This window comes from Diadema setosum, chromosome 16 (genome assembly GCF_964275005.1).
Source record: "Diadema setosum chromosome 16, eeDiaSeto1, whole genome shotgun sequence".
NCBI classification, from domain to species: domain Eukaryota; kingdom Metazoa; phylum Echinodermata; class Echinoidea; order Diadematoida; family Diadematidae; genus Diadema; species Diadema setosum.
This window is the reverse complement of record NC_092700.1, coordinates 23602714-23724609: the sequence shown is the minus strand read 5'-3', so window position 1 is coordinate 23724609 and position 121896 is coordinate 23602714. Positions and strand designations below refer to the sequence as shown.

The 121896-nt window shown below is 39.4% G+C and overlaps 4 protein-coding genes across 4 annotated transcripts; 2 read left to right on the top strand and 2 right to left on the bottom strand.

Annotated features, from left to right (window-relative positions):
* Positions 1-2265: 2265 nt before the first annotated feature.
* Positions 2266-34013, top strand: LOC140239977 (uncharacterized). Its single transcript, XM_072319788.1, has 6 exons — positions 2266-2288; positions 26237-26475; positions 27333-27456; positions 28235-28432; positions 28684-28851; positions 31705-34013. The coding sequence occupies exons 2-6, from the start codon at positions 26323-26325 to the stop codon at positions 33339-33341; spliced, it is 2280 nt and encodes a 759-aa protein (XP_072175889.1). The 5' UTR covers positions 2266-2288; positions 26237-26322; the 3' UTR covers positions 33342-34013.
* Positions 34014-45435: 11422 nt separating this feature from the next.
* On the bottom strand, positions 45436-66229 carry LOC140239726 (replication factor C subunit 1-like). Its single transcript, XM_072319549.1, has 20 exons — positions 66215-66229; positions 65545-65722; positions 64358-64545; positions 63731-63857; positions 62648-62814; positions 61640-61954; positions 60967-61146; positions 59682-59795; positions 58775-59093; positions 58116-58213; positions 56971-57192; positions 54145-54282; positions 53034-53129; positions 52274-52372; positions 51509-51660; positions 49721-49838; positions 48864-49009; positions 47559-47772; positions 46688-46921; positions 45436-45566 (listed from the first exon to the last, which is right to left on the bottom strand). The coding sequence occupies exons 1-20, from the start codon at positions 66227-66229 to the stop codon at positions 45444-45446; spliced, it is 3243 nt and encodes a 1080-aa protein (XP_072175650.1). The 3' UTR covers positions 45436-45443.
* A 4382-nt stretch (positions 66230-70611) lies between these two features.
* LOC140239725 (uncharacterized) lies at positions 70612-97868 on the top strand. The gene is made up of 18 exons (XM_072319548.1): positions 70612-70616; positions 71423-71619; positions 76364-76390; positions 77983-78117; positions 78546-78755; positions 80393-80512; positions 87456-87560; positions 88972-89067; positions 89717-89824; positions 90333-90446; positions 90941-91048; positions 92204-92410; positions 93210-93338; positions 94150-94236; positions 95245-95410; positions 96288-96559; positions 96884-97020; positions 97707-97868. Exons 1-18 carry the CDS (start codon positions 70612-70614, stop codon positions 97866-97868), a joined length of 2385 nt encoding a protein of 794 aa, XP_072175649.1.
* Positions 97869-100991: 3123 nt separating this feature from the next.
* LOC140239724 (uncharacterized) lies at positions 100992-104477 on the bottom strand. Its single transcript, XM_072319547.1, has 2 exons — positions 104293-104477; positions 100992-102063 (listed from the first exon to the last, which is right to left on the bottom strand). Exons 1-2 carry the CDS (start codon positions 104475-104477, stop codon positions 100992-100994), a joined length of 1257 nt encoding a protein of 418 aa, XP_072175648.1.
* Between the last annotated feature and the right edge of the window lie 17419 nt (positions 104478-121896).

Genomic DNA, 121896 nt, shown 5'->3' with positions numbered 1-121896 from the left:
AATGGCATAATCCGCTCTTTTTCCACCAGAAAAAATTGGGAGAACTTCTAATACATTTGTATGCACGAAACTGGGTAGATCTCTATTGGCGACGCACCCGAGTTTATAACCTTCATCAGGGGCGAGCGCGATGCTTCGTCTACTGCAATCAATAGTTTCCCACGCTTTTTCTGTCTCTTTCTCTCTCTCTCTCTCTCTCTCTCTCTCTCTCTCTCTCAATCTATCTTTCTTCGTGAGCGCTCAAGCTGAAATAACATTGATGACTTTGGTTTGGATTTCGAAAGGCAAAGTGCATTGGCGATGGCAAAATACATTCAAAGTCTCTTGACCAAAGTCAGTAAGCCATAGATAGTTATTTAATACTCGTATATGATTTCTTCTTTCTTTCCTATACTCCTACACTTCTGCATCCCGTCATCTACATCCTCTCCTTTTCATTATCCTCTTCTATCTGCATAATTTTAGCCATCATTTATATGCATTGCTAATGCAGTTCCCAGCCAACGAGACGTCAATACAACATTAACATAATTATTCAAATGAACGTGTCGTGGCATAATTATACGTCTAATACAAAGTTGTGCGATTTGCTTCGATATATCCATGATATCACGAACGAGTGTCACATAAATCATCATTCCAAAACTGTACAAGACCTGCTATATCCAACGCATCACTACGTTTTTTTTTAAGAATCGGTTGTGCATTTACAACTTCTATAGACACGCATTCAACTTCTGCGTGTCTATTTTCTTGTCCATATTTATGCATAAAGCTCTTGCCTGTCGCTTACGCCAACATTTATAATTCAGTAATCAGGACTCATTTGATTTCATTTCCTTTCTTTCTGACTTTGTTTATTGACAGACAAACAGGCAAACAAACAAACAAATTAACAAAACAAAGACAAATCACTAATATCATTCTCCATTTTAGCATGTGGTGATGATTGCAAAATATTCGAGCTGATGAAAATTTCAATAATTGCAATTGTAAGAAAAGTTCTAATTTATAAGTGGAAAATTGAGCAAAGAAAATGGGATTCTACTTGTTGAAGTATAGTGATTTCATCACACGTATTATTATGCTTAACTAAACTTGATTCAGGTATATACAAAGGCACACTTTTACTGATTTACTGCATTAGAATGAAAACAAAAATATAGTGGAAACATTTTTTTTAATGGATTTGTGAGAGCTCCCTACTTTGGCCAAACTTCGTCGTATCAACGTGCTCTGTGTGATTTTTAACATTCGTTCAAATCAGGTAAACTGATTTTGAGTAAAGCAATCTATCCGTGGTCTACACCCCATTCTTCTGGAGCCAGTTGTAGCGAATGAACCAATGTAGCGTCAGTATTTTCTACTCTATGGTATCTATAAGAGCCGGGGGAGCACCCATACAGCATAAGTCAAGGTCGCCGCTGTTTTGACAACTAGAAACGAGAGCACGTTCATGGCGGTTTGTACAGGAGAAAACTTAATGGAGTTCTCGTACATAACACGGCGCCACACAGATTCACGCCATAGCTAGTTGGGACTTCTGGCATACACCTGTACACTATAGGTGCGCCCGTTGACGTCTGCCGAACTTGCTGGCATGCTCGTTCATACGCATCTTGTGCCTCAAGCAAGGAAGAAGAGAGGGACAAGAAAAAAAAAATGGTGCGCACCCTTCTGTGCCTTTTCATTCAATCGCTGATTAACATGACAATCAGTTTGACGATAGCTGCTGAAAAGAATCTTCCACCTCCATACTGTTTTTTCCTGCCGGGGTTGCGGGCTAGATAATGGGGAGAGACGGAATGTGGAGTGAAAGAAAAAAAGAGGAAAAGAAAAGAACGAGATTCGATCCAGTTGAGCGGACACGTTGGTCTAAACGGGTCTCGAAAAAAAAGAAGAAAGAATAGAAAGCAGTGCGTATCAGACAAATAAAAAGGCGAGGACACGTACATAGCACGTCCGTGCACTAGTCCAATGGGTAGGTTAACTTTGTAGCTGTTGTGTCTCACGGGTTAAGATTTGGGGCCGCATTTTTGGGGTCCTAAAAAGCGTAGAACGGTACAGCGATGATACTCGACGAACTGGTAGCAACTGTCATGACCGCGTAGCTTCCTCCAGCCAGGATTTGTGTACAGAGATTTTGTCAACTCACCAGCAAGCTTCTGTAACGTGTTGTAAGGTACAAGGGCAAGTGTGGGGCGTCTCACGAAGAATGGAGATACTTTGGATATCGTGTCTTCGGTAGCACCCCCCCCCCCCCCACTTGTCATTTCATACTAAGGAAGGTAAGTACGTTACACAATCACAGTAATGTAAAATGAAGTACGTCCACTTTTCTGTATTTGACTGGCATTGGCCTGCAATACGTTTCTTTCTACATGACGTGTAAAGGGGTGATTAAGGAAACGTTGCAGTAAACTTTATAGCCCTTGAACCTGTACAATGTGCGTGATAAATGCTGGTTGCTGTTACATTGCGTGTGATTGATCAAATAATATAGTGTATTCGGATAATGATCCTTATATCCATTTCTACGTACAATTTGTACATGGTGCGTATTATATAATTATATATACATATATGTATATATATATATATATATATACACATTTACATGTATATTCAGATATGTACTTATGTACATTTGTGTGTGTATACATACTGTACACTGTACAATGTACTTGTATATTGTATGTGTGCATAGTGTGTTTGTGTGTATCATGCACAAAGTTGAGAACTGTGATGTAAGATATCTACCTGTACTTGTACATGTAAAATTGGTGTATATCATTATCATTCAAGTGCAAACTTTGTGGTTGTGCGTTATGTGTATAGATACATGTACTCTGTGTAGTAAAGATTTGAATTGGATTGAATTTATTTGTTCAGCATTAAAAAAAAAATAAGATAATAATAAAAAAGCACGACAAAGCACAGAGTGAAGATAGATATACAGTATGAAATACATATCATCATGCATACATGTATGATACGCTGAAGGGAAGCAGATAATGAAAACTGAAAGTTTCCTTAAAATCAGGCCGACCCAGCCAGGCAGTCAAAAATGCATTAGCGGTAATCATTTTCATATTTTTTTTAAACAAAGGATGAACAAAATGCAGATGGAAGAACAGAACAAAAAAAAAAGAACATACACTTTGTACATGTACAGCAATGATACACAAGCACTACATTTACATTACATGGGACAGTACACAAACATTAATTATAGTCATTAGATGAAATAATGCCAGTCATGTACATGTACAAGCATGTCGAGAAGTTATGAATGATAATTTTGCACAAAATTCTCCTTAAGTTTACATTTGAATACATTGGAAAAAACAGCTTTACGAATATCATCTGGTATTGAATTCCATATGAGCGGGCATGTAAAAATTCTCAGCATTTCTGGTACGGTAGGGATGAATATGGCAATTCAAAGTGAAGCAATGCAGCACAGAATTGGGGGAAAGCTTTCTGTGCCACAAAAACATGAGATTACATGTACAAGTGTACCTACAATGTAATATATACTTATATCTGTAATATAGCGTTAAAATCTTTTGGGTATAAAAAAGAATGGTGAAGTGTGACCTAAATAAGTTGAATGATTACTTGCTCTCATTGAACATTTTTGTAGTTTTAAAAGTCTGTCTAGATACAAATGTATATAAAGCGCATCCCCAAACGGAAAGACCATGTTCTTAAAAACGCGAAATAATTGCACTGTACATAATGTACATGTACATCATTTTAAGAACAACTGTGGGTAAAGATTTAAGTCGAAAAGTATCCCAATATTTTTTGAAATCTTATTGCATACACTGTATGACATTTAACGCGTTGTTACCTACCTACATTTTGTACCTTCCTACCACTGTACCTACTTATTGATGCTAATTGATGACTCTGAACGCAGGCTTCAAGCCTCTATTATCAGATCAGATGTTCGTTTTACATCGGGATTAGAGTATAATATTGTAATATGAATGATTATACCTTATTTCACAGTAATGTGAAGGCAAAATTGTGGTGATAATGACAATGACAGTGATAGCGAAATATGACTAAAACAACACCTGTACATGTTGCATAACTGTACATGTACAATATAATAATCCCCTTCATTGTCAAGGCAAGTGATGAAAAAGTACAATTTGTACATTATACATTGTATAGGTGAACAAAATTTGTCTCTTTACTTTATCAGTTAGGCAAAGAAAATGATCTCAGACCTTGAAATCTTAACTTTATGATTTTCTTTTTTTTTCAGAAGCTGGTCTGAAAGCATGTACTTTATCCGATCTTAAAAAAACCATACAATATCTTAGAGCAAGGGGATTTGTCATTTGCCAGCACACCAAAGTATTTAATATTAGTCTAATAATAATAATAATAAGGTCTTATTTACCCAGGGTAGCCTTTTCAGTGTTGCCACTGTTCTACCAGAGGGCCCTGCTATTATTATTATTACCGTAGCATTGCCAGGTACCCATTTATACACCTGGGTCGAGAGTCTTGAAGTGCACGTAACGAATGTACAGTCACTCCACATTTGTATTTTATCTAAACTCACAAACAGTGTATATCTGGACGTATCGGGATATACTCTGTGTAATGTTAATAAGCGTCGCATTGTCTGCATTACCACTGAAGTTCATAAACGTCAAATCCGCCATTGTGAGAAAACGTACAATGTATATATACCAAAATTTGTTACTGTAGCGTGTCGGCGGCCATCACATCAAATCTGCAATACAATGAGGCATTCAGAACTCAATAAAAAGGTAACACCCGAAAGTAATTAAGGTTATAGTTTTCGTTTTGATTGACAATCTGTTTGAACTTCCTACTCTATCTAAGGATTATGTGCATTAGCAAAAGCTGTAAGAACATACATATGTACATATGAACTGGTGTGGCTGATAAATAGACAGTAGATTTGTTTATCTTAGGAAAGACGAAGTCACATGTGTCTAATAAAGGAACGAATTAAGTGGAATAAAGACGAGAAATTAACTCACATTGACAAGTACGCAAATATCGCTCTCGTATGAGCTATTACAGAGACCGTTGGGATTACATCTTAATAGCTGGTGCTCTTACCAGGAGCCATTTTCGAGATACACATAGTAGATGGGTTTCTGGAGTAGCTAATGAGTTGCCTTTGGAATCAATCAACAAAGACCAATCATTGCTGTTCTCTACTGTACACTCAGATATCAATGAGTTGCCACTCCACAATCAAGTTGGCAGTGAAAAAAAGAAGAAAAAAAAAAGGTAAATTAAAACAAGAAAAATGGTAGATGTTTCATCAAAATGTGGAATGAAACGTATATTCTGCAAAATATGAAAATTTGAAAACGTACAAGTACAAATGTGTGTACATGTACATTTGCATATGAAGAGTTTGTTTGCAAAAACCGATAAGTCCATTTTTGAAGATTTTGAAGTACGGTCTCTGTCATAAAGTAAAATATAATACACTGTACCTTTTAAATGATATATTGGTCACTACTAAATAATACAGGTACATTTTTGAAGTTATGGTCAAAAGAAGCAAAAAAATTCTTATTATTCTCTTTATTTTTCTTGACCTTTAATCGCAAATATCTCCATTTGGCAAATATGGACTTACAATGTATCGGTTTTTGCAAACAAACTCTTCATATACCTACAAATTGTACGAGGCAGCAATTCGAGGATGACATTATGCAAATTAATTGAAATAATCATGTACTATCATCCAACAAGACTTTCACTATCTTGCACAAAATCATCACGAAATATATTTTTCCTTGAACGATACTCAAGCAGAATATTGATGTTATATTACATCAAGACGATGTTGTTAGGATAACGTATGTAGAGGCAGTTTCAGCCGTATCAAAACACGTACAATTGTATACGCACTCGCGCGCACACATACTCACACACACACACAACACACACACACAGATTTATATGATGATTTGTGTACAAACCAATGGGAAAGTGTAAGCAAGTAAGTATAAATTATGCATAACATGAACACCACCTCTATCACGTTGTTGATTATTACAATATACCACGTATAATCATATCCACGTCTGATTCTGATAAAGATTAACATCCTCCCTATCTGTAATTGTCATTTTATCTATTAAATACGTACAAGTACATGTAACATGGCGTGACATTACACCATACGGTGTACATGAACACCGAGACAAGATAAATGGTATTGTTACGTGTAAACCTACATGTATACCCTGTATATGTGACTAACATTGTTCCATCACAAACAGACAGACCAAGAATCTGTTTGTCTCTACATTGAACATCTATACCCCAAACTACACATTTTGTAACTGTACTACGATACAGGAAAGGAGGTTCATATACACTGTACCAAGGAGCTAAGGGACTTTTAGACCCCTCCCCGCCACACATCCCAGGGACCCCGTTTACAGTGCGGGGTTGGGCCGAGCCCAACCTCAATTGCGAGGCCGAGGCCCGCAATTTTGTCAGTTTACACTGCCGGACTCGGCCGCGCTTTTGATTCAAACCTTTCAATATTTAGTGGCGCTCTGCTTGTAAAGGCCCGGTCCCACTGCACTTACGGATGCAAAGAGGATGTAAAGCGTACAAAAAATCTTGCCATCCGTTGGAAAACGCTACGAATCCGCTGTGTACCCATCGCATACGTGTTTCATCCGCTCTATCCATCGAGCATCCGTCCACTGTGATTTCATCCGCGCAAAAAGTTTTAAGCTGCTTAAAACTTTTAGAACGGATGAACTCTCCGGTGTGTACGATGTAAATCCGCGACATACGAGCAGCAAACGTTGTATGTCCGTGCGGCATCCCTTAAACGTCCGCTGCATCCTCTCTGCATCCTCTGGGCATCCTCGCAACTCACATCCGCTGCAGCTAAAAACGGAAAGAGGGAGGAAAGATATGGTACATGGAACGTCTTTACCTCGTTAATAGCACGTTAATAGAAAGGATGTAAGCGTATGCATCTCGTATATAAAGCATTTCGAAAGCATCCCCTCTGCATCCGCTTTTTCTGCTATGCGTCCGTTTCGCAATTATCTCCGGTAACCCCTTCGGAGCTGTCATCCCCTTCCATCCGCTTTCATCCGCTAGGCTTCCGATCAACATCCGTTTAACATCCCCGCTACATACTACCCACGTCCGTTCTATTTCCGTTCTGTTACCGCCAATTTTCGCCAAGTTTGTCAATTTCTGGAGCGGATGAAAGCGGATGAAGCCATCCTCGAAATTTTGCTCGTCCGCTGTGTCCTTTCTGCATACGCTTTGTGTCCGTCGGCCAGTGGGACCGGGCCTTAAACAAACGCAATTTGGTATTGTCTGGTTTTCAGACCCTTTGCCATATGAATTCCGTGGCGACGAAGTCGCCGTTCGGGCAAAGGCCTTTGCCGAAGGAAAAATCCTTTGCAGGACAAAACCACCTTAAATTATACTAGTTTCCGACGTTGAGGGGGTTAATATCCTGAATAGCGAAATAGTACGGGCAGAGGGTTTGGAAGCCAGACTAAAATTGGCCGCGCATTTGGCCCAGTTTGCGTTTACACTGAGAAAAGGCCGGGCTCGGCCGCGGCTCGGCCGCGGCCGAGACCACCTCCAGAGCGAGGCCAAATGCGAGGCCAATTTTGGCCCCGCATTTGGCCTTTTGCGCGTTTACACTGAAGCGGGGCTGGGCCGAGCCGCGGCCGAGCCTCGCACTGTAAACGGGGTCTTATTAGAATGTCTGTTCCGTTGTATTCACAATTAGAGCACCGGTACATTGCCTGCATACTATGTCCTGAATACAAAACCATGCACATATGATACATCATATCATTTAAAATCTTGACATCATCAAGCAATATACATTGTCACACTACTAGGATAACATCCCCCACGTCTCCCCCTTTCAACTTCGTTTTGCAGCATAATCTATTATATCTGATGTTTATATAGGAGTTATATACAAAAGATATTCCTGGCCTTGCAACAATAGGTGAATGCAATCCATGTGGCAATGTTTGACACAAAAGAGGTACATGCATGTGTACCACGCCTGCACAGCAGGTGTACTGTAGGCCTACAACTTTGTACTTGCTTACGAATGACGTAATGGTCGTCCACTGGATTAAAGCAGAAATCACTCGTGACTCGCTTTAAACTGCATGGTGGATTTATTGATTCGCCTGTGGCTCTGTTCAGCTATCCACTTACCCTCATGAATGGCGCGCTGAAATGAGATTTCTTAGATGATGGGCATCTTACGACACGTTCTGAAACGTCAGGGTTGGTATCAGAGGATAAATGTTACCAAATTGTTATCCCGACAATGGGCCTCTCTTCTGCTCGACTTCTGTCAACTACAGTTGTGTATATTATTATGTGATATTTTTCTTTGCACACATTAACAAAGTGGGGGGTCAAAGATTGAACCTCCAATGATCGCGAGGCGATCTAAAACTTTTGTAAAAGATTGCAAGACAGGAACGACTTCCATAAAAATTGAAATGTACATTTTACATTATATACAATAATCCATCGTTTGTTGACTGTACAATGTAGTTAACACCTGCAGTATGTTCAAGTCCTTAGGACTAGCAGAAGTTCTTCACCCTAGTCAGCTCTTGAAGCGTAGTTATTGGAAACATTAGTTTCTTTGTTCAATAGTTCCTTTGGTTATTCTGTCGAATATGACTTGCTCAAGCTATACCTGCCAGTTTACCAACGTATTTAGATTTAGAATAAAATTTGCATTCATTTTCCAAGACAGCCTCTTCATAAGAGGTTCATCCACTTGTAAAATAATACTCGATGCATTTCAATACCTGGATCCAATTTGCAAGCTTTCTCATAAGCAAACCTTTATAACAAACAAAAAATAAGAAGAAACCTGTTTACATTAAGAATAAGGAAAAATTTAGGCCGGTATACCTCAGGCGGAAGAATACCAAAAGAATTAAAACAAATGCTACATATATATTACAAAGTACACTGTAAGTCTGTAGTTGAGGTCTACAATTAACGACTGCTTGAGAATTTTGTTTTTCTGGAAAAAAAAAAGCAAAACAAAATAATGACCTTCATATATACCTGGAATAATTGCAACGGACATACAATTTTACTTATAACTTGTGAAACAGATAATCGGACTGTGAAAATCAGTATAAACCGTTATTGCTGGCTCATGCCTCTCATGGTAGTGGGGGGGGGGGGGTATTCATGACAGTTGAACGCATCTTGAAGCGCATCTAAAGACGTACCACAGTTGATAGTGATAGTGATATACCCCATAAAAATGATTTTATGGACACTTTCCTTGGACCATGGACCTAAAAATGTGTACTACACATACACAGACAGTGATCGCCCGTTAATTAATTCATGCACCTAGCTGTTTCTATCAAAAGCGTCACAAAAAAAAGAAGATTTATTTTAAACGCGCTTTTTCATTTGCAAAATGAACGTATTGTACTTTAAAAAAAGACAGCAACTATTTTAAAAGATTCATAGTGATTTATAATCCATTTTGTCTATTTTCGCATTTTGATTCAGAGTAATCATGGACAGTAACGGTAAACATAGGCCTACAATATTAGCTTACCATTAAGCAACGATATTCCACACGTGTGTCCACAAGTATCTACAAATGTAGCAATGTATTTTTGTGATGCAAAATTGGTCATGTTTTGAGAAAATATGCATGCTCCCCATCATTGGTATTTATTCAAAGGCAGTTGAGTCTGAAAGGTACCTCGGCCAAATTACATGTAATGAGGGAAATGGTTCTTTTGTCAGTGACCATGCACGATTACACAATCATCATTGTCCAAACATCGGAATGTACATGTAGAATGTATTCATGAAGATGCACAAACACATTGTAACAGGTGACGGTGGTAATGATGGGATCAAAGAAAGATCTCCGTTCATGATCCATATGTGTAGTAGGTCCGTGATTACAGGAACATACTGTCGGGGATACTTTGTTCATATACTGAATTTAATTAAACTTCAAATGAAATGAAATATTAAAAAAAAAAAGTTAATTTAAACTGTACCCTCCTGAAACGTTGATCTAATTGTTACCATCCGAATGATTCAGGCAAACGAAATTGGTATGATATAATCGTTAAAAAAAAAGAGTTCTTTATAGATTGATATGTCAGATACACTGTAAGAGTCGAGCATGCTAAGTCCTACCAGTTCCGATTTTTATTTCCTAAATTTTTGAGCAATTTCTATTCGCTCATCTTCATGTCTTTACCGTAATGTATCGCTAATGTTTCATAAGCAGGGATGGCAATAGATACTGTACAGTAGTAACCATCGTGAAGACATTATCTTCCTTAGAGAGTGGTTGGTCATTTACATACAATAATTATATGCAACGAGACATTACTCAATTGTTTTCCTATACCTGTGAGGCAGACCCAGTTTGGCACATTACACTTCAATATATATTTTTTAGTGGCGGCATCAAGGGTGGGCTCCAAGGGAAAATGATTGTTGTAAGTTCGTGTCATGAACCTCCTTGGATTAGTTGTAATACCTGTCCTCCTTGTTGTGCAGTCTCCTTTATACGTTGACCACACCCCTCGATCTCTGCAGGGCAGCTATGGGTAATTGCTCTGAATTCCAAAACCTCTTATTAAAGTAGAAAAATCAGAGAAGCCGTGAATCCGCGTGAAATAATACAAAATGTATGTAAATTGGAAGAGTTGAGAAAGCGAGAGCTACTCATTCTAATATCACACAAGGAGTTGTCAATTTGTTTTACTCTTTATACACTTTAATGATTCATAACTTTCTTATGTGTTAACACACACCAATTACTTTGTAGGCCTAATTTTGGCATCAGCAATGTAAGAAAGTATGAAACAAGCTTGGAAAAGCAATGGATTATATACGTCTACCTATCGTTTTTGTCGAACTATATGCGTTCAGTCGATACCAGTTTAAATGAAATTAAGATAAAGATACAATGTAACAGACAAACAATGTGCATGGAAAACTTGAGAGACAGGAAAACGAATGTATAATATGTATACAATGTATAATGTACATAAAAATGTATCAAATACTTAGGTTTATAACATGATATGTATAATTTATAGAGAGGAGCCAGGCCCTTCAGAAGAAAATAGTCAATTACGGCGTACATTGTTCATACATGTACATCAGGCATTCAATCGGCCTTTCCTACAAGACATGGACGAAGGGAGGAAGAAGGATACGGAAAATGTGCTAGACAAGGCATGCAATCGATAGCCCAAATCCAGGTCCTGTAACCGAAAGATCGATATTGAAGGCCACTTGTATGTCTCGTTGTCTGCTTGTAAACAACAATCTGAGCATTTGTAACGTATCTTACAGGTCATCTTGTATACTAGCCATGTGCATGCAGGTGCTTAAAGGGATCGTATAGTTTTGATTGAGACCTAATTTCAGGTTTCTAACATTTTTTTGGTGAGATAATGAGAAACCTCTTATGAAATATGAAAGAGCATGTACTAATTATAATTCCATGAGAAATTCAACGTTTATTTGATGAAAATTGGTTTTGAAATGGCCGAGCGATTCTAATAAGTGTGGGACCAACACTTTATATGATCGCTTTGTTTTACTTTGTTTTTTGGATGTTTCAGTCATTCCAAATCCGATTTTCATCAAATAAACTTTGAATCCCTCTAAAAATGGTATGCTCTGTACTATATCATAAGTGTTTTCTTGGTATCTCACAAAAAGTTAAAAGCCCAATTTTCATCTCCACCAATACTATACCATCCCTTTAACAGGAATAGATACCAAACACATACAGACTGTACACGCACACATGGCACAGAAGAGAAACAAGTCTTCGTCATTTTCAATCTTCAAAATGTGGAAAAACGATGCAGTGGCATTACCTGAATACTCGTCCATTAAATGCTTATTTTATTAATGCTGAAAAGAAGAAAGTAGACAATGTTCCTCACAGACTGATTCATTACAAAATCAAGACTTGGGAAATAAATGAACTACAAAAAAAAAAAAAAAAAAATCATCGCCCTGTAACAAAAATGTCCTTAGTTGATCTAAGGTGTTAAATAATACATGGCAAGTGTCACGTAGCTTTGCAATTAAGACTTACAGTGCCTGTACCAAGACAAGAGCCACATGCAATATCATACCCGATAGGCTTGTGCCATATTTGTATAATTTCAATCATGCATTGTGCATAGACGTTGTGATTCTTGACTTGATTGTTACGAAAACATTATCAAAGAATATAAGCATATACGCCACAACCAAGTGTCGCATGGTCATTAGTGTTGAAACATGTTCAGTCAGCTGTATACAATGTAGTTGAAATTGTCACTGCGAATCGCTACAAAACTTTTGAACTGATGCCCCCCCCCCCCCCCGTGAAAGGAGCGAGATAAACTTGTTTCTATTTGGTATATTCAGTGCAATGTATTACCATAGCTATGTTGTTGTGTTTGTGTCTGTGTTTTTTTTTTTTTTTTTAGGGGGCGGGGGTGTTATTGCTGTTGTTGTTGGTTTGTTTGTTAGTTGTTCTTGGGGTTTTTTTTTATGTACACTCATGTACTCATTAATGCTTGCGACCGGTCTTATGCCTCCACTATTGAAGATCAGATTGTGGTGCCATGTCAAAATCATTGCATGCGGTTAGAAGACGACTGTACGTATGTCCAGTGACCTTCTCCACTATAATACGGCAAAGACGCTTGGATTCATACAACGCATCGATCGAACGATCACAGAGTCGATTGTATTCAGTGCGATATTGATCAATATTATTGATCAATATCATTTAAAATGGTACTGACTCACCTGCTTGTACTCCTCTCGGGTCTTCAAAAGAACAATACGAGCCGGTATGTTTGCCACTTCCACCTGCAGAATGTAGTCCAACTTCTGTTGATAGGGAATGTTTTCTCACTTTCAAAGTAAGAATTCAACAACATTCAGTACAGAGTAGTGCGACTATAACACACCTTGTAATACAATGTAGCACTGTACTGCTGCATGTTCTTCTTTCGTCTTTTCGTATGCAAGTGACTAAGATATTCAGTTTAACCAATGTAACGTAATTTTATATTTTTGGTATCCGTTATCACTCTTTTGTTGCATCAAAGTCATTGCATGCGTATACTTTCATCATTGCATTTAATTAAAAAGAATGCAACCTGAAGTCGCCGTAAAACGATGTACATGTATAAACCGTAGGCCCTATGATTATGCCATGAATTTAATCAGTTTATAGTCGTATTGGAAGTCTGTCTTGTTCCATCTAACAGCGATCTCGAATGGGAATTCATTTTCTTATTACCAAACATGTTTTATCCTTGGCTGGTCTTTATCAATAGACTGGCGTGTGACAGCACTTTTGTTTCACAATCCACCACTTAAGGTGATTGTAGTGGGATGCTGCTCATGATTTTGGTATTGAAACAACGTTCATCTTTCTGAATCTATGAATATCAGCAATCAACATCGAGTCACTTTGGCCCGAATTCACGAAGGTAGTACAAATGAAACCATGGTTTAAACCATGGACAAAAACCATGGAGCGCCAAGTGTCGCATGGAATATTTCGTTAGGAAATCAGTCATTTCGTCGATGAAATGATTATTTTGTAACTAAATGAACATTTCGTTAACGAAACGGTCATTTTGTCGATGACTTAAAATTTCGTAACGAAATATTCCGTGCTATGTACTTGGCGCTGCATGGTTTTTGTCCATGGTTTAAACTATGGTTTCAATAACACCTTCGTGAATTCGAGCCTATCAGTGTCACATGCAATCCTTGTAATAACCCACATTGCGGCCATGAACTGTAAAAGCCCGATAAACAACTGTTATGAACATGTATATTTCATCTCATGCTCCAATAAGCTCATCATGCTCATGGAGATTCTATAGGCCGGTATGGATAAGGGTTGACACACCTTAAAGGCAGAGCTCTGACGTAGATACACCGTACATGTACCTGTACACCGACAAGCTACAAAATGTGTAGAGTCTGTGGCGAGGAGTGTATACGTGTTAAGAGAGTGTAATATTGTGTAAGAACGAATGTGAGTAATCTATATGGGGCTCTAGAGTATAGGATGCGGTATTAAAAAACATGCAGTTACTGTACATCATGAGACAAGACAAGTTTCTCCTGTGAATAAGGCTTGTGTTTGCAGTTTGTATTATTTCTGTTCTGGATAGTCTCGTGGCTTTGCAACTGAGGGCCACTAAAACGTAACTTTCAAAGTACAATACTCAAGCGTGTGATTTTCACATTTTTTTTTCCATCTACACGTACAACTGTGTTTAAAGATCATCAGATAGGCCCTATGTATGAATAAAGGTACATATGCTACGTTCAGTTGCATTCAACATTACGCTCTTTTGATACTTGTTTTAGTATTACGTCGCAAATGTTATTCTTCTATAAATAAAATTATTGATTCATTGTAACATATCGGGAGGGCAAGAAGGGCGGAGATGCAGTTATCTGTTTCTTCCCACCTACATTGTAGTATAGCGTTGAATGAATGGATCGTTTTTGTGGGCAAATATGTGGTGTGTGTGTGGGGGGGGGGGGGTGGAACACACAAGAGTGGATTCAAAACCTGTACGGTAGCATCGTAACAAGTATAGCTGTACAATTCCGCACAAATAAAGCACACAACAAAAGGACATGCACTTTGTTCCTATACGTACTATGCATTTTGGTTACGTGGCTGGATGCGAATTCCGAAAATATCCCATTTAGAAATATAATCCCAAAGATAAACATCTCCTGTTCATTGTCATGACTAGCTCACAATCAGATAGAATTGTCGCGGGTGGGGATAGCTTAATAGAATTATTGTGCTGATGTGTTTACTGTACATATAGTGTATTGCGTGTAGATGCAGCATATAGAGACGGAAAAAAACAACCGACGCGTAACAAACATGAGTTAAAAATCAGACAATATTAATATGAGGTTGCTTTGTATACTCACGAGTATTGAATTGACGCCTAAAATCATCATCGAGAGAGAGGGGAGGCGGGGGTCACACAACGATGCCACTATCTCGAGAAGTTCGATCACCTTGAGAGATTTGTCCTACTTTACTTGTTTCTCGGTGACTTGTACAGGGGCCGCAATCTTTTTTTTTTTTTTTTTTTTTTTTTTTTTTTTGGTTGGTTGGTTTTTAGATAATGATAATTACAATTATCACTGCCTCCTTCAGAGGCAACGCAATCCTGCGGAAAGGGGTAATTGATTGATGGGCGGAACCCTTTGATATCTTGAGTTTATAGAGATAGATATATTTTTTTATTGTTTTTCCTTCTTTTTTTTCCATACACACTAAACAATAAAGGTTCAAATTTGCACCCTATTTGTCCCTATAGCAGCACCCTGAGGTGTACATTTGCACCTTTTATTATGCAGGTAGAAAATTAAATCTCTTAATTAATATATTCGTACCTACAAAGATGTAGACATATCCATCAGAGTAAAACCTTGGTACTCGTGGTCCAAATTTTCAATTCACAATGTATTAATGTTTATGGTGCATGTTTGCACCCTTGATTAGCACAAACTGAGGGTGCAAATTCGCACCCCTGCAGGTTCAAAATTCAGCGTATTGCACCTCTAAGGGTGCAAATTGCTTATTGGGGTGCAAAGTTGCACCTATAGGGTGGTTGTATAGCGACAATTTTGGGGTTCAAATTTGAACCCGTATTTCTTAGTGTGTAGTAGGCAATCTGTTGATCTTGTAACTTTGGAGCAAACGTGTTTTGGAACATACTTATCTCATGTATGTAGGTCCGCTAAATACTATTTTATGACGGTGATGAGCATTTTCTTTCACATAGGCCTATATCTTGTAGGACCTTTATACATACAACTGATAACAATATTGATCACCTTCATTTGAGAGCTTCGTGCTTATCATACTATATATCATGAACTGAATCATAATTAAGGTGGATTATGTTACACGTGTAGTTATCTGGTTCCGTTTCGATTTGATTAAAAAAAATTGCACTTCTAGTTTCTTTTCCTATTCTTTTGTAAGGGCTGAGATTTCTTGTTTTACTTTTTTTTTCTTGTTTGATTGACGCTGATTGCTAACTCAGTCTTAGTCTTTCGTCTGTATTAGCATCAACCTCCTCAGATTCGGCCGCAGCACAATGCATTCTGTTTGCCTTGCAGGAGCGCCCTGTAAAACGTAAAGAAAAGGGGGACAAACGTATGAAGGACTCTAAGGAGGGGGAGAGGTATGCATACATAAATAAATGACATGAATTACCTAGGAGGGAAGCCACTGCAGCTATACGCACACAACGTAGGGCCTATAGGGCGTGGGAGCAGAGCGACGTAGACAGAAAAAAAAAATCGTGATTGCCAAAATCAGTGAATAGTTTTGATTGCAAGGGGTAGTTAAACACTGTACATACGCATATACGATAAAAATGCTTGTAATCTCGATGGAGTGTAAGAGCAGGTGGGTCTAGGAGCAATTCTGCATCCAAACCGTGCTATAGTAAGCAACATACATTGTAGGATGAACTCGAAAGCTGCACACTAATGCCATATACTGTATAAGCTTGCAAAATTAACGGTTTCCTTGATCAGTTATTTATTACGGTTTTGTTTCCCTATCTAACAGTGGTGCATGTCAGGTATAATTATAATTGGCTTATGAAACACAGAAGCAATAATGATTTTTAACTCGGAAGTTGTATAGTAATCATTGTGTGAAATGTGTACGACAAAATAAAGTAGGCCTAACAATATGGCAAAGCTATTTGACCTTTTGCCCATGGTAGGCAACTTGCTCTCGTGGTAGCATAACACTGTTCCTGTGAGCAAGTTGGGGAATTTTCAGCGATTATAAGATGGAAAAGACCAGCTCTAGACTTGTCTGTTGTTGAAGAAGATGGCGCGCATCCCTGTCCGTAACTAATTCCCGTAGTCACACAATGAGTGTAGTTTTGTCAGCGGATTTGTGCAGTAGGCCTAAAGAGATTTTTGGGAGCGTGAATCGAACAGTAAAGTATGAAGGCGATGGGTTGCAGTAAGCGTGAGCTGTTTTGAAGTGATTGAATAAACTTCATTCTTCATAGGCCTACACTGAGTTAATTGGTTTTCTGCATTATTGATCACGGGTGAGACTTGCTTAAATGCTTATTGCACACACACACACGCACACTTAAATTACAATTTGTATAATATTGTACAGTATATCATATCTACTGCATATATACGTGTTTTATGAGTATATATATATATATATATATATATATATATATACATTTGTATACACACGTACAACTGTATATGAACATTAATGTTCAATTTATGCGTAGGGAACTCGTATTACTTAGTATGTCCTATTGTATTAGGCCTATGAAGAATCATACAGCTACTGTACATAACAAAGCATACATCCCCGTTATCTACCTTTTCAGATTATGAAAGGAGACCTCTGGATGATTTTCAGATTTTTACAATTGAACAACTGTATAGTTATACTGAGGACAGAGTTTCAGAATTTGTGATAATTGGGATGAAGAGTAAGAATATTTTCAAAATTTAGAACAAATAGCCATGAACAAGGATGATGACATGGCAGAGTCACCATAAGAATGCACGAGTTGGGGCTCAAGGAAGCAGAACAAACGAAGAAGGCATGCACAAATTATACACAGGTGAACTCGCAAGCAAGTGGTATTTTAATGGAATTACACTGCTACATTTCTGAAATATGTGAACCTCCTATGTCATCATCCTTGTTCAGTGTAATTTGTTTAAGGTTTTTCAAGTATTGTTTCTCTGCTCAACAACCACAATAAATTCCACAAATCTATACATGGAGTTGCTGATTTATGTACTACATGATGTGAAATTATGAAAATCGTCTGGAATGTCCCTTTAACGACGTCAAGTCAACCGTGTGGTTATATTATGAATGCACAATAGTGATGTATTACTTTTCCACGAGATATCGAACGTTTGTATGATGAAAGAAGCGGATGCGATGTAAAGGGGCCTACAATTCCACCAGCAATTCGTCCCGCGCCTTGTTTTTCATCGCACATGAGAACAGAGTACAGATCTCGATGGAAAATCTTCAGCACCTGCTTATATTTTGGGCAGAAGCACAATAATACGTGAATTTTGCATTCCTTGTGTGAAAATTTGAATTGGAAGCACAGCGCTTAAACACCGTCACTTTAGTAAACGGCCTATGATTTGTCTTGTACATCTTCTCTTCATTCCTATGATAATAATTTACCCAAGAGACAGTCATGTTGGTAACACATCGCAAGTTTTTAGCATCAAGTGTGTTCTCCTAGAATGTGTGTTCTTTGGACACCTCAAAATGCAAGGCGCGATAGCCCTACAACGGGTTCGATCTGGTGTCCGAAAAGCGACAGTACTCAAGGTAAAATCAATGCCTCTCCGTAGACATTAGTAGAGTCAGCATGGCGTTGACTATATAGGGGAACAGAAAAAAAAAGAAGAGAAAATGGTCCATCTAGAATAAACACGGAAGTGCGCGCTCGCTGGAAAAAAAAAAATATCTCGCTGTACAAAACAAGTTACAGTTGTACTCTTGCATACAAGTCAAGAAGTCACATGTGTCATCTGCAGTAATGTAATGATTATAAAATTCATTGCAGCTTGGCAACACTCATTTCATCTACGGGAGAAATGGCGTTGAAATGGCGTTCAATGTGTCAATGTGCGTGTGTGTGTGTTTTTTTTTTTTTTTTGTCATTATTATTCCGATATGGATAGGCCTACCTGCATTTGCCATGGAGCTCTTACGAAGATCATGTGTTGTAAAGAAACAACAACAATACACACACACATACACACATACACACACACACACACACATTCATCCCCCCTCACACACACACACACACACACACGGCGTAAATCCATACTGAGGAGTGGAGGGGATGGTCACCATCACCACGATTACAAGCCCATAACCGGACCGGCGCAGCCTTTTTTTTTTGGGGGGGGGGGGGCGGGGGGGGGGGAGAAGCTTTGTGCCCCCTCCCCCCCCCCCACACACACTTTACAGGGATCGGATGCCCCACTCTTTTGCATGAAATATAAAGTGGGAGAAAAGTGGCAGCAACAACATAAAGACTTTTTGTTCTTGTTGCTTTGTTGTTGTTTTTTTTTTTGCTTGTCAGACGACTTTCGGCGGAAAATCAGACCTTAAAAGTATGAAAACATTTTTTTTTTTTTTGGGGAAATATCTGTGAGAGGGAGCGGAACGACCGAACGGGGGAAGGGTGTGTATGGGGGGGGGGGGGTATCCCTCTCCCACACGAGGAAGATTTTGCATTTTCAGACCTGAAATTCAGCGATCTGGTGCTCACTTGTGGTGAAAATTTTGTTTTCTTTTCTTTAAAAAAACAATAAGAAAATGAAATATTCACAATATATTATTGAATGACAAAATCGTGGTATTTCAGCTCTTGCTGTGCGACATCACTGTGAAGGCCTACTAAATAATGGGGCCTATCATTGGCGTAGACAGGATTTGATCTTATAGGAGGAGCGGTTATGTGAGGGAACGAATCAAGCGAGGGGGGAGGGTATGGAAGGGGGGTTTCCCCCTCCTACGGTGAAATCTCTTTGCGTTGAAAATTTTGACATTTTTCAGTCCAAAAACTGCCGTTTGTAGCTATATTCTTCGCATTGGAAATTAAGGGGGGCACACCAGGCGCAACTGCTGTCAATCACTGGCAGCAACATCAGGAGAATGGCATAGCGATTAAATGCGAGCGAGCGGAGCGAGCGAGCATGAAAATTTTAACATTTTACAGTCTAAAAACTGCCGTTTGTAGCTATACTTTTTCGCTTTGGAAATTAAGGGGGGCCGCATCAGGCGCAACTGCTGGCAATTACTGGCAGCAACATCAGGAGAATGGCATAGCAGTTAAATGCGAGCGAGCGGGGCGAGCGAGCTTGAAAATTTTGACACTTTACAGTCCAAAGACTGCCGTTTGTGGCTGTATTTTTTCGCTTTGGAAATTATGGGGGCACACCGGGCGCAACTGCCGGCAATCGGGCAGCAACATCAGAATGGCATAACAATTAAATGCGAGCGAGCGAAGCGAGTGAGCTTGAAAATTTTGATATTTTACAGTCTCACATGTCCTTTTTGGCTGTACTAGTATTTTTTCGCTTTGGAAATTAAGGGGGGGGCGCAATTACTGGCAGCAACATCAGGAGAATGGCATAATGATTAAATGCAAGCGAGCGAAGCGAATGAGCTTGAAAATTTTGACATTTTCCAGTCCCAAAAACTGTCGTTTGTGACTGTATATTTTCGCTTTGGAAATTAAGGGGGCGCACCGGGCAAAAACTGTTGGCAATTACTGGCAGCAACATCAGGAGAATGGCATAACGATTAAATGCGAGCGAGCGAAGCGAGCGAGCTCCAAAATTTTGACATTTGACAGTCCAAAAACTGCCGTTTGTAGCTATATTTTTCGCTTTGGAAATTAAGGGGGCGCATCGGGCGAAAACTGCTGGCAATTACTGGCAGCAACATCAGGAGAATGGAATGATAATTAAATGCGAGCGAGCGAAGCGAGCGAGCTTCAAAAATTTGACATTTTACAATCCCCAAACTGCCGTTTGTAGCTATATTTTTCGCTTTGGAAATTAAGGGGGGCGCACCTGCTCACAATCACTGGCAGCAACATCAGGAGAATGGCATAGCGATTAAATGCGAGCGAGCGAAGCGAGCGAGCTTGAAAATTTTGACATTTTACAGTCTAAAAACTGCCGTTTGTAGCTATACTTTTTTGCTTTGGAAATTTAGGGGGCACACCGAGTGCAACTGCCGGCAATTACTGGCAGCAACATCAGGAGAATGGCATAGCGGTTAAATGCGAGCGAGCGGATCGAGCGAGCTTGAAAATTTTGACATTTTACAGTCCAAAGACTGCCGTTTGTGGCTGTATTTTTTCGCTTTGGAAATTAAGGGGGCACACCGGGCGCAACTGCCGGCAATTACTGGCAGCAACATCAGGAGAATGGCATACTGATTAAATGCTAGCTAGCGAAGCGAGTGAGCTTGAAAATGTTGACATTTTCCAGTCCTAAAAACTGTCGTTTGTAGCTTTATTTTCGCTTTGGAAATTAAGGGGGGCGCACCGGGTGCACCTGCTGCCAATCACTGGCAGCAACATCAGGAGAATGGGATAGCGGTTAAATGCGAGCGAGCGGAGCGAGCGAGCTTTAAAATTTTAAAATTTTACACTCCAAAAACTGCCGTTTGTAGCTATATTTTTCGCTTTTGTTTGTCCCACTTTTATTTGAGAACCATCCCCCCCCCCCCCCCATCGACGCCTCTATACATATTAGGTTGCTTTTGTTAAGTGAAAGATCTGCTGCACACTCTTTGATAAATTAGGGAATTACGTCTATGTCAAAAGTGTACAAAGTTTATCCCTTATCCTGTATAGCGGACCTTTTGCATGATCATGATTGCAATACAACGATCTGGTGTATAGTTCTGGCGATATTTGGACAATTTTCCATTAAGAAAGTTCGAGATTTGTCCTCATCTCGGGAATTGCTTGGGGGATAAATGATTTGTCTGTCTAAACACTTCCTTTGGGGCGGGGCAAATGCCCCTTTGCCCCCATAGATTCGACGTCCCTGATCTTCCCTTGGTATGCCCATAGATGTATCCTGACTGAGTCATCAGTCACTGTCGTTTCTCAGGAATGATTCAGGAAATGGAGGGGATTCAATTATGGCGATTAAGTTGTTGTTATTGTTTGTTTGTATGTTTTCGTACATATTTTGCAGATGGTCCCCAGAACTCGCGTCATAGCATGTTTACATGTATAGACCTATACTATTTGACGTTGTCAACGCCTGAGCCATACCTTACAGTGTATGTCGATGTTACTTTCTTCGCGAGCGAGCGAAGCGAGCGAGCGCTTGAGAAAATTATAGATATATTTTCCTACAAGATAGAATACTGTTCAGCTCTGTTACCTGTCTGAAGGCCGGCGTACAAACGTCATGCAATATGCCAAAATTGATACAATCACATTTCTGCTTCCTCCATTTTTTATCCTCAAAATTCAGGGGGGATGATTGTACAGGCCATCTCCCCCTCCTCCATTTCAGGGGGGGGGGGATATATCCCCCCCATCCCCCCCCCCGGGATTTACGCCCATGACACACACACACACACACACACACACACACACACACACACACACATTCATCCCCTCACACACACACACACACACACACACACACATAACGGTATGTTGTGCATGGTCACTGCCACAGTAGTAACTAAAAAGAAGTTCGTGCATGAGAGGAATACAGTACTAGCCTTGGGGAGGGAAAATGTATGGGCAAAAAAAAAAAAACACCAAAAAAAAAACTATGTAATGATGCATATTTTATTGCAAGTAAATGCATTTTGACTGTTTTGGCCAAAACTCACCATCGCAGTTTTCCTTTTTCGCAAGTTGTAGTGCAATATGATTGTTATTTCAGCAATGAAACCCACAAGAGTGTCAGGATCTTTGGACATTGATGGATAACTGCGTTTACATCATGCTTTTTACAATGCGCATTATTCTGTGATTTCATTTACAGCTATTCCTTTTTTAACGGAATATTCTTGTTAAAAATGCTAATGATACTCCGAAGTTTGTTATTTCGAAGGTTCGTTAATTCGAAAATGAAAAACTGTTGGTTTTTCTTTTCCGAAGATCTTTTGATTAAAAAAAGAATGAAATAAAGTTCACAAAAATAGAGCAATTATTCTTGCAAAAAAAAAATAAAAATCTACGTTGCTGAGGTGATAGATAGCTGCGTTTATAATACGCATTATTCTGTTGCTTCATTTACAACTGTTTATTTTTTTTTTTTTTGGGGGGGGGGGAGGGAGGGAGGGAATGTGCACCTTAAAAAATGTTAATGATACTCCGAAGTTTCGTTATTTCGAGGTTTCGTTAATTCTAAAATGAAACACTGCTCAGTTTGTTTGTTTTATTGTGTGTGTGTGTGTGTGTGTGTGTGTGTGTGTGTGTGTGTGTGAAAAGTGATTGTGGTCGGAAACAAATATATTCAAGTTGCTGAGGTGATGATAAACTTTCATTCTTAACTATTATTTTTAAACTAGTCCCATACATATAAAGTTATGTGTGCTACGGCAACACTACAATGCGTTGATGAGGACTACTATTTGTTTTTTCATTAAGGGTGAGACGTTAGCTTAAACTTTGCGCGTCGATTGAGGGTTGACTTCTGTAGCTATGACGTCATCATCGTGTAAAGTAGGTAAAAGATGCGAAATTATGAATTTACTTATACATTGTCTGCTGCTTCCTTGAAAACATAATGATATGAACATGTACCACAAAACCAACAAAAAGTCGCCAGACATGGATTTTTAGTTAAGGGCAGATTCTGAAAGAGCAAACTCTAAGTTTTAAAACGATGTATAACTCGGTTCAAATGGACCCCACTAACCTATCTAAAATGGCCGCCATTTCTTGCAATTCTTATAACTTTTCAACCAGGGAACCCAAATACAAAATTTAAATGTCTATATGTTTTGAAGCATGAAGAACTCAATAAAATACATATCAAGAGATGTTGACGCACACAATTACCGTAATCCAAGATGGCGTCCAAAATGGCCGCCATTTCCTGAATATCTTTATTACCTTTCAACCAGGCAACCCAATACAAAATTTAAGTGTCTAAATATATCATGGTTTTGAAACATGAAGAAGTCAATAAAATACATATTAAGAGATGTTGACTCACACAAGTTCCGTAATCCAAGACGGCGTCCAAAATGGCAGCCATTTCCCGAATATCTTTACTACCTTTCGACCAGGTAACCCAAATGGATGGATTTCCCATCTCACCATTTCCTATACTTAGCGTACCAAGGTCCTCTTATCCGCAACCTCGTTTTTAGCACTTGTAGCATGGCGATAAAGTTAACATTATCAATGCTATGGCCTTCTTACTTTTCCTTTACATATTAATCTACGAGATTATCAAATCACCAACCAGAACGAAATTGGATCAAGTGTGGCTCGAAAGTTACTACCGTCATTAGCATAAAGCCGTTGCGTTAAGACCTCTAAGTCGATACATCCGTATTCAAGGGTACCTCATGTAAAAAAAAGAAGAAGAGGTGAATACATCAAAAGGTAAACAACAACGACAGATCTCTTTACCTAGGGCGAGTGTACTGACAAGACCTTTCCTCAACGCTCGGAGGTTTCGACCGTTTTCTGGAGTTCACTTGCACGGTTTCACTTTTTCCTCTTCTGTTTTTTCATACAAATTATAAACGTTCTTCTCTCCGAAGGGTAACATTCTGCATGCGGTGGTCACTTGACTGGCGCTTTGGGAAGTAGACATTTGATCGCGACGTTATTTCTTCACAGCAGTGAGTGACCGATTTCTCGAGAGTTTCGAGAACGTGCCACTTGAATGTCGAAACGGTGTCCCCGTGTCATCCGAGATGACTTCCTCGTCACGCCGGAGACCAATAAAACGAATTAAAAAGTGAAGGTTTGAACAAAAATCTGTCTTTGCTAACCAGCAAAGTGGCTGTGCACATGGGACTTCAGTCACTTTTTACTGTGGCAAAGAAATTCAAAAACATGATATTGTTTGCCACAGTTTACCTCTCAACTTCAGAAAAAACAAACTGTGTTTTCATTTTCGTTTTTCCAAGATCATATTTTAGTTAAAAGATGTAGGGTGAAGTAGTTTCACTCTCGATACATCAAGTCCCCCCTTAGAAATGTCCGCAATAAAAATGAGGTATGCTGAGGACTTTTGGAGGAATGATTGACAGATTTGATAGTGCTCGAGACCATAATCACTATACCCTGAACACAATGGCAGAAGTAGATGTTAGTCATGTTAGTTTAGGAAAATATGAATAAGTTGGCTTTGCTATTCACTTTTTTTATCACGCAATCACGTATGGCGGGTTTGCATTTGCAACGATTATATCTCGACTTTAGCTTAAAAGAATATCGAAATTGTTTGCAGCTGAATACAAGTAGTATTGCCCTCTAACCATTCAAGTTTAACGGATTGCTATTACAACACCGACCGCGTTCTAGTATTTAGATAAACTTTCTTTGAAATGATTATTACTATGGAGTAGTTATGAAATTATAAACACTCCTGTTTGAACGATTTCAAAATACAAAAGTCAAAACAATACTATTCTAGACAGAATGTTTGTGTTTACAGTTTATACACGTGTCACCTTAAGTTAGCAGTAATCAAATCGGTTCATCACAGTGATTGTTACAGGCAAGCAGATAATGTTTGTTAGTCAAGAATATAAACAAGCACGCCTTTTGACTGCATATACAGTAGGTGAATTGTGAGTGTTCTTGCTTGCTTCGCTTGTGGGAAAAGGGACAATATAATGTCAAAACATTTTCTTCCAGCAATATGATGACCAATCATGAGATTGCGCCCACGATAAGTGGGTGTCACTGGAAGATACGATGGGACGGGGTGAGATGGAGGTTGAGGGGTGAAGAAAGCAGAGGAAAGTTTAATGAATGATGACAGGTATTCTAGATATAATATCGTTTATATAGGGACATAAAATTCTCAACCCTTTCTCCCTTGCAAATAATTGCATTCTTTGAATGTCCGTCTTTTCCCTTTAAAATGACTTCAGTGACGGCCTCATATATCTGAAGCATCTACACATTTTAGTGCTCAAATAATCAAACAAGTGACAGCGCTTGCCCTAGAATACAATGCCTTCGCACATGGTAAATTCTCACATGTTGTTTCTTTGCTTGTCAAGCATCGAAAACATGATAACCAGTAAATCTCCAGAGTGTTGGATGCAGCTCCTTATTCGCTGTAGGGCAAAAAGGTACACACACAAACACACACAAACACACACACACACACACACACACACACACACACACACACACATGCAGAATAAGACGGGGTGATTGACTGATAAGAGTGTGGGTGAGTATACTGAATATAACTATTACAACTTCGGTGAGAGAGAAAAAAAAGTAATAGTTCTCTTTCTCTTTCTCGGGAGATTGTGCCCGCACACTGCAATTGCAAATCATTTCCCCTTTGTAAGTACACTTTATTTGACCACGGTGTTAATTTGCTTGTGTTTCATCCCTAGAAACTGCATCAAGGTCGCCACGTTTTGGAACGTCGACAGAAGTGAACCCACTCTGCAAAGGCTAGACGTCAGTCCCAGCCGTCAGGATGAGTGCGAAGGCAAATGTCGAGGACATCCAGTGGTCTCGCCAACCGTACACGCTGAGGCAGGCCATAAAGAGATGCACCTTTCCGCAATTAATCAAGGTTGTGCAGGGATACGAGTCTTCTGATGACAGCGAGACTTTAGCTCTTGGTCAGGTAAGAGATATTGTAAGCACAGAGCAAATCATCGGATGACCAACAGTGATGCTGGTTGGCCTAAACTTTAAGTCTTATCAATTCACTTTTGAACAATCATTATTTTGACTAATTATTTAAGGTCTAATTGAATCTATCGCAGTTATTTTTTTTTTTCATCTGCTGCGTTCAATGGCAGATTGCGTTGTGGAGTCTCTATAAAGGAAGGCGTGATTAGCAAACACTTAGGTGAAATTTTGCTAAATTCGTCTAACTGATATGGAAGTTAAATGATTTGGACATCGTGTCAATGTCGAATGTTCAACTAATCAGGATCTATTGGAGTGATCATGATTCATGACAAAAGACAAGCTTTACGTGACTTGATTTTGCCGTGTTTTGTGCAGTTTCTGTATACATTACATGTTGTTGTGAGAATGTATATATACTACATCACAGGGGTGTAATCCAAAATGAAACCGAATTGGGTATGATTACCAAAAAGATAGAATGCAGGGCGGAGTACAAGAATAGACAAAGATCACAATAATTATGGTGCAGACAGAACATTATACCAAGACAATAATGGTAGTTTTAAAGAACTATCCAAAGTAAAAAGTACTGAATATATTGCGCGGACGTGTTGGCGATGATATATTTCATAATTATGGCACGGTATTATGGGATATAGTGTTGGAGGAGGGAACATAAGTGAGCTAAATCGCTCCTTAAGGTTCAAGTATAAATTCAAAGTCACCTCTATAGATTATTTCAGTTAATCCCCAATGTCATTTCACAATATTGATGTGAAATGGGAATTATAGATCTACCGTTACATTTGAGATATCAACAAGTGCGATATTTTCGTTCCCCACCAGGTCTTACGGATAAACCAGATCCACACGCAGACCCGCGTTCTGGCCACCACGGACAAGAAAGGGCGATGGCTGAGCATCCCGCTCAGATACGCCGAGGCGAGGTTCGAAGTCGTCTCCGGAAAACGTAAGAATATCGAAACACTTCCGTTCCGTCTTCTGCCCTCATGTTAGCCTGTAGACCTAATAGGTTTTTAAAACACTGTAACTAATGTCGTTCATAAATTGGGGAGGGATCCCAACATTAGAAGAAAAGATAATTCAATTGATAATGCAATGAATCAGGTGCATTGCTATAATGCCAGTATATACGTAGATTAACTTTAGAATAATATTGTCAGACGCACTAACTGAACCCCCCCCCCTCAGTTGTTGATGAAGTAGACATTAACATAAAAAGCAGTGTCCAAAACGGATAGATCTATAGACCTATTCGATTTTGAAACATTGTAAATTATGTCGGTCATAACGGGGAGGGGGGGGGGAGGTTGAGAAAAGGGGGCTCTCAAAATAAGAAGAAAATAATGATTCGATGGGTTATCAGAGCATTGCGATGTCAATACATAAAATAACTATGTTAGACATACCGAAGCACCCCCCCCCCCCAGTTATGGCTGAGATAGTCATTATCGTGAAAAAAAAAAATACAAACAGTGCCATAACCGAACAGATCTATAGGGCCTACGTAATAGTGGCTATTTCAGAAGAGAGTGCATGCTATAACTTTGAGGGAACTCGTCTCTGCATAAAGTTAATGTTAAAGAGTATCTCTCTTCTAAATTCGATCAATTTTGGATGTTGACGTGGCGAGCAAAGGCCGAGTTATTTTGTACTGAATGGTGGGAGATTCAGATATATAATTAGATTTGTACAACTATACATGCATTTTGTTCATTGGTTCACAGGTTCGAAGCCCATGTACATGCGTGAAATCATTGACAAGTCCTTACTACCGCAGAAGGTCCAGTTCTACACGGGCGATGATCTTACTTTTAACGTGCAACTCAAGGGAAGCCAGAACAACGCCAAGGAAAAGTTTGGCACGCTGCATCTACAGAAGATGTATGAGACAGCTTACTTGCAGGGCAACGCAATTCACAACAGTGAGTAGCGATTATTCACCCTTTTATTGCTTGAACCTGCATGTACACTGTTTTACAAAGCTCTCTTCCTCATGAGGGATTATGAAAATATTGTATGGGTCGTTAACCGGTTTTAAGCAGCCATAAATCCATGCAATAAACATGAAATAAAAGCATTCGAATTCTTTAGAACTCGTGTGTTTTGTAAAGTAACAGAGGTTTCTCTTTTTAAATCGCTGCATAATAAACATTCTTTTCTATTCTTCATTCAGACTGTCTGGACACGATGGTCGTCAACATTCCCCTTCACTCACCTGTAGAGGTCGTCCTGGCGGAGAGTTTTATCGTCGGATCGAGAGATCGGTGGGAGCGATATCAAACGCTACTCGATAAAATCGTATCGAAAAACGTCAGCTTTGAGCTGCATCCGGGTAACCCGCGTAAGTAACTTTGTTATGTTTTAAACGTGCTGCTTCCGAGACGTCACATCTTTTTTTTTTTTTTTTTTTTTGTATGCTATGTAAAGCATGCCATAGAGTACTGTGATTATCTGGGTCTGTAAAGCTAGAATGTCAAACGAATAATGGATCGGGATGAAAATGTTATTCTAGTGGGAATATTGACTAGTTGAATAACCCTCCCCACAGCAACAACAAAAAGCAACAACAACAACAAAATAGGGCATGTCATTATCGCTTAGTCTACAGATTAATAGAAATATTATTATTCCCTCAAGGAGCCTTATCAAGGTTAAAATCACCGATTATAATCACACAATTATTCATTAAAATATTGGTTAAAACAATACATGCCATGTCACTTCATGAGTCCACAAACTTTGAAGGGGAATTAGGTTGTCTATACACAAAACATATAATACTCTAACTCATTTTGTTGCTGTTTGTATACAAATTGCCTCGACATTACAATCAAATTTCGTAAAACTTTAATGATTTAAGTAATTCATATTCATGGCTACTCCTCAATCATGTCCGTTACGATCTTCACGAATAATCATGTAATCATCTCCGGTATGTCAAGTTCAGGTTATAAAATTGTGTTACAGTATTAAATTTGGATTCACTCTGTTAATAACAATGAATGATGTCAAACATTTTATATTTGAGACTAAGTCTAAATTCTTTAATCTTTGAAGGAATATATCTTATATTAATATGTCCTATTTTAAGTACACGATCGGGAATACGAGAAAAGGATCCTTCGTTGAGCTGATAGTACAGTATCTGCATAGAAAGCTTAGAACCTTCTCGGCAGGGAACAATTTTGATTGTATTTCCTACATAATCTGTTGTATAGTATTCTGATGTGAGTAGTTTGTAAACTGTCTATCCAGTTTCAAGGGAATGCTCATCCTCTTGGTCGCGCCCACTGATAGCTAGAGATGTGAAAAGGTTATTGTGAAGCCTGGTTTCTAACAGCATCGGCGTAGGCGTTGCGTTGTTGCCAATTTGTATGTTGTTCATCCTGGGATTGCTGTTGTTCATGCGAGACGCAACCACGAACATACACTGGGGCGCCTCATTCCCGAAGTGAGCTATGATGTTAGTGGCAAAGAGGCGGGTTCCAGCGGCTGCATAGGACGCCGTCTCTGATGGCATGGGAAGCAACCCGGGGCTTATGTTGTTGTTTGGAGTAATAGACTATCAGACTGATTGGCAAACAGTTTGAGCTCATGGTGCAGCTGTCTTTCTGTAAGGTTCTGCAACACCTCCCGTGATTCGCTCTTGCGGTAAATGATACTGGACATAACGATTTTCATTGATATCGTATTTTCGACAATCTCATCTACGAGGGAAATTTTTTTTTGGCTACTAGTATCTCATCGGCTCTATCGTCCATGGTGCCATCCGTAGCTAGATAGATGAAGGATTACCTCCTTGGGACTGATGAGTGAGAAAACGCGTGAAAGAAGCTCTCTGGATTTTAACGGGATCCTGCGTGTTTTAGGGAGTTTTGATGGATTGACTGCGTTTATCATCGTACCGGCGGTTAAATTAAAATATAGACGCTCTCCTAGTGTTGATTCGACACATTTGGCTTTCATTGAAGTATAACGATCCAGGTGCCTTTTTTTCTGTAAATTGTTCGTGAAGCTGATCCTCAGCGGAGAGCGAGGGGTGCAAGTCACGATGGTCTTTATCCTCTTTGGAATGGGGATTCTCCCGAAGTTGTATTGTGTGCTGAATTGGAATGATTATGAAACGGGTTCGGGGCAGGATTTTTTAATCTAGGGCAGTGCGTTTATTAACTTGTCTGTTCTGGTAGAGCAGAGAACGATTCCAAGATTGTATCGCAGCCTCTCACAAGATATGATCTTTTGATTGTTCGGGATTGCAAATTTGTCAAGGGTATTGATTCATTTACTGGTAGTAGTGCAATCACCTACTGGGTGCCATCTTGTTTGGGGGCCTTGCTTTCGAAATCGAATATACATACATAGTAAATGCATAAATCCTTTTCTATCAGTCTATAGGCTTTTAAAAAATACGCACTTTTAAGTAAAGCTGTCATGAAATTAATGTACTGAATTTTCTTCCAATTTCTGCTATATTTTTCACAGGAGTAGTGCAAATGTCGAACAGCAGTTTGGACACACTTGCAGTTGTCAAAAAGTCATTGCAATTTACATCTAAACTCTTTGTCTCCACGAGTTTCTCTTTCAGAGATAGGTTTTGGTTTTGCCATCTCTGTGTTCATATCAAAACACTGGTTAAAATATCACGGCAAATTGAATCAAGCAGAAAAGTCTTAAGGCGGATACACGGGGCATATCGTCGGAGATAAGTAGGGTACACTCCCTTCATAGAGCTAGGAGTCCAATAAGTTCCATGGATTGATAAAATAGTCCAAAATAGCGCAAGAGATGATGGCAATCATGAAATAGCATCTAAAGATTTCAAATCCGGGTGAAGAAAGTTCACGGTGACGTACTTGTACACAGTAAATATGAGCAAGATTTGGAGGCGCGAATAAAACTATGTCCGTTTCGTTGGCTGCCCTCTAAACATGCTGCCACCAAAGCAGAAAGAAGACCACTAAGATTAATCTTACATTTCGACTCCTATTTTATCATTAAGTAAGGAGGACACAATCGTTCTACAACAGTATTCACACTTTGTTAAAATGTTGAATGAAAATTGCAGGTCCTCACAAAAAAAGTCAGAATTTAACTCTGACACTGTGGCATCGTCTATCAACTGCGACACTAGTTTTAAATTCATCTTGTTTCTTTTTCTCCCTCACTGTTCCCCTCCCCCCCCCCCCCCCCACAGACATAACTTACTTCACCGATAAGAAGCTTGAGTCGGCTGATCTACAGGAGCATTACGAAGAGATCACGCCAGTTGGAACAGTCTTCGTTTCTTCTAAGAATTCCAGTCTGCGGCCAAGTAAGAGTGCGGTCCTCGCGGGTCCTAGCGGGGCGCGCACGATGTCTGCCGCGACATCGGCCAGGAAAAGGTCTCCAGAAGTGGGCATTGACCGCGACAACGCCTCCGTTCAGGCTGGCGACAGGCCCACGAGACCCATCATGCGACATTCGCAATCAGAGCAAGGCAACATAAGCAGTTTCGTGTCGAGTCGTCCCCGGCTTCAGTCACCCAACAGAAGCCCGCAGAAGCAGCCGGTCTCGTCAGTTCACGCCACGATGCCCAGATCAATCTTGAAGAAGAAGTTGAGTTCGCCACCGGAAGAGCGATTTCCGCCACCTCCGGCGGATTTTTTGTCACCATCATCAAACACCGTTCAAAATCCGATGGCGTACATCCACAGCAACCGACCCCAATCCCCTCCACCGCAGCAGGGCGTGCGTCGACGGACATCCCAGTCGCCCGGGAGGACGGCAGTGAGTGCAAAGAGTCCGATCCGGGCGGACTTTCCGAGGCCAGTCAACCAAACCGTGAACAACGTATCTCCAGGGGGATCTGCCTCCAGCCGGAAGAGCTCGGCCGATTCCGGTTACTCTACCAACTCGAGCGTCGACAATCGACCACCTCCCTCATCGAACCCGTTTCTGGGTGCACTACCGGAACCCGACTACCCAGGTGAACAAAATCGCCAACTTAATGGCCAGGGATTCGATGGAATTGACGGGTCTCCAAGGAACGTACCACAACCCCCAGCACCACCTCCTGTGGATACCATACCAACAAAGCAAGGTCTACCCAATGGAGGACCCAAGATTCCTGGGCCTCCTCCCCCGCCGCCGATAGGGTTCGTTCCCCAGCCGCCCAAGTACAACGAGGTTGACGCCATCAAGGCCAATCAATCCCCGAGACAAAGTCTCCCCTCTAAGCCTCCTCTGCAGAGGGAAAATTCCCGGGACGACATGTTGCAGGAACTGAAGATGAGAGCAGAGAGGCGTCTTTCCCGCATCAACGAGGGCGGCGTGGCGCCAAATTTCCCGAAATCGACATTTGGCAGGAAAACGTCCCCGCGACCACTCAACAACAATCCTCCGCAAGACAACAACAATCAATCGAAAAGCGAACTGCAGGAACTTCTCGCGAAGAGGAAGCTGATAAATAAGGAAGAAGGCTCTGCGTCAACAATAAAAGGTCCTCCGACTCCAGCAGCTAAACCTTCACCGCGACAATCCAACTCAAACACTCCTCCTGTGGCACCAAAGACTGGCGGGTTTCGGGCCTCGCCAAGGGGCGGAGATGTCACCTTCGCCACACTCTCCGACGTCCCTAAGGATCTCAGCGTACTCTCAGTGGCGCAGGTCTGTCAGTGTCTGAAACTAATGAGCTTGGATAAGTACGACAGTGCTTTTAAGAGCAATTCTGTGGACGGTCAGTTAATGCTACAGCTCAACAAGGAAGCCCTGAAAGAGAGTTTCAAGATGTCAGATTGGGACGCGCAACGGGTCGAATCCTTCATTAAGGGCTGGAGACCAAAATACGACTAAAGCCCCAGTGTGCTGTTTCTTGCATGCTACTCAAAGAACAATGGATGGTGTCACCACAAGGCCATTATGAATGTTGAATTTCAACTCATGTTCGTCGTATAGCGTAAAAGGACGTGCCAACCAATCTACGCGATGGGACACCATGATATGTAAGGAGTGAAGTAATACATTAGATATGTCTTAAAAATATAATTATACAACTGGTGGTTTATAGCGATTTGGAGCACACGAAAGAATCAAACTATGTATGTATTTAACGGATTCAACCCGGACTCGCTGGTACTGCTGATAACTTGTGGTTTAGGAAATCAGAGAGTGATATATGTTTTATAATTGCGTGGAATACTGCAGAGAGGATTATACGTGCTCAAGACAAGCGTTTGCGTTTTATTAGCAACCCGTACGGAGACTTTCTAGACATCTCTACTCTTTCGAATAAATGTTTTTCGCTTTCTGTTATCCCTCTTTTTCTCTGACTTAATAGATAGAACTGACCTGGAACTTTCCTTCCACTTCAGCTAGGTTTTAAGTTTGAAGATGAAACGTAGTAACAGAACTTTTTTGGAAGGACATTTCTTATCATAATTTGAAATTGACCTCTCCTTCAGTCATTATTCCAATGAGAAATTGAAATATCTAATGCATCTATTATTCCTTTATCTAAATGGGTATTGTGTAGACCTGGGTGCAAATCCATTGCAAGTTTTGATGACAACTAGCAGGCATCCGAGCCATTCAAAACAAAAATGTCAGTCTTCACTTGTTTGACTATTACAAGGTTATGTTGCAGATATTACCATCCCCACAAGACATGACTATACCTTACAAAACTGAACATCTTCCAAAAATAGGATTCCTTCTTTAGTGATTGAAAAGGGAAAAGAAAAAAAGGGTTGCAGTTAGCACAAGAGGGCTTGCTTGCTAAAGCTGTATTTTTAAGATCTTCATGTGAAGTGCACAGAACAATACTCATTGAACTCACGGAACCAACTGCTAGATATCCCCACCCCTCTACTATCTATCTATCTATCTATGTATCTATCTATCTCTCCTTCCTGTTTTATCTCCTTCTTTCTTTGTTATTCTGCATGATGTATATTGTGAAATCAATTATACTGTCAATGGCAACATTGCAATTAACGTTTTACCGCCAACAAGAATCAGTGTGGCACAGGTTGATACTGTATCTGTACTTGTAAATAATATAAAAAAACGAACTATTATCAATAGAATATTCTTAGATGTTAAGTGCAGTACTATAGACTGAATATGCAAAGTTATACGAGTTTGCAGCCATGAAATGTACAGCCTTTCTGCGTATATCACGCAAAGATATACTGCATATTAATGTGAATTCAATCACGATATTATTATACGGTATGTGGTTCACTCATTACAGGCGGCTGGCAGTGTTAATCGCGCTGTTTTTTTATCTTTTTATTATTTATTATTATTTATTATTATTATTATTATTATTATTTTATTATTATTTTTTTTTTTTTGGGGGGGGGTAAGGTAGGGTGGGGGGAGGGGAGGGTAGGGGTTGGGTAGGGTGGGGTGGAGTAGGGTGGGGTCAGTAGGGTGGAGTAAAGTAGGGGTAGGGACCGTCTTCCTGCTTATGGTAGGGTCAAGGGAAAATGCAGCTCCCAGAAAATCACAGGCTTGGAGGAGTTTACACTTTTTTGTGGATATAACACAGACATAAACGCATTTCCTTTTAGATATGCCAGCGGGCCTATGTATTTTCATCGTTTGTTAGCCCCAAAATGGTATGGGGGAGGGGGTGCAGCCCATGCCCCCGTTTCCGCCACCCATTAGTATTGCAAACTGTGCCTCTCAAGACAGAGTGCACTATGTCTTTCAGGCTGACAGAGCGTACATGTTTGCAAAACAATCGACAAGAAATAAGTGGGAATTCGCACCTTAAACTGAACACCGACAGACCGTTAGGTTCATGTTTGTGCTTAGAAGTACATGTATTACCGACGTCACAGACACTCTAAGAGTGCTTAAAGGAGACCTCCAGATGATTTTCAGACTTTTACATATGAACAACTATAAATTGGTTATACCGGGTACAGAGTTTCAGAATTTATAGTGATTGGGATGAGGAAAAAGAATGTTTTCAAAATTTATAACAAATCACTATGAACAAGGATGATGACATGACAGCCTTACTAAAGGAATGCACAAGTTGGGGCTCAAGGAAGCAGAACAAAAGAAGAAGGCATGCATACATTATCCACAGGTGAACTTGCAAACTGGCAGTATTGTAATGGGAATTACACTGCTACATTTCTGAAATATGTGAGGCTCCTATGTCATCATCATTGTTCAGTGTAATTTGTTTCAGGTTTTTCAAAGTATTTTTTCTCTGCTCAAGGACCACAATAAATTCCACAAATCTACACATGGAGCTGTTGATTTATGTACTACATGATGTGAAATTATGAAAATCGTTTGGAATGCCCCTTTAAGCACAAACCCATAGAAAAAGGACTTTGTTTGATGTTTAATTAACAGACGATATTGGAATGCGCCATCCAATAAACTGAGCATGACTTGCGTGAGTTCATAACATTGATTTGATTAACAAAAGACATTGCACGGAGACATGCACATCGTGTTCAATCTAGGATAGGGTGCATTCCAATTTCTTTTGTTGATCACATTAGCAATCAAGATCTGATTAAAAGATAACATATTCGAGAGAAGACTGGTTTGAAAATTGCTCTTTTCTGTTGTTAAAATATCTAAAGATAAACAGCAGAAAATTATGAAACATATCGCATATATATTAGGCCTATGTCTATTCTTTTAGCCACAAGAGTGATGATCGGGGTATCATAATCGACATGCATTTATAAAGTCAACATGTGGTTTATGTGCATAGGTTCTTTAACCGCATTCCGCAACTTGTAATAGACCGTTTCTGTAATGTACAAAACTTCATGTTCGTTTCCAACAGCCTACGAACAAGCCACATTCTTTCTCCTGCTCCCTCCAATCAATTTTCTGAGGCAGGAATTCACGCATCATTCATCAGTTGTTGCTAGGCAGGGCAAGCCTCTGTTAAGCTTTGTGGTTGCTAAGGCAACATTTTGTGAACAAAGCATGCACACATTTTAGTACATTGTAGAAGCGGTCCATTGGAATGTCTTGATTGTGAGAAAATGAAGACATGGTCTTGGTTTATCTGCTCTAGAATGATAAATTCCACAAATCTGTATAGGACACAATCAATTTAAGTACACAAGGTGAAATCATTTAAAGAAGGAAAAAAAAAAATCTAGAATGCCCCCTTCTTGGGATACCAATTTTTACTGCGATCTCTGGACCCTGTTTTATGAAGAGTTACAATTGATTATATAGTTGATTTCTATGATAAGTCTATGGCAACCTGTGTAGTAGGGAAATTTATAATCGACTATATCTTTTGATAAAATGAGGCCCTGGAACATTGCTCGTTAAATTTTGGATCTTGTGGTATATCTGATGCACAATCAGCTATTTACCTGTATTGATGACGACTTAAAAAGAGTTATACAATCACGCCAGTCTTATAATATGAGAGAAACGGCTGCATTTTCTACTTCAATCTACACTTTTGAATAAATATACGTGTGCGGGAATAATTCATATCATTCCTGTACATTCCTGAAAGTAATAGCCACACGCTCATAGTTGCATGGACTTCATTGAACATGCACACTGTATTCCATACAGTTATGTGTATTGTTTACTGAATGAAAAAAGAAAGAAAGAAAAGATGCGTAAGGGTGAAACAGAGTTAAAGAGTGAGAGAGTTATAAAGAGAAATCTTGAAAGTAAAGAAAAAGGAAAAAAAATGTTAATAATGTGGAGTGCTGAACAGAAGTGGGATGCGTTCAAGTATGAATAAATAAAAAAACAACAACTAATGGATATAAATGCATACGACATAATGTACATACATACATACATACATACGTAGATCATACATAATTATACAGACTTAGGCCTTGAAATATGTGCACGTTATGTTTGTGTTGAATAGATTGAGAAGAAATCAGAGGTACAGGGTATACGCGTCTGTGTGTGTAGTCTGCCAGTCAAAGAGGAGAGAGAGAGAGAGAGAGAGGGAGAGAGAAGTAGAATATGATGGACAGAGAGGGAAACCATTCTTTGGTGGGTATATTGAATACTAGAAGACTGCCCTATACATACTGCATAGACTTAAAGGTATTAGCCCACATTTGTAAACCTGCAGCAATTGGTCTCATAGTTAGTATGGAGTTTGGGTATGATTGCAGTAACACCTGTGCAAAATTTCATTCCAATTTATATTCCATTACTTTCATAGAAATAAATGAAAATGCACCGTAATCCGTATGCGTACGTATAACGCTCGCTAGCTCCGGTCCACGTACGTGTTACATGTACAATGTACGTAGCTATAGCCCGCGCTCGTAATTCGATTTGGGTCGGGTTGACCCGGTTTGAAAATTGATTTTAAAACGATGATTTTCTCTCTTTTATCGAATGGTATAGACAAAGAGCGACAGGTGAGGTATGTTACTGTTATAACTTGTACTTGAAGTCATATTGGACCTGTTTTATGCAGTTTTGATTTTCGTGGGTTTGCAAATGTGGGCTAGTACCTTTAAGGCCCTGCCACAACAGAGCACATGCCCAACAAAAGCCCAATGAATTTGAAAATCTGAAGATACGCTTACATTTGTAAGTAATACTAAAATAAAATGTAGTTCTTAATATGTTTGACCTATGTGGTGCATGTACAGTGCACTCCCGTTACAACGAACATTGCTAAAACGAAATTCCAGCTACAACGAAATAAAAATCCAGGTCGTAAAATTATTGGCTCTATATTTTTGTATTGTTTATTTGTTTGATTATAACAAAATTTCGATATAACGAAAGAAATCTGCCGGTCTCGAGGACTTTGTTATAACGGGAGTCCACTAGTTGAAAGAAAACTCATGAGCTCTATGTTGATATACAGTAAATATCTAACGCACAAACAAATCCAAGGGTATTCAAAGGCATCAAACATGTACTATACAGTACACCCTTAAGGCCCGTCACATAGAGCCAATGCCCAACGAATGCCCAATGAATTAGGAAATTTGAAGATACGTTCACATGCATTGCTGATACTACAATAGTTCTTCTAACATGTTTGACATTGTTTGCATTCAATAGCTATTCATAGGGATTTGAAGAGATATACTAGAGTTGTTTGTTGAGAACATGTCAAAAATCAGCGTATCTCTGCAAATTAGAGTACTCCTTTTACTACAAGTATCAAAGCATGATTACATGTTGCACTTACACAGGTGTATATTGTCTAACGTGAGATATTACGTGTATGTATCTTTCTACAAGTTGTTGCCTAAAATATATTCCTGTATCTCAACCAGTCATATTCTCTATCACTTCCACAAGCCAGCAAAACAAAGCAAGAAAGAACAAGGAAAGGGCAAGGACATCCAAAATGTAGAAAGTACAAGTTTATTTTACATTCTTCTTCTTGGAGTTTGATGCACAATTGTACAAATGGGATATACAAAGGTCCCTTACACAACACTTATACAATATTTGTGTAGTGTGACAAATGAACCCTCAATTCTGCTCAGGAAATCAGGTAAAAAACACAAACAAATCCCGTCCAATTTTCATTTCTCACATAGCTGCATTTCCCCTCCTTTAACTCGTTAATGACAGGCTGATTTTGCTACAACACGCATGTCTCACAGACACCTGCTGGAGTATACTCGGGACTAGTCTTCAATGAGTTAACCACACGAACAAAATATTACGTAACAAAACAAATTAAGAAAAAAATCTGGTTATTTCTATGGAGCTCACATCAGGAAAAAACTTGCAGTGTAAGAGATGCACACGTCAGGCTAATCTCATCTTTCAGGGAAGTGAACTATATTTTTCATGCTTGCAAAGATTTTGCAGTCAGGCTAATCTCATCTTTCAGAAAGGGAAGTTAACTATGTTTTTCATGCTTGCAAAGATTTTGCATAGCAGTTTTTGGATGTGCTGCCTTTTCATGATAAAATATGGGCAATAGAAAACTAATGAAGCCAATAGCGACATGAATGTTTACACACATTTGCACGCATTGTTGACTGTCACCACACTCTACTCCATTGATTGAACTTCTTAATTAAATTGTATTATGGAAACATTTTTCTCTCACCAAGGACATTTCTCTGCATAAATTTGTAAAGTTCAATGCAAGATAGAGAATACAAATGTAATGTGACAAAAAGGCATATTCATCTCCCTGCTTGCTGCACATTGGCGTGTGAATCAGTTAAATATCTTAATCCGTTGAGGACAGTTTGATTTTGCTACAACACGCATTTCTAATCGACACCTGGCCAAGCATACTCATGACTCGTCCTCAACAGGTTAAGAACAGGGCAACTTATGATTGAGAGACAAAAAGAACAAAAAAATACATACCCAGATAGAGCAACAATCACATGCATAATGCTTTCTTTACTATCCATGCACACAAGTTCTCACTAACTTGGTTAGCAATGAGATTTATAAGGCACTAGGTCTGTCCAGAAACTACTGTACAGTATGTCCCCCAAAAAAATTACAATCAAATTTTCGCACTGATAAAATCCAATATGATTGAACTGTCTAAATAACATCTTAGCTCTATTTTGCAGAAAACCCTATTCAATTTGGTTAAGCGATCACACAGAAATATGAAAAGTTGTAAAGCATGTCATGAGTCTGATTCTTCCAAGTTTAGCACTTCGATGCTTTGTGTGTGAATACAATGGACAGAACTTGGAGGGAAGAGATTCTTGACATCCTCTACAAAATTCCTCATTTCTGTTTGGCCACTGAAGCAAATCGAATGGGGTTTTCTGTAAGACGTGGGCAATGAGTTATAGTTTCACACCCTGAATTTGTATTTCGATTGATTCACTATTTTTAAAGATATCATTACGGAGGGTCCCATTGTAATTTTTTTTTGGGACATACAGTATGGTAAACTTCTGACACAAATGGAACTGCTTCTTGGATTTTTAACATGATAAAGCTTCCCAATTTCTCACTCAGCAGCAGAAACACAACATATAGCCAGGGAAACTCCAAACTTTGAATGAAAGCAGACAGTTTTCCATGTACCATGCTAGTCATAGCAGTATGGTCACAATTCTAGTAAATATGGACCGTGAAGCTCTGTTTTTTTCAGCATGTGGAAGCTACAAGAAGATAGAGGTAAGTTTGAAGAAGTCTTCATCTGTAATAATACTGCACAGTGTTTAATGCAAATCATTCATGTGACCCCCACAAACAAAGGTTACCAGCAAAGGAAAATTCAAAAGGAACATTTGACCCAGTAGGTCTAGCCCTCACTGGAGTATCACAAGTTCACCTTCCACACATTCTTGCAAGCTTTTACCTAAAGAAGAACATTGCAAACTTAGGGGAGGGGGTGGCTTCCAAGGGCTACAGGGGGGCATGAGTCAATTTTGTAGAATCCACTTCATCACAATGCCAATAATACCTCCAAGTTTGCAGAAAATTTGACTATGCATTAAAGGGAAGGTAAACCCAAAAAGCAATGTGGATTGAGTGAAAGCAGCAACATTAGAAGAACACATCAGTGAAAGTTTGAGGAAAATCGGACAATCGATGCAAAAGTTATGAATTTTTAAAGTTTTGGTGTTGAAACCGCTGGATGAGGAGACTACTACAGGATATGACGTATGAGTGGACAGCAATACAAAGAAAATATAAAGGAAATTCAACAAAAATTCACTTTTCTAGAATTATGAAAGAGCAATGGACCAACTTCTTTCAGAAAGCAGGGGGAATAATTGCTACCCCTAACATATGTCAATATCAAGTTGATGGAATTTGTAATTTTCATGAAAAATGGATTTTTGTAGAATTTTCTTTATATTTTCTTGGTATTGTTGTCCACTCATACGTCATAACCTCTAGTAGTCTCCTCGTCCAGCGGTTCCAACACCAAAACTTTAAAAATTCATAACTTTTGCATCGATTGTCCGATTTTCTTCAAACTTTCACTGATGTGTTCTACTGTACTAATGTTGCTGCTTTCACTCAATCCACATTGCTCTTGGGGTTTATCTTCCCTTTAAATATACAACATCTATATATATGAGAACATGAAAACTGGCCCCGAGCCATTTCAAGGTCTATGAAAAAAACAATATTTAATTAAGACTCCTCAATTTCGGAGCTTTGGCAAAACAAACACATGCCAAATGTCCATGTTCACATGGGCGAGTACCACAGCCACAAGCTGTAGAAACCCATGTACCACAAAAAAGAAGAAGAAACAAAACAAAAGAAAAAGATAACAACACATACAGCACCTTTAATGCAGACATGCATCAGGCAACACACTGAAACACATGGCAGTCCTGACACGTATCAGAACCCTGTTGCATTTAAAAAAACAAAAAATGCAATCAAGCATACGCCAGAAAAAGAAAAAAGTCAGGTAGCAGCCAATCAAAATGCAATATTCAAAGACTTTGAATTTCAAAGAGTTTGATTTTCTGATATCACTTTGATCTGAACTTCAATGCAACACCAAGTGCACATCTCACTTTCCATCCCCTTGGACTTGCTAGTGAAAAGTTTGTTTTTGTTACTGTGGAACACAGCAGTCACTGTACATGAAAAATAACCATTAATTTTTACAGGTATCATGGTGATAAGGATACCAGTCAAATATTGGCTGAGCAATCATGTGACTAGCCCTTTATTTTGCCTCAAGACCATAAGTTACTTTTCACCAGGTATCAGTATGCAAATGAATGATATCGACAACTGTTCGCCTGTGCCTAGCTGCATTGCCTGTGTATTGTAAATGCATTGCAGTGGTTTCTGTGTACAATTCATTCAGCTCGCTGCTACTGCTGACCCTGGGAATCTTGCTAAAGTGGCTGCTGTGGAATTTACAGGGAACCCGAATCCAAAGAGCAATGTGGACTGAGTGAAAGCAGCAATATTAGTAGAACACATCACTGAAAGTTTGAGGAAAATCGGACAATCGAAGCAAAAATTATGAATTTCAAAAGTTTTGGTGTTCGAACTGCTGGATGAGGACACCAAAGGAGGTTATGACATATGCATGGGCAACAACATAAAGAAAATATAAAGGGAATTCCATAAAAATTCATTTTTCATGAAAATTACACATTCCATCAACTTGATACTGACATATGTCAAGGGTAGCAATTGTTCCCCTGCTTTCTGAAAGCAGTTAGTCAAGTGCTCTTTTATTATATCAGAGAAGTGAGTTTTTGTGAAATTCCCTTTATATTTTCTTTGTATTGCTGTCTATACATACGTCATAACCTCTAGTAGTCTCCTCATCCAGTGGTTCCAACACCAAAACTTTAAAAATTCATATCTTTTGCATTGATTGTCCAATTTTCCTCAAACTTTCACTGATGTGTTCTACTAATGTTGCTGCTTTCACTCAATCCACATTGCTCTTTGGGTTTCCTTGAAATCATGTCAACATTTTATAAAAAACAAATAATGCACGTTTCTTGGTCTGTCATTAATAAACTATCAACCCCCAGAACTTTTCAACAATCCACAACAGACTCCACTTTGCCTCATGTGTTTCCGACTGTTCAAAATTCATTTTCAGGTTGATAAGTCTATCAAAGGCCCTTTGTCATGTGTACTATTTTTTGCATAGTAGCATCGACTGAAAAACAAATCTTAAAAAATAAAAGACAGAAATGAAACAATGGAAAAACTGGGGCTGTCATCCATTCATACCTGAAGCAAGAATTTGCAAGCATAAGTTGTAGACATTTGAAGTCTGAGACAGGAAGCTCATAGTTATGATCATTATTTCCAAAGCATGATTTAAAACTAGAAATGTCGCTACGGCGACTGATGCCTCCGCCATAATGCATGATTCTCCCAATAGGTGTATAGTACAATGTCTTGACAATGTGTGATGACAGTTTCACATAACTGGCAAAATATCGAAATAACAGGTTTGTCAGAAATATCTTGAATGTTCACTTTCCACGAACTGGGTTTGCTATAATTGTCTATTAAAGAGTGCAGGTACACATATTTGGGGAATTGAAAATTTTTACTTGACTTCTGACCGACCTTATTATAAGTTTATGCATTGAGTATAATTTTCAAGGTATGAAGAAAGAGTGTAATTACAGTACAAAATATTTTTTTTTCATTTAAACCTGACCTTTGACCCTTAACCTTTGACCTTTGACCTTCTGGCTGGAAATTTCCAAGAGAATCTCCATCAAGTAATACATGTACATATATTAAACACTTTTAAAACTAATAATGCAATCATTGCATATACTAGTATGCATGTATGAGGGAAATACAGTAGTAACATTTTGAGGAGTTGACCTTGACCTTTGAACCCTGACTATTGACCCATGACCCCTAAATTCCCTAGATAATCCCTGCTAGTCAGTACATGCATATGTACCATGCTCCATGAAGATACATTGAACCATTTGCGAGAAAAGTGATATTGCAACATTTTCACCTAACCTTTGACCTTTTGACCTTTGACCTTATGACATGAAACTCTCTCTGGAGAATCCTTACGCAGTAGTACATGTCTACACTAAGTTTCAAGAAAATAACTGTGGGCATTGCATAGATATGGGGGAAATAGCAATTTTTAGCATTTGACCTTGACCTTTTGACCTTTGACCTCTTGTCAATGTCACTAGAATCTACTCAACTAATTGTCCCATCATACATCATCCTTGGACCAAGTTTGGTGAAAGCTGCTTCATCCAGTTTTGAGTTATCACATAAACAGATAAATTTTAGGATTTGACCTTGATCTTTGACCTTTGACCTCTGTCCGATTTCACTGAAAAACTAATCAAGTAATTGTCCCATCATACATCATCCTCCAACAAAGTTTGGTGAAATTTGCTCCATACAGTCTTGAGTTATCGCGTAAACGGATACAATTTCATGATTTGACCTTGACCTTTGACCTTTGACCTTTAGCCGATTTCACCCAAAATCTTATCAAATCGTTGCCCCATCATACTTCATACTTGGACCAAGTTTGGTAAAATTCCAGTAAATATTACTCAAGTTATCGTGTAAACGAAAGCGGACGGACGTACAGACGTACGTACGGACGTACGTACGGACGGACGGACAACCCGAAAACATAATGCCTCCGGCACCACTTCGTGGCGGAGGCATAAAAAGCACATTCTGTTGTAGGTTCAATCAGGACTGTTCCAAGCTGTCGATTGAGTGGAATTCCATTATTCTGTTGTGTGAATTTCTATCAATTAGGGATCTAATTCTGTTGTGTGAATTTCTTTCAATTAGGGATCTTGCATATCCAGACCCTAGAAAACACATATCAATTAATTAATGTACACAAAGCATACAATTGTCATATTTATGGCTAAATAGCACATTGCTTTGCATGAATGCATTTTTCAGCACATTCATGCCTCTTACATCACATGTAAACAAAGGATAATGCCATTGAAAGGAATTCTGAGGCATTGTATGCCAGGACTCAAACAGGTCTCTTGATGTTGTATGCTTGAATGGTGGCCAAATCAATCATATCAAATGCTCATTTACACTGAATTAGGCATATTGAAAATAGTCACTATCTAATCTACAAAATAACTCTATCCATGATATCTTGTAGAGCGATGTTACTGGCTTACAACTTTGCAACACTATAGTGTCATGCCATGGACGCAAATGGTGTAAAATACCAAGAAAAATGTAACATTTCGACCCAGAAATATTCCACTGAGGGACTAGCATTTCAACACAGCAGCAGACAAGATGATGCTGTCAGCCTATTGGTATCATACACGCCATAAGAAACTTATTTTCGACCACTTGAGCTTACACACGTACTTGTTCTTCAGGTACTACCTGAACACAATTTGCATTCCATCATGTCTACGGCTGTCACAACTAGTTTTTTCCCCTTTTTTATTGCTCAATGAATTTCTCCCTCCACAGAAGCAGCTTGATGCTAGGCATAACAGACTGGGGGTGGGGGGGGGGGGGGAATACATACAGAAATCATTTTGACCTGCCCCGCGACTTTGGTTGAGCTTTTCCCTTCATGGGACCTTTGCCCTTTGACCCCTGGCCCTTGCTGGTGGTTGACGATGCCGCTGCTGCTTTTGATGATCCTTTCTTCATCTGCAAACAGGGGAATCAGAAAAGGGCATAGATTAAAAATCATGAAGCATAATCATATGAACTGATTGTGCCCTAGCAAGCAGAATTAAACATTGTTTTTAATACAGAATCATTGAAGTTACGGTTGTATATGCTACAATGTTAAAATGTGTATGAGCATTAAAAGAAAAATAAGTGTCATTAAAAAGGGAAGGAAATTTGCCATATGTCTGTATGACAACTTCTTCTGTTAGTCAAGACCCACAGGTTACAATTTAACTAACTGTGCATTAGACGATACATTATGTACAAAGGATGACTCTTAGACAGAGTCATTCTTTGTACATAAAAGTAGAAGAAGTAGTATTCTGGTACAGCAAGGTCATGGCAGGGTATTCTGCAAAACAATCTGCAAACCCAGTGCAAACTCTACTCATGTCTCCTGTTTGATCAATATTTTGCATTGTTTGATGGCACCTACATTGTATGCAGTTGACTGTGGAAAGGGAATACATGTACTGCCTGGCTGATTTCGCACAGGTGAATCATCAACCCGTCATAACAACCTGTTTATTGCTGATGGGCAAAAGAATCTTGTTATGGGGACATTGAAGATTCTTGGAAAATTGCAGAAGGAACAGGTTGATATCACATCAGTGTAAGTTGTGTTGCTGCTGTTAAATGAAATGATTGCTGACAAAACGGGTTGGAAATTTACACCTCCCTGCAATACAATAAAGGGACGGTAAAGTATTGGTTGAGGCAAGGATTCAGATTCTGATGAAAATTGGTTTTGAAATGGCTGAGATATCCAGAAACAGAGTAAAACAAAGTGCTCCTAATAAAAGGTGGGTCCCACCTTTTATTAGGATTACTTTGTTTTGGATATCTCAGCCATTTCAAAACCAATTGTAATCAAATCAACTTTGAGTTTCTCTTAGAATTATATGCTCTTTATATTTCCTAAGAGGTTTCTCATTATCTCTAAAATTCATCATAAAAAAACGTTGGAAACTTGTCGCACCATCTCAATCTAAACTGTACCATCCCTTTAAGGGTTAAATGTTCTAAAACCGTACCCACAATGTTACCCCCCTTCCCGCTGCCCACAGACATTATGTATTACGCTGTTCTTCCCTCACCTTGACCATGCCTCCGATAACATCCTCCTCCTCCTCGTTATCACTCCCCGCCTCCTCCCCTTGGGTGCCTCCTCCTCCTCCTCCTTCCTCCTCTTCTTCCAGAAGGCCCGCTTCCGTGCCAGCGAGCCCTGCCCCACCTCCTCCTCCTCGCCCCTTCTTCTTCTTCCCGGCCTCGATGGCGTACGGGGTCATGTGACTCCCCTTGTTGTAGGTTCTGGTCAGGGCCGCCTTCACCTGGACAGGACAGCACACACAACACAGTCAAGAGAATTTCTGATGAAATGCTTTTTATCTTTTAGTTTGAGCATGATATTTTATACTCAGCAATGCTGCATTACATCTGCATCACTCTATTCCTTTCAGAACTTATAAAGAATGCAAAATTTGTTTTCAAAATCTGCACCCACTGTTGGACACTGTCAACTGCATAACATAATACAGGACAATCCATGGATAAAAAGAGAAACTTACAATGCAGGGTGGTCCACAACTTGAAATTTGAGTATGTTGCAAGCTCAGAATCGGAGAATATTGCAGAAATGTGCACGGAGTACACATCACCAGCATGTAGTATGTAATATTTTGCAGCTTATCTGTCTTTGTGCTGCTTACTCTTAATGTTCCCTCTCATGTTTTGCACACAAAATCAAAGTACCAGGTAAATTGATGTTTCATGCATGTTTTGCACATGTTTGAATATGTTATAGTTTGAGCTTGTTGCACATTCTTGAGGATGTTGCATAGCATGTTGCTGGCTTTTGATGATGTTGCACAAGAGTTGAGGATGTTGCGCAAGAATTTGAGCATGTTGCAGGAAAATGCTGAAACCCCTTGTGGACCACCCTGTAATGTAAAGAGTTGATCTGTGTACCTTTGAGGGGACCCTTGACATGGGTTCCCTGAAGCCGGAGTACTGGGTGACCTCCAGTAGGCTATCCAGGTCTTCCCTTAGTAGGTCGTAGTCGCACATCAACTGGACAGTGTCCTCCACCCCTTCCGCCTCCCGCTCTATCAGGGGGTCGGTCAGGAACCGCCGGAGGCGTGGCAGATACTCCTGGTTAAGGTCCCGGATGGAGGCTGAAGTCCTGCTCAGTGGAAAGGGGTAGGGGGAGGGTGTAGAAATGGTGGTGGTGGTGGAGGTGGTGGTAGCATTGGTGTTGGTGATGACGGTGGTGGTGGTGGTGATGGTGTTGGTGATGGTGTTGGTGGTGGTGGTGGTAGTGGGGATGGCAGTGGTGTTGGTGGTGGTGGTGATTGTATTGGTATTGGTGTTGGTGATGGTGATGGTGATGGTGGTGGTGATGGTGATGGTGATGGTGATGGTGGTGGTGATGGTGATGGTGATGGTGATGGTGATGGTGGTGGTGGTGGTGATGGTGGTGGTAATGGTGGTGGTGATGGTGTTGGTGATGGTGTTGGTGATGGTGATGGTGGTGGTGATGGTGGTGGTGATGGTGTTGGTTGTGGTGATGGTGATGGTGGTGGTGATGGTGATGGTGATGGTGATGGGGATGGTGGTGATGGTGGTGGTGATGGTGTTGGTTGTGGTGATGGTGGTGGTGGCAGCAATGGTAGCAGTGATGGTGGTGATGAAGGTGGGGGTAGAGGGATGGAGATGGAAATACATTAAGTTGTGAATAGATACATGCATGCAATTACAACCATATACATCTAGATGCATTACAGTTTTAATTAAAGCAAGATACAGGTAGAAAATACCACAATCTGAACAAAAATGCTATTGACAGTCTCTATACCCTAGTAAAATTTTGATTATGAATTGAAGATCCATATATTACTTCCTGTTTAATGATTCACTTTTCCTTCTGTAATGAGTATATGCCTATCAATATTAGTCTACACATATTTCATATCTCATATCTCTCAAAGCTTCCCTTCAGAAACAACAAAGACCGATGAAATACAATGAGAGATCTTTGTGGATACATGTTTGCATGCTCATCTGCAAATAGATCAATTAGTCATGTACGAAGCCAAGTATTTGAATTTCAATGGGGCATGATGTGTATTCATATCAAAACACAAACTCTGAATCATTAAATAGCACAGGAGGCAGCATGTAAACATACATGATTAATAAAAAAAAAAAAACATATGAAAAAAAAAATCATTTATGGTCAAACTTTTCAAGGTACCCTTGTTGACAACAGCCCACCTCATTCTGGTGTGCATCTGCAGCTCTTGTAGGAGACGGAAATTCTTGCCCCTCGTCGAGTTCTTGCCGAGCCAGCTGGGGAAGTTGATCATGTGACCCATGTAACCCTGCAAGGCTGTGCCGGGAATCACACTGGCAAACACAGCCTAGAAAACAGCACAAAGTTCATGTCAGTGTGAGGACAAAAAGAAACACACTAATCCAGCATCAACACTTATGCTGCATGAACAATTACGCAAACTAGCCAACAAACTTGCATAACTAAATCCACATTCAGATGAGGCATTAGCATTCATGTCCATTAAATACCAAGGCATATCATAATGAAACTTTACCGACCAAGGCATATCATAATGAAAACTTTGAAGAGAGAAAAGAAAATAATTTCTCTGAGTTACTTTAACCCTGGTCATAGTCACTATTGATGATAACGACAAACACATGATTTTTTTTAAGCATCAACTACACACGCCCTACTTTCTTGGGAGCCATAAAATTACATGGCAAGTGGAAAGACTGAAACTTTGAATTGTTCTTTGAATGTTACCTCTGCGCAGAGTTATCCACCACCTATATCCACTCGTCTTGCTTCAGTCATTGTTTTCGTATTATCAACTACGAATTTTTGAGAAAACAATGACCAAAGAAAGACGAGTGGCTATATGCGGTGCATGCTTCATGTGCATCCACTGTTTGTAGTCTCGCAGCATCAGACGTATCACTTAGCAAAGACACACCAGACGTTTTGCGTTACAGCAAATATCATGGCTGCATCCTATGACTAGATTATAGGCTGCTGCCTTTCCAAAGAGGTTACCAGATCTTCCTGATTATAAATTGCCCCGGTATCTATGTACCTGTAGTGGTAGCAGTCTCCAGTGCATGCGGGACCTGATCGTCTTCTCCACCAGGTCACTCTGGCACAGACTGTCTGCCGCAATGCTGATGAGGTCAAGGTGCTTCTTGATGTCTCCTCTAGCAGGAAGAAAAAAAAAATCAACATTGCATAAGATTAAAAATAATGTTTGTTGTATCCATTTTCAATCTGACAAGATCATGGCTAGATAGCCCATATCAAACTGAACTAACTGTGCATAGTGGACTTTAGTGATATGCGCTTTATCCATATGGTTTAATAGCTGGTCTTCCATGGAACCGAGTTGGGAGACTTTGGGGTGGACCACTTCATCAGGTTACGCAACCTACTATTTGCAATGAATGAATGAAACATGATCTTTTACATGAGTGGATTGTGAGTCCCTCGCACATGGAACCTCCAGTTTATGTTATTTCTGAGGGATGGTCACATCAACTCAAAGCAAAGATCCCAGGGAAGTCCCGCCATTAATATTAATACAACACAGCAAAGGTATCCATCTTTAAAGGTCCAGTTTACATTTGGGAGCAGTGATTTCAAAAATGTTCAGGATATCACATTTGATGCATGTGTGTGGGTCTGTTGTATCATAAAACATCCTACCGTATGAAATATTTGCAATAAAACCTAAAATATAAGGAGATATCAGGGTTTTTCTCAATAAACCGTAACTGTATACGCTTTAGTCTGGAAACATTTTTGTTATAACTATTGTTCACATTTTGTGTATTTAACAACACTTAACATCGATTATACGGATTCAAATTTTGACAGTGGTTGTTTCTATCCGTAACTCACATTTTAGAACTATTTTAAAGCATTAATGTTGGGTTTTTGTTTCATCTGCAAATGGTAAATTATGCCTTTAACCCTAACTAGGCCGGGCTATTCAGGTAGATGATAGAGCCGGGGGGGGGGGGGGGGGGGCTCCCAGGCCCCCCCTCCGGATCTCGGCCGTCGACCACGCGATCACGACGAAAATTGGCACACGCATTGCCTATGATGTAATCTAAAGTACCATGAAGTTAATTTTTTCAAAAATTATCATTTACACTAAATTATGCTAATTTATGCATAATGATGCATGAAATCAGACAATTTGGTATAAATCACTAAATAAAGCTCAAAACAGGCACATTTTTTGTGTAAATATTCTTTTTAGTGTCCTTAGCAAATGTAAGAGAAAAAAATTGCGCAATCAGAAAAAATTTCCTAAGTATTTTATTGTTTTTTGAATTTCTTATGTATTTCTTTGTTTTTTCGACTTTATGTTTTCCATTGTTTTTTCGATGAAATTTGTCCGTGACATTGTTCCCAACAAGAAAATGCGTTATTTATTGATTTTAATCCATAAAACCCCAAAATAATCAGGCTTTTATGAAATTTGCCTGTAAACACAGTTTGCATTGAAATTGTACACAAATTCACGTTTTTGAGCAATTTTTGGTCTGACATGCACATGCATATTTATGCGCAACTTCGGAACCACACACCTGGGCATCGCAAATTTGGTGTCAAAAGATGCGGGAGACTCGAAAGAAAAAAGTCATGAAACGTCGCGGCAATAGCTTCTCGCGATAGCGATACATCGCGCGAAACGTCAAGGGGGGGGGGCCTCGGAGGCCCCCCCCCCCCCCCCCCCGGCCTAGTTAGGGTTAATCAAACTGAAATTCAAAAAAAGTGATGCAGTTTTACATCTACTAAGTACTCCTGCACTCTAGTAACCAACAGACAGACAATTGAATGGCAGACTCACTACCATACATACTTTGCTTTCTCTGGGACTACACTGAGGTAGTTCTCCTGCACAAAGAGAGGCGCTATGGAGTAGTCGTGGAAGAAGAGGTCAGATTTGTCAATGAAGCTCATGTTCTTCTGATCCTTGGCTGAGAAAACTTGCCTCACAACATCCCAGGGACCCTTGATCGTGGGAGCAAAATAGAGAAATGATAGAAATGCACAATGCAGTCTTCTTAGTTTTCTCTGGCTTATCAAAGATGGTATTTAAAGCCAAAAGCATCATTCATCAAACAAATTTGTACAATAAGTAGGGTTATCATCACTATCATAAAGATCACATCTACAAATTGATAAGGATGATATTCCAATCAGTCCAATTTGCAAACTCATAAGAACACATGAAATCAGGACTCAAATGTTCACAGGAAACAGACAGAAAACATAAGTACCTGAGCTAGATGGACCTCAATTTCATTCATGTATATATGATAAACACAGCTGTTTAATGTTGTGCAGAAGTTCAGTAAATGTACACACATATTTTTGCTTGATATATGTAACACAGATTACGCCGAATTAAAAACGTGCATCAGCTAGGTCATTTGTAATACATAACATGCCCTACACTATCAAACCTCCCAACCATGTCCATGTCGACTGCCAACAAAGCTGTATAAACACAGATAAAATAGCATGGGGGGGGGGGTAGACTTGCTAATCATACACCTTACGATGACGCTCCAACATCACTGCCCATAAAAATCATGGATTAGCTCAAACTCTTCTTCCTCACCAATTTAAGATCCTTCTTGGCATTCTTTGAGTCCGTGTCCATCTGGTCAGCATCCATCTTCTTCTGTCCAGCACTCCACATACTCAAGTTATGTAACACCTGTCAAACAAAATATGGAAGCAAACCAACAGGTACATCAGCATCACATATACAGTACTTCCACTTTTCAGTTCCACACAGACCAGATAGCCTCTACTTGCACTACAATGTGTTGAAGGAGTGTGGGGATGATGATGATGAAGGATGATGAAAAGGTGGTGGTGGTGTTGCTGAAGGAAAGGTGTGGAAAGAAAGGGGGAGGAGGAAAGGAGAAGGGAGTGAAGCAGTAGTTGAAAGGATGGATGAGGTAAGTCACTCTTTAAAACGTTCGTAGACAAATAAAACATGCCATATCCTGCATTGAACATCTTTTCTACACTTCCTGTGAGCAGTACAATGCAGAAACAACACTACTTGTTTCAAAAACTGTAAATCACTGTTTTGGAGCAAGTGTGCAATTTTCATGATCTGACTCATATGCTGTCTTTGTTATTGTCACTTAGCCCTTTCCAATGACTTTGAGGAGTAGCTACATCAGTTAAAAAGTATGCTATGAAGCACTGTTAGGCACTCTAACTTCCAAATGCCACCATAAAGCAGAAGAAACATCATCTGACATCCTCTTTTGGTATTTGTACCAAATTTTGTATTTGTACCAAATGTTGTATTTGTGAAGGGTGTAAAATTCTGCCAGTCAACCGTTAGATCTGACAGATCTCACCTGTCGGACGTCTTGGTTGGCAGCCATGATCATGTTGTCCAGGGAGGCCGGAGGAATCTGGATGCCTTCTTTGTGGGCTATTGACAGCATGGCACCCTGGTCATTGGTATGATGGAAAAAAGACAACTTACACTAACTATGTTTGTTCTTGGTGTCCTGTTTTCATAAATCATACAGTTATGCAGGTGATAACTCTTTTCTATCCTATGACTGTGGCAAATATTCTGGAGATACTCAGATCTTGAATAATCATACGATGATCATTAAAATCTAACACCAAAGGAAATTTAACTGTACAATCAAAATGCTTTAAAATTCTGACAGGAAGACAGGTTCAATTACTGTAAAACGAGGAATGTTCGTGTGCATTTTAATTCCGCGAATTTCGCGAGCGCCAAGATTCGCAAAATTAAAATGCACGCTAAAGTTCTTGTCTAAACTATATGCATTGATTGCCAGAGGCAGTTCGCGAAAATATCATGGCGCAAAAAAGGCCATCAGCTCCAATTCACAAAAAATTCATGTCGCAAATATATCATGTTTTACAGTATGCTATTTTCACGTTCAGTTGATATACATGTATTCAATATATGAATATATGCTTCGCAAACATATTCCTTTCCTGAAATGTATACAAGGCAAATCTATAGCTCACCTGAAGCTTGCTTTGGCAAGAATACTTAATGAATGCCAAATAATTTCTAGCAATAAAAAAAGGGGAACTCAGTTTCACAAAATGTAAGATATGGTACCTGAAGTGACTGAAATTCATTTCAACCAAAAATAGCCATAACACTCGACACAAGCATATTAAACTTGTCAATTGGACTACGCCGTACTCTTGGCAGAAGAAAATCAATGCATACAATGTTAATGCAAATTCCAGGACCAAAAAACACACAGTGTTAATATAATCATTGCACTAGAACTTTGAGATTATAATCTAAGGATCAAGCAATTGCTGGACAGGTATAACATCATTCAAACAATCATATGTTTGACTGCAATATCATTTTAAATCAAACTGTAGCTGATAATCAGATATTCAATCAAAACTGAACAAGTAAGAAAATTGTACAACTTCAAAAGCATCCTGTGGGTGGAGGCTCACCTTAATTTGCTGCACACGTGGTCTCTGAAAGCGAAGGTCAAAACAGTAGTGGACCAAGGAGCGGATCTTGGGGTGGCTGCGGTCATTGCAGATGCAGATGACTGGAATGTGGGTATGTTTGATCATTTGAATCAGTTCCTTAGTGGAAAGAATAAAAAAAGAGAAACTAGAAATGTCGCTACGGCGACTGGTGTATGACTCCGCCATAATGCATGATTCTCCTAATAGGTCTATAGTACAATGTCTTGACAATGTGTGATGACAGTTTCACACAATTGGCAAAATATTAAAATGACAGGTTTGCCACAAATGTGCTGAATGTTCACTTTCCTAGAACTAGGTCCAATTGGATGAATGATTAAAACGTCAGAGTGCAGGTATTTGGGGGAACTGATGATTTTTACTTGACTTTTGACCCTTTTATAAGTTTATGCACTGAGTAATTTTCAAGGTATTGAGAAAAAATATAATTTCAGTATCAAATGGTAAAAATAGTATTATCTAAACCTGGCCTTTGACCTTTGACCTCACAGTTCCAAAGAGAATCACCGTTAGGTAGAACATGCATAAATATGTAAGTTTCATGATAATACCTTGAGTTACTTTTGAGATATGGAGGAAGAAGTGCAATTTAGCACTTTCACTTGACCTTTGACCTTTGACCTTTTGGCAAGAAACTTCCCACAGAATATATATTGGGTTATACATGCATACATCAAGAAAAAAAAAAATCCTTCAGGCAGTGCATAAATATAAGGAAAGTAGGGATATTTTGAGGAGTTGACCTTGTTCTTCGACCCCCCTGACCTTTGACCCACGACCCCCAACTTCCCTAGATAATCACTGCCCATCGGTACAAGCATATATACTAAGTTCCATGAAGATACCTTGAACCATTTGCGAGATATGGAGAAAAACATGAAATTTCAATTTTTTTTTCACAAAATAACCTGTGACCTTTGACCTTTGACCCTGTGACCCTAAAATCCACACAAAGTATTATCCCCCAAGGATATACCCTCATACCAAGTTTGATGTAAAACCACCTCACGGTTCTTGAGATATCGACAAAAACAAAACGGGACGGACGGACGTACGGACGGACGACCCAAAAACATAATGCCTCCGGCCACTTCGTTGGCGGAGGCATAAAAAGAAAAATTAGATATGGTATTATCTGTACAGGTCTTCAAATGCATAAATAATACTACATTGTCATTTTAAGGATGTGTCCCATTCTGTGCAACAATTCTTGTAAATTCTGCAGTCGAACATGTATCCGACAACTTCTGTTCACAATTCTAGGCCAGTTTGCATTCACTTTATATGCACTAAATGCCCGATGCTTTTGATCGCTGCCTAAATAGTCCATGGGCCAGGCCAGATATTGGTACCATCTGAGGTGGCAAAACCTTTTTTGTGTCATTTTGTTTGTCGGGCATAGATATGCTTATCAAGCTATGATAGCATTTCCAAATGAGTAGCTTAGTCATAATAATATCCCTCTATTTCTGAATCGAGACTAACCGCTATACATAAGAAGAGAACTGTCTTCTGTATGTTCACAGGTGTTCTGTTGTAAACGCGGTAGGCTTAGTTTTTATTCAAGGCAGCAAAGGGAATATCCAAAGGCTATGATGTCCACAGCGCTTAGTCTTTATTCAAGACAGCGAAGGGAATATTCAAAGCTTATAATACAGTGTATATCCCTTTATCTAAAAACAACAACAACAAAAAGAGCAATTCCTCGTGAATTTTACCGTATTTTTCAATTATTTATCATTTCCCGGTGAAAAAGCTACGGTGAAAACGCTAATACCACGCCAATGTCGCTTTATTTCCATCCAACAATGAAAGATAATGCAAAAATAATGTACCGGTACACTACAATACATTATAATAAATAATATTGTAAATGAACAGAGATTTTTGTTTAAAACTGATGTATTTGTTGAGAGGGTAGTATAAAAGCAGTATAGATAATCCCTTTTGTTAGGAACTTTAGATATGATGATGGTACATTGTTCTAGATAAAGACTAAGCACACCGCGTGGCAGCTGTGGACATCATAACCCTTTTGATATTCCCTTCGCTGCCTTGAATAAAGACTAAGCGCACCGCGTTTTTCAACAGAACACCTGTGGACATATAGAAGACAGTACTCTTCTTTGTATAGCGGTTAGTTTCAATTCAGAAGTATAGGGATATAAAAACGAGACCAAATTGGTTAAAAATTCATTTATTATGACTAAGCTACTCATTTGGAAATGCTATCATAGCTTAATAAGCATATCTATGTCCAACAAACAAAATGATACCAAAATGGTTTTGCCACCTCAGGTGGTACCAATAACCCATTTTTCGGGTCTTGGCCCATGGACTAAAAGAGGTCTGCAATTTTGAGTAATGTTTCATCAGCACCACATGACGCTTGTTACTTCTTTTTCCCCCTTATATATCAGGTGATCCTGAGTCTGTGGTAACAATATACCAAAACCATGGTCCAAAACACCTTAACAAGTGATTCTCCGTGGCTGCACCCCATAAAAAGTTACTAAGAAAACAACTCTTGCCCCAGTGGTAAATGTCATGGTAACAACTAGAATCCTGCTTCCTGATTGGCTGTTTCTGCAAGATGTAGCTTTTATGAAATGAGACCTGGGGCCTGTCGCATCGAAGTTTTTAACGGAGAAAAGACTTTGGTAACTCAGATTAGTATGATACCGCCATTGACTTCAACAGAGGAAAAACTCTGTGAAAAGTCAACCAATGCTTTCTCAGGAAAAAGTTTTTATGCAACAGGCCCACAAATTTTTCAATCCTCACCTGGATCCCTCCCCTGTCCTCGTTGCCCGCCACACCGTCCACCTCATCCATGATGAGGCAGTGTCTCTGCTTCTGGTCCTTGGCTGACTTCTCCTTACTTGCGGCCGCTCCCCACATCACGCTCAGCGACTGGTTGTCGAGGAACTCGGAGACGGCGCCCTGCAGCGTCTTCTTGCTCCGCGAGTCGCTGGCGTTCATCTCCACGTAGCTGAACCCAGTCTCCTATAGAGTCAGGGCAATGGCGTGAGCAGACACAAAAGCCCTTGCAAATTCATTTCACAAACACGTTTGGGTCTTCCACTGCAACACAAATATTCTCCCGGAAAACCATAACCATCTGTGATACTTCCTTACCACCCCTATGACTCTTCTCCATTGCCAGTTGAGTAGAGAGTCCTTTCTGTACATCAAAACTTGGCGGCTGAAAGTGCACCAACAAATGTCTTTTTGTACTATACAATTTACTGAAATTAATCTAATTACTGGAAAAGTGGAAATTTTCGAGGTGTTGAAAATTCATGTATTTTGCGCAACTAGAGACTTGCCCGCATAGTTTTGCTTGCTATATGTTCCAGTAGTTAATGTTTTGATTTCACGGAATTAAAAATGTGCAAAAACTCTTCTTGACGGGCTGAGCGTGAAAAATTACTGTATATGCCAAATATTTCGCGAGGTTTTTATTTCCGCAAATTTCCTGAGTCAGGTGCTATTTGCGAAATCAAAGACACACGAAAATATTGACTCTGATCCCAATGTGAATGTGATGTACATGTGTACTCTTCTCTGCTCAATACAGGACTCCACAATCCCGAATTAAACCACTCGTGAAATTGTCGGGAATTCCTGATTCACGAAAAATATGGCATGTACAGTAGTCATGCCAAAATATCCACTTTTACAGTGTCATACTACAGTCATTAATACTACTGTCACTTCTAACACTGCTGGCCTCTTCCCATACAAATAATTCACTGCATGATGTCAGAAAGGCAAAAGTAGCGATGCAAAAGGGTTTAAGCTGTCATGTACATCCATTTTCCAGTTAATCTCTATAGCAACACTCTGTTTTCCTTATTGACAGAAAATCTAAGCAATGAGGTGAAAAATACGCCTACAACATATGCAAAACCTTCGGCAACTTATACCTGACACACAAGCTGTGCTGTCGTGGTCTTCCCGACTCCAGGTGGACCCGACAGGAGTGCAGCCCGAAATGAGAATCCGTCATCTCGATTAAACTTGGCTGTAAAAAAATGTAAGGGGAAAGAAGGAGCAAATTCAAGAGAGGAAGATGATAACTTTACCTTGCAACATAAAAACCTTTAAAAGTTCCATCACAATAGCAAGAGTCAAGCACAGTCGTAGGCAAGGACTGAAAAAGTGTGGGAAGATCCGAGCAGCTCAATCTTTGTCTACATTGTACCATTACCAAGCATGCAAATATTAGTCAGATCTCTGTGCACCATACTCACAAGAATGACTAAGTAGATCACTCATATACATGGTGTAACACATATCAATATAATAAATACAAATAGATATATCATTTAATCAATCTATCTATCCATCCATCCATCTCCATTCCTCTCTGTCACCTAGATATATTGATGCAAAATGAAGCGTATTTCCACATACGGTATGATTAAGTTTCACATACCTTACTTCCTAAATCAAACATCTATGTCCCAAGGCATAAAAGACTGGCAATTAATTCTGCAAAATAAACCACAAACACAACAAAAATAACAAAATACAGTGTATACTGTATACATTTCTTCTTTTCTGTGGACAACGATTAAATTACCCTTCTCTTTATTTCTGCCATAGTTGTTATCATGCCACATCGTCAGCCACTTTAAGAGCTTCTTGGCGTTACTCCTGTCACCCTGCTGTCCAATGATACTCTTCGTACTGGCCGGCTTGTACTTGTCCACCCACATTTGTGTGGCCACTCCTGATTGGCCGGCTGGTGGCACGGGCTTGGGACTCTGGGCGGGCTGGCTCTCGACCTTTGACCGTGATGTCGATGGCACTGAATGTTCTTGTTTAAGTACAGGCTTGCTTGAGTCTTTCTTTGGTTCCCTTTCAGGCTTCGATTTCTCAGCCTCTCTTTTCTCCTCCTTCTGTTAGAGGTTAAACATGAACAACGGTTGATCAAAAATAAAGCAATCATATAAATTCTATCAGAAATGAGATCACAGCCAGAGAAAGCGAGTACGGCTAACACATCAGTATGGATTGTACTGATATTTGCATTGCAGTAGAGCATTAATGTGTTCATACCTGTATGCTTTTAAGGGACAGGACGTTAGGTTTACAGAGAGAAAGAAATATGGACTATATGCTTTTAGCATCTGTCTTTAACAAATTGAGCTTTTGATTATGCAAGGAACCACTCCAACTCCACTTTATTGTAAATCCTACATTCAACAGCGCTCCTTCATATTCCTTTCGTCTATGAGATTTTATGACAGTATTCTACGTAGCAAGAATAACAAAGAAAAAATATCGGCAAAATTTACCATCTCATACTTTTCATATACATATATTTCAAGAAACTGAGAGTTCAACTGACTCAGAATTTGGAATTATTTTAGAACTTTGGGAACACACAACTCTTTCCATTATTGAACTATGTTGAAATCAGACAACCTTCTCTGGTGTGCCATACTCAGTACCTTCACTAAATAAATAAAACTCAATGGAATTACCTGACTCTTGGTCTGTGATGTCTGCTTCTTGACCTTTGACCCCTTGCCCGGCCTTGACTCTATGAGCTCATAGAGCTCGTCTTCCTGGATCTGAGGTATCTTGAAGCCCTGCGCCTGATTCCATACGTACAAAAATACTGTATATGGAGTTGGCAACATTACAACTACTTAACAGAATAGAAGAAGTAGAAGAGAGAAGTGAGTGGTAGCAATGATAGCAATGGGAGGTGTTGTAGTAGTGGTAGTGGTAGTAGTAGTAGAAGTAGTAGTAGTAGTAGCAGTTGTAGTAGTAGTAGTAGTTGTTGTTGTTGTAGTAGTAGTAGAAGTAGTACTACTAGTACTACTAGTGGTAGTTGTAGTACTAGTACTAGTTGTAGTAGTAGTAGTAGTAGTAGTAGTAGTAGTAGTAGTAGTAGTAGTAGTAGTAGCAGTTTTAGTAGTGGCAGTAGTAGTAGTAGTGGTAGTACTACTAGTGGTAGTAGTAGTAGTAGTACTAGTGGTGGTGGTGGTAGTAGTAGTAGTAGTAGTAGTACATGTAGTAGTGGTAGTAGTAGTAGTAGTAGTAGTAGTAGTAGTAGTAGTAGTAGTAGTAGTGGTAGTAGTAGTAGTAGTAGCAGTAGTAACAGTACTAGTAGTAGTAGAGGTATGTTGTAGTAGTCAAAGTTGTGGTAATAGTTGTGGTATAGTAGCATAAATGCTACTACAAACATCTCTCGCCATCTTCAAAAAAAAAACATCTAAAAATTCACTTGTTTCATTAAATGTTAGTAATTCAACGGGAAAGCATTTTGAACATGTGCGTTCATGGAAAATGCACTACATAAATGTATTATCATTACCATCATTATTATCATTTGTCATTATTATTGTTATTATTACTACTAATAGATGTGTAATAATAGTAGAAAGGATTACTAAATATAGATTGCAAATCCCAAAGATAGTGGTGCGCCCAAGAAGAAAGGGACAAAGGTAAAAAGGGGCACATGAATATGTAAGACGAGACCTTGCTCATAATTTCATCAATAACTGGTCCCATTTATCTAAATCCGTCTTGACATCCACTTCTAAGCACACAAATTCTCTTGTTATAAGAAAACTGTATCCTGTTCTTATACCACACTGATAATTCAATGAAGCTGAAAAGGCACCTATTAAATCAAAAGTAACTGATGATCTTCACAAGAGTGTAAACAGAGCTTGCACAATTTAAGACAAATATTATACTTGCACACTAGATGGTATAAAAGATTAAGTTAGAAAATGCATGGAACAACAATCTCACCTTAGCAACCTTAGCCTCACCCGGGTCACGCCCGACAACAAGATGAGTCGTCTTCTTGCTGACACTGCCCGTGACACGCCCTCCATACTTCTCCACGAAGGCTTTGACCTCGTCCTTATCAAAGTATTCCAGGACACCGGTGATGACGAAGGTTAGCCCCTCCAAACATCCTTCCTCACCCTGGAGGAGTAAGATATAAAAGTCTCTTTCTATACTCCAATCTCACAACTTTGAAACGATTCTCCTGTCACTACAACATATCATAAAGCAGAGTGAGCCACTCAAACAATTTCTTGTGTCTGGATTATACAATGGTCAGAGCACACTCAACCTGCCAATCAGATAAAACCCATGAGTTAACATAACATGCATAGGTATTGCTTTAAACTTGGATGACTTCTTTAGAACTAGTTACCATGGCAACAAGTGCATATCACTGCAGCAGTGTGTGTCTTGCATTTTTAATTAAGAGGAATTTTGTGAATGTTAAGACTGAATAAAATCTTTCATCAGCACATTGTGCACAAAAAAGGTGGAAAAAAAAAAAGAATGTGTTCTGGGGGAACAAGCATCGAAGACTTGCTGAAAATGTGACCATTTGCTGGCAAGAAATTTGTAAAGCTGGCATGGCAAAGTTGGCAAAAAGTTGACTAACTCTGCATATTGTTTGTACCTGTGGCTCATCTCTGGCTCCTAGAGACCTCGGCCCTTCTCGGGTGAGGTAGCTTCTGTAACCCGGGTTCCCCTTCTTCTTCTCGCCATCTCCACTGGCTGAGCTCTTTGCCGTGGGCGTCGCCTTCTCCGCCTTCTGTTTGGGTGGGGACACAATCTCCTTCTTCTCCCTCAGTGGTGGGGTTTTGGATTCTTGGCGTGATTTGCTTGGTGTCCTCGAGGTCTCGATCTTACTACTTGAGGATTTAGTGGGTGTAGATCTGGATGATTCCCTCTTGGCTGGGCTTGCTTTGGCTTTTCGCTCATTTCCATTGACCTGGATCATGATAATGACAATGGAAGATAATCATTACGGTGGTGGAGATAATGGTGACAATGATGACAATGAGAATGATAATATCTACTGTCATCAGAGTCATCTTTATTATGAAACCTTAACAGCTCTTCCTGAGTGATGTTCTATTCTCATGTTTGCATATTGGGCATACATAAACTGACAAAAAAAGTACTTAGGAAGCCGTTTCGAACGAAATTGGAAAACATGATATTCTGCAATGCTCTTCCTCAAAGAGTGATGGCACTGATTAATACTACGAATATATGTATGTACATGTCTATAAAGGGATGTGCAGAAAGATGAATGCGTGTAAATCTTTATGTAGGAAATTCTGTGTACAAAGCAACAAAAAAAGCAAACACAAAAGCTTCATCACACGGAGTTGCTAATTTGTCTTACTCTCTAAATATCACAATTCATAACTTATTTATGTGTCCATTTTAATCCTGTTCCTTGTGTCATGATCACCTTTTCATGCAAGTTTCATTCAAATCTGTTTACAACTTTTCAAGTCATTTTGCAAACAGGCAAACCAACGCCGATGATCCTCCCTTGGCAGAGGTAAAAAATGGAGACTTGCACACAAACTACACTGTTATTCTCATGCACTTGGATTTATAAACATGACAAAATGCCTCAGAAAAAAAAAACAATAAATAAATAAAGACCCACCTTGCTCAGCTGTCTATCTCCTGAAGGTGTATCTCCAACCGCTGCTGGTTCTGCCTGCCTCTTCTTCTCCTTGGGAGGGCCTCTCTCGGGGGTCTCCGGGACCCTGGTCTTCTCAGCCCTGGCCTTGGCTGCCAGCTTACTGGCCAGGCCGCCACCTCCCTTGCTGGCTGCTGCAGTGAGTGGACGTTGGCCAAGTGTAGGAAATGGACATACAATGTAAGCATGAATGATTTTACTATGATCTCACACATCTCACACACAAGAACTGAGGTAGGGGGAATATATTTGTGTGTCATAGGCCACCTTGCATCTTGTGATTCACTGCTGACTCTGATACTGACGATATTAGCAGGATACAATGTGACAGACAAGGAGACCATGCTTGAAGTAGAAAGCTAAGCTAAGGAAATAGACTATCATGAAATATCACATAGCATGATGTGCCATGGCATTTCCTGCTCACTGTCTTATTTTTGTTAGTTTTGTTCTTGTGATCATAATGACACTTTCTCATCCATTTTTTTTTTTTCCATTTACAGTGCAATTCATATTACCCACAAAATTTTTAATAAGCAAATCCATTGTGATAGTCTTAAATCTGGCATACATTCCCAGACAATGACAACTGCATGCCAATGGGATTAATCAATTACAGAACTTAAATTCTTTCTCATTTGTAGCAAGTAGAGACGCATATTTTTCTCATAGTAGATAAACAGTTTCTGATATGATATTATTATGATTATCTACATGGCTTATCACATAAAAAGTAGAGAATATTTTGAGAACTGCACAAGACAACAATAAATATCAGATTAAAATGTAATATATAAAAACAAATGAGTGATAAATTTCTCCAATCACTATTGAATATCAACAGGAAAGTAGAGAACAGCATTTTCAATGCAGTGCCAACATAAGTACAAATGAAATTAACTGACTTGGTCATAGCAGGTGATCCTTTCACGATTATAAAACGATCGTGACCACTCTGCAAGACTTACATTCCCTGCATCTTGTTACGAACTGACATTTTACCATCAGAAAATGTGAGTGTGAACAAGGATGCTAAAGTAAACATACCAGGTTTCGACTGCCTGGACGGCGCGCTCTCATTATCAAGCATCTTCAGGGTTTTCTCAAAGTCGTCATCCTCATGCTGTTCCAAGTCGAGACGAGGTCTCTTGGCGTTGCTGTTGATGTCCGAAGACTGTGTGCCCAAAAGAAACAGACATTTGTCAGACTACTCTTTATTTGAAATTCACCTCATTGTATCACATTCATGTGCAAAACTTTGAGGCCATGGTATACACTAATTGACAAGTTGAACTAAACAAGGAAAATTTGAAATGTATATTTGGCTATGTGTTTCTGCCTAACAGCTCTAACAAACTGTCTTATAAATGAAGGTGAATGAATCAATGGCTCTGAAAACTTACAACTATGTACAGAGTTAGAGCCAGGTCAAGCCATGACCTCAAATCATTCCTCTTACTATGACAGAATTGGCAGCATCCTTTGAAAACTTCATCTTGACCCTTATAAATATTTTATTCAATATTTCATACATTCTCTTTCAAGTGGCCTCCTCATGCATGAAAAAAAAAAAACCAAAGCAAAACTCTGGGAAAAAAAGAATGATTGATACATTTCTGGTCATCATGTAAACTAAGTTAATCCAATGCCTCAGAGCTCCAGGAACTGTAGTACCTCTTTCGATTTTGGCTGGGCCGTCTTCTTGGTAGACCTCTGGACAGGAGATGTGCCGAAGAAAGCTTCAAGAGTGATGGGCTTGGTCTTGGTGGGTGACGGAGTCGGCAGCTTGGACTTGCCCTTGGAGGACTTGGTAGTACTGGCAGAGCTTTTGGGTTTGCTGGGTTTGACATCCTCATCGGAATCTGGAATGTATGTTGTTGATTGAGACAAATAGAACCATTTGAACATGATGTAATTATGTCACAACACATTATATCATATAATGCCATCATTTCTTGGATTCGGACTTGTGAAACACTCACAAGTGGTTAAAAATGATGGTCAACGTCAGCCGGTCGTGTAGCGATGGATTTGAGAAGTGAGTCTTTAAGCAACTTTTGATTAGCAAAGACAACAATAGCCCAACTCCAAAGACAGTAATTATAGCTTTATTTACTTAAAAAAAAACATACAAAATATGCTGTATACAGTATGCCCACAACAGATCCTCTTAGATTCAATGTTGTCTTGTAAGTAGATGTTGCCATACACTAAGTCCTGAATGTGTACGGTCTGACATGTTTGAGTCACCTCAAAATAATTTGATTCTTACACCAATTTCATAACACAAACTCTTCTGATCGAAAAATCCCCACAACTCCAACACCTTTTGGATATAAATGGAAAAATCAACCACACAAATATGCAATGTGCATTTGCAACGAAAACCCTACACCACAGTCAAAATAGAAATGATCTGTTACAAATATCTTGATTGATATACACAGCAATTGCCTGATACATGATGCACCTGCTTTTTTGCCTGGTCCTTCACACTGATTACACACACACACTATCTGAAATATAGCCATTGGCTGTTGTTGGTAACAATGAATTATAAAAATGTGTGAATGAGCATTTAAAATAAAATGTGAGAGAAATTGTTAGTCTCATAAAAATAAAAATGTTTTTATCAGGGGAATGGTTTTAATGGAGAGCACTCGATTCTGGATGCTTATGTGTGAAAGGAAAAACAAATGGATACCCAAAGAAAAAAAAGAATAACAAACTTTTCAATGGTATTTCTCTCATTATTCTGTTCTGCTCATCGATTGCAAAATTAAAGTGAGTTAGACTCAGGAGTTAATCAGCTGAGGCTGTTTGTTGGTTTATCAGCAGTGAGAACCGTGATGAAGCCATACCAGAGTCGTAGATGATGTTTGACTTCTTCATCTTTGTGGCTTGGCGCTTCTTCTCCGAAACGAAGTCATCCCCGTCGTCGCTACTGTGCTTCCGTTTGCCATGGCCATTGTGCTTGGCCGACCCTGACCCTGCCCCTGGCTTTGATTTACCCTTAGGGCTGAAGAAAGTGCGGATATCCTGCACAAAATGGAAAGAGAGAGAGAGAGAGAGAGTGGCAAAGGGAGGTCATCACTACTCACAATATAAATCAGGCAAAGTCAGTCAGCACTGCTATGATTGACACAGATCTGGTGAAAATCTGTCACGAATGCTGTACAAACTTTGCACTCAAAACTTTCAGAAAGCAAACATCAATCTGCTTGGGGGGAATATCAATTGCCCCTCTCTCATCTCTCTCTGTTATCGATCACATTTGTTGCTCAACCTCATCCCATGAAGCAAATTTCAGAATTTGGACATTCATTTAGCCTGAACTTTGAAATTGTGACTGCTCTACAGAATACCGGTACTTAAATGATGTGCAGTTGTCATCACTCAAAAGTCAACCAGCTTAACTACTAACTTACGGTATCTGCATGTACGGTCAACTGTCACAATTAGAGTTAGACCATGTCTCTTGATGCACCCTCCGACTGTCAGATAGATAGATACACCGACTATTCATCTCACCTCATCATCATTCATCATTCCACAGTGGCACAGAGTTGTCTGTGCTGTGCCTGTGCAAGTGGTCTTCACCGTAATACATTCATGTGATATGTCAGCCTGACCAGACACTTGTGTACAGCAACAGCCTGTGTATAGTTAATGATGTATAGACCTCTACTTCGCTATGTAGCTGTATAGTGTAACGTTAGCTTGTTTGTAGACTACTTCATCAACAACACAAATTACAACTTTGAATTGAAGCATTTGCCTTGCCAAAATTGCAGAACCACAACCAAACAAGGCATGCATTTTTACACCTGATACGGTCTTGGCCATAAATGGACTCTATGAAACTTTAATTCTTTGTTTTTGAAAATCAAATTAGAACCCAAGTATTAGGTACCTAACTGTAGTGTTACTCCTCTAGCTAAACACTGCTAAAATACTAAATAGACAAAAAGCATAGACAATATTTTATGCTAACGTTATTCAATGCAACTGATTGACAAATTGCCCTACATCGACATAGAATTCTAAATAAGTATTATTCATTAAAGTCTACGAAATCAATAATAGTAGAACTTCTAGTATTAGTACAATGTACTTGTCCAAAAGCTACATGACAAGGTCAAGGGGAACAAGACAGGGTACTGGGTAGATTAGACAAATTAAGCTTGTTGACATTACCATCGACTCGTCCGCGTTTTTCACTTCGATCGAGATGGAACCTTCAGTCTTCACGAGAAAAGCATCTTTCAGAAGCAAACACAGATGGACCTGATCTTGTCACTGTCGAGTAATTAGTTGTGAAACACAGCGCAGTTGTAACCTTGTTTACTGACTTTCTGTCCTAACACTTTAAATGGACAATTCGTCGAAAAAAAAAGTTATGGTGATAGTGAAAGAATGTCGATGTTGGCAGCGGGTACAATGTACTGTGCTCTGCAGTGAAGGAAGGACCTGTCCGAACGGATCATGAGCGCGAGCGTAACGTAAACATGCATGCTCACATCTCAGCTCTCTTCGTATCGAGGTCCTGGCAGCTGCGCTTACACCATGTACACGGCAGGCGCTAGCACGTTCGCGCTGGCGCGTTCTGTTCATTTTTCGCTGTGGGCACATCCAACGTCACACATCATTGGCTAATTCGTTCCGAGCGAAAATGGGTCACCTGATTGTTACAGACGGTCACATGGTCCTGTGCGGTGACATAAGTTTGACACTCGAGTTAGGAAAGATAAAAGAGAAAAATGATAAACTCTCTCAGAACTGCGATGATGAAAATTCATCGGACATCTCATGCAACAAAGGTAAACTAGCAAAAATCATGTTTCAGAGATCGAAGCAGGGAAGACAAGCTGAGCAATACTGGATTGGGCGTTGGGGAAGTCAGATTTTTCCCTAAAAACGAGTTCCTGTTTTGTTCCTTTAAACCCAATTTTCACTGCGCCCACCATATACTTCCTATAGGCCTTTAATTGTAGTCGCGACTCTACTCACCTGCAAGAATATTTCATTATCATCAAAAAACAAGTGAAATAAACTCACCTCACTATTTGACGGCTGTGGGCGAATATTTCGAGGCATCACATGATGACGTCAGACACTCATTAGAAAAATTCTAAGTTGTTTATACATGAAAACCTTCTTCATTAGAATCCCTACATATCTGCCTCCGTTTTCTCCTTATACGTCATGGAATATCTGACTGTCTCCAAATCCCCATTTTGCCCCCGCGCCTCTCTCTCTACCTCCCTCTCGTTGCCAATTCTCTCACCCACTCTATCTATCTATGATCTATCTATCTATCTATCTATCTATCTATCTTTCTATCTATCTATCTATCTATCTATCTATCTATCTATCTATCTATATATCTATCAAGATATCAATCTATAGCTACTCTAATATCTACCCTTTTATGTATCTATCTACCTATTTATCTATCTGTCTATGTTTCTACCTATCTTTCTATCTATCTGCCTATCTTTATATCTATTCATTGATTCATCTATCTATATATCTATCTATATGTCTATCTATCTATCTATCTATCTATCTATCTATCTGTACCTTTCTGTCTTTCTATCTAACTATTGATCTATTTTCTATGGTATCTATCTATCTATCTATCTATCTATCTATCTACTCATCTATCTATCTTTATTTCTTTCTCCTTGTTTCGTCCATGCATGTTCAGTCACACGACAGCTGCTGTAGCATCCAGGGGCGCCACCAGTGGAGCGAAAAGAGATCATCTGTTCCGCCAATGGCATGCGGAATTCGCTATTTTGTATACCACATAATACTGTTAACTCCTATGAAGAAGATAGTCAAGCAGTCTCGTGCGGTGACTGGTATCTGTCTGCATCCATCCTTGCCTTGTGTGCGTAAGTGAGTGTGTGTCCACTGTATAGACATACACTTATTTCTATGTCATATAACTCTTTGTCTCTAGTCGAAATGTAGGCTACTCCGATCCTGGATTCGCCGGCGAATTTTTCAACATAAGTCTTACAGAACAACCCCAATTTTTTTTTTGTTTACCGTCGCAAGCTCCTTGTGATCACCCATTATTTCTGTGGATGACGTTTGACAGTTTCATTCACAAGAAGGCATCTACATACGCGGAACCCACTGCTTTGCCACTTTATAAGCGATAAAGTGGGTATACAACACATTAAGTACCTCGTGTCCTTCCAAACAGTACAGGTCAAGGTTATTAGAGTATCACCGACAGTAATCGATTTGAGTGTGCCCAGGAGAAAAAAAAAAAAAAATCTCTTTTCGTGTTTCGGAGAAGCAACATTTTGTCGTCCAGTGGAACCACACAAGAAGGCCAGGACACTCACTGCTCTGACTACCAAGAGAAAGTCTTCATTTTCATCCCCCTGAGACAACAGATATGACTTCAGAGAAGTAAGTTATTTTCATCGATTTTCTCAGGGAACGAAGTACACTTATTACTTCTTTATTGGTACATCAAATTGGTAATGAATGTATTATATACATGAGAAGAACAATCCAATTCTATCATGATATTGAATTCTTACTTTGACTTCAAAGTTGATCATAATTGTCAGGCTCAAATATTTACCTGCACTAATCCAGTTAGGTAAATGTACATGCATTTTCTGTAGAGGAATTCCAAAGAAATTCCAAAGGGAAATAAAGTTCAATAATGTTTGAAATAGACTGAATGAACCTTAGTTTAGTTTGACTTTCACCGAAATGAAAGCTCCTTAGTATAACAAAAATATTCCAACAGATGGTGGCTTATGACGCACATTTGAAAGCTCTTAAACGAGATTGCCCTTGGAACAATAAAGCCAGATAACTGAGAGAGAGGATAAATATATAAAAGAAGAAGAGATTATACATAAATATAGAGAGGGGTGAGACGGAAAGAGAGAAACATAATAGAAAAAGGCTGGCCTGAAGCATCTTTCCGCTCTACCTGTGAGGTTCGAAGTTAATCCTAATGACTCATACTCTGTCTCTCCAAGCGAAAGAAGAAACGCATAAAATGAAAAATAATGACGAGAAACTAAAACAAGTAAATTTTGAGATAGCATTATCACAACGAACAAACAAATTCATTGTAACATTAATTGCCACAAAAGATACAAACGGAGAATAAGAATGAAATGGAAGAAGAAATAAGAATGTATATGAATTATGTCAGTTCGCCTACAATGAACGCGATGAAAAACGGTAATGAGGAAAACATCCTTGAAAATATATAGGCCAAATATAGAGCATTATAACGTATAGAGTGAAGATTTAGGGCTTGTCCACTTCATGATTCTGGCGGAATATGAGCAATCGATTTCCCTCGTAGTTGACTGATACGTTCTTAAGGCATAACGTGTGTGTAATTGTGCATTAGTATGTACGTTTGTACATGTGGTAGTTTATGTGTATGTTTATCTGCATGTGTTTGCTTGTGGGATGCATTTCCTCATCAGAGGAGCCGACAAGCCTGACCGTTCTTAACAATATGTAATTACAATAATTATTGTTATCACTTCGGTAGAATGAAAACTTTTAATGCAAGCGTCTATGTAATGTTATCATGTTTACCAACAGAGATATGAAGAGATACATTTCATTCATTAGAAATAAAGATATGGGGAAACTAACCAATAGTATGTAATAGTATTATAGTAAAATTGATGCACGGACTTGTTGAAGAACAGCCCGTGGCTGAAACAAGTGACCGTGTGGAAATAAAATAAAATGAAATGAAATGAAATATGTATGTAATATATGATAGAAAATCAGCAAAGAAAAGGCATTCGATCGCTGGAACTGCATTTCCTTCGCTCATCTTTATTCATAGTTGTTGTTGTCTTTTTAAGGAAAGAAGAGAAGAGAAATATTCTATCCACACGGAGTGTGACGAAGAGAGGCACGCGATGAGGTATTTTGTTTCTAGTAAAAGAGATGATACACGATAATATATGATATATATTATCTATGGGAGTAGTTTTCTCTAGCTTTACGATAATCCATGCAGAAGTCAGGATCTATGACTTAAGAAATCATATTTTCATTGCAACTGATTGACAAATTCTCCTTCATCAACGTAAATACACATCGACATACTCAAGTGTGACTCGAGCCCACTATCTCCTGATTGGTATATAGATTATAGACAGGAGCAGGGGTCATAATATCTACAGTCCATAACAGACTACGGAGCTTGCGCCTATTAACAAGTGATGGTCTGATCTCTTATCGTAACGGGATACTCGACATGCATATTAATTTATTCAAATAAAATGATTCTTGCAGATTTCTTGCATTCGGTTGTTCAACTCGACGTGGCAACTATTAATTTGAATTATTTTCAAATACTTCAAAATAACTTTTAAATAAAATGTAACAAAGATGACATTAGTCCCCTTTATATAGTCGGTATAGGTCATAAAGAATAGTCATAAAGAATATACAATCTTAAATCATTGGTGTTTTGACATTTTTTACGACATTGGCCAGACACACGTGAACTATAGAGAGAGACCATCTTTTTTCAAGCTACTGATAACAACCATCACCTTTCAGCTATAATGTATGTTTACATAGACAATGAAATTGCTGTTTTTCGGAACGATAAGTATAAGAACAGAGTAAAAATGTACGTCAATGTCTTGAATTTTAAGATTTAATGTTCTGTATTTCATCGCAAATTTCTCTCGATGTCTGTACGCAATTTTATGTTGTAAGGCCAGACAAGGACGACTACGAACTAGCTGAGAAGGGTGAGGATGGTAGTAAGAAGGCCGGGGACGCGTCGGGTAAGAAGGAGGAGGAGACCGATGGTGTGGGATTCGCTGGAGATTCTCGGCGATTGAAAATCGGTATAGCATTGTTGGTCGGTTTGATCCTGACAATAGTCCTCATCATTGTTCTCGTTATAGTGGGTGAGTACGCCGAAACTAATCATTAATATCCTTCCTCATATTTGTACTGATTACTGAAATGAAAATATAATCGCTGTCTTTTCTGTATCACCCTCTCGCAATGTTGGATCTCGCTGGCCCGAGTCTTGCTTGATATAGTGCGTTTATCCCGTTTTTTCCCATAATGTCCATCTTGAACCAGACGTGCAGTATTATTATCATTATTAGTATTATTATTAGCATTATTAGTATTAGTATTATCGTCATCATTATACCATCATCGTCATTGTAATGGCAATAACAGTTATAATGATAATGATAATAGAAACTTTAAAATCGATGATAAATCCTTGTAGGTCTATTAACTATACTAGTATTGGCCAACGACCGAAGAAGTGCTTCTTGGTATGGTGGTGTATAGAAACCAATCCTAAGGATTTGCAAAAGCCTTGGACACCAGTGACAGCTGCCATTGAGGATCGCAACGGATTCAGTGATATCAAGAACGCAATACAACATCGGATGCTGAGAGTACTTTTTTATTCTTCAGTCCTAAGTTTTGGGTTGTTGCCGTGTTGTTGTAAAATTGTTCTCTTTTCTTTGATGAAGGGGGGAGGGGTTGTAATACAAGCGACAACATCATCTGATCATGAGGTCGATAAACTACAAATCCAGGGAGTCTTTTACTGCCATCCTGTTCGAGTTTAAAACTACAGACATCATCCGACGACACTCGTTTTGTTTTTTGTTTTTCCAGGTAACCCTAAAAAATATTTACGTTATTCGGTTAACCCGACCTGGATTTTAACAACATCTTGTGTAGAACGTGCATGACACCTATCGAGGGTAGGCTTGCTTATGACATTTTGCCGAAAGGAATCTCGTCCTAAAATCTACATGCTATATCCACAGAAGTAAGTAAGTCATTACTTTGTGAAAGCATTGGACCAGGTAATAATTCTGAGCGCTTATACTTTGCCTTCAGCGAGAGTACGCATACATGGGAATATTTTCTTTTCTAGGGTACACACTATGGCTCTTTTTGGACAACGAACTGACTATGACTTTTTATTTTTGGCTTTCCACTGCAATCAGCAATGTTTCTGTTTTAAAACCTATACATCGCGATGACAGAGTTTTGTCTGTCTTTTCCTCTTTCTTTTTGTATCAAAACATTGAAAATTTTTGTTTGCATACTCATATAGTTAATTTAAGATCGGATATAAGCCGAAGGCAAACGTCAGTCAAGCTTCAGGGTTTCTATGAATGAATATGAGGTTTCTGCAAAACAACTCAATCACATTCATGAAGCGACATACCGAAGCGACTCAGAATATAAATCAGAGGATCATTACCATACGACCGTCAGTTTGTGACAAATACAATGACTTCATGGATAAAAATAAAACAACGAAAACGACTGCAGAAGATATCACTTTTCAATCTGGAGGCCGAACGAGGTAAAGCTGGACCTAGTTCTTGAGCCCATGATCTTTGGTGCGGAAACACAAGGAGCGGGAAGTGTCATTCCTATGATCAAGGCCAGACAGTGCTGAGCTTGGAATGACCGTCACAGTGTCACGACCAAAGTCACTTCTGTTGGTCTTGTTTGTTTGCTGATTCTTTGTCTGTTTGGTTTGATCTAGTTGTGTATTTTTTTTTTCACTCCGAGGTCCGAAGTGGACTTCCGTGAAACAGCTGCCTCCTACAGAAAGGAGGAAAAGTAGTGACATATGTTTCCCCTGCGATGGCTAATGCGTTTACCAGTGCTGGAAGATAAATGGCGGTACTCTCCTCTTTGGTGTACATCCACATAGAGAAATATCCTTTTGATTCGAGCTATTGATACCAGTGAATCATTCGAACAAAACCTTTAACCCGTTGAGGATAGACTGATTTTGCTACAACACTCATATCCCATAGACACCTGCCCGAGTATACTCGGCACTCGTCCTCAACGGGTTAAGAATTACGATGCAGTGTCATCTCGACTGAAACTTTTTTTTTAAAAGACGGCAATAATTAATGTAATAGTTCATCAGATTTATTTTCCTTTGTCGCCATCAATATAATTGTTGGCGTTCACATCGCAAATAATTATAACTTTGAGTGTATCTATAATGTGCTAAACCAGCATTGATGGGAGGGACATCGACAGTAGAGTTTTTAAGTCATTATCGTCATTATCGTCGGCATCATCATCATCATCATCATCATCATCATCACAGTTTCGAATATTTCAATCGTTACTAATCTTTGCTTTTGATCTATGGCGTGTCTCTTTTGAAAGACGGTATGCAGAAATGAACCATGGTAACTTACTATAATTTTGTTGTTCGTGTTGTATGGGCGAAGCACAATCGGAAGCTAAAAAGGATGTACTTTGACTTCCATGACCCAAATACAAAACTCATCCACCCCCATCCCCAGGGCAAAGATCTAACACACACATGTCTGGAACTATCGCATCACCATTGCAGAATTGGTTTGAATATGTATACAATATTATGCAAAGTATTGCATGTATGACTCATTCCAGAAAGCAATAACAAAAAACCCAAGCAAAAATGGAACTATAGCGTGGGTAAGGGGATTACCCCACGCTGTAACTCCACTTTGTGTTAAACCTGACTGTAAAGAATAATGCCGTTCCATATTAAAATCGGAAATATTATAGATGTTATTTGTTTTGGTTGTTTGGTTGTTTGGTTTGGTTTGGTTTATTTCTGCATTCAAATTAATACAAATTCGACACAAATTTCAAAGATACCAATAATGACAAACGCGATGATTTATATCATAGCATAATATTACGCGAGACAATTTAAGAAAAAACGATGAAATAAGGAATCAAGTTGAAAAATCTTTGATATCGCTTGTAACCGCATTTTAAAAAAATATTTTGTGTTGATGATGTCATGAATTCTCCAAGTTGTTTGTACATAACAATTTGTAATATTTCATCCTCTTTGTCGATATCTAATCAAATATAACCTCCTCTTCTTCTCCGCGTCCTCAGAGCTAGGTTTTCAGTCTGTCTGTTGTAAGTCTTCTTCTGTCACACACACAAAAAAATACAGCTATCAACTTAATGCAAGCTCGAGGGATACTTATATCGTTAGGCTATGACATTATCACACCATCTGACATTCCATTTCGTTTATTGTATTATTATGTTTATGTTCTCTGGTACCAAAGAAAGTGATGGTCTATACATATATATATATATTTTTTTTTGTCAAAAAACGAAAGGAAAAAATGAATTGAATATGTATCATTGTGACTGATATCGGCATTTTCTTCTAAATACAACTTGTGATACTTATTTGAAGTTTAATATCTTTTAAAAAGAAGAAATTCCACCACTCAGTTGATGAAAATCATTGGAGGGCCCTCCTTTCCTACCTCATACGACGACTTGAATATATGGTGAAAAGTCCCTTTAATGCATTCCTTTGCAGGCTTATTGTAGAGAAACTGTCAAAGATGTCATTTATAAAGGTTCTCGAAGTTTTTCTATGCCATTATTTGATTTAATACTCTTCCTTAATGATTTTCATGCAATTAACACAATAAGAAGATTGTAACTTGTCACTCGTTTTTTAAAGTAGAGGCAGTTGGATATGAGTGTAACTTTGCTTTCTCCCTTCGAATCGATTCACGAAGCATTGGTAAAAAAAAAAATGATATGCACACAACAGACGAATTATGCTTCTATTCCAGAGAGAATGATGAGAGTTGCTGCTGAAACCAACGATCCGTGGTCATTCAGATAAATATAATATGCTCTCCTGTTAATTTCGTTCTCGTGGCAATACAGTCCCTCGTCCCTCTGATATATCTCTCACCCTTGAAGCCAACGCCACGCCACCATGATCATGCGCAGTTAATGAGGCACATATTTTATGCATCGCTGCAGCCGTCACACCCATTGACTTCAGCCAGCAAGACGGACGACAGCCTCTACGAGGGCAAGCCGCCGTCATATTACATGTCGAGACTTATATGACATGTGTGAGGAGAAGAGCAAAAATTAAATCGAACCGATAGTGACTAACAATCGGAAGTGTAATCGCAGCAAGGAAATGAACACCGTGTTATATACGCTGACTTTGACTAATTTACGTATTCTTCTGTGCCCCAACAGGAAGAAAATTACACTGTTTGAACTCGAGTCAAGGTTGGGAGATCCACAACAAAGAACTAGTTTTACTCTAGCAGATGCCAACATCCTGACAGTGAAGAGGAAATTAAGTTGAGGTCACTGTTATAAAGCATGAAGGGTTAGAGGATGAAAACGAGGGAGATGGCGGGAGGGGGGGGGGCAGAGATGAGAGGGGGAGAGGTAGATGGCAGAGGAGAGGAAAGGAAAGCATGAAGGAAGAAAGGATGTGCGTCCTTTAAACCCACCCTTATCAATATCATGTCTTGATCTCTCTCTCTCTCTTTTCTCTCTGTCTAGCTATCTATCTATCTATCTATCTACCTGTCTATCTATTTATCTATCTATCTGTCTATCTATTTATCTATCTATCTATCTATCTATCTATCTATCTGTCTGTCTACCTATCTATCTGTCTATCTATCTATCTATCTATCTATCTATCTATCTATCTATCTATCTATCTATCTATCTGTATCAAGCTCTATAATTCCCTACGTTAACATGATATTGTGCGTCTTTCTGTCAAAAGTCATCCGTAACTTAGGATGTATATTAGTGGCACATTAATCACATTGATGTTTTTGATTCATTTTCCACCAGCAAAACGGGCAGGACGATCGGATGAAGGTGAGTAGAAGTGAAGATATAAAGTTAAATCATTAACAAGTACAAGTTGGTGTCCAGATCAAATCAGGTATCACCCAAGCAGACCTTCGAGTGGTTGCATTGTGAAAAATTAAAAAAAGAATGTAAGAGATGAGTGGACGCTTCGTCCAGTAAAATCGTTTTTGGAAGACTGCCCTCTCCTATGATACCAACGGCCACGTTGAACAAAATTAAAACCCATTCCAATCACATTCGAAGCAACTCTCGTTGTATCATAGAAGAGTCACCGTTGAAGGTGTTTTCTTTTTTTTTTTCATGCAAGGATGTGGTGAGCTAGAGGCAACAAGCTATTTTGTGAACGTGATTGTCATGAATTCGATGGAGTTGTCAAGGGTTGATCTTGTTCTGATTAATAATATATTGCATGGAAACTGGGAAATGCTGCATTATGGATTGTCTCCCTTAAAAAAAAAATCTTATGTATACATAATCGCTACAGAAATAACCACACAAAATGTCATTCGATACTCGAGCAAATGAACATTAAGCTATTCATTTTCATATAAGTTTGTATTTAGCATGTGTGTGTGTGTGTGTGTTTTTCTTCTTTATGGTAGAAGGATTAAATCTACGCTGGTAAAATATTCAATTCAATTCAATTCAGATTCAAATCATTTATTATCATGCACTAAGGCAGAAAAATCTTCTCAACAGTCTCCATTTCAAAATTTCACATGCAAAGGAAAATAAGTATATATGTATAATATGTACACATAACTGAAACACAAGTAACATAACACTAGACAAAGTACATCAAATACTCGTATCATAATGATCAAAATATCCACTAAAATATGACAGTAAAACTACGGTACAGTATCACCTGTGGCAGTGATGGCAATGATAACACTCATAACTGTACGTATACTTGCCATATTGATCTGCTGTTATGGGCCTTGAAAGATCGTGCAGAATCGTCAAACATACAAACCAGAATAACTTCTCTTTAAGTATGACGATGTCACTGTATAACGAGTAATGGTTGATGCCAGTAGTAGGACCACAAAGCCAATGCCGTTATCACTCAGGAGGTCTTCCAAAGGCGGTATACCTTCACCTGACACAAGGAATATATTATAGTTACAATTAAGAATGTCTCCAAAGTAAAGATGGTAGCCTTAATTATGTCCACTGTCCCCTTTCTCATTCTTTGTATCTCCTCTTTCTCTTAATATTTCTCCCTTCTCGTACGGATTGGAAGCAGCAGTGGAACCAACGAACGCTGGTCCAACTAGATACCACCCCCCACACGGTACGTAAAACTGGAGTTATAAAGGGTTTCGTTTGGTTGTTTGTTTAACAAAACTAAATAATTAAACTTAACTTTATGCTTTAAAGATTTTCTTCATTGTTTTTTATTGTCAATCTTTACAAAAATTTCCACCATTGTGTAGGTCTGATTTTGCCCTATGTAACAAACTTAACTTGTCTGTGGTAATGAAATTTCACTTGAATTTCAAGTGGAGGCGAAGACCGTGAGTTGTTAGTTATCAGTCCTGCCAACAGATAAACTTAAAAAAATTCTTTAACCGGTGCTTTTGGCTTGTTTTCAGAATTTGTCCACATACCTGGAGACAAAACATCGGATCTCTACTCTACCAACTATCCGGAGAATTATTCTCCAAACAGCACTTACACATGGTTTGTGATTGCACCAGAAGGATATAACGTGAAAATCAAATTTAATGGTGAGTAAACAATACTTTATTTTCTTTGGTTCAGCTCTACTTTCACTGAGCCAGAGTTGATTATTCTATCGGTACAGCGTAATGAAGTTTTGTATTTAATTTTGCAATAATAATCATCGTGTAGTGCTGAGCTACCTGCTGGCATGGCTACAAGCCCGAATTAAGTTAGTGTGGAAACATATCAGAGATTTGCTGAGTTTGCAAATTTTACTGACAATAATATAACGATATGTGATGTAATGTAATAATGGCAATAAATTGATAAATGGAATGTATGTAAAACAATGTATACAATACCCGCATGGGTGACAGTGTTAGTACGAGTAAATATGATGATACTGATATTGTTGTTGATCCTCGAGAATAATTGTCATGTGGGATGTACCTCCTGTTTGACATGTCACAAATAAACTTTTCAAATCACACAGTGTTCAGTTTTGAAGACGACTACGATTTTCTGTACGTGGGATCCGGACGCGTGCAGCTGAAGCCGGGTACCCTCTTCCAGTCGCTAACCGGTCACACCCCTCCAACGGACATCTTCTATCCGGGCAACGAACTGTATTTCCACATTGTGTCCGATCCGTTCGAAACCTATGAGGGCTTTTGGATCCAGCTCACCCCTATCCAAGGGAGTGGTGAGTTACACCATGGACCTATAATATATAGGCCCTACATACACATTATATCAAACGCTTTGTGGCCGCCAGCGAGGCACAGCATGCCCATAAATGAGCAACAATTATTTGGTTGACAGCGGTTGACAGTTATCAAGCCCCTTTAACTGATCAGTGAGGATAGAATGTCTTCAAAATGTATTGCTGTGACGAGGCGTCTCGAAATGCAAACCCCAAGATTGAGAACCTTGGGTCCTTTCAACTGTGATTGTGTAGATTTTATCAAGATGAAAATTGAACGCTACTACCAAGCAAACCGCGAGATGTCGTGATACTGATAGGGACGAAGAAAAAAAAAAGACAGGGTGAATAAATAAAGAGTTTGTTCGCAAAAACCGATAAGTCCATTTTTGAAGATTTTGAAGTACGGTCTTTGTCATAAAGTACAAAATAATACCTTTTAAATGATATATTGGTCACTACGTATAAAGGTACATTTTTGAAGTTATGGTCAAAAGAAGCAAAAATTTTCTTATTATTCTCTTTATTTTTCTTGACCTTTAATCGCAAATATCTCCAGGTTTGGCAAATATGGACTTATCGGTTTTTGCGAACAAACTCTTCAAATATTTAAGGCTTCCATTTCTCCACTGTCAAACTAATTTCAGTCTTTACTAAGATCATAGCTTTAATGGTCACAATGTTAAATATGATACAGGGATTCCCAAAATTTATGAAGAGAAGCTCATCCTTTCTAGTATGTTCAACCAAAGAAGAATTTTACAGCAATAGTCAGCCAGGCGTTTATTCACGATATCCTTCTCAGATTTTTCATAGTCATCTTTCAATCTGAACTTGATCTGCACCGCCTGGATCACTCGTTCACCACCTCATTCACATGCCCCAGGCGACATCATGGTAGTCGAACTGTATACCACACAATTTGATTTAAAACATGAGTTGTCCATATTTTGAGCTCGAACGAGGGCCAGAGCCAGACGTTCGCACACAACAGCTGCTGCGGTCGGGTAATGAGAGTTATAACAGGCAGCTCCAAGAAACAGAGCTGTGTTTTTTTTTTCTCCTAATCACCATAGCTTTGCACTTGACGTTGTGTATTTATACTCTACGATCCCTGGCTGTGCTTGAAAAATCTAATACAAATGCACTCATAGCTGCTAGTGGGTTGATTGTGCCACTGTACTGAAGGTTTACCATATCAAATAAAGTATGGCTGGGGGAGCTATTACTCCAGCTACATCTCGCCTGAGATTTTCTAGATTGCCTTGATCTTGCATGTAAGTGTGATTTTAACCTCTCAAAAGAGAAATTGAAAATGGAGAAGGAGTACCACTGCAGTTATATTCACGCCAGCTAGTCACATAATTAAGTCGGTCATTTCTGTTAATCGTACTGGATTGTTGTTGCGTCACAATTTATTACGAACTCAACGCATTGTAGTTTAAACATCAAGGTTCGTAATGTATACTGGGTGCCAACCTTCTTTTAATCCGAATAATGTGCATCGATTTATGATTTATGCGAATGTATCGTTGTTCTTATATACTGCAAATCTATGAGTAACTCAGTGTTACGGGTAACTCATACAAATCGGCAGAAAAGTTAATGATTTTTATTTCTTTTCTTTTTTTGTGCAGATGGTTTTACGTGTCCGGAAGACGAGATTCCGTGCAGATACACGCGAGATTGCTTCGGCGAAGAGGATAAATGTGACGGCGCCCTCAAGTGTGCAGATGGCAGCGACGAAGTTGGTTGCGGTAGGTTGCAAGGGCGCGGTGATGACATCGTGATCATACGATAAACTAATTACTGTACAAAGTGTACGATTAAAAGCCTTTAAGGGCTCTTTATAGACAAAAGTTGGAAGAAGATAAAAAAGAAATATCTGGTTCAAAGTAAAACAAATACTTTCAATAAAAAAAAATAATAATAAAATCAAATCAAATCAAACCAAAACCTCCAAACCAAACAAAACCTAATAATTACTAGATTCTCTTGTGCTATGTATTGCAACATTTTAAGTTGCAATACAAAACCATGACTTAATTATCCAATCCTTGTGGGATTCATTGAAGAGTACATTATATAGCTATAGTTGTGTGAAAATTATTTGCTTCAGAATGGTCTCATATTCAAGTAATGTGCAGTTTAATGTTTCCAGGTTAGCATGCCTGTACAGTGACGGGGCGATCGTTAACGGCCCGTTAAACATTGAGATTGGACTCTTGAGTTTGTCCTTTATCATTATCATCAAGTTAGAGACCGCTGTATTGTTCACTATAAAACGTCAGGTTAAAAAGTCATCTGTTGAAGTAATGCATTTTGTGTTTGAATTGTGCATGTTGTGATTATTACTTTGTAATGCGCAGTAGAGTATAGTAGCTGCGCAATATGAACAGGGCCGGCGCAGTGTTTTCAAAAGTGTGGGGGCCCACTTCCGGGTTTCATGAGCTAACGAGCAAAAAAAAAAAAAAAAAAAAAGTCCTCAGCTCATTCTCTCCCCTCCCATTTTAGTGCCACTTACGTACTTCCTGGTTGAAAAAAGTGTGGGGGCCCAAAGTGATGGCACCTTATGTATTCCTTTGTATGGTGCACAAAAAGTGTGGGGGCTCGAGCCCCCACGGCCCTCACGGCTGCGCCGCCCCTGATGAATGTCCTTTATTATCATTTATTATAACCTTAATATATGTGTGAAGTATATAGCTAGGTTATATGCACGCAAAAGAAAGTAGACATTGACTCAGTGGCTGCAATTACCGGACTGACTTTATTTCAGTCTATGTACATCTTTTATACAGTGAGTTCCATGGGAACGGAAGGGGTTGTGGTCAGCAGTGGTCAGTAAGGAATGCATCCAGTCTAACCACTGGCGTCTTACAGCAGATAAGAGAAAGATGATAGATATTGTGGCATCGGAAGAACAGAGAGTTACTGTTATCAGAGAGGAGAGAAAACAGGGCTGAAGGTAGAGAGGGTGAGAGCAAGAACGGAAATGATAGTACAGTAGTCTCAACCTCAGACTTACATAAGATCAGTTTATCACACTCCTCCCCCTTAGAATTGTTTTTGGTTTTTCCAAAAATGGTTCTCATCAATTAACACAACATTATTCAACCAAAAAGTGAAATCTTAAATTCTTTTGAATATCAATATCATATTTGAATATTATCCCAAAGCTTCCAAATGTCTAACATTTCCATATGATACATTATCTAATTTAATCGGTCTGTTCGACTTATTTTGCAATTTGTTATATTTCTTTAGTCCTCTTCTTATATTCTGGGAGGTATAATTGCATGTGTGTACCAAGTCAAATGTATCAACACACGAAAACCAAAATTATAATGTCCAAATGAACTGTCCATTTGAGTTCAGCTGTGAAACAAGGAGTTACAAAATCATGCTTTCTTAACTTTGATGTCCGGCATTTTTACAAGTGTTATTTACAACTGCCTCCTCAATGTGGTATTGGCTCCCCAAAGCGTTCGGGGTATTTTCGCTGGCGGTTTGACCTGCGAAGTGCTGGTGCTTCGTCATCATGGTCTTGTTGTGCATTGTTGTTCCCCTCCCCACGTGGATGAGGAAGGAACACATCCGCGGTCATATCGTCGTTGTCATAGCGACGTCGGACATGCTCGATGTGTCGCCTGCAGATGCGATCATCTGCCAGCCTCAGCGTATATTGGACGCCATCGATGGAGATGACTTCGCCTGGCATCCACTGCGGACCGCTGGCGAAGTTTTTCACGTACACGCCATCTCCGATGCAAAAATCGCGAGCTTTAGCACGCTGATCGTGCTTCTGTTTCTGATCATGCTGCTTTCGCTGAACGCGCTCCTCCATGTTGGGTTTCACACAATCAAATCGCGAACGGGGAATGCGATTGAAGAGAAGTTGCGCAGGAGGGGTCCCGGTTGTTGGTAGCCCGACCAGACGCTGTTAATACGCTACGCGAATACAGCGTCTGACCAACGAGCGGGCACCTACAAAGTGGGGAACCACAACACAACTACAAAACTTATGAAAATTTATACGTTCTTTATAAACAATGTACACGTTACCAAACGTTACTCACCTTAAGTGCATGCTTGTATTACAGAAGGTTCGTAAGTCCATTGAGAGCCCTCGTGATAAGTCCGTGGAACCAAAAAATGATACTTTCTGGCGGATTCCCTAACACCGTCAGGGTTCATCGTTGCAGAATTCAAAATGGCGCCTTGATCTCTGCGGAAATCTTTTGCGTGCGTGCGATGCGCTGCTTGAGTGTTGGTGTAGCAGCACGGTCGACAGCGCGACCTTTTGAAAGGGCATTCAGATCATGTGACCTCCCGGATATTGGAAATGGCCTGGCGTGAAAGACGATGTACCGTTCGTGAACCGTTCACACATGCTGCATATAACCATCATTTTAGGTAAGTTATCAAATCTAAATTTCAATATTCATAGCATAGATATGAAGTCTCATTATCATTTTGTTCGTCAGATGAGTTTGAAGTGACAAAAAAATGATCTAAAGTATCAAAATTCAATCCGATCGCATGCTATCGTTGGACCCTCTTCGTGTTTGGAGCTTCGTTGGTACAGCCCTGTCGCGCTACGTATGTACAGCGGCGACTGGGCTGTGTATAGTTAGGTTGTTGGATGAGGTGTGATGCGGTATGCCATCAGAAATCGCGACAACTTCGTTTCGATTGTGCCGTTGGTCATGCGCTTCATTGCAGCTTTGAAGGACTGCACTGCCCTCTCTGCCAGCCCATTTGATGATGGATGAAAAGGTGCAGTGCGAACATGACGGATTCCATTCAGCTGTAGAAATTGCTGAAATTCGTCGCTTGTGAACACGCTTCCATTGTCGGTGACAATAAGCTCTGGCAGGCCATGTATCGCGAAGGTTTCGCGTAGCTTCTCAATTTGTGATTGAGCTGGTTGCCTTGTAGACTGGAAAGATATCCATCCACTTCGAATGCGAATCTACCAACACAAGAAACATACGGCCCATGAATGGCCCTGCATAATCCAAGTGGATTCGTGACCATGGCTTTCGTGGCCACTCCCATGGATGAAGTGGTGCTGCTGGCGGCAACTTACGAGATTGCTGACACTCCTTGCAATTTTTCACTTTGCTCTCCAGGTCACCATCCATCCCAGGCCACCAGAAATAACTGCGAGCGAGCGATTTCATTCGCGAGATCCCGGGATGAGCTTCATGCAGCTCCTCAGTGAGCTGATTTCTCCCTTGTGGAGGTATCACAACACGTGCTCCCCACATGATGCAGCCATCATACACACACAACTCATCCCGCCTCCTGAAATAAGGCGAAATTTCCTCATCACACTTTAACGGCCATCCACGAAGAACATATTCGCGCACTCGCGACAAAGTTGGATCCTTCGCGGTCCACTGCCTGATCGATGTCGGTGTGACGGGTGTCGACTCCAGGTGTTGCATAACTAGCACGTAGTCTGCTGGTTTGGGGATGCGCATGTTCGGTGTCGTCACAGGTAGTCGGCTGAGTGCATCTGCGTTGCCATTGCTATGTCCTGGTTTGTAGACGAGCTCGTAGTCGTATGCACTCAGCGTGAGCGCCCACCGTTGAATACGGGAAGACGCCATCGTCGGTATCGCTCGCGTAGCACCAAATAGTCCCAGTAAGGGCTTGTGATCCGTCGCAATCACAAATTTCCGCCCATACAGGTACTGATGAAATTTGCGTACACCAAAAACGATTGCGAGACCCTCTCGGTCGATCTGTGCATAGTTCTTCTCTGCTTGAGTAAGCGAACGTGATGCATATGCGATCGGCCTCTCACTGCCGTCCGCCATTTTGTGAGCAAGGACCACGCCCACTCCATATGGGCTCGCGTCACAGTTAAGAACAAGTGGTTTCCTTGCATCGTAGTGTACTAACACCTTGTCTGATGTTAGCAGCGTTTTAGACGACTCGAATGCACGCTGCTGCTCGGCTCCCCAGACCCATTTGGTATTCTTTTGCAGCAATACATGCAGGGGTGCCAGGACGGTCGACAAATTTGGCATGAATTTCCCGTAATAGTTGAGAATGCCAAGATATGACTTCAACTCTGACACATTCGTTGGTGTAGGCGCCTCTTTGATCGCTGTCACCTTCTCCTCCGTCGGATGGATGCCGGTCTGCGAGATGCGATGGCCCAAGTACGTCACTTCCGGTGCGAAGAACACACATTTCTCGCGTTTCAATCTCAGGCCAGCATCGTTGAGGCGATTGAGAACCTTGTCGAGGTTCTCCAGGTGCTCCTTCTCGGTAGCTCCGGTCACAAGCACGTCATCCAAGAAGGCCACAGTGTGAGGGATGTCGGCCAGCAATCCCTCGATTGTGCGCTGGAATATGGCTGGAGCAGCTGATACACCAAAGGGCAGGCGTGTGTACTGGAACAAGCCCTTGTGCGTATTGATGGTCACCAGCTCACGTGATCGCCCATCCAGCTCCAGCTGCAGATAAGCATGGCTCAAATCTAGCTTACTGAACGACGTACCACCAGATAGCGATGTGAATAACTCCTCCACTCTTGGCAAGGGGTAAATGTCAGTCTTTGAGACGCGATTGACTGTTGTTTTATAGTCCCCGCATATTCGCTATGCGCCCGACTCTTTCAAAACCGGCACAATGGGGGCTGCCCATCTCGAGAATCTCACCGGTTGAATCACTCCCTCCTCTTGTAGACGGTCTAGCTCATCTTCAACACGCTTTTTCAACGAAAACGGAACAGGCCGCGCCTTACAAAACTTGGGCTGGGCATCCTCCTGAATGGCAATCTGAATTGTTTGCCCCTTCAGTTTGCCCAGTCCATCATGAAAAAGGTCGTTGTAATTTGCGAGCACACTGTCGAGGGAGTTGGTCTGCTTTACCACTGCGATGGTGTTCCAATCGAGCTTCAGCCGCGCTAACCAGTTCCTCCCCAGCAAATTTGGCCCATCACCTGCAACAACTAGCAAGGGGAGTTCCAGGTCCTGGGCATTATGCCTCACATTCACATTGCATGCGCCCACTACTGGTATCTTATCCCCTGTGTAAGTTCTTAACACCACATCAGACTGTGACAGCTGGGGTTGATGTTTCCATGCACGATAAGTTGCCTCGCTCACTATCGATAGTGTAGCTCCTGTATCGATCTCCATCACAGTGTTATTTTGGGAAATCCCCAACTCGAGCAACATCGGAGCCTCCTTTTTTGGTGATGCCTTGTGCATGAAGTACTCCTCATTGTTGTCCTTGGGAGGGGTCGACTCTTCCGCGGAATTTGTCTTACTCCGGCAGACTTTCGCGAAGTGTCCACGCTTTCCACAATTATGACAAGTGGCGTCGACTGCCTTGCACTTGCCCTTCTCGTGCCCCTGTCCACAGCGGTAGCACGAGTTGCGATGTTGAGCTCCGGTTTTTCTGTGTCCTGCCTGCTGCTTGAACACTTTGTTTGTTGCACCATTTCCATGTGGAGCCTGTGTTGATTGCAGATCACACACATTTCTTTCTGCCCTCTCCACACTTGTCGCAATGTCAACGGCCTTGGCAAGATCAAGTTTCTTCTCAGCTAGAAGAATACGTTGGATCCGATCATGTCTGATGCCGCAGACTAATCGATCGCGAATCATCTCCCCTAGAGTAGAACCATAATTGCAGTGCTCTGCCATTGACTTTAGTGCAGCTATGAATTCACTGATTGTTTCTGAGTCTTTTCGGAAACGGCTGTTGAACTTGCACCGTTCAACAATCTCACTTGGTGCTGGGGTGTAATGCTCCGTCATTACCTGGACAAGTTCAGCATACTTCTTGTCCGCTGGCTTGGCTGGAGAAACGAGACTGCGGAGAAGGCTGTAAGCTGCCGGCCCGATGACAGTCAGCAATGTAGCTTTCCTCTTCTCCTCTGCTTCAATCCCATTGGCTTTGAAGTACAGGTCCAATCTCTCTATGTATTGGCACCAGTCGATTCCCTCTCGGAATTCTTCTATATTTCCTACCAGACCAGCCATTTTACAGAAGTTTAATCCTCGTCGCCAGTATTATAACCTTAATATATGTGTGAAGTATATAGCTAGGTTATATGCACGCAAAAGAAAGTAGACATTGACTCAGTGGCTGCAATTACCGGACTGACTTTATTTCAGTCTATGTACATCTTTTATACAGTGAGTTCCATGGGAACGGAAGGGGTTGTGGTCAGCAGTGGTCAGTAAGGAATGCATCCAGTCTAACCACTGGCGTCTTACAGCAGATAAGAGAAAGATGATAGATATTGTGGCATCGGAAGAACAGAGAGTTACTGTTATCAGAGAGGAGAGAAAACAGGGCTGAAGGTAGAGAGGGTGAGAGCAAGAACGGAAATGATAGTACAGTAGTCTCAACCTCAGACTTACATAAGATCAGTTTATCACATCATTATCATTATTATTATTATTGTGATGATGATGATGATGATGATGATGATGATGATGATGATTATTATTATTATTATCATTCTTTAATATCAAATCTGTCTTCGTCAGGGACTTGAGACATGCAGTGTGTATAACGCTGTGGGGATTTCTGTGCCAATCAGCTCTCAGAGCACACTAAGCATTAAGGAACGTTGCTTCACTGGCAGATGACCATGTATTATCGCAGTAGGAATGGGAATGAGTGGATGATTTCCCATAAATGTTTCACTGCAATTCATCCCCATTACAGCTTGCCCCGACCCGTGGACCGAGCGCTGCGGTGATGGAGAGTGTATAGTCCGCACGCAGATTTGCAACGGTCGTGTCGCCTGCACGGACGACGAAGTAAATTGCAGTAAGTGGTGCCCGTCCGTAATTTCACCTTTGAGCGGCAAAATGAGTCATCCTCTAACATGTCTAACGTTCTCACAGCTGTAAATGATTTCCCATAGAGAGGAATAACGGAAATAAAAACGGGGAAAAAAAAGACTCAGAAAAATACACCGCGTTTCAGTGTATTTCAAGGTTGGCATGGAAACAAAATCAACTATTGCTTGATATCGTTTACTGTCCTGATTTATTTCAGAATCGTTCCCATGAAGAAATGGGATTCGGATGAAAATATTTTTACAGGTGTGAGATCTGAAACAGCTGACTGTTAAAAAACAAAACAGAACATGAGCCACAGACCATTATGACCATAGGTATAACGTTAACGTAGCTTTCCTTACACTAGGAATTCTTTGGGATTGTAACAGTTGCAATAGTAGCCCTATATAGGCCTACTCGTATGTGGTTTCTTGGTTTTTTATTTGTCTGTGTTTCTCCTTGTGTGTGAATAAACATTCGAAGGTGCCCTCGCATTTCTGCTATTGCTGTTTCTGTGTTGCTCTTTTTGTTTCTTTGATTTATATTGCCGTAGAGATATGTTTGAGAGGATTTGATTCTTTCTACCAGGAACATCGTATACACCAAATTCGACTCCACAGCGCGTAGTTTTATAGCTATTGTGAGAACAAATCAAACCAGACTCTGCATCACAGTAGCTTTACATATCATTACGAACCTACGTTCGCAGCACTCTTGGGTTGATTTGTCAAATACAAGTTGTATTTGCATTTCAAAATCGCGGTCACCTGATGAAATGAGATAGCTGTAGATTTAGGGTTCCCATTAAGAAAAAAATAAGTGACGAAGTACCTCTCTCTCTCTCTCTCTCAAAAAAAAAAAAAAAAAATCTGACCTGGCGGTTGATCTTAAAGAAAGGCCAAAAAGTAATAATCTGCTATAATTGATTGAATGAAAAGTGGTGAAAATGACAGCGTTTGGATGTTTTAATTACCATGGAGTAAGCTTAATCTCATGACTTTAATTGCAACATCTCTTTTCAAAAACAGGACCTGTGGCTAATTTTATGCACGTCAAACTTGAGTAACACAGATGCCATTGCCATTATTCGCTCCAAAAGATTACCTTCTAGGTAGAAATCCTCGTATGTCAATATCCATCTTCCATGTGGTCTTGCTGCAAAGATCTAAGCCAGATGTGAAATAATTAGTTATAGGACATTATTCGGACTTATAAGCGGTGTGATAATCATGGGCAAAAGAATCTGCCAGGTTGTTGCTGCCATACAAAATGAAAAAATACAGTTCGAGAGAAAGTGTAATTAATAATTTATTTCATTGACAGTCATAATTCACAAACTTTTTTTCCGTGATATTTTCTTGTGTTGTCTTTGCCGTTGTTTTATTTCTTACCGTTAGCATTCACCTGTGACAACGGAAATAAGCTCCGCCCTGAATTCGTCTGCGATGGATTTAACGACTGCATTGACAATTCTGACGAAGAGCAGGATTGTGGTAAATATGATATCAGAATGATATATGCACATCAAACCGTCTCCTTGCTGATTCGAAAGTGAGTGTGAGTGTATGTATGTATGTGTGTGTGTGTGTGTGTGCTTATTTGTGTGCACTTATTTGCATGTGAGATGGTTTGATTGCGCCCGGAACGTGTTGATATGACGTCATGAACCCTCAGAGAGTGAGTATGAAAGCTTATTAATTTAAAGGGGTGGTATAGTTCTGGCTGAGATGAGGGATCAGGTTTTAACTTTTTGTGAGATAATTAGAAACCACTTATGTAAAAATTTTGAGAGCATACAATTCTAAGAGGAAATTAAAGTTTATTTGATGAAAATTGGTTTTGAAATGGCTGAGATGTCCAAGAACAAAGTAAAGAAAATATGATCTTATAAAAGGTGAGACCTACCTTTTTATTAGGGTCACTTTGTTTGTTTGTTTTTTTATATCTCAGCCATTTCAAACCGATTTTCATCAAATAAACTTTGCCTTCCTCTTAGAATGGTATGTTTCTAGATATTCATATTAGTGGTTTTCAATCATCTCACAAAAAGTTAAAACCTGAATCCCCATCTCAACCCGAACTAAACCATCCCATTAACTTGACATATCTATCATTTCTCTTTGGGACTGTCAACACTTCCAGAATGCACGACGTTCCAATTCCGGTGCAGCGACGGACACTGTACGCATAGAAACAATCTCTGCAATGGCGTCCCTGATTGCATCGACGGAGAAGACGAAGAAAACTGCGGTAAAGCAAATTTTGTTATTGTAGTTATAGGAACCTGTATTTTTGTTCTTCCTCCAAATAATGTACACATTGGAAACAAAAAGATTAGGCTATCATCGAGGTAATTTCACGCTAGGTGATCTTTTGACGACTTACTGTAGCATTCATTTACAGAGCTGCAACCAGAACAACAATGCAGTTTATGATCGCCTATAACATATGACTCGCTAAGAAAGAAGAACTTCCTTTTCTCTTTGGAATACATTGTATGGAAAGTTCGTTGACCAAAATATGTACGATGAATGCCACGACTTTACGGCACCCACCAAGCGCATTTTGGCTTTGGTGCATGGGAAAGGCGGTTTTATTCGGTGCGGATACTCAGTGTTGCTGAAGTCTACAATGATCATTTTCCAGCTGAAGTGTGCAGGGGAACATTTTGTTTTCTGTTGCCTCCTTGCGTTTTTCTGTTTCTCTTAAATAATCCCTTTATAAGTATAATGTGACATTTCTACTCTGCGCCTTTCAGTTTGCCCTAGTTGGAAGTTCAGGTGTCACTCCGACGACAGCTGTATTCCCGGATGGCTTACATGTGATGGCAACGATGATTGTGGTGATGGGAGCGACGAAAAAGAATGCCCAGGTGATTATCACTATCGCGATAGTCAATCACCGATGATCTCTGCAACAAAGGAGGTTATGTCTGTCTGTCTGTCTGTCTGTCTGTCTATATATGCCCTTATATGTATATATATTTGTCTGTCCGCCTGTCTGTCTGTTCGTTTATTCTGCCCCTTCTTCTTTCCTTCATACATTTGTCTGAAAACAAATTCTTGTGAAAAGTTACGAACGAATTTGGACATTTTTTTTTAACTAAAAGGTGACGGAGGAGACAAATTACTCTTTCGACTATGAATTCACTTTTATAAATTGAACTATAGTGCACTAATACGTCTACAAGAAAATAAGTATCAGTTCTGAATGTGAGTGACAACGTTTGTTCTGTTTGTTTCATTTATTTCAATTAAGTAAAAAACAAACAAACAAACAAACAAACAAACAAACAAACAAACCATGCAGGTCAATCAAGTAGCCATTCATTCAATTGGCGTTCAATCGCGTCAATTTTCTCTCCAGTCTGTCCCGGTAGATATTACCAATGTGCCGATAAACGATGCATCGCACGGGACCTCCTATGTGACGGAACGGCCAACTGCGCCGCCAACGAGGATGAAGAGAATTGCGGTGAGATGACTGACGTCACAATAAGCTATTTTCATAACATATGCAAATTTTATGCATACCCTTTAAACAAAGGTTGCCAATCTGAAAGCTTGTCCGATGCTTGTCCGACATAGCAACAAGAAATAAGCAAACGGGATTCCAGCAATTTAATTTCATTTAAGAAGAGCAGGTTAACTGTCTGTGTGCCACCTTCATTTCCTCTCCATACGTTTGTGTGTGAAATTTTGGCACATTTTGACTCATTGTCAGAGAAGGGGTTAATGGAATAGCTCGTCTCTATGTTCGCGGGGGTGAAAAATCCATAGATTTGAATACATTACGAGAACGGCCTATTAACTCTAGGATCGACTTGGCAATTTGGGAAATTCTGATGACAACATGAAAGAGACCAGAAAAAAAAAATGATGCTGATTATCACAATTCATTACTTAGTCCTAATGACTGTAATCATTGCTACGACCAGCCATAGATGAATTATATTACTTATGTTATCACCAAATTACTATCGTTATAGTTATTTTCAATGTAATGTAAAGCATTCTTGTTTCTATGCCTATCATTGGTATAAGTGGTAGCATTATAATATTTTTGGTGCTGCTATAGGCGTATATAGTGTTTATATCCCAATATCATTTTCAAGGCAGTCAAACGATGTTAGTTCGCGTATAACAACGCCCTCCAGCTCTTTTCGTGGACTAGGCTACCAACAGAGGAGAAGGGTGAGGGAGAGGGGGAGGTGTATGAGAGAGAAAGAAAGAAAGAGACCGGAATTGAAATTACATAGTATAATCATATTGCAATCGCCAATGACTATAATGTATAGATACATTGGGGCGCTGCGTACATCTTCGCAGCAGAATTTGTTTCTTTTCAAGCAATGCTTACAGTGGCGGCCCCCTGCATTATCGCTTCTTAAAATAATATTGTTATTGTAATCCCTGCTGCATAGACATGCATACTGTAATATTATATCATTAATTTCCTTTTATATCGTTGTTTATGCAAGTCACACGACTCTGATTCAAATATACTTTGTATGTTTCCCATGTTCATGATTATGTAATTTATGTATTTATATTGATTTGCAGAAAATAGTATCCATCAAACAAAGTACAATAAGAAGACAAAGTCGATTTTTTCTCATATCGTATACAGAAGTGACATGCGGACCGGATGAGGTCACGTGCCCAGATGGCAGCTGTGCCCCTGACGAAAAGAGTTGTAACATGACGTCACCAGTCAATGGGACCACGCCCATGCCAATGACCACCATGGAGGCGACCACGAAGGAGATGCAGAGCGACGCCTCTCCACCGATGACGATGACGACAGATGCGGTAGAAACGATCACTGAAGTGCCCGGTAAGTCTCATGACAACGATCACATGTATTATAATGGTATTTGTTCACTGTTCGGTGGATTAGAGAATTTAATGAAACGTGTAAACAGTTGTGTATGTGAGTGCGTCTGTGAGCGTGCGTGTGTATATGTTTGTTTGTTTGTTTGTCACCGCTGTCATCTTTCAACATTTTAGCCAGCCATGAAGTATGACCCATCCAACTTATTATTGAAAAAAAAGGGCTAAGGTTCGTTAATCCGTAAATGACATAGGGTCCGTTAATCCCCAAAACATGATGATGACATTATTTGGTCAATGATTTAACAACTACAGCCCCGACCGATGATTGTACAAGCTATAATCATGAAGTTCTGACTACTACTCAGTTTAGTGTAGCCGAATTTTAGTTGTGAATTTATGCCAAAACACAAAATTCGGTAATAATTTGTATGCGAGCTATACGTGAATGGGAGAGGTACGAGCCCATACAAAGTACATGTATCACCACGCCCTGTGATTTGCTTGTTGAGATTTAGAGCAAGGGCACCGTGAAGTTGATTCATTTTTTAAAACCCTTCCTGTTTTGTTGTTGTTGCTGTTGTTGTTGTTGTTATTGTTGTTGTTGTTGTTGCTGTTGTTGTTGAGATCACATATATCAAAGTCATGGGGGCGTGCATGAAGGGGCTCACTTTAAGAGAATCAGATGGATTTATTTTTATTAACACCAGGAACTCATTTAGAAACCTCTTAGCTCTCTCGTGCCGTATTCAATCTGATCACTGTTTAACATGTTTAACGTTCAATATTGACCCTCGATCAAGTGATCTGTAAGGACGGTGGATTCGGTTGTAGGGACGGCACCTGTATCCAGCCAGAGCTGGCGTGTGACGGAATCAAGGATTGCAAGAAGGGGGAGGACGAGAAAAACTGTGACCCCGCAAAGTTCACAGGTAGGTCCATGTCACATGACGTTATGGATGAAAGCAAACAAAAAAGAACAAAAACAAAAGGTGTCGATTCCTTGCTGCACTTTTCTAGGCTATAGGCCTATAGGTCATGTACAGTGAAGGTAACGGACATTAACCAGCATGACCAGTGACCTATTAAAACGCAGGGGTGCACGTCACGAGACCAACACCCAAGAATCATACAATTCACGAGTCATACAGCCCATCAGTCATACAGCCCACGACTTATCAATACAGATCACGAGTCATACAACCCATGAGTTCGACTTCTAAGCAAATAAGGCCCACAAAATCGACATAATAGGCCCTGTGGTGTAATGTCGAACTCGAGGGCTTTTTCTACCGAGTGTCGAATTCATGGGCCTTACTTGCCCACTGCCGAACTCATGGGCTGTATGACTCGTGGACCTTGTTTTAAATGTCATACTTGTGGGCTGTATGGAGTGTCGGTCTCATGGGATGTAAAAGACAGTAATTTATATCATTTTTAACTTACTTAATTCTATACATTCACTATACATGAAATTTGATATCACAACTCTGTAAATAACCTGCAATTTGCCCCGAAGTCATTTTTTTACCCGTCAGCTTCTTTTGGTTGCTTCATGCAAGTGTGAATTTACGCAGACAGTCGGGTGTGACGTACATTCATTCTGCTTTGAATACTCGTAAACATACCTCGCTATTTAGTTTTGGACCATGCAACTCTTTTGAAGAGGATGGCACAGAATACTTTTTGAAATTTATTAGAGCAGATACCGATGATTACCAATGATTACTATTACCATTACAGATAGCTGTGCAACCGTCGACTCGTCAGCACGTTTCGTGTGCGACGGGCGGAAAGACTGTCCAGACGGCTGGGATGAAGACAATTGTCGTAAGCTTTGATATTTTCGAAACATTTTATATTCCACCATTTTGCCCTGTGCACGTGCTTGATATTGATATGAAATGCTCCTATTTCCATCAGAAGAGCATTACCATCAAGACTTTACGATTAGTTCTAAGTTTACTGATAACGATAACTTTCGAAAAAGAGAGGAATCCGAATCAGCTACACTTTCAGCATTTTCTGAATATACTTGCATCACCCAAGCAGGCCTACCCCAGAGAATATTATAATCAAGTGGTATATAACCGCTGTTTCACACAAGGGGCGGCTTCCCTCTCTCTCTCTCTGCCTCTGTCTCTCTCGATTTGTGTTGTCGCAGTTACATCCACGACATTACAAATTAATGCTAAATCCGAGTTGCTAGGTGATGTTATCCACCGTATAATTTCCCAATCAGGTATATTATTTATTCATTTTTATGTACTCTCTGTATGTGTGTTTTTTTTTTAATACGGATATAGAATATAAAAATCAATAGTAATAGTAATACATGTACCAATACAATTACCAATACCAATACCAATACCAATACCAATACCAATACCAATACCAATACCAATACCAATACCAGTACCAACAATTGACCAATACCAATGTCAATGCCAGCGCCTATACCAAAGGCCTGCCCATATTTAAAGTACCAATGCTGGTATACCTATAAAACACCAGTTTGTATCAAATGTCATTACCAGTGTCAGTACCATTAACTATATTACTAGTGACTATTAACCAATAGGTATGCCCATAACAGTGTAACACCAGTGTTAAATACCAGCATCAATACATCAGTATACCCATAGCAACAGCAAAAACAATACCAGCAGCAATACCAAAAGCAATAGCAAAATCAATACCCACACCAGTGTTAATATCAATAGTAACAGCAAAAGCAAGAACATACTAATACCAATACCAAAAGCCATAGCAAAGGCAAAACCGATGCCAATACCAATACCACATATTAATGATTTACTTTCTAATTCTTACCGGCAGCATGCGGGTCGAGACCAGTGCTGGATGCCAACATTGTCATGGGCGTGGCCGCCAAACGGGGTCATTGGCCCTGGCAGGCGGGCATCTACCGACCTCCAAAGAAGACGCCATATTGCGGCGGCACCCTCATCAACAGGAAATGGATCTTGACTGCAGCACATTGCGTGTTGGTTGATTGTTTATTTAATAACGATAATCGTTCATGTAGCATGTATTCAGTGAGGATTTTAGGTCACGTTGATAACTGAAACTTCCTGAAAAGAAAGTTAACCGATGGTTAGACTGATGAAAGCCACTTTAGTAAGTAGCCACGTCTCTGAATTCGTGCCAAATGCAATGATAGCGTATGACTTTATACAAGTTTTTCTGCTTAATCCGTGATAGAACGATTGACAGTCGGAACTGGTGAAATTGCTGATTTGCTCTGTATATATACTCGGAGACCGTACGACATGGATAACAAATAATAGAATGCTATGATGTTGGTATTTGACGAGTAGCAGGTGAACAGGTCTAAAGCTTGGTGAGAGCTACATGTATACTGCCGGTGATAAGTTGTCAATGATGCAATTTCTCAATGCCTCTCTTTGCTTATTGCAAAAGGTAAACGTTGGTTATCCTGATGACAGTCATTAAAATAGCCATGCCCCTTCTTTCAGCTGGATAAAAGAATCATAAATTGAGCAGGCGACGTATGTTTTCCTAGTCATTGCATCCACTTTGAAGTAGGCGCCTGATGACTTCAGGGGGTGTTTCATCAACGAGTTCGTCGGAGGTTTTCACCGACAAATTTGCTATCAGCCAATCAGACGCAAGGATTTCAGTAGCTTTTAACAGTTGTCGGTGTAAATCACCGACAAAAAGTTTCATGAAACATCCCCCAGATCTCGTGCAGCCCTAATACGTTAAGCCCTGGTGGAAGGGTGTACAAACATCTATGATACACGTGTATGTTTATGACATGGATTATGATGATAGAAAATGGAGAGATAGCACTCCAATAATAACATTGATCGCTGTGACATTTTCACTAAACGTGACAGAGTGGGTCTGACCGGTGGTCGAGTCTACCTGGGCATTACGAACTGGTTGACGGGCACGGAAGGCGGCCAGAACATTCCCGTCGAGCAGGTGCACTACCATCCCAACTACACGGGCGACCCGACGTACCAGAACGACCTCGGCCTGCTGAAACTCAAGACTGCCGCTGAGTTCAACAACTACGTGCAGCCGGCGTGTCTGCCGCCGCGAGGGTTCGATCCCGAGGATGGCACCTACCTCACCACGACGGGTTGGGGGTCCGTCGTGGAAAGCAGTAAGTTCTGTAGAATTTTGGACTTTTGTAAAATATTTCCACCAACCTCTTTCATTAATGGCCTTAAACTTGCCTCTACTTCATTATGGATTTGTTATAAAGCAATCATCATTCTTCTCTCTAGATTTCTCCGTTCTGTCTCCCTCCCCTAAACGAGTTTTTCAAGTTATGAGTACCTTTTATAAGCAAGGGTGATGGTGTTGATGATTGCAGTAACCTTGTGGCGTCTCCTATTTCAACATTTTTCAACAACGTTAGATGTATTCTTTCACTTGTCACAAAATTGAAATTAACTGTGTGTGCTGGTATCGATATACCACGCAGGTGTCAGCCCGCGAGATCTTCAGATGGCACGGCTGCCCAAAGTGCCCTACGAATATTGCAACAGTCACTACTCCATGGACCTCCTGGACACGGTAGTGTGTGCGGGTTACTCCAACGGTTACGTCAGCACGTGCTTTGTAAGCATTGCCTCACTGGTTTGACAGAGATGCCCAAATCATTCCCCCTCACCTCCCCCCTTCTGTTCATATCATAAGTCTGTCTGTAAATGTAAATATAAACGTAAATGTAAATACTTGTCCATCTATTGTGTTTCCATACTGTCTTATCACAGAATACATGTCAGAACACATTATATCACATCTAGTGATATATGTATGTATCGGAAGATCGGTAGCCCGGTGGCCCGGTGGCCCGTTGGCCCGGTCGCCCAAGGTTGCTAAAAATTGATTTTGGGTCACCAAAATTCACAAACAGATGACAAAAGACTATTTTTCGTGGCTTAAACGGGCTACTAATATTCATAATGGATCGTTACATTGTTTGATTACATTTCGGGCCACCACGCATCTTTTCCGAGCCACCAAAGTTTCGAATTTAAAACTTTTACTGTGCCAAACGCGTCATCACAGAAAAGAAAAGAAAAGAAGGTAAATACTGCAAATGGAAATCATTTCTTACTCTTACATGTGGTGTACATCAGAACTTAAAAAATATGGTGGTGTATTTTAATGAATTCGTAATCACATTCATTGTGCAGTATCTATCATGTGCATAAAATGTTTTGTAAAAATGTATCATAAAAATATGACATTTATCGGTCAACTTCTTTGATACGTAGTATTATGTGATCATGTCTTCACAGGGCGACAGTGGCGGGCCTCTTGTCGCACAGATCAACGGTTCATGGTTCTCCATCGGGTCGGTTTCGGCCGGCGAGTCCTGCGGAGGTCCGTACAGACCGAATATCTTCATGAGAACAGGCGCATACATGGATTATATATTAGACATTATGGAAAACAATTGACATGTTTTTCACATGTAGCAATATATATTATACTATTTCGTAGTATGTTTGAGTTTATACTGGTACATACAAAGTCTAGGGACAACTGTTCGATTAAAGTAATGCGGCTTTACGGTAACGGTGTGGAATATTGCAGCTATCGCTTACTGTTCAATCAAGTTCAAGATATAGGCCTACATCTGTTTTTATGTCAGCTTCACGTAGTTACACACATTGAAGAAAATGCCATTTTTAATAAGTAGATGTCCTGAAATGTTTTCTATAGTTGAAGTTTGACGATTTTAAATCAATTATCCGTTCGAGTCAGAGGATGCATCCATACATACTTCCATACAGATAAGGAGACCATAGTTTAGACGTTAACCGTAAGATAATGTCTACTCAAATTTAGTGACATAACTTTTCTTTCTCAAAAAAATTAACTTTTAATATTTCAAATAGAATTTCTGATCTAGTGGTGGACACTTGTAGGCATAGATATTTTAGCTCAGGAATATCAATCAATTCGTTTTTGGGATGTATGTTCAGTATGAGTAGAACAGGGCAGCAATAATGTATATGAATAGTTCTAGAATAAAAATGTAAATATAGTGATCGGTTATCATTGGATCCGAACTCAAGTGAATTGACGTAATGAAGTTGACTGTAACCATCTGCAGTTGATGAGTCTGATGAGGGCGTGTTTATATGTAAGCCTATGAGTGATTCGCGTAAATAACTACAAATCATTGTTTGTTTGTTTGTTTCACTCTCGTATCGATTTCCTAGATAACATTAATTGATGATGTTTGAAATTACATGTATTTGTAACGAATCCAATGAGAACCCGTCTTCTGAAATGATATTTAGTGATATCACTCTAAAGCCAGCGAATCTTCCATTCGATTAAAGCGTGTTGGATCGTTAATCTTGTTCCCTTTCTTGCCTGATTCTTGTCTAGTCGTTCTGCTTTCAAACAGTTTTTATTTCGCACGTTGATGACAGAACTAACGCCGTGCGTATATGAAATATATCATGTTATATACACAATATGTACAGTATTTCAAAGTCTCCTGTTGCATACAACTACCAACTATAAACATTGGCGGATAAAGTACAACAGGGAAGAGAGAGAATGAAAAAAAAAATGATTTGTTCGTGTGTGGTATGTGTGTATGTGTGTGAGCACAACAAACTGAAAGTGAAGAGCTTACACCATGTGCTACCTGTTATGGGGGGGGGGGATTAACTTTGACACCTCAATAGTGTGTATCGGTTTGAATTGATGGAAGTAACATTATGTACTGCATAGACAACACGACTATGCCAATATGTTGACATTGCGGCGGCAGGACCGGTATTACTTTTTCTCAGTATTCATGTTACAAACTGTGAAAAAAGAGGAAAGAATGAAATCGATAATCTCAAAGAGGCATATAGTTATACGAAAAGATCTGGAGTCCAATTTAAAAACCATGTTGTGATAGACACACCACACACAAAACAGAAATATGAGAACACACTATCAAACAGAACATGATTATTATAAAGATAGTGTTATTCATCATGTTCATGCAGTGCCGCTTCAAACAACCAAAAGTAGACTATTCAACGTGTACTTGTCCAACTTGTGGTAATATTTGGGTCCTGAGGATATCACATTATTTTGTAAGTTTAAAGGGAAGATAAACCCCAAGAGCAATGTGGATTGAGTGAAAGCAGCAACATTAGTAGAACACATCAGTGAAAGTTTGAAGAAAATCGGACAATCGATGCAAAAGTTATGAATCTTTAAAGTTTTGGTGTTGAAACCGCTGGATGAGGAGACTACTAGAGGTTATGACGTATGAGTGGACAACAATACCAAGAAAATATAAAGAAAATTCTACAAAAATCCATTTTTCATGAAAATGACAAATTCCATCAACTTGATATTGACATATGTTAAGGGTAGCAATTATTCCCCCTGCTTTCTGAAAGAGGTTGGTCCATTGCTCATTCATGATTCTAGAAAAGTGAATTTTTGTTGAATTTCCTTTATATTTTCTTTGTATTGTTGTCCACTCATACGTCATATCCTCTAGTAGTCTCCTCATCCAGCGGTTTCAACACCAAAACTTAAAAAATTCATAACTTTTGCATCGATTGTCCGATTTTCCTCAAACTTTCACTGATGTGTTCTACTAATGTTGCTACTTTCACTCAATCCACATTGCTCTTGGGGTTTATCTTCCCTTTAAGCCCGATCTGCGGTCCTGTAGGTCCTACATCAGTCAGTCAGTAAAGATACAATCACACCCACTGAGTAGGATATTCGTTTTTAGAAATATTTCCTCAGAAGTGTGGGCCCTTCCACGACAGCTAACTGCAATGGATATTGTTTATTTTAAAACACAAAAGATAGTCTTTACAGGGCAGTGTTTGTCTTTACCTATATCTATGATATGATGGTATTATGCATGGTATTATGTAGCTCCTACAAAATACATTTCGGACAAATCTTTAGTTTTATGCAATATGTAATACCACCAAAAGATCAAACAAGTTAAGTGCTGCATACAGCGTATGTATTCATGCGCCGACAAATATTACTGATTAGATTTTATTAATAATAATGTTATAGCAGCCGACAACAGCGAGGTATTCGAAGATAAGTGTTGTGAAGATTTTTCGCCAGTTTTAATAGTCTCAAGGAATCTAGCACAAGGTATATTTGATTTGACGCCATTTCAATTCATTTCATTTAATTTAACTTGATATAACTTCATTCAGATTCATTTTAAGTGTTAGGTTTGTTTCATCACAACATATAGAGGAAAACGTAGCAACTTATTTGGACCAGATGAAGTATGAAATGTGATTCATCTTCAACTCTTACGGAATTTAACGTAAACAAGGAGATAACTTTTTTTTTTTTTTTTGGTGGAAATAATGTCGACAACAATCAAATATCTCTTAAATTCAAAGAAAGTTTACATAAGTCATGTATTTTTTAAGGGTCTCATGTCAAAATATAAGCGGCAAGAAAAGCTGGATGTTAAACAGATTATGGGTATGCAAGAAAGAGAGAAAAAGAGACGGACAGGCAGAAAAGAGAGAGAAGGAGAGAGTGAAAAAATAGAAAGAAAGATGTGGGGGAATATATTATACATGTCGATGTCCGGCGCTCGTATACTGCAGAAAGACTTCTTTTTGTCTCTTGAATATGTTTAGCGCCCTCTCGTATAACATTTGGTCTGCTCTAAGAGCTTCTTGGACTTCCTTGTCCTTTTGTAACTGTGTCTTGCAGTGTGCGATCATGGCTGTTTCATTCGTCCACGTGCGCCCGTCAATCGAAAGGTCGAGCTTTTGACTGCGATTCGATTTCCTTCCCTTGCACCGACCTGCGAACGGCAGGCCGTAAACGCGCTCCAGCATGCCAAGGGATAGGTCGTAGTCCTTTGTGAGTCCGATAACAGCAAACCAGTCTTCCAAGTGATCGACACAGTACTGCAAGAGGTCATCCATGTCCGTCGAGGTCAACGAACTCCTGAGGATGAATTTCTCCTTCAACCAGCAGGACGCGTTGGCAAATGACAGGTTACTTGATTTGGGAATACCGCTCAGCACTCTGAAGTTTCTGACGTTGATTTTATTTGTCCCGTCATGTTTTCGGCAAAACCAGGGTTTCAAGAGGAGCTGCCGGAAGAAATAACTGCCCTGGAAGATGGCCCATTCTCTGAGGGAAGTGTCTTTTGGTGGCCCAAGAGAGGAGCAAGTTTGATCTCGCCACATCTTCTGGCAATACGTGTAAGACGATATAACCCTTTCGTATGGATCTCGTAAGAATGTGAAGTAGGAGCATGTGCAATGCAAATGGGCACACGAATCACAGATTCCAAATGCGTAGCCACCCATCAGAGTGTCTTGCAAAAGGCGCCCATTATCCAGTTTGATTTCCAAACGCTTCCTACCTCCTTGCGTCAACACGGGGCCCAGACTTCTGCCCGACTCCGCGACGAGCTGGTGTAAACATGACTTTGTCGAAGTTCCCGCCGCCTTATTTACATGATTAAAAACGATGACCCCGTCTCTGTACTTGAGTTGCTCCGCCGGGGACTTGGCTGCCGTAGTGAAGTAGTTTGGTAAACAGTTTGTCGCGTTCGGTAACCAATCCTTTAGTCTGTCATAATATATGAATTTACTTCTCGTTGAACCAAGCAATCTATCTTCCATCCTGCGAGAAAAAAAAAAATGTAAATAAGTCTCATGAAAGAATGAGTTTGCGCTGTGCTAACAGCGCTGATCTGTTTTTGTTTATTCTCATCATTATGAACATTGTGACTCATAAAGACTAGTCGTAACGCGATGAAAGTTCAAGTTAAGATGACTATAGATAGAGTTGGTGACTATTGAACTGTTGTTGAAATGAGTTACGGAATTCGTCTAAGTTCTGAATCTTCTGTAGTATACGCATAAAATTATATCACGTATCAGTTTCACAATGCAATGCCCTCCATGTAAACGCGAAAAATTCAGCGAATATACATTATTATTTTTTTTTTTAGAATGCCAACACATATCGCCAGTTTCGCTGTCTTTTTTCAATTAGTGGAAACTGTACATGTGTCATTGATAACCCAAGTCTACATACATGTACTTCCTCTTTCAAGAGTGTATTATGTCTTCAAGTTCTATTTGAAGAGTTTGTTCGCAAAAACCGATAAGTCAATTTTTGAAGATTTTGAAGTACGGTCTCTGTCATAAAGTACAATATAATACCTTTTAAATGATATATTGGTCACTACATATAAAGGTACATTTTTGAAGTTATGGTCAAAAGAAGCAAAATTTTTCTTATTATTCTCTTTATTTTTCTTGACCTTTAATCGCAAATATCTCCATTTGGCAAATATGGACTTATCGGTTTTAGCGAACAAACTCTTCATTTTTAGGTATCTCATAAACCATCAAATTAAATATAACAAGATTTGTGATTTGTCGAATTGGTACCACTGTCAGTGATTTGGTAATAGTTCATGGTGGTGAATTATACCTTTTCCTTTGGCGCTATAGCACAGGGAGTCGTCAAGCTAGCCTACACAATTAGATCAACGTACTGACTCTTGATTTACTATAGCAAATGGTAACTACAACATGCACTATAGTAGCCAATATCGGTCCAAATCCACAAATAGCCCTTGCGCAATTCCATTACACCTCGACCTTCGACCCAGACGAAATAAAACTGCACTTGGTCTAATTACGCATTTTGTAGTATATATATAGGCTATAGTAGTTCAGTATGCTCAAATTCATGTATTATTTATATGATATTCATTTTCAAGGGTTGCAAAATTTCGATTCTTTCTGCTGTAGTCAGAATGAGTTCTGAAATACATCTAGTACACCATCATAATGACTGTAAATAAGCGCTATGCAGTGACAACATTGTGGGCTTTCAAAAGCTAGATCACTTTTAAAGTATAGGTGACCTTGCACTATTCAGTTTTCAATCTGTCCTGCATAGGAAGTTGCGATTCCTCACTCCTTTTCTTCTCATGTTAATTTCCTTTTTGGAAGGAAATGAAAAAAACCCAACAACTACTAGGTGTTAAAAAACCCCCAACATTTCCCACTTTTGATTAGCTCAAAAACTACACCGGTATATCAGATAAAACTGTCATTGATATGAGTAATAGCTGAATAGTGTACAATTTAGTTGGAGGTGATTTGAATATGAAAACCAATACCAGTTTCATGAAATCCATGATCAATTTCAAAGTTAGGTTCCAGACTTTGGTCAAATTTGAACCCTCTGTACAAAACCTGAACTTTACACAGGAACTAATGATGTGTATATGAGTGTGTACTTACAGTGACCCTGAACAATGGACCTGGATACCACCTGTTCAGAGCTCTGCTCCAAAGCACATGGATGCTTATTAATTATTCATGATGGATTGCCCTGGGCACTGCTAGTCTGAATTCCTAGCAAAGGGTGAAATGCATGCACATAAAAAAGTAAGCACATGTTTCCCTGTGCTTGCATACACCACATTTCAGAATGAATAAAGACTAGCTGTGCTAGTGGAATTCCTCATAAATAAATAATGAGCATTCAAATCCTGATCATTGTCCAGGACCATTGTCTGGGTGTCAACTACACACCCGCATCCACACCAATTGACTTCTGTGCAAAGTTAAAGTTTTGTACAGAGGGTTAAAAATAGAGCAAAATCTGAAACTTAATTGAAAAATTACTGTTTAATTTCATGAAACTGAATTATGCTGTCATTTTAAAATTGCCTCCAATAAAATTGTGCACTATTCAGCTATTACTCATATCAATGTCAGTGTCATCTGATGTATAGTTTTTGAATTATTCAGGATCAAAAGTGAAAAATGTTTTTTGTAACACCTATAATGTAGTACAAGCACACAGACAACCCTCTTGGTACATTACCTGCGTTGATTTAGTGAAGGCACGGGGATTGACAAAGAAGGAAAAGATCGTACTGGAGCGTTGCTGTAAAAGACTGTAAAAAAGCAACCCAGCGCTAGGAAAGTGGCAATGGTCGTAACTTTGGTGGCAAGCCCGTGACAGTGGCACCGATACGTTCTCTTGTCGGCGGTCGACACCCCATCCATGATCGTGAATAGACTGGCAGGTTAAAGTTGGACAGATGTCTTGATATATCCTGTAATCAACGCATTAAGATTATATATTTTATCAACTAAAGATGAAAAATAGACAGAGAAGACACTTTAACGCTCAACACGTTCAAGTTCTCATTTTTAAGCTTTCCTTTCCCAGTTGTGAATATCGAAGTTTGAAAAATGCTTTACGGCCAGAAAAAAAAAAGAAGAGTGAATAATGTAATAGGCCAACAACAATGAAATATTGTTATATTTCTCATATGTTTCATAATAAGCATATGAGATGTACATGTATTTCATAATCAATATCATATTATGAGATATCTCATATTATGGTAGGAGATATACATCTAGGTCTATATATCAGCCTATATTATGATACAGGTCTATTTATATTGGCCTATGCTATATAAAGGAAAGTGACTATAGGATTTTTTTTTTTTTTTTTTACAAAGAAAGTATAATGATCTAGTCCATAGACAAGAAACGATAACACACGTTATAGAAGTGAGGAAATGCCTTCCATGCACCTCCATTGAACAGAAAATGTCAACAGCATATTATGTGTATAACAGTCTAAAAGCACTTATTACTTGGATTTCTGGCTGTCCTTATTGCCAGTAACTGCTACGCTACAGCCGTTAATGAATATCCTTTGACTGCGCGTAAAGAACTGAATGAACAAATCAGTGTATACACTTCAAGATTTCAAGATAATACACGTAGCTGCAAAATAGTTATACCAGTTATGAAGTCCCGTTCACAAATCACGATCAAACCGCTTGGTCCATTATTTTGACTACTGGAAGAGTATCCCAGCACAACGTTGACAGCTGGAGGAAACGGAGCGGATACAGGATACGTGTCTGTACGCTTGGTGTTAATGTTCAAGTCAGCTGCCTTTACGAGTGTTTGTAAAGTACCTGTACCGAACTTGTCATTGCACTAGATAAAACCACGGCTAATAAAATCAGGAGTCCACCTCCCTGGTAAATGACTTCATTTCAAAGCCCCATAGCAGGCGATATTTTCTATTTTCGTGTACGCGACGATTTTAACAGCGCTAACAAGAACTATAGAAACCATGTTTCACTAATTTTAACCCGTTGTGTGCTCTAGGTGCCACGAACGGCAAAGCAGACCCTATCACGTTGTACACGTTGTCCAAAGTCCTGGGGACAGAAAGGGTTGAGGCATAAGAGGCTTATTACAGTGAGAGCGCATATTTTCGTGCTCGACCGAGTAAGATCAACTTCGCGTGCTATTAATTTTGCGGTCGGTCATGACATTTGGGCGAGCACTACAAACAGACATATGCTACCATATGGCGTTATGTACGGGCTTTGGTTTCACGTACATGCTACGGTTGACATGGTTGAAGGTAAAAGGCTTGCTGCAGACTACACGCTTGAGCATTAAGGATCATGACGAAAATCGTTTTTTTTTTTTTTTTTTTTTTTTTTTTTTTTTAAGGGCAAAGCAGTTAGCATACACATCATTCGGACTTATTTCAAGCGTGCCTTTTCACTAATTTCAGTATATCATTCATGTCAGTGTTGCGCCATTTGCGTTAACCTTTGCATAACATCTTATTGGGTAATTACGGAAGGGAGGAAACTATTGGTGGCACAACAACCTGTCACGCGTATCATCTGTAACAAACAAATAACCACCACCATCCCAGACTATTAAGTAACAACAAAACTTCATTCCTCCCCTAGCCTCGAGCGCTGTCTTCCTCAATATCGATCGATCCATCCTCTGCTCCATTGTGGACCCAACAGGCCACACCCACTTTAAACGAATGCATATTCATGACAGCAACGGTTGTGATCTTCTGGTTGGTTAATTGTTTCACTTGAAAAAATAAATGAAACTGAAATGTTGCAGAGCACACAGCAATGAAGCTTAAAGGAAACTTTTTTTTTTCAATTTTTCAATTCAACTCTATTTTCATTTTCATTAAATAAACGGGGAAAATTATATACAATGCATTAACAGAACATATTTGTAATAATATTTCAAAAACATAAATTAACAAAATACTTGTGATCATGAGTAATGAGTGATTAGAGAATAAGTTAAAAATTTCTGAATTTTAAAAGTTTTGATTCAATCATGGCACCATCACTGGATAAAGCCGCCAAGGCTTCAACAACTTTTTATGTCTAGAAGTGAAAGGATATGAAGAAATCTTAAAGAAATATTTGATTTATATGTTTTCATCTCCAAGCATATAATGAAGAAGCAATAGGCTTACCTCCTTTAGACTACAGGGGTAGGTCCTCAACATAATTTACCATGAATGTTATAAATGTTAGTTAAAATTATTTTCTTTAACAAAAAGAAATACAATTTGTGGAATATTTAGGACACCTTTCATTTAACGCTCTACCAATGTGACACAGTGATTTATTGTAGATTTCTCCTCCAGCAAACTGCAATGATATGTAATTCTTTTTTTTTTCTTAAAATAAACTCCCCGTAAATCAATTTGATATGTTTGTCAGAGGACAGTACATTCATTATTTTGATTTTGTCAAGGTGACTATGGCAGTTTCATTTCTTTTTCTCCTTTATTCCTGTCACGATTGTAGTGCATACCTCCCGAGCTCGATTCAAACACCTGGAGTACCACTGGCTTCCTTCTGCTCGTACTATTTCGCTAGTCAGGATGTTGACGCCCTTTACGTCGAAAACTGGTGAGGAGGTTTTGGTATAAATTAAGATGGTTTTGTCCTCTCGCCGCGGAGTCAAGTTGGCAAAGGGTCTGGGAACCAGACTATCACCGAGCAAGCAATAGAATACAATAACTCAGCCTCATGTGTTAACGTCAGCAATGCACAGCTCTTGCACAGGTTGACAAGGTTGATGGAGTAAAAAAGATGCTCAATCATAGGTTCTAGGCGACTAAAAACACCTCTAACCTTTTCTTCCTAGAAGTCATCTCTGCATGGCGACTGCAGCGCAGCAACAACAAAATCTGATGAGAACGAATACAAAATATTTTTGTGTCTCATCTACTTAATGTCTTAGAGCAGATTGATGTTTGCAGGTCTAAAGGAAACTTGCCACACGATGACATTTAATTATCAGCTAACTTGAAAAAAAAAGTGGTTCTACTACTATCACTGCTCTTGTGAACGTGGCTATTGATAGGGCCTCGTATAACTTTCTTAATTCTATCCCATTTTGATAAGACTTCTGGTATTTTCTTGGTTTGATTCAAAATAAAACAAAAATGAAATAATGATTTATATTTACTCTTTGAAACGATGCTCGTATGGAAGTCTGAAGCACACATGTAATGTATGTGCATTCTTAATAATTTCTATTATATTTTGGATCAAAAATTTATCCTCTGATGATTGGTTGAAAGAGCTTCACGTGATTAAAGGTATTTTCAGCTATTTCAGAAAGTTGACAGTCCATAAAGTACTACAAATGTATTTGCAAAATGACGTCACTTCTGTGACGACATTTTGCAAATAGTGTACTATTTGCAAAATGATGTCACAAAGCAATTCTGAAATTGTGCGCAGCTTTTAACCATCAGCCTGTGAAATGTAACAATTTCTAACAAAACAATGTGACGCCACAAAGCACTTTTGACATTGCGCACTGCTCGTACCGTCACTCTGAAAATGTATCAATTTCCATGCGCGCTGCTCGTCCACTCCGAAAATGTACCAATTCCTAACAAAGCGATTGGGACGTCATAAAAACATTCTGACATTGCGCAAATTGCTTCGCACCGTGCGTCGCGTCGCGCTTGTCACATCACAAAGCAGTTCTACATCGTACGCTGCTAGCTAGCTGCAAAGATCCCTTCAAAACATAGCATCCACGTTTACGACTTCTGGCTTTGCATTTCCCTCATTCCCCCCCCCTTTTTTTTTTTATTTTTGATCCAAAATATAAAACAAATATACTTTGCCTAATTTCGAGTTTCTTGTTAAAGGGATGGTACAGTATTGGTGGAGATGAGAATTGGGCTTTTAACTTTTTGCGAGATACCAAGAAAACACTGAGGATATAGTACAGAGCATACCATTTTAAGAGGAATTCAAAGTTTATTCGATGAAAATCGGGTTTGGAATGACTGAAACATCCAAAAACAAAGTAAAACAAAACGATCGTAATAAACTGTGGGTCCCACACTTTATTAGAATCGCTCTTGTTTGGATATCTCAGCCGTTTCAAAACCAAGTTTCATCAAATAAACGTTGAATTCCTCATAGAATTACTTGCTCTTTCATATATTTCATAAGGGGTTTCTCATTTTTTCACCAAAAAATGTTAGAAATCTGAAATTAGGTCTCAACCAAAACAGTACGACCCCTTTAAAACTATTGGCCTCGGCGCCTCCAAAAGAACTATTCACTTCGGGGCTGCGCCCCTCAGTGAATAGTTCTTCTGGAGTCACCTCTGCCCATAGTTTTTAACAAGAAACTCTCAAGGCCAAGTATATTTGTATACTATGCATAGAGCTGTATTTACGTATTTACAGCTCTATGATAGTATGCTATAGTGTCAAGTCATCATTAACGCCACGTACCATGTACAATGATGAATAAACTAGCAAGTCCGCGTCGGGTGCCAGCCCAGAATACTCCATATGGAATAATGCTCGACAGCGTGCGGAGTGTACAATAATGTATTATTGTATTGAAAGTACACTGGAGCTGTTTTTCATAAACATTCATTAGTCTAATCAGTTAAAAAAAATCGATCCCTTTCGCGTGGAACTATACTTTCTACCTGCATGGACCATCATTTCAGTTCTAAAAATAGCTATGGAGGTGTCGTGGCTGAGTGGATAAGAGCGCTCGTCTCTGAATGACATGAGCGCGGTATGATTCGTAGGTTTGAGACCGATGCCAGACACGTTTGTCCTTCAGCAAGGCACTTTGTCCGCATTGCTGCTCTCCACCCAGGAGTTATAGCTATCCGGTAGGATGAGAAAGTTTGTGTTGGTTGATCGGCATGTTCGCGTCTGTAAAATGGCTGCAACTGACTGGAATGTCTCTCGTGAATTGCTGTCAACAGATCAATTCGTAGTAGGAATCCGATCCTCTCAGTATCCTTCATAGCCATATTGTCCGTTTCGTATATGGACAAAAATGCAACAACAATTGATACACACACACGCACGGGGTCATCCCCACTAGACCGACACCCACGAGTCATATATCCCACGAGTTCGACATTGAAAAAAGGTCCATGAGTCAAACAGCTCACTAGTCACACAGCCCATGAGTTCGACACTAGGCAAATAAAGCCCAAAGGTTCGACACGAGGTAAAAACAGCCTACGAGCTCGACAGATACAACACATGGCTTAATGTGTCGGTCACGTGTGCCCTGTTAGGAGTTAGTGTCGAACTCATGGGCTGTATGACTCGTGAACTGTATAGCTCATGGGCTGTATGACTTGTGAGTTGTTTGACTCGTGGGCTATGACTCGTGGGTGTCGGCCTGGTGACGTGCACCTCACACGCACTACCAATAATAACTTAAAAGTCTCAGGCGCCTCAATATTGTTTCTCAAATACCAGTGACGGGACTAGGTCCAGTAAACATTTCCTCCCCCGTCTTGTGGTTTTACGTAACAATGCAATGTTCAACTGGGTAAACGCCTATTTGAGGGCAAGGACTTACAAGTTTTTTGGTGTTTTTTTTTCCTGGTAGACTTAATAATCGACGCCATGTCGTGATCGGCTAATTCGTACCTTGGTATGAGTGACAGTTATGAAAGTATTCTCGGAGCTCCAGCGATATAAAAAGTTATATAGGGCAAACAGTATCTGGGCACGCATTGATGTTCAATAATACAATGATTCACCTTTGATGTGACATTTCCAGCACCTTCAAAAATATGAAAAACAAAATTTGTTTTTTCTACCTTACCATTTATATTGATCACTCATTGGTGAATAGTATCAACCATGCACAAACAGGGTAATCTACCTAGGTAGAGTAGCTGTCAAATCAGCTATAATGAATGAAACATGATTCGCAGACGAATTGAATTTTCGAGGACTTCAATGAGGCGTGCAAAGTGCTCGGTGTTAAAAAACAACAACAAAAAACGCTGTATTTTTGCCTCAGTTTTGACCAGTGACGGCACTGTGTTACTGTTGTCATGACGATGTAATGGCTCACATGATAGTCAACATCAAATAATTTTCCTTACATCGATACCGCTCCCCCACCCCCGCCCCTAAAAAGAACAAAATCACCTGCGTGCAAAGAATGTATTCAGAATCCTTTTAGTGGTTTGTTTTTCAAATTCTGGAGTCGTGACGACAAAAACAGAAAAAAAAAATAGACAAAATTGCATGAGAGGTAAAGGTTACTTTAGGAGAAAGTTCGGTCGCAGTTGCCGTTTGGAATGACAAACTTCGGCTCCTGCGCAACTGTTGCCGTTGGTAATGACGTAGCTCAGCTCAGCCAGTCGGATTCACGGATTTCAGTAGCTAAGAACACTTGCCATTAATTGTGACTGACAAGTTTCATGAAACGTAGCCCAGGATCACACCCGAAGCGCCAATACCTCTTTGGAGACAGCCAAAGAGGTATTTGCTGCATGATTAGGACATGCTCATCTTGGACAACATATCAAGTCTATAATAATGAGCTCAGACAAGCATTTGCCACTTTGCAGCTTATCTGAGTTGTTAGGAAGGCCCGTCTATAGTGTTTGACAAGTCACTAAATGCAGATCACACGTCCACAAAGGAAGAAATAAGTCATTCGTTTCCCTTGGTCTAAGCTACAGTGAAGAATTTTAGCAGAAGAAGGACATCCGACGAGCTGTATTCTCGACAGTCAAATTCTGAGGTATCTCGTCAGGAGCAAAAAAAAAAAAAAACAAAACGGGAAAATGGTGGCTTGCAGTTAATAATGCCTTATGGCGTTTACATGAAAGTTAATGCTGCCAATTAATGATACTATCCTTTTGCGTATACTTAAAAAATAGTTAAAACTTTTCTCTTCTTATGCCACATTGCATTATGTTGCATAAGATATAAGATTAAGATGGTGTTCGGTGATGAAAACTACCACAACTTAATTGCCACATATCCATTCATAATGGATCCATACAGTGACATAATGCTAAAAATATGGAATATTCTATGTGTAGTATATCATGCCATCACTTTAAGACATGATCATTTGTACATCTGTTCAGCTTGGTTATGCTGCGCGTGATGCAATTAATTTTGCTGCAATTGCTTGACTTTAAAATGAAAGTCACACATCTATTTTGGACAAGCCAAATCAGGAGGTATTGTCAGGTCAACCAGATAGATTTGAGCTACCTTTCTGTGGCAGGAGTACCATGATATTATATACTTTTGTATGCGTTCCATATTACAAAATGATTACTGACCAGCTTAATTGATGAGCATTGACGATCTGATAATTATACCTTTTAGAAAGAGAATGAGCTATACTTTAATGCCGCAGTTGGTATATAAGCTCTCTTTCTGCCTTTGCCTCTTGGAGGAAAGGTTACTTCTTCAACCTGTTTAGACAAGTTTTTACGCTTTCAACTATTTCAGCCTATATTAGCTACGAAGAGGATGACCTATCGGCTGATATACTAAATCAGATGAAACCCTCAATGTAGAATATGACAGATTCGGATTGAATTATTGTGTGTGGCTATACGCACAAGTGTGTGACCAGGAAATTAGATATGCCCTTGACATATATCTTTGTCAATAGTGTGTTATAATGAACGATTAAAGGATAATATTTCCTTTAAACTGATAGACCTTAGTCAGTGGTGGATGGGGGGGGGGCGCAACCGGCGCACCCCCCCTTTATTTTTCGTCAAAAACAAAAAAAAAAATCAAATAAAAAGAAAACAAATGAAATGAAACCCGGAAGTGGCACCAGAAATATTAATTGCGCCCCCCCCCCTTTACAGAATTCCTGGATCCGCTCCTGTTAGTTCAGATATGCTGAAGTAATCTCTATCGATGTGGTATCTGGTGCGTATGTGTCTCTGTATTTTTGTTCAAGTGTAGCTGCGTTTGAGTGATATTGACGCTACATGTATTGATTATTTGAAATCTTCTTCTAGTTAAACCGAAAGGTGGAGACATGGATATGAGTGGCTGAAAAGTGTATGTTAAATGTGTTACGTACGCGCAACATGATAGCCAAACAAGATCCTCCCTTATGGAACAAACACAGTGTTACCACAGTGTGTTCACATAGTTAACTATGTGTAAACAATGTGTTAACCATGTGGTCACAGCGTTGTCACAGTGTGGTATTTGAGATCACATAGTGTACTACATAACTGGCATACCGAACACAGAGTGGCACACATATACCACAGTGTGGTATAGTGTTACGACAGTGTGTTCACATAGTTAACTATGTGTAAACAATGTGATAACCATGTGGTCACAGCGTTGTCACGGTGTGGGATTTGAGATCTCATAGTGTACCACATTATTGGCATACTGAACACAGAGTGGTACACATATACCACAGTGTGGTATGTATCGAACTATGTGTAAACCCTGGTTCATAATGCTACCACAGTCTGGTATTTCAGTTTAAGTGGTTTACCACATAATCCCCACATAGATGACATACTGAACACACTGTGAATCATGTTTGACACAGTGTGGTACATTTTGAACTATGTGTACACTCTGTGTTGATAGTGTTGCCACGCTGTGGGATTTCAGATCATTCATTTACCACATAATCCACACAGACTTGGCATACCGGACACTGTGACTTGTGCTTACCACAGTGTGGTATATGTTGAACTATGTGTAAACCCTGTGCTCGGTGTTGTCACTTTGTGGGTTTCAGATCATTCACCTACATCATCTCCACATACTAGGCATACTGAACACACAGTGTGGTATATATAGAAATATGTGTACTCCTGTGTCCATAATCTTGTTACACAGTGGGATTTCAGATCATTGATTTAACACAATAATATCCGCATACTAAATGTTTAGGAAAAACACTATTTTTTTTTTTAGGGGGGAATAACTAAAAGATAATGAAATTAACTTCCCTCAAATTTACACAGTAGGTAGCCGCTGAATAACGCACAATTTTGTTGTGTACTGTTTCAAAATATTGCAGGAAACAGCATGCAACAAAATTGTATGCCTATATTAGCTACCTACTGTGTAAATTTGTGGAACGTTATATTTTCATGGGTTTTCAGTTATTCACAATCAAAAGCGTAAACTATCTTTTTAAACATCAAGTACTTTGACACACAATGAGTCATGTTTACCACATTGTGGTGTATATTGAACTTTGCTATAGTATTGTCAGTACGGGATTTCAGATCTTTTACTACCACATGACATGTTAATCCTTATAAAACCAGGCTATTTCTGGTTTTGTTGGGGGGGGGGGGGGAGAGCATTTTACCAGTGTGGTCAAAGGATTCAAGTATTGAACTTATTAATAAATGTACATGTATGTTTCAAATTACCAGAGATTTTTATCGAGTTTGTAGAGCAACTTATCTGGTCTTATTATCCAGTGAAGTAATAAACCAATAACTTATAGCTGGGCAATATACAACACAATTTAAAGGTACTAGCCCACATTTGCAAACCCACGAAAATCAAAACTGCATAAAACAGGTCCAATATGACTTCAAGTACAAGTTATAACAGTAACATACCTCACCTGTCGCTCTTTGTCTATACCATTCGATAAAAGAGAGAAAATCATCGTTTTAAAATCAATTTTCAAACCGGGTCAACCCGACCCAAAATCGAATTACAAGCGCGGGCTATAGCTACGTACATTGTACATGTAACACGTACGTGGACCGGAGCTAGCGAGCGTTATAGGCATACATACGGATTACGGTGCATTTTCATTTATTTTTATTTATGAAAGTAATGGACTAATTGGAACGAAATTTTGCACAGATGTTACTGCAATCATACCCAAACTCTATGCTAACTATGAGACCAATTCCTGCAGGTTTACAAATGTGGGCTAGTACCTTTGTACACGGTAGTTGCAAATGTTCAATACTTATTCATTTTTTCTCATTTCAGTTGATATCTTTTAAATTTCAAATACTGGCATGGAACAACAGATTCATTTAATGTGAGAATATGACCTATACATGTCTTTTATCCAACCTTCAGATGAATAAATCATGCATTTAATGTTGTGTTAATACTGTTTACGGATGCATAACATCAAACACTAGAAATGATATAATACTAGTGGTATCTGTAGTTGTGGAAAGAGAACAAAAAGCGACATGTTATAACTTTCCCGTTTCTCTCATAAATCACATGCTTTCCTATGATTTCACCAGCTGAGGAGGTATTGCATACAATCTATTGGTCACACGTTTTACTACTCTGATGTGTCCAGCATCAGCATGGTTCTCCCCGTCTCTATTCTTTACAAATGGGCCATCATGCTCTACATACTTAATGAGAGCAAAGGCATCACTATCATCTTCCAAAAACCACATAACCATGTGCAAATGCCACTTCATTGCCTGTTACTTGTACACAATAATTTCTTCTGGTAGTGTGCCGAGAATATTCAGTAGCATGGATACACACTGTGTTTACAACTGCTTTCTCGTACACTTTAATTACAGAAAAATGTCACAGGATATTCTTGTGTTTTTTTTTTTCTTGACATGCTATGCCACATGACTATCACAGGGCAATACCACACAGCAGTACCACACAGTAGTACCAACTGGAATAAAAAACAAAGCAAAAACAAAACAAAACGCATATTCCAGAATCTCATAAATAGGTGAGTTATGCTGTGAATTATGACAATTGATTTAAGCAGTACTTAACCTATCCTATACTCCTACAGTATTACCTATTAAGTGGGAGTGCTGAGGTACAGCATGTGATACTTCATGTGGTATTTCTGTGGTATTCCTGTGGTATCCCTGTGGTATTCCTGTGGTATAGATTTTTGCATAGCTCATGAATATTCATTAAAAGCAACCTAAATTTTAGAAAATTCATATAATACTTCTAAATTCGAAGTATTTATGATGGGATTTCCTTTGAACTATTGTCTAATAATGTTATGTTATACCCAATGTCATAGATTTTGTTATGAAAAGGTAATTTCATATTCAATAACAGTGTTATCTAGTCAGTAACCGTGCCTTCATGCATTACAAATATTGATACATCTAATGACTATGTGGTAACATATGTATTGATACACCTGATGACTATGCGGTCACTACCACAATGTACTGTGGTGGACTATGTAGTGACTGCCACAGTGTGGTGGACTATGTGCTGAATACTATAGTGTGGTGGACTATGTGGTGACTGCTACAGCGTGGAAGACTATGTGGTGAATACCATAGTGTGGTGGACTATGTAGTGAACACCATAGTGTGGTGGATTATGTGGTGACTACCACATTGTAATGGACTATGTGGTTATAACCCTGTTGTCACAGTGTGTGAGACTGTGGTTTGATTCACAGTGTATTTAATATGTGTTTTGGACCATGTGGTACCGCTATGTTGCACAGTGTGGTGACGCTCTGTTTCACACTGTGGTAAATACACAGTGTTACCACATGTCCCAAAATCACATATTAAACACATGTGTTCGACACTGTGTTACACATTGTGTTCCACACTGTGTTCGACACTGTGTGCCACACTGTGTTGCACACTGTGTTACATAGTGTGGTAAAACTGTGTTCTTTCCATAAGGGCTCCCGCTGCGTGCTAAATCTGTTTTATGAAAGATCCATCCCCACCCAAAAAGTTTCGATGTTACACAAGCAGTGACAAGGTTCCAAAATCAGAGTCAAATATGCTACGCTCAGCTTATGAAAACTTTTTTTTTTCAAAGAATATAATCTCTTTAGCATTTCTAGAAACCCATAATAGACTGTAAGACTGGATTAATGAATACAAAATTGCCTCAAAAGAGGAAAAAATAATCCTCCAAATCAGTAAATAAAAAGGAAGAAAAAAGGGGGAAAAACAGAAACGACGCACAGTTTCATGTAAATGCCGTTTCGTAATAACCTCAATTCGCATGCTTCAAGTGCGGACTGGCACGGAAAACGTCATGTAGCATAATATGTAGTAGACCTACACCCCACCCACAGCCCCAGCATATAGAAAAGATGTAGGAGAAGGGAAGTGGTATATGTGTTCTATCAAAGACCAAATGATAAACGCATATTGCTATGAACAGTAATACTATCAAGGAACACACAGAGAAATTAGGGTTCAATTAGGGTTCTCATTTTCCCCCTACGAGTAAAGCGAACCAAGTTGCGCCTTCTAGGGTTCGGGATGAATCTAGGGGTGCAAATCCGAATCCTAAAGGGAGCCAAGTCGTAAAGGTTCAAATCGCGAACCAATCCATAGTCTTTCCCGAAAGCTGATGTACATTAAAATGTGGGTGTTGTATAGTGTTTGCTTAGAATGCTACTCTTTTTTTGGATATTATCATATATTTTTTATTTCAAAATATAACTGCGCGTTTTTAAAGAATAACAGTGTGATCAATAATACTCTAATACAGTAATGACTATTTGATTTAAATATATTTTCTCTTCTCGCACCGGGATCAAGAATATCATTTCAATGGTGTTATCATAGAGAAAAAACATACGAGTACCATTCTCGGATACACGTATGCTCGTACGCGTGCACCGTTGAGCGCAAAGTCAATGGGCGCAGCTTTAGATAGACACACACCACCGTTCCTCGTTTGGAATGGCCAGACGACCGTGAGCACTGGTAAGGTTGATGAGCCCAACGGCAACGTTGTGATTAATGTGAGTAGATAATTATAGTGTAATTCCGTTAAAAATATGTCACATGATGATATGTGTGAATTATTCCCATGCTTGGTGGTGAAAAACTGAAGCGAAAGAGTTGTGTGTGTAACAGTGTTAGAAGTGCGTGCATACGTACAATTAAGCGTAGCCATAGCGAGTAACGCAGTGAAAGTGCACGGTATTACATAAGCCTCCACGTGTAAATGTGGTGACCGGATATAGTCGCATCATTTTCGTTAAGGGGAATTATTACATGTGAGCCGAGTTGAGGCTCAGTTTGGCATATTGGTTTCGATCTGCAAGGTTGACAGAAAGAACGATATAAGAAGTACAAGTGTATTAATTACTTGATCCCATACTGTAGCAGGTGGATATTCTAATATTGATTGGATGTTTCTTTGTTTGTTTTGTTCAATTACAGATTGAACCTTCCTGATCCGCGCTGATGCGTGGTGTTAGCTTGGGCTCATACTGGGCCAAAGCGACCTGTGTTTGATGGATTATTTATCATCGGTGTTGTCATGGTGTGTTGTCAATATCAAGTTCAATAACGGTCTTCAGGATGAGCAAGACAGGTCAACCTCAAGATGCTGGTGTGCCATGTAAGGTGTCAGAGCTGGAGATGGAAGATGTTCAGGATGTTAATCCTGGTGACTCGGTGAGTCATTGTGGAAGCCACGCCAGTTCTTCATCGTCCGCTAAACTGAGAGTGATGGTTGGAAGGACAGCTTTGGCAGCTGAAGCAGCTGCAATGGAAGCGCATCAAGAACTAGAGCTCGAGGAGTTTCGACTTACGCAGTGTAAGTTGAGGTTAGCTATGAAGACCAAGCAGCAGGTTGCTGAAGCCGAGGAGCAGATATGCCTTGACTACGAGAACAAGAAGTTGGGAAGTTGGGACTCTGTGAAAGCAGAGGATGAAACCTTGCCGTACCCAATTGATAATGCAGCAACGAGTACCAACGAGTACACCGATTTCCCTCACTGGAGAAATAGCCAAAAATGTTATTTTCAAACGTCTTTGATTTTTAGCGGATCTAATCAAAAATCGAATAAGATCATCAGCATCATGTAGTATCCCTGAACCAGGTTTGATGAAAGTCCATCAATTTTTCTTAAAACACATTCCTACGGACGGACAGACGGACGGACAACCCCAAAACATATGCCTCCGGCACCCTTCAGGGCAAAGGTATGATAATGAGACTCACATATGTCAGGAAGCACCTTTAAACCTTGTCAAATTTGAGACGGGTCAGATTGAATCCCAACCCCCCCCCCCCTCACTTAAATTTCTAAGCACCACGGCTCTAGACACGTCTTTGCATTTTAATCAGGCATGTCAGGGAGGTAATCACTTCTCTGATTTTAACTGAAGGTGAGCCTGAAGCCACTCAATGAAACAGAGGTTAGCAATGTTTTGTTTGCAATATATATTAAAATGTCTTATGTCATAAATTGGCCTTGAATATTTACAAGAATACTCTAAAGAAATATATAATAGAAGAATACACAAGAACGAACTTGCAAATTACAGACTTCAACACAACCTAAAGAGAACTTGACCTCTATTCACCTTCTTTCTTTCTTTCTTTTTTTAATTTTTTTTTTTTTTGGGGGGGGATGTTATGGATGAAAATCTGCATCTGCATGCTAATGGATGTGAAATACTCATAAAGTATGCTTTACATTATATCTAAAACAAGATGGGTTTAGTTTTGACTGTTCATTTTTTAGATATTTGTTCGCCATCGATAGCCTCAGTGCTTCAACGACAAATGCGCACTTTGAATTGATTGTTTAAGCAGGGAAACGCAGAAAAAAAGTCGGCTGCTGTATTATCGTAGACAGCCACACAATGGATGTCAGTTTAGGGCAATCTGTGGCAATGCAATGTCATAAGTGGAGTAGCTTTGTGACAAATGCATACATTATCATAACACGCTGGGAAAAAAAAAAAGATTTTCTCACAAAACCTATTATGTTTAAAGATTTTTTTTTAAAGAAAATAAGGTATGTTTCAGAACCTGAGTAAACTCAACATATTATTTCTACTTTTTTCATATTATAAAAGAATACTGGACTTGCCTCTTTCAGAAGGCAGGGAAAATTAACATTACCCTTACATACGCCAGTGACTAGTCAAGGAAATGTGCATTTTTTCCAAAAAGAAAAAAAAAACAAATGTGAAATTCTCTTTATACGTTTTCCTTGAATCGTTTTACGCATGTGACATCATAGGTAAACTGTAGTAGTCTTCTCATCCTGCTGTGACTGCGCAGATACTTTAAAAATCAATATCTCTCTGAACTGAATATCAGATTTTCCTAAAATTTTTACTGAGGTGTTCTACTAATATTGCTGAATTCACTCAATCCACATGTATATAAAGGTGGACTTCCCCTTTAAACCTGCTTATAATTTTAAGCATTCATTAAGTAGGAAATGCAAGTGATATCTTTGTGCAAGGTTGTGGGAAAATTTAACGTAAAAATGAATGGGAGAGTTGCGAGATTGTAACATCAACACTTAAGGTGTTTCTCATACATGATCATAATCACTGTGAAATAATGATGATAATAATTGTAATATATTTTTCCCCTGATCATTATGCTTTTTGATGGTGCAATACTGATGCCTGCTGTATAGATGTGTAAAATCGACTGTTCTTAACAATGTTTTGAATGTTGGGGCTAAACTGCACAATTACATTTCTACTGAGCACAATGTGCTTCCTGTTTCTGTCGCTGAAAAAAAAAACCACAACAACAACTATGTGTCAAAATAATTTGTTAAACTTGACTTACAAGATGCATTCCTTCCACTTTATGTCCAGTTTGTCATACCACTGATTGGTTAACTTTATTTTCCCTTTCTGAGGTAACATTTTCTTTGGAATTGTTCATGTTAATTTGATTCAATGAAAAGTTTGTTTTCAGATGTGCTATTCTGCCCGAGATTTATATATAACTGGGACATATATCTTTATCTATGTTTATTAAAAAAAAAGTAACACAAGTTATATGTGCATTTTCTATGTGTTAATTCACAGTTTTCACCTTGCTTATCATTGGTGTAAATTGCACATGAAGAACAAAATGTAAAGTATAGGAATTGTATAAAGCGATGGAACACATTTGCAAGCTCTCAAACTTGGTGTTGGACAGAATACATGTATGTCAGTAGTGAGTTTCAAATATGACAGAACTTTGCCATACCCTTCATCATTTTGGCAATAACTTGTTGTGTAAGAGAAATCACAGTTGATATATCACTGTTAATGTCTAAGAGCATCATAAAGGTGCTTTTGATTACTGTATGATGTACTGGTAAATTCAAGGTAAATATCTATGATCCATTCTAGAAGTAGAAGGACAAAGTGAAAGATATTTGTCACATAGTTTACTATTACTGTGCACAAGCTTCAGGGTTAATTTTCTTATTAAAAAGAATCAGTGCTTTCTGTCAATGTCGTCACTGCCTTTAAAAGTAAAAAAAGTAATTATTTGATGGAAAGAAAATACAAAAATGTTTTCAATTCAATTTCCTGAGCAAATTTTTTGGTTTAAGTTGTCCTTTTCATGAGAAAATACGCATCTGGTATTAAAATTTGTAGATGTTCACTGTAATGTATACCATGAAACAAAATTTTTACTGTCAAACTGTTCCTCGTCTTCACAACATGTATTAAAATGTAACTATAGTTCCTTTGTAAGTATGCACTGTATTTATCATGTTTATGTTCTATTTATTGTTATATTTGAGTCTCTGACTTGGTTGAAAGATTAAGGATTTAATTGACTGAGAAACTGTGTGTGAATTCATGCATGCTATTTTGCTTCATGTCTGGGGTGTTACCGTCAGTAATTGTTTGTGAGGTGAGTGAAGGCTATGTAAAGGTGCATATTTGCACCTTATAGGGTGTTGAATACATGTATAGGGTGCTAAATACGCACGCCTTTTTGGGGTGAAAAATAGAACCCTGAATGGAGCCGCTATTGTTACAACTATATAATCCAGAAATGGTGCAAATTTGCACCTTATTTTTGTTCTCCCTATGGGGTGCAGAAAGGGAACCCAATAGAGGGGTACAGGTATGCACCATATATGGTGTTAAATATAGGGTTGTACATAAGCACCCCTCTTTGGGGGTGAAAAATAGAACGCTAAATGGAGCCGCTATTCTTACAACGATATGAACCAGAAAGGGTGCAAATTTGCACATTATTTTTGTTCACCCTTTGGGGGTTCAGAAAGGGAACCCAATAGAGGGTGCAGATATGCATCATATATGGTGTTAAATATAGGGTGAAAAATAGAACGCTAAATGGAGCCGCTATTCTTACAACGATATGAACCAGAAAGGGTGCAAATTTGCACCTTATTTTTGTTCACCCTATGGGGTGCAGAAAGGGAACCCAATGGAGGGGTGAAGAAATGCACCGTATTATGGTGTTAGATATAGGGTGCTTTTCTTTGGGGTGAAAAATAGAACCCTAGATGGAGCCGCTATTGTTATAATGATATGAACCCTTTAGGGTGCAAAATAGAACCGTAATTTCTCTGTGTGTAGGGTGCAAAATAGAACCGTAATT

Bases quoted from the DNA above. Each gene is read 5' to 3' on its own strand.
- LOC140239725 (XM_072319548.1), top strand. The intron at 93,339-94,149 runs GTAGGTCCATGT...TTACCATTACAG, and splicing joins TGACCCCGCAAAGTTCACAG to ATAGCTGTGCAACCGTCGAC. The intron at 97,021-97,706 runs GTAAGCATTGCC...ATGTCTTCACAG, and splicing joins GTTACGTCAGCACGTGCTTT to GGCGACAGTGGCGGGCCTCT.
- LOC140239724 (XM_072319547.1), bottom strand. From the start codon at position 104,477: ATGGATGGGGTGTCGACCGCCGACAAGAGAACGTATCGGTGCCACTGT. The intron at 102,064-104,292 runs GTAATGTACCAA...TTTTTCTCGCAG, and splicing joins CCTTCACTAAATCAACGCAG to GATGGAAGATAGATTGCTTG.
- LOC140239726 (XM_072319549.1), bottom strand. The intron at 49,010-49,720 runs GTACATAGATAC...GCTGTTTTCTAG, and splicing joins GGAGACTGCTACCACTACAG to GCTGTGTTTGCCAGTGTGAT. The intron at 45,567-46,687 runs GTGAGGGAAGAA...CCCTGTTTGCAG, and splicing joins TTATCGGAGGCATGGTCAAG to ATGAAGAAAGGATCATCAAA.
- LOC140239977 (XM_072319788.1), top strand. From the start codon at position 26,323: ATGAGTGCGAAGGCAAATGTCGAGGACATCCAGTGGTCTCGCCAACCG. The intron at 27,457-28,234 runs GTAAGAATATCG...ATTGGTTCACAG, and splicing joins CGAAGTCGTCTCCGGAAAAC to GTTCGAAGCCCATGTACATG. The intron at 28,433-28,683 runs GTGAGTAGCGAT...TTCTTCATTCAG, and splicing joins GGGCAACGCAATTCACAACA to ACTGTCTGGACACGATGGTC.